The sequence below is a fragment of the Notechis scutatus genome, chromosome 3 (genome assembly GCF_049901735.1).
Source record: "Notechis scutatus isolate UNSWTSFEM ecotype Mainland chromosome 3, rNotScu1.2, whole genome shotgun sequence".
Taxonomy (NCBI): Eukaryota; Metazoa; Chordata; class Lepidosauria; order Squamata; family Elapidae; genus Notechis; species Notechis scutatus.
This window is the reverse complement of record NC_142011.1, coordinates 166,292,792-166,418,161: the sequence shown is the minus strand read 5'-3', so window position 1 is coordinate 166,418,161 and position 125,370 is coordinate 166,292,792. Positions and strand designations below refer to the sequence as shown.

At 36.7% G+C, this 125,370-nt stretch overlaps 4 protein-coding genes across 8 annotated transcripts; 2 read left to right on the top strand and 2 right to left on the bottom strand.

Annotated features, from left to right (window-relative positions):
* Window positions 1-7,491: 7,491 nt before the first annotated feature.
* TRAPPC8 (trafficking protein particle complex subunit 8) lies at window positions 7,492-81,540 on the top strand. Of its 5 annotated transcripts, none has more exons than XM_087961665.1 (32): window positions 7,501-7,906; window positions 10,769-10,963; window positions 20,330-20,413; window positions 32,272-32,361; window positions 35,117-35,291; window positions 36,323-36,476; window positions 39,716-39,806; window positions 42,088-42,341; window positions 43,230-43,345; window positions 48,017-48,167; window positions 49,680-49,780; window positions 50,245-50,350; window positions 51,125-51,142; window positions 52,087-52,218; window positions 53,684-53,908; window positions 54,371-54,479; window positions 55,500-55,694; window positions 55,844-55,974; window positions 56,614-56,688; window positions 61,081-61,207; window positions 62,088-62,245; window positions 62,633-63,072; window positions 64,063-64,210; window positions 65,741-65,837; window positions 70,281-70,349; window positions 70,445-70,485; window positions 71,989-72,156; window positions 73,486-73,587; window positions 76,898-76,945; window positions 78,316-78,461; window positions 79,605-79,694; window positions 80,558-81,540. In XM_087961665.1, the coding sequence occupies exons 1-32, from the start codon at window positions 7,750-7,752 to the stop codon at window positions 80,790-80,792; spliced, it is 4,428 nt and encodes a 1,475-aa protein (XP_087817791.1). In that variant the 5' UTR covers window positions 7,501-7,749; the 3' UTR covers window positions 80,793-81,540. The 5 variants fall into 5 exon arrangements, with proteins under 5 accessions (XP_087817795.1, XP_087817791.1, XP_087817790.1 ...); XM_087961664.1 differs by having other exon boundaries at window positions 51,122-51,142; XM_087961668.1 differs by lacking the exon at window positions 20,330-20,413 and having other exon boundaries at window positions 51,122-51,142.
* An 814-nt stretch (window positions 81,541-82,354) lies between these two features.
* Window positions 82,355-84,697, bottom strand: CATSPERD (catsper channel auxiliary subunit delta). The gene has a single exon (XM_026670381.2). It carries the CDS (start codon window positions 84,695-84,697, stop codon window positions 82,385-82,387), a length of 2,313 nt encoding a protein of 770 aa, XP_026526166.1. The 3' UTR covers window positions 82,355-82,384.
* A 5,993-nt stretch (window positions 84,698-90,690) lies between these two features.
* B4GALT6 (beta-1,4-galactosyltransferase 6) lies at window positions 90,691-113,795 on the top strand. Its single transcript, XM_026670286.2, has 9 exons — window positions 90,691-91,631; window positions 94,960-95,076; window positions 95,294-95,407; window positions 99,923-100,047; window positions 101,281-101,397; window positions 101,712-101,899; window positions 103,839-103,961; window positions 109,805-109,906; window positions 110,696-113,795. Exons 1-9 carry the CDS (start codon window positions 91,517-91,519, stop codon window positions 110,841-110,843), a joined length of 1,149 nt encoding a protein of 382 aa, XP_026526071.1. The 5' UTR covers window positions 90,691-91,516; the 3' UTR covers window positions 110,844-113,795.
* Window positions 113,796-114,973: 1,178 nt separating this feature from the next.
* Window positions 114,974-117,472, bottom strand: TTR (transthyretin). Its single transcript, XM_026670285.2, has 4 exons — window positions 117,278-117,472; window positions 116,349-116,488; window positions 115,714-115,849; window positions 114,974-115,238 (listed from the first exon to the last, which is right to left on the bottom strand). The coding sequence occupies exons 1-4, from the start codon at window positions 117,344-117,346 to the stop codon at window positions 115,131-115,133; spliced, it is 453 nt and encodes a 150-aa protein (XP_026526070.1). The 5' UTR covers window positions 117,347-117,472; the 3' UTR covers window positions 114,974-115,130.
* Between the last annotated feature and the right edge of the window lie 7,898 nt (window positions 117,473-125,370).

The following is a 125,370-nucleotide window of genomic DNA, read 5'->3' as shown; positions in this document are numbered from 1 at the left end:
ATTGTAATGCTTTAATGCTGTAAACCAATTGGCTTATAGCAAATAAATAGTTTTATGTCTTAAAAACAGTTTAAGAACTGTGGCTTGGTGCAACTTGCAAATGAGACTAGAGACTATTACCGCTGCATGTTTCTCTTTGGAGGCCAGATCTAATCATTGTGATTTAGATGCTAGACCACAAATGAATATAAAACATTAACAGTGTTCCTATTCAGAATCCAGGAGATCAACTATACCTTCCTCATTTTTCCATATACTGGCTTTGCCTTTACACTCAAAATCAGTTGGCACTTGGCTTAATGCCTAAGCTAACTGTGTTCACCAAATGGTTTTCTTTTCCTGTTTTATTATTAGGGTTGGTTGCATGGTAAGTCAGAAGTTTATACTGGATTTGGCATTTTTATCAACCTATCCAGGCTTTCCTAACAACTTGAGACAGAAGATATTGTTTAATGGCATTAGATATCAGCTTTTACAAGTAAAGCTGCATTTTGTAATTGACTGATAGTAATCTTGTCAATGCTGATAGCTGTTCAAGTGGTACTCCAGTTGTTTTGGGATTGGGCACAAAGTGCCTATTAATATTCATGCTACTTTGATTTATCACAGTCATTCCATTTCTTTTTGCATGTCCTTATGTTTTTTGATTTCCCCCCCAGTTCTTCCTCTTCTGCTGTTATTTTATCCTAGTTTTATTATTTTTTATAAATAACTCAGTTAATATGATTATATATTTCCCTACTTTTTTCACAATACTTTAGATATTAGTTTCTGTCACAAGTTTTTCTTGTGTATCATGCTGTTTTGACAAATGTTAGTTTCTAGCTTACCATCCTTTATTAAATACATGTGAGTATTTAACACAGTTCCTAGTGTCATGGGAAATGGTTTGGCATTGTCTTCTCTCAGGATTTTCTTATATTTCAACCTAGTTTACACTCCTAGTATTTCATGAAAGCTTCAACTATTAACTAAGTCCTTTGTTTTGCCTATCCAGGATGGTTAGGTGATCCAACTTAAATTATTCCACTACTTACATGAGTGAAACTTAACAGCACTTCATTTCTATGTTCTGAAGAATCAGATATATGAGTATATAGGTTCCATATTCAAGTAAGTGTGCACAGTAATATGGCTGGTCTTTCATAAATTTCCATACATTTATTTATCAATCAATTATATTTTAACAACCACCCAACTCCCTCATTAATGACCAAAGTGCAGGGGAACAAATCGACCCTAAGAAGCAGTGTAGTAATATAATAGGACCAGGCAGCTGAATCAAGATGGGCAACTATATAAATTCAATAAATACATACATTTTGAACTATAGGAACATGTTTGAAAAGTAGTACTATTTTTATTTGTTTGTATCCCATTTTTAAATAATATAAGCCTTCTGGAAAATTACAATTGTATTTCTTCCTTTTTGTATTTCATGTATTACAGCCAAAGTGCACATTTATACATCTTTTATTTTTTTTCCCCTTTTTGGTCTTTCCTCCATTTCTTCACCTCTTTCCTTCACCTATTGTTCATTTTGCCTAAGATAAGTGACTAAAATAGTTGGCCTTTCATATTCCTAAACTATGAAAATCAGACATTGTTTCTTGTCTTGGTAAACTCTTAAAGCTTTAACACCTACTTAGAATTAATTTAATCAATAGTTCTTATCTTTAGACTGAATTTAAACTGCATGCTTCATGATCCCAAGTCTTAATTATTGGACTTTAAAAATTTTTTTTTATATTTTTATGCTATTTAATGATAAAAATTCAGAAGAATATGTAATTTTTGTCTTTTCTTAAAAAAAATGAACTGTATTGTCTAATTCTGCATGTGGGTCTTTCCTTTGTTTTGGTATATCTTCTTACTATCTCCAATCAGTTTTTTTTTTTTTTAAAGCATTGTCTGGCTAGAGGCTTCCCCAACTGGGGCATTGAAAAGGGCGAGGCCCTTTCTTCCAGTTTTTACCCTAAAGCAGAGTAAGGCATATTCTTACTCATATTCAATTACTTCTGTCTTTTGTTTCATTGAAAGTTTACATATTGCAGTAAGCATCATGTGCTGTGGTTTTTTTGTTGCTGGCTTTGCATGTAGTATATGAATTGAATCACCGAGTATTGTATACAACAATCTACAATCTCTGCCTTGCAGGATTCCTCCCCCCCCCTTTTTTTTTTTGGTAAATTCCTTTCCAGACATGCTGCAGATTTGGCTATGAGATTTTGGATAGTTTACAAACTGAAATAAAGTATCCAAGGGAATTGCTGTATTAAGCTTCTACCATACAGGTAGGCAGTCCAGTGTGTTTAGTGACTTTGAAGTTGCAATGGCACTGAAAGATGATTTATGACCATTTTCTACAGAACCTTTGCAGCATCCACATGGTCACATGATCAAAATCCAGCTGCTTGGCAACTGACTCATATTTATGATAGTTACAATGTCCTGGGATCATGTGATCACCTTTTGTGACCTTCTGACAAGTAAAGTCAATGAGGAAAGCCTGATTTATTTAACAGCCATGCCTCTAACTTAACAACTGCAGTGATTCACTTAACTATGGCAAGAAAGGTTGTAAAATGGGGCAAAATTTATTTAACAACTGTCTCACTTAGGAATAAAAAATTTGGGCAGAATTGCAGTCATAAGTCAAGGACTACCTATGTAATCTCTTTTCCCTTTATAGTTCATCTCTTGAGAAAAAAACACAAATCCAAAAGTTTTGTCAAATGTTCATCAGTAAAAGCCCAGCAGACAAAACCATACTATATTCCTCTTTTAGTCCTCATCAAGTAAACTAACTTTATAAATTTTCTTTGAATTTTAAGGATCCCACTTTTTAATCCTTTCAGAAAAAGCCCAGAGTTAGTTTTGTGTTAATTTATTTTTGTAGTGTAGGAAGTTAGCACCCACCTCTCTCCCATAAAAATGAAATATCCTAGAAAATATTAAAAAGATAGAATATTTTCCCTAAAATGGAAGTAGAAACTCAGAGAAGCAGAAGCTCACACACCCCACCTTTGTTAATGGGTGGGCCATTAAGGCCTAGGGCAGAGTATTCTACATAACAAAGGCGTCTACCCATCTCACCACCTCTCCTGGGAAGATTGCATCAGCCAGCACTCAGGTAAAGCCATGTGGTCCAGACAAAGCCTACAAAGTTAGCTAAGACCCCCACCCCTATGAGTCTACAGCCAATGGGATACATTTCTTATACAGGAACAGGAGACATTAAGGTGGGGCCCAACAGAGGGTATATAACTAAGCTTCTCTCAGCATCTTACCCTCTCTTCTTTTTCTTCACCCAACATCTTGAAGCATGTGATTGTCTTTTCACTTTGGAGCTTCAAGTCATGTGGTCCTGTCCACCATTAACCCATCTTTCCGAACAGCCTCCATGTTTCCACTTTTTCCCCACTTGGAACTGAACCCAGAAGGATATTTCTTCCAACAGTAGCCATAAGGCTCTCAAAACTTTTAACAATTTTTTTTTTGTATATCCAGTAAATAACATTCTGTCCTTTTGTTTGTCCCTTCTAGAGAAATCATTCAAGACTTTAAGAAAATTATTTTGTATATTCAATAAGAAAAATATCCAAATCCAAAGGGATTTCTTCATTCAATTGTTGTGCATCTTAGGGAATAAATCATCAATTCCATTTGTATTTTCATATCTTTCTCCATATTACTTATCATGGTTAAATTCCCCTTCAAAGTAATTTCAAAATTATGTGTTCCAGTTAGTTTACACTGTTAATCTCACTGCACTGTCCATTTAAGAGGTTTATCTACTTTTTCAAAAAGATTAGCAAAAAAAATGTACAATAACTTCTTTTATAGAATTATGTTCTATTATTTTCTTTATCTTTTATTTCCCTCTTGTGTGCAGACTTCCAGGTTCCCTTACCATAAAATATTTTTTAAATGCTATTTTCTTGTGAGAAAATTACTTGTAATTAAATCAATTGGAACCATTGTCATTGTTAACTTTCTGAAATCCATATACTGAGCGCCTTTTTGTTGTATAATCAAAAAATATACTTCAAAGGTTTTTAAACATCAAATTTGCATCATCCTGTGATATTGTTAATCTTAGAGAAAGAGGTTATTGTATGTTATATTTAGCTCTGTACAGAAGAAAGTTGAAGTTACTTTTCTATTTTTTCTTTCTTTTTGTTTCCTGAACTCCTGACCTTGTTCCCTTAACCCTTTCTGTGTCTTTTTTGTTTGTATATTTTAACTCTTTGTTAAAACTTAATAAAGTTTTATTAAAAACATTGCATCATCTTCTTCAAAGGGGTTTTAATCTCTCCAATATATTAATCATTTTTTGGAGTTTTCTATTATTAAGAAATGAAGCTTGGTCGAGCTTAATGTTCACAGAAGTCTGCAATGGGGAGGTAAGCTTGATGGAACACTGTCTCCCAGCCAGTGTCAGATGCAAATAACAAGATCCACAATTAACTGATTTCAATTAACTGATTTCTTGCCCAAGCTTATTGCAAGAATCTTCTCAGACTAATGGTTTGCACCTAAATGAGACTAGATAATGTTCAATGGCATTCAAAGGAAGTTCAGCGTTTCACCCATGCAGGCATTGTAGATTAAGTCCCAGTTTGACTCCTCCCCTTAAGTTCCAGTCTCTCTCCTACAGTCAGTCAATTCATAAGTTCTTTGCAGAATGGAAGTTTCCACACTCTACTCAAAAGAACCAGTTGTCTGGAATCATGTGAATGATCTTGATTATCTTTCTTTCCTCCAGAAATATATTGCTGTCCCAGGTATGATTCCCAAATCATATTCAGGTATGATTCTGAACTTTCAATGGCTCCTCCGCCACAATCACAGGACCACAATTTGGGTGCTTAAGCAACCAGCCTGCATTTACAGCCATTTGTAATTTCTCACTCGTGACTATGATTTATACTGTTTTTACCAAAAACCAGCATTTACAGTGGGTTTGCTTAAGGATCTGTTCACTTAATGACCAATTTAAAAAGATTAAAATGAGGTCAGTTATGGTGATTGTTTTATGACTATCACAATATGATGTAAGTTGAGTAATTATATAATAACGATTGAGAAGCTTCTACAATCATTTATTTGCAGCCAGTTTTGGGTTCTTGGGGAAGAAAGAGTAAAAATTAATAGTATCAATAAAAGTAATTTTAAAAGTAGAAATATAATTTTAAATATTTAAATTTTAAATTGTATTAATTTAATTTTAAAATTAATTTTTACTTTAATTTAATTTTAAAATTAAAATTTAATTTACAATACACCAATAAATGTAGTTTAAAAACTGCCTAGAGCTGCTTGGTAAAGAGATTAATAAATTAGTAATTTTTAATTTAAATTATTAATAAGTAACAACAGCTCTTTGATATCAGAGCACAGAATCTTAGAGGGAAGGATGTTTGGGCTAATGATATACATTTGTATGCATTACAATGTATGATGATATATATTTACACAAGTGATTTCTCCATGGATAATTCTTACCTATGACTATTGATTTGACTACTTCAATCATTTTTGGTTTTGTTAGTCAATTTTTTCCTTATTTTCTATAAGAATTGCTTCAGCTGCCCTCTTGTGGTTAATTGTGTAACTTCTTTATGTGTCAGAGATTGGGCACAAATATCCCAACTTTTTAAATTTTAACAGAATTCTGTAGTTGCTACTATTGCTTGTCAAGATGTTTATAATTGTCTATCAAACTCTGGTTCTTTTCAACATAACCAAGGTCAATGAATGTAATCAATGGAGAAATGAAAGCAGTAAATGAGAATACCATTTGTATTTGAATTCAGAGGTCTGGTACTGTAGCAGCTTTTTCTATTAACACATTTTCCCATTTTTATTAAAGAACAAAGTGTAATGATGAAAAACATATGCCTTTTAATTAAACATGTTAATGTACCATCATATTCCCTCCTGATTTTTTTTTCAGTTCAGTTATCAATATCTTTTCAAGTACAATTCAAACTATTAGTTTGCCTATAAATCTATATTTGTTTAAGCACAGATTACAGGGCTTTCTTTTACATATATGTGGCCTGCTTGACTCATCCAGTACACACATGCTAACTTCGTTTAAATTTCTCCACCCATCCAAGGATGTGAACTAAAGAGGGCAGGGCTCCAGAAAAATTTCAGTTGCAAACTCCCAAGTTTTGGAATAGCTTCCCTCTGGCAAATAGGGCTAGCAATCTTACTCACCTTCTACAAATTTATTAAAGACAAGGCTATTTCAGAGGGCTCTGGAGAATGAGCAGTTGCTACTGCAGATATTTTGTTCTACATTTGTTTTATATTGATTTTGGTTCTTAAAATGTTTTATATTTTTATGACAAACTGCTTGGAATGGGGGGGGGGGGGGTGCTGGTGGTGTAAACTTTAGTCTGTAGGTGAAAGACATGGATACAATAATTCTTTTTCAGAGAAATACATGTAAGATTGAATCCTGTGTTCAAAAATTGGAAAATTACAGACCATTAAATTGTCTATGAAATCACCTAATGAAGTGATAGAGAAATGGACTGAAGGGCTAGCAATATGCAAGTGATACAGAATTCTTTATTACCTTCAGAATAATCTGGAATTGCTAGTACAGAAGCAACAATCATCAGTGGGACAAGAGCTTTTATATAATATTTTTGCAATTGTATCCATACTTAACCATGTTTCTCAGTAATGGTGCAGGAAAATCACTGCTTGTAGAGATTTAAAGAGGTATGATTAGAAACACTTTTAATCCACTTCAGAGCTAGATCAACCATTAAATTAAAACTCGCATACACCACAGATACCCTGTATCTCCTATCTATATCCTTCCCATGGCTATCAGTTGTTCAGTGGACCAAATTTTCTCAGTTCAAAAAAAGTTACTGACTCACAAATTGATCTTTCTAAATAATTTCACACAAAACGTCTAAGACATAGGTGGCTAATTTGTGTTCAACTGATCAGACAAATGCAAAAAAAGGGGGGCAGGGGGACGACAGATTTGGAAGCCTATACCGTTTTTGTATGGATAAATATTGGATGCGGACTATATAACCCACGTTCAGCTGAAATAACTCTGGGCCAATCACTGTCAATGAAATTACCGTGAGGAAAAGAAAAGTGCTAGGCGATCCGTCCTATCTATCTGTCTGTCTATCATCTATCTATCTATCTATCGTCGAAGAAAGCTGTGGTTAGCCTAGGTAAGTATGCTATCCGAGATTAGACACCGTCAACGGCAAACATTAAAGTTGTTGACCTCTAACAAAACTTCGCTTCTGTAAAACTAAAAATGGAAGAACTGCTCCCAAAACCCCAACGCTTCTCAATGTTCTCCCCGGGTCTTTCAGCCGCAGTCAGGATCGCGGCTCATAAGATACACGTCATCGGGTCGGCCCGCCCCTTCTTTCCCTCGCTCGATTTTTCACCTCTTCCTGTCCACTCCCATCACGTGACAGCCGCAAAGTCTGCCGGCCTAGTTTACCCAGTTGTCTGACTTCTTCAGATCCAATATGGCGGCTCCGGGCGGTCGTTGAGGGGCCGGTAAGGTGGCAGTTGAGGCCACGGCTCTCAAGCCCTGGACGGGGTGGGCGGGGGGAGGACCGTGTGGATCGGCGCGAATTCAGCTCCGGCACGGAGGGGAACGACGAGAGAAGAGTGGGCCAAGGCGGATAGGCCCTCCGGCAGGTCGTCCGCTGGAGCTCGGTGTGTTGGGCCATTCCGTCGATCGGAGAGATGGCCCAGCGGGTGCAGTCGATTCAGGAGTTCCTCCAGGATTCCTTTGTGCCTTTAGTGGCCGCGTTGTGTAGCGAGGAGGCAGAGAGAATCACCCGCAAGAACAACCTGGGCTTCTGTGAGCTGGTAAAGCCCTTCTGTCGCCTCACTTCGGAAGGTCGGTATCGCTCGGCGGGAGAGGAACTGGGTTGTTTACATGGCAAGGAGGGGGGAGTTCAGCTGTTGACACCTTCGCCAGTTGGGGGGCTGCCTGGCCTTTTAAGGCCTCTCCTTTGAGTCAGGACATGAGCGAGGAGTCTTTCTGCTGTTCACCTTTCTCTAAAGTTTGACAGCCCCGTAAGGCGGTTGCTGGCCATCGTAGTTTTCTGCCAGCTTCTACCGATGAACTCTGCTGATGATTCTGCTGATATATGGATAATATCTAGCAACGAGACTTAAACTACCTTATCCAAAATATTTTCTTAGTAAGCATGTGCCAGATATTTAAATGATAAAGCTAGATTAACCCCTGAATTGGGGTTGTATCGGGAAGATCTTACGATGGTAATTCTCTTCACCTCATGTGTAGGCATCTGCAACAAACTTTAGATGGGGCTGTCCTTGAAGATAACTCCAAAAGTGCTATTGGTAGAACTCCAGTAATTTATGGTAAATCCTAACAAGGATTTAGTATTATTATTGTATACCACCTTGGTTGCTGCATTGGCTACTTGTACGTTTGTGGGTATAATTCAATTGAAGGTTTTGACTTGAATGTCCATATGTGTGTCTTGGCATATGTGTAGTTGCCAGACTGCCTTTTCTGCTCAAATACAGCTTGAACACATCTTGAGAAATGGCCAAGAGTCTCACCCCATGTGCAGGGAAAAAGGTTGGGCCCCAAAAGCATACCTTCTCAGATTAGCCACCCCATGTCATGAAACACATTGCTCCCCTTATTTTGATGCAGGAAATACTGTAACAAAAGCAAATATAATATGCATCTGGAAATGTAAGATATTTGATGGGAAAAATTTACAACCAAGGCAAGTTTCTATTTGGTGGGAATTTAGAAAATGGACCTAATATTCATTGTGAATGGATGGACAACATGGTCAATATGGTAATGTAAGATACATTTTCTGAGTTGCAAGAACCCTTTATTTGTATTGTACTAAGTTGGGCTTATTTGTTCAAGTACTAGTATATCTTGCATAATGCAACTAACAACCCTTCTGTATTAGGTAGTGTACACTATGTGTATCCAAAGCTGTGACATATATATTTCAAAATAGTATAGGTAATTTTCTATTCACAACCATTCATTTAATGACCATACAAAGTTACAATGGCACTGGAAAAAGTGATTTATGACCTTTTTTTATATTTACGACTATTGCAGCATCCCAGTGGTCATGTCATGCCCCTGTTGGAGTTTGATTCTGAGGGGGAGATTGAGGAGCTGATAGGGAGTGGGAGTGTGGCTCCGTGGTTGTGGAAGAAATGGGGGAAGGGCACAGTCCAGCTGGGCATTCAGAGGAAGACCCAGGGCCACCCCCTCTTCATCCTAGGGCACGCAGGGAGGAATGGAGAAGGGAGCAACATGGCTTACGGGAGAGAAAAAGGCCCTGACCCCTTTCATTAGTTGCAGCTGGGAGAACAGGATATAAGAAGGGCGTTTGCACACAGCACCTTGCTGGAAGCAAAGCGTGCATTATCTTTGTTGAGGCTTATCTGGGTTTTGGCGTCCTCCCAACTGTATGTGCTTTGTTATCTTTTGGAAGTCTGCAATTTATTACCCTGGCCTGTTCTGTTAATTACTTCAGCGGGGTTTGTGTTGGTTTTTTATTTCTAATTTATCTGTACTTTGGGTTTGGACTTCATTTCTTCCCTTTGTAGACTGTTTTTGGAAGAGTTTGATCTCCAGCCGAGGATAACTGGACATTGGGGGCCAAGTTGGAGGTATTAAAGGGACTTCACCTATTTTTGTGACTTTGTTGCTTTTGTGCCATGCCCCGGGTCATCACAGGTTATGTGATCAAAATTCAGCAACTGGCATATATTTATGATGGTTCCCGGGATTATGTAATCTCCTTTCTGACCTTCTGACACTAAGTCAGTGGGGAAGCCAGATGAACTTAACAACCCACATTACTAACTTAACTGCAGTGATTCGTTTAACAACTGTGGTAAAATGGTCATAAAATGGGGCAAAATTCACTTAACTATCTGGCTTAGCAGTTGAAATTTTGGACTCAATTGTGGTTTTAAGTCAAAGACTACCTATAAAATAATATGTGCCTTGTTCATAGAAGTCAGAATATTATACCAGCAAACTTGATTTTTTCCAGGAAAAGTTGTGAATTGGCTACATTTTTTGGTTTTCATTGTGAAGAATATTTTTTTTATTTTTATATTTTATTTTATATTATATTTTATTTAAAATTTTAATAATTTTCATTAGTTTTCATTGTATTTTTGTGATTGTATTATTTGTTTAATCCCGGTTTTTTCTACAGTTTGATTATAATTATGAACATTAATGAGACACAATTTATATTTGAGTCAAATAAATTCCTATTACTTGACAATGTCACTATTTTACTCTGAACATTTTTATTTATTTTTAAGCAGCTGAAATGTTCTGCTTAAAACAGATAAAATTATGTATTTTTGTTTGACCATCAATCTACTCTTTAAAAGGATAAGTTTAAAATTTCCACATATGCATTTGTAATCTGTAATAAAAACAAAAAGAGTTAAATCTCAGAAAGTCCTCTTGTAGTCTAAGATAATTTTATTTGTATTTTGAACATTTGGAGCTATATCCAATTATGTTTTTTCATACACAATGCTAAAGTCAGCTGGCAATTAATGTTTTCCTAATGTGCTCTTCTGTGCTTCCTATATACAGTATAAGTTTCAGAGGACAAAGCAGTTTGGGGCACATGAACATGTTCAATGAGGGAAAAACAAATTAAGGATTAGATGCATAGTATCAGAACAGGTTATTTTTAAAACATTTATTTTCTTATTTCAGTGCATATGAGAGATCCTAATAATCAACTTCACATAATCAAAAACTTGAAAATAGCTGTCAACAACATTATTACTCAGCCACCTCAGCCGGGAGCTATTCGAAAAATTCTGAATGATGTGGTGACTGTTAGCCAGCCTGCTGAAGGATTACTAGCTAATGTGATTACTGCAGGAGATTATGATCTCAACATTAGTGGTAAGTAACAAAAAGATTCCCATATGTATTAGATTAAATCATTTAAAACAAGTAGTTTAGTTTACTTTATTGTCATTGCACCTCATACAATGAAAACAAATACCATCTTCAGTGCACATCATTACCATGAAAATAAACACAAACACTTATCCTTCACACTCCACACATTGAATTGAAAACCCGGACACCACACCACCACTGCACTATACAGTAGAATTCAAAAGAGCTACTGTCCTGGGATTGAAGCTTTTTTTTCAGCCTGTTTGTCCTTGTTTTTATTATTCTGTACCGTCTACCAGATGGGTAATAGTTCAAAAAAAGGGTGCCCAGAATGAGACGGATCTTTAAGAATATTTTGAACTTTCTTAAAGCAGCGGGAGCTATAAAGCTCTTCCAAAGAGGTGAGAGGGCAATCAGTGACCTTCTGGGCAATGACGTTAACCCTCTGGAGTGCTGTCCTATCTGCCACTGTGCAATTGGCAAACTGTACAGAGATACAGTAAGTTAAGATACTCTCTATGGTGCAGCGGTAGAAGGTCACCAGCAGTTTTTCATTCAGTTGTGCTCTCCGATAAGTCTCAGGTAGTATAATCTCTGCTGGGCCCTTTTGACCAGGGCTGCAATGTGAGCACCTCTTTTATGATAACGCCCAGAAACTTAAAACTGGCCACTTGCTCCACTCGGTCTCCATTAATAAGCAAGGGCTGGATGTCTGATATGTTTCTTCTATACAGAAAAGTTCTCAGAGATAGCACTGATCATTGGCAATATTTTCCTGCTGTTTCTCTTCCTTTATTCATCTTCCTTTAGTAAGAAGATGTTCCTTGGTCTTATTGGTGTTGAGGACCAAGTTATTGTCTCCACACCACGAAAGCAATCGGTTCACCTCATCTCGGCAGGCAGACTCGTTCCCCCCAGAGATGAGTCCTACCACTGTTGTATCATCTGCAAATTTAGTAACAGTATTACTAGCGTGAGTGGGAATGCAGTCATGCCCATAAAAGAGTATAGAGTAAGGGACTCAACACGCAATCCTGTGGTGTACCAGTGTTAAGAATAAGGGCTGAAGAGGTATGATATCCTAATATATACATGTGCACACACACAAGCGCATGCGTACACACATGCTACATGTATACACATGCACATTTTCTTTATGGGGAAAGTACAGTTCCTTCTACAAAAGTCTGACTATCATAAATAAAGTTTGAATGCTTCAGTTTTGTTTCTTAATCAAAAACCTTTACTTTTTCGATTATCAAAAACAAGGAAACATTTAGTTACATATACCGTATTTATCGGCGCGTATAACACGCACAGGCGTATAACACGCATCTTCATTTTAAGAGGGAAATTTCACCCCACTCCCACCCGCGTGCGCGCTTTCAATCCACAGTGTCCCATTCTGCCTGCCTGCCTGCCTGCCTTAGTTTCTGGTTGTTTGGGAGCAGCTTCGCTGAGAATAATAACTATTCGCTCTTTTACTCAGCCAAGCTGTTCCGATTCAACCATTAACGAAGGCAGGCAGGCAGGCAGAACGGAGCACTGCGGGCGGGCGGGCGGACGGGGTGGGGGAGAAAGGGCGCGGCGACAGGAAAAGCCCCCGCTTCTTTGAAGCAGTTTCTTCCTGTGCTGGTGGAGGAGCGAGAGAGCGACTGAGAGAGCTGACCCAGAGAGAAGGACAGGCTTCGGTTGCTTCCTCCCTCCCCTTCTTTCATTTGTGTCCTTGATCCCCGATCCCAGCAGCATTCACCGAAGGCTTCTTAACATTATATCGGCGTATAACACGCATACATCATTTGCCCCCTATTTTCAGGGGAAAAAGTGCGTGTTATACGCGATAAATACTCTGTATTTGGAATGATGTTTTCCTAATATATCACTTACTGTTAAAAGTGTTTGTACTGTACTTGTTATTATTGCTGTAAATTGTAGTACCTGTTAACTCTTTTATCCACTCAATATTTTTTTTTACAGAATCATAGAATTGGAAGCAATCTCTGAGGTGTAATTCAGACCAAATCCTACTTTGTACAGAAAAGTTCTCAGAGATAGCACTGATCATTGGCAATATTTTCCTGCTGTTTCTCCTCCTTTATTCATCTTCCTTTAGTAAGATGTGGTGGAGTAGGACTCAGCCATAAGTATTGCCTGAATAGAATATACACTAGTAATATGGAAGAGGTTTATTAGCCCTGAATTCTGATTGTACTATGAAATAATTTTATATCTCTATTTTTAAGCCTTCAAACTCATATTGACTGATCTTGAGAAGTCAAGCACGATCAGATCTGATTAGCATTGAATGTTAACCAGAAATTCCAGGATTATAGTTGTAATAAGAAGAAAGCTACCGTGTTTCTCATATAATAAGGCCGGGTCTTATTTTTTTTTGAGCCCCGAAAAAATGGCTAGGCTGTCTTTTCGGGGGTGACTTAATTTCCCCCCCCCTTGCATCTTCGGGCAGGCGGGCGGCGACGGCTTGGATGTTGATCTCGGCGTTGGTGGGGCACTTTGTATCAGGGTCAACGCAGGCAGCACCATATCCGGGTATGCAACAAAAGTACTTCCTAACAGCAAGCCCCCCCGCCATTTCCCCCCCATTTCGCATGTTTTAATATAGGCCTTAATTTGGGGGGGAGGGGCTTAATTTTATTTCATGCCTATAAAACATGCTGGGACTTCCTATTGGGGGAGGCCGTATTGTTGGAGAAACAGGGTATTACAAACAACTTTCAAAAAAACTGTTTCCACAAAAGCTACATTGATGTTTGTGAAGTCCTTACGAATTGAGCTCAGTTTGCAAATGACTTTTTTTAAAAAATCTCGATAATTTTGTTTAGTTAGATGTACTAACTTATAGTTCAGATCACTGAGAGAGACAAGGAAGTGATAGGGGGAAAAACTTTTAACAGAAAGGGAGAAGTGAAAAACTTCAGAAAGCACATTTCTGACTTAAAATATCCTAAAAGGACATAAGGTGTTATTGTTTTTTTTTTTTTTACTGTTTTTCAGTTTGAATCTTCTTTTTGTCTTAAAACTTCGTTAATTTTTTTTGGCATTTGTTCTAACATTTTGAACATAAATATTTTTAGCATATACATTCCAATAGTTTATTTTTGTAGTGAAAGGTATATAAAATTATATTACATTTCAGTGCAGGTTGGTCACTATTGCATCTGAATAATGCACTGTTGTGAAGTCTAATTTACATAATTAAGTAGTGTTTGTCAATTTGTTTTGCACAAAATATATGTATTTGGTTCCAATTCAATATTGCTTTTGAGTTTTTACTTGTTAGATGATTTAATTCCTAAACATCTTAATTCGGCAAAAAAAAAAAAAAAAAGTCATAGCTAACTAAAGCTGTTTTTTTGGCAAATAAATAGCTTTGATGTATTATTAAAGTAGTTAAAACTTAATGGTTGATCCTGAATATTTTTCTTTGAAAAAAAATGCTGTTGAACTCAATAGTATATAAATGGATGACATATTCCAGACCTTTGGTTTTGAACAACAAGACTATGCATTTGTATTCCTCTTAACCAGTTAGTACTTGAAATAAGTGAAGACTGCACTATAACTAAAAGTACTATTATATTATTTATATATATATGGTGGGACTTTGATTATATGCACCTTCAGAGTACAAGAAGACAGTTGTCTTCGTCAAAATGTTTGCAGTCTAGCATTCAATGTAATAAAAAATGATAGTTTCAATTGTTTATGCTTAGAAATCTGTCTGTTTTTTAATAGATGAATTTCATTGTAAAACTGATAAAGGGTTTAAAATGATTCACAGAGATATAAATATATATTGAAGAATTTGAAGAAACTGAGATGAGGCATCATATAGGAGTGGAAGGAATAAAGTTTATGTTCAGGTTATATTAAAATGGCATAATTGAACATTATTGTGAACTTTGAAGACAGTATCTGGGAAGACAGTATAGGGATTTAGAGACAATAATGCCATCATGTGATAAGAGCATTAAGCAAGTTGGATTATTTTGACTTGCATATTCCTGGATAAACATCAGGAGACTAAGATGAGAAAGATTGCAATAGGCTTTTGTTCCTCTCAAAGGGAGAGAGAATCCCATTCCTTAATTTTGGGAAGGGAAAGGGAAAAGGAAAGGAAAGTAAGTAAAAAATAAACTCAAATAAGTGCAGATTTAAAAGGGAGATGCTAATATTGTTAATAAGGAAAGAGGTTTGGGAAGTAACAATACACAGTATCTACTGAGTGAGTAAACCCAGTCAAGCAGAAATACTGGAGAAGCAGTTTAAGATGAAAACTTGAAGTGAAGGAAGAACATGAGTTGAATGTTATCTCCATAAAGATGATACAGTATAAGACTAGGCAACACTTCAGACTCAAAGAGATTGCATACCAAGGATGTTTGGTGTGTACTCTGAAATACCTTTATATACTTTAATGTCCTAGTACTGAAAAGCATGGGTTTAAGGCCATTCAAGAGCAGTCTGTTGAAAGGAAAGGGATGAAGGCCAGGACTGAATCATTCAGAATTCCTCGTAGCCACAGTTTTAAAAAAATGCAAAAGGAGAAAAAAGGAAGAACTTACATAAATACTCATTATACAAACATATGTGTACATTTATGTATTGATTTGTTTACATTTAAATAAGTTTGGTTGAGAAAAAGGAAAAGCAGATATTAAGAATGTAGATGATGTAAGTTCACTATATTTTATATAGTCCTCTGACAGACTCCTGGTGAAGAATGGTTGTTCAATGGAGAGAGATAAATGCTTCAGATCATTGTGTAACTGATAGCAAATTGGTATATTTCTAATCTTTTAATATTAGCCTTCTTTGCAGTCGTAACAGTGTAATAATCTATTTCTTGTGCCTGTTTTTAGTTTCCATATCATTAGTGTGTACTTAGAAAGAATGTATGGTAAATACCAGAGAAAACCAAAGAATCTTCCTGAGTAAAACTGATTCTGGAAGTATATTCCAGCCAATGTAACACAAAAATAATGTTGCTTTTCTTGATTTGAAAAATAGCATAATGTTGCTTTTCTTGATTTGAAAAATAGCTACTAACTAGTAAAAAATTATTGAGGAGAGGACTTTGGTTTGATTTTATTATAGTTTTAAAATTCTTTAAGCTAATTATTAAATGGAATGCAGCTAAGATAAAGGTATAGTTTTTTATTGTGTTTAAGATAATGAATCTCGTAAAAAGATTTGTAGGATCTTTCCTACAAATAATTCCTAAGTCAGGGCTAAGCATTATTTATATTATTTAGTGTATGTTATATCATACATGGACTAGCAATATATATCAACATTTCATCTAGATTAATAAAACACAATAAAATATAAATGTAAAAAAGATCTGTGTTCAAAAACCAAAGTGTGTATGCCTTCTAACTATTGAAGAGGAGCATTTTTTAAAAATGTCAAGTTTTTTATTTTATATTACTTATTATTATACATATTAATGCATGAACAGTGTGATACCTGGGTATCATACATTTAGTACAGATGAACATAATGTTGTAACTCATAATTATTACATTTCATTTTCACTGTTTCATGTTATTTAAACATATCTAACTACCGCCATTCAATTTCTAGACCTCCCTCTTGTTATTGCTTAGATCTTGTTATATTAAAATATATATATTGCTGTTCCCAACTCACTTCTATTTCTATTCTTTGGAGCATTGTTGATATAAAAAAATCAGATACTGTACCAGGATATGTCCTCAGCTTATAGCCAGTCACAATATGATCTACAGTTTGACATGGGACCTTGCAGTCATACTGAGGGGAGGATACGATGCTTCATTTATACAGAGAGTCACAGCAAATGTCATGTGAAGTAGAAATCTTATTCAGAATTGCCCATCGCTGATGATGTAGTTCAAAGCATAGCAACTTTTTTGTGGGTCATTTATCTATCTACCTATGTCTGAGTGTTCAGCGACCATTTTGCTTTCTATTGAGAATTGATGTTAAAGTGGCTGGGCAGATGTTGTGCAAGTGCCAGTGGGGGATTTCTGGATTTGAGTCTTCCAGCTGATAATTTGATTATCAGTGCTAACTTGGTGCCATCCTGATGTTTCTAGATTAATTCCTATTTGGGTTTGATGGGTAAAAAGTATCCAGAAGCACCTTTGCATTAAACAAATAATTTCTGATTACTTAAGCAATAGGTGTCAAACTCACCATGTCATGTGATGTATCGGGACATTTTTCCCTTCATGGAACTGAAGTGGGCATGGCTTGTGTGACACATCCGGCCAATGGCTGCCAGTTTGACATCCCTGATTTAAGCTAATCCCATTAACGGAAGGAGGAAAATTAATAGCAAATTCCAGTGGATAGCTTGGTTTAGAGTAAATCCATAGTGTACAAAATTCTGATGTTTTTTATACAAATGTAGCAATTTTTCCTGGACTGTTGATTTGCATATTTCAATTAATTTTTGCATAATATCACTTTTGATATTAATGTGCTTAAATTGGAATAAATCAGTAGCATGTTATTAAAATAAACTAAAATGTTAAATTTATTTTAGCCAAATCAATCTGGAGAAAATTTCAGTGTGTTGCATGTATACAGTTGAATTCCAATATAAAGAATATTTTTTTTATTTATATACTAAGGAATCTACAATTGTAGTTCTTGACTATAATCTGTGACATTATATCTTACTCTTGCCAACAGATCTATGCTATTAAAAGTAGATTTGAAATTTGCATTTCAAAGAAATTGAAAATTTCCTTTTTATTTGTTACTATTTACTATTTGTCATTTCTATTTATTATTTTTGATTATATCAGTTTTATGGGTTTTTTTGTTGTGATTGGTTTAATATGTGGATGTTTTAATTTGTTTTATGTAGTATGAAGCTAGCCAGAGATATTTGATTATGACAGGATGAATTAAATAAACAAATTAATTGATAAATAAAGCTACTCCCCCCTCATTTTGAAAATTATTATGGATTATTAAAAATATTCTGACTATGGCAATATTTGTTATGAATCTTATATCAACATTTACAGAAAGCTTTATTCTTGGTCGCCAAAGATGGAACCTATAGGAAAAGTTTAACTATACCGTTTCCAATCAGAAGAGCTTAGGCTTTTGCATCTTTTGATGGTAGCCTCTCCAACCTAGTGTTATCTGTGACTTCTATTAAAGAACTTCTTTTTCAGCTTCTTCTGACCAGCAAGCAGTGTTCTATAACCATTTGACAAAGAACTGAGATTTAATAACACAAAAACAATTTAACAGTGACAAGAGTTTGCTCTCACTATAGATCTTAATGGCCTCAATTCACTATCAGTTGTTCGTGCAGGAAAAAGAAATTGACTCAAATGGAAACAAAAGTTCCCTATCTCCTAGCTTTTCTTCAGGCAATTTTGGATAGTGAACTGAGATGTACATGCTATGGGGACTGTGTATTTTTACTGTTGTTAGTCATCAGAATTATATGCTGGGATTTGTCTAGTGTTGAGAGTTCTAACAGTGTTTTCCTTGATTGTAACTTGTTGCTTGTATCATTATTATTTATATTGACTGTTTCCTAGTATGATTTGATTGCCTATTTGTATCCTATAACTATAGTGTTGTACCTTATGATTCTTGATGAATGTATCTTTTCTTTTTATGTACACTGAGAGCATATGCACCAAGACAAATTCCATGTGTGTCTAATCACACTTGGCCAAAAAACAATTCATTCATTCATTCATTCATTCAAGCCACTAGAGCCGCCCCCCCCCCCCCCCAATTCAAGACTGAATGGGAGAACTTTCTGGTGGCAGTAATTTCAGTAAGAAAACTACGGACAGTAGCTTTATCAGTTAAGGGAGAGCATTGTGTTTTTCATTCAGATAGATTAATAATTTCTCCTTAAGATGAATTCAAAGTTTCATAAGATTAGGAAATAGTTTTACCTAAATTTTGCCCAAGTCCAATTATCCTAGGGAGATAGTTTTCTTGCATAGTTATTTGAAAGGTAGGAAGTCTTCTCATCTTATAGAAGATAGAAGGTCTGGGAAGCAATATCTGTGTTGGTAGGAAGAATGTATTAGGCATATTTTGGTAATTGCTTACTGGTTTTATGACTTACTGTGCTAGAGGCCCAACAAGTTTTATGGCATTGCAACAGCCGTTTTTGTTTAGAAGAAATATGCAAAGCAGCAACTTGATGTGAAGTATCACCCTTCAAGCATTAGAGAACTGATAAATTTACCTCTATGAAAAGTTCTTTTGGACACACAGTGGTGCAAAGTGTGTTATAAAATGTTGCACTACTTAGGATATAGTCTTAAGTTATTCCTACGTGTCAGCAATATCATTTGTGAAGGAGAATATAAATTAGATTTACTATAATGTGCCTCTCTGGTTACCAGAAGACCCAGCCAGATTTCTAGAGGGTACAAATTTATCTTATGTATGGGATATTAATGTGTGTCATTTCTTAATTAACTTTCTTTGCTATGTTAAATGTTATTGACTCATGTACTGTATATAAAAAGTGTTAAAGTGCTTATTACCAAAGTCAGTAAGAAATTAGGTTAGGAAGGGCTACTTCCACAGAAAGCAGAATTCTTACCCTTGTTTTCTAATGGGAAGTAATGAAATATTTTTTTTCCTTTTGGGTATATCTTCTGGAGACTAAAATCAGGGGTGGGATGCTACCTGTTCTGCCCGGCTCTATAGAACTGGTAGCTCTGAAGAGCAGCAAACACAGAACTGTGTCTGCTGCTTTTTGGCCCACCCGCCCGCCCAGGCTCTTACCTGATCTTTATTTCCTGCTTTTTCAGCCTCAGCTGCTTTGCGCGGCACAGCTGAGGTTGAAAAAGCAGTAAAGTGGTTTTTCAAATGTTGCGCACCCGTGCGCAGTGCTTATCAGCTGTCTGGGCGGCACAGCTTTAGGTGTATTACACGTATGCGCAGTGTGTAAAAAACATAATCACCGAACCAGTTGTAACACCGGTTGAATCCCACCCCAGACTAAAATGGCACCTCATAGTAAGTTCAACTGATTTAAACTTCCTTAATTTTTGGAAAGATATCAATTGCCCATAAAAATTCATTATTCTTTAACTTATGTACATTTGCCTTATTATAAATTTGAAAATTAGCTACATTTCATATATTTTTGTACCAACAGGATACCAGCTTCAACGTGTTATAGATATGTTACTGTATTTTTCAAGATGTGTTTAGAAACTGTGAACTATTCCAAAAAGATCAGTTTGAACTAAATACATATTGGCTATGTGTGAATTAAAATTGAGGAAATATAACACTTGTGAGCAAGATATTTCAAATTCTTATTTGCTTAGTGTAATAATTCCATGTTTTCTCTGTCAGATCACTCAGTTAAAGCTAATGTTCCTTGGTACTGTAGTTGGAAAGACACACTGATGGGACTGAACACATCCACATTTTATTCAGGTATTTTGTGTGATAGGTGTGGGTTCTATTCCATTTCTGTTCCTCTGTTTTATAATGCTTCCATATTTCTTTATAATTCAGTTGTAGTGTAGTGCTTTCTCAAAATTGTCTTGTTTTTCCTGGAAGAATATTGGTGGTGGCTATGTTTCTCTAGTCAATTCATATACTATTGCTGACTGTGATAATGGAATTTTAAAAAGCAGAAACAATCATTTTCAATTTCTGATTATTTTGATTGTGCATGCTGACTTTTATAATATCTACTGCATCCAAAATTCTTTCCTTTCTCTTACCTTAAATAATGTCTGTGCATATATGGCATCAGAAGTGTTATATGTTAATTTCTGTTCATTTTCTAGTTAAAATAACTTATGAATGATCCTTTATTTATCACATAATAAATTTATTCTTATGTGCTTCACTAAATTTGGTTGTATTTCATCAAGAAAGTATTTTTTTTAAATTGATTATTATGGCATTTTTAGAGGAAAAAACAATTATATTTCTCTTTAAAATAACATGAAACTTACATGAATAAAATTGTGTGTTACCATTAGAATCTATGGAATAATACTTGAGATGCATTTCTGAAAATTATTTTCTTCTAACATGCTGCTTTCCTTCTAAAAGAAAAGTTCCACTTGACAAGAGAAAATAGGGGAATTTCAGCTGCCTGTATCCTAAATAGTGTTGATACCCTTTCTTCATTTATACAAGTAGCCAGAATAAATCTTCCTTAAATTTTTTGCTGATTTTGTAAATCATTTGCCTTTCTCTCCTGTACCTAGATTCCTTTTTAACACAGTATATAAACTAGATAAGTTGTATCCTGATTTTGTGTCAGTTTACTGCATTTATCTCTTAATCGATGGGATACAATATATTGGTTTGAAAGATAATTTGTACTTTCCAAGATACTGTGAGCATATGTTTGTGATATACTGGCTAAAATTGATCAGTATTGTCATTGCTATTTTCCTACGCCACAGGTATAGATGGTATAATATATATCTCGTCTAGATTAAAAAGTATTATGTGAAGCACTAATTGACCTAAATAATGATGTGCCAGTGAATCTCAATGTCCCTATTCTGATCTGGTGATAAATGTAGCATAAGGAAAATTATAACTTGGAATATAAAAGGAATTAATGATAGAAAATTAATTTATGAATAAAAAGAAAATAGGGTATACAGTATGTCTGAAACTAAATCAAACTAGAAAGATATAATAGATTTGAAAATAGCCTCATCTTATGAAGTAGAGTTGTTAAATACATGACTAATTATAAATGAAAGGTCTTAAAATGTAAAATCAGGAAAATATGAATGGTGTCACTAAAATGTTAGTGTATATGAAAGGAGAAAGAAGCCATATTTTGGTGATAGTTGCAAGTTGTGCTTAGTGAATAATGAAAATGGAAAACAAGAATAGGAGCTTGGGGGAAAATCTTGTAAAATTCTGAAATAATGCTATCCAATGGGGGAAAGATATTTAACGATGTGATAGGAATGAACAAATGGGAACAAAGGAATGGAACTTTTAAAAAATGGTTGGACCATTTGGAGAGCCAAGAACAAGAAATGGTGACTTGTGAGAATGTGCTTAGGAAACTCACTGTATGTTTAGAGTTAATAAGATGCTGAAAAAGAGAGAGGAGGGTCATTTGTAGAAAAAAAAAGTAAGTATCATGTGAGTGTATTAATAGGATGGAAACAAGCATTTTTTGCAGGGATAGTTAGATAGATCACATGGTGTTATTGTAAACTAAGTTTCACAATGTTCCTTTATGTTATCTCCTTCCTTTAATTTATTTGGTTTATTTTTTTTCTTTTCTGTTTTCTGCATAACATTGCTCATCCTAAAAGAAAATAGGAAATAGGAATAGGAAATAGTGCTTTATGTGTGTATGTAGATGGAAATACGGTAGTACTGTTGCTTTTAGTTGTGACTTGCAGGAATCTATTCCAAAGGCTTGTTGAATAGTGGATATAAATGTATGGATATTTCAGTACAAATTGTTACTCCTAATTTTCATATATTTCTGGTTCTTCTATAAAGGATAGATTTAACTGACTATATTTGACTATCAGGTGTCCTCAAACACTGAGCAAAACTCTTTAAGTTTGCGTTGGGGTGCTGAATATGTTAAGGGCCCAATTTTCTGGATGTATTGCTAGCTGGTCAAATATCTTGTTTTTGTATATATTTAATCTGGATGTTTTTGGTGTTTTTGCTATTTTAAAAGGCTTTTAGTATTTTTAATTGTAATACACTTTTTGAGCTATAAGCCACCCAGAATGATTGACTGACATGGGCAGCTGTAGAAATTGAATGAATGAATGTTTTGCTTTAAGGAGAGCACTGAAATATTATCCTCTCCTTCAGAGTAAATGAAGAGAGGGCACTGAATCTTTTATTGCAAAACATGTTGCCATCTGAAAATTGTTATTACTCAATAGCTAAGCTATTGAAAGCAGAAGTGTCTTCTTGCCATCTTTTAAATATATCAGAAAAATTTACACTTCAGTTGCAGAAAGAAGCAATCACATGACTCCATCTATTTATGCATTTGTGCTTTTTCCAGTCCAAGATTTAATAAAGTATTGGCAATACTGGTCTTGAAAATACTTGAGATAAAGGGATTTATCTTTAATCCTTTACCATATCACATACACTGATACATTTAAAATACTTTATGCACCTATATGCCCTTTTTAAACGTTTAACTGCACATCACAAAATAGTCAGCTCAGTATAATAATATAACAGCTAATGACTTGATAATGATTTTTGTTCTAATGGCTAATTTTATTCTGAAATAGAATAAATTTCTACCAGTGTGAAATGTATGCATAATGCTCTTCTGGATCCTTAATGAGAACATTGCACAGTCTGTAAAAATGTAGAGCTCTCTCATTCTTTCATTTTGTGGAACTCTTTAGCATTGTGATTTTGTATGCATGTTTTTCAAATTGATACATGCCTCTATTATATTATTTCACGTCAGCACATTCCTAAAATGCCATGACATATTTTAACTTAATTATTTTGCTATTAAAATCATTTTTATTTATTAATGCATGCTTAAAGTAATGTAAACAAATTGGGCGTTGGTTCTTACCTGATACGCCCCTTCTCGGCGAGCCGCGAGGAGCATCCAGAGACTGGGATGTGCTTCTGAGTCCTCTTCTTGCAGGCTGAGCTTTAGATGAGGAAACGCTCCGCCCCTCACGTGGTATCGCGCAGCGTCTCCCCAGTTTTTGCGATAACGAGAAGAGAGGTTATTAATTCTTTCTAATCTACTATTGGCTCCTTGGCTGAAGCAAGAGTCCCCACCAGACGGAGAAATTAGGGTGGGGCTGGATGCCTCGCGGCTCGCCGAGAAGGGGCGTATCAGGTAAGAACCAACGCCCATTCTCCTCGAGCGCTCGGAGCATCCAGAGACTGGGACATACCAAAGCTGGGCTGTCCTACGGGTGGGACTCCGTCTGGCCCAAGGCCCCTCCGGATCACTGATGACCCTCTGTAAGACCCGTCGGCCAAAGAGGCCTCCGCTGAGGCGTACGTATCTATTTTATAATGTCTGATAAACGGGGACGGAGAGGACCAGGTGGCTGCCCGACAAATGTCAGCGATGGGGGCTTGTGTGGCCCAGGCCGCCGAGGTGGCTGCACTTCTGGTGGAATGGGCGGTTATTCCACCCGGAGCGGGCAGAGAATGGGAAAGGTAACACCTTGCAATAGTAGCCCTGATCCAGCGACTGATGGTGGAAGGAGAAACCTTAAGCCCCAGTGACCTGGGTTGAAAGGATAGGAAGAGGGATTCCGACCTTCGCATGGATTGAGTGCGCTTAATATATATACGCAAGGCCCTTCTAACATCTAGGGTGTGCCAGAGGACCTCCCTGCCCCTGGAGGGCCTAGGGCAAAAATTTGGTAGAACCAGTTCCTGTGACCTATGGAAGGGAGAGTTAACTTTGGGTAGGAATGTGGGGTCAGGACGAAGGACCACCCGATCAGCGTGAAACACACATAGATCGCTCCTAACTGACAAAGCTGCTATTTCCGAAACTCGACGAGCAGAAGTAATAGCTACTAGAAAAACTACCTTAAAGGTGAGAAACTGAAGGGATGAATCCCTCAAAGGTTCGAACGGGAACGTGTGAGAGAAACGAGGACCTTGTTGAGGTCCCATGTGGGGAACCTGTGAACAGTGGGAGGGCACAGGTTGGTGGCACCCCCTAAGGAAAGATCTAATTCGGGGGTGATGAGAAAGGGAACCGTAGTTATCACAGGAGACCACGGTTGAGAGGGCAGAAACTTGTCGTCTCAGGGTGTTAGGTGCGAGCCCCTTACGAAGGCCTTCCTGAAGAAAATCTAGGATCTGAGCCACAGAGGGAGAGAGGGGATCAACCTGAGACCCGCTACACCACTTGCAGAACCCCTTCCAAGTGGCATCATAAATTCGTGTAGTGGAAGGTCGCCTGGCGGCCAAAATAGTGTCGATGACTTGACTCGAGAGATTCTCACTAGTCAGACGGATCCGCTCAACCTCCAGACGGCTAACTGGAGCCATTGAGGCTCCGGATGCAGAAGGGGCCCCTGAGAGAGGGAGACCCTGTCCGGGGATCCTCCATGGGGCGCTACCGATAAATTGCGGAGATCCGCAAACCACGGTCGCCTGGGCCAATAGGGAGCCACCAGGAGAAGGTCTGCCCTCTCCTGAAGAAGTTTCTGTATTACTCTGGGAACTAACGGGAGCGGAGGGAAGGCATATAGGAGCCCTGGGGGCCATGGGCAGCGCAGAGCGTTGTGATTCTCCGACCGGTGAGATAGATACCGGGAGAAGAACCGTAGAAGCTGAGTGTTGGACGGGAGGCGAAGAGATCCACCACCGGAAGGCCGAATATTCTGGACGCTTCCTCGAATAGGGATGGATGGAGACGCCATTCTGCCTGGTCCACCGTGGCCCTGCTCAGCCAGTCCGCCTGAGTATTGTCTACTCCGGAGATGTGTTCGGCTTTTAGTGATAGGAGGTTGGATTCTGCCCAGCGGCAAAGGCGCTCGGCTTCCCTCATTAGGTGGATGGACTGGGTGCCGCCTTGCCTGTTGATATGGGCCTTGGCCGTGACGTTGTCCGTGAGAACGAGGACGTGATGTTTGCGGATCTGAGGAAAACTGCGCAGGGCCAGATGGACAGCGTGAAGCTCTAGCCAATTGATGCTGCACCTCTGCTCGGACGGCGACCATCTGCCCTGTGCCGAGAGCGAGTCGAGATGAGCGCCCCAACCGGACAGGCTTGCGTCCGTAGTGACGGTGAGTCGTTGAGGTTCCGCGAAGAGGTGGCCTCTGTTGATGGCGGATTGGTCCACCATAGAAGAGACGTGAGGACCCTTGGAGGGACCCTGACTCTGGCCTTCGAGTTGCTTCTTCCGGATCGTTGGAACGGGAGCAGGAACCACTGGAGGGATCTGCTGTGTAGACGGGCCCAGGGAATAATAAAGATGCATGACACCATTTTGCCCAACAATTTAGAGAGGTCCAGTAAGGCCACCCTCCTTGAACGCCTGATCTGTTTGACCAGGGCTTGAATGCTAAGGAACCTCTCCTGGGAGAGGAAAACTCTTTGAGAAACCGAATCAATTATGGCACCCAAGTGGTTGATTCGGGTGGAAGGGGTAAGTTGGCTCTTTTGCCAATTGACTAGAAACCCGTGTGCCTGTAAGGTGGAGAGGGTGACCCTGGTATCCCTGACTGCCTGGGATTTGGACGGGGATAGAATAAGGATATCGTCCAAGTAGCAGTGGAGGCGGACGGGAACGCTCCTGAGATGAGCCGCCAGGGCCGCCAGGACCTTGGTGAAGGTCCGGGGGCGAGGCCAGTCCAAAGGAAGGGCCACGTATTGATAATGAAGGCTATTATGACAGAACCTGAGGAATTTGTAATGGGAAGGCCTGATTGGAATATGGAGGTATGCCTCCGAAAGATCTATGGAAGATAACCAGTCTCCCGCCTGGTGCCTAAAAGAATTGATTGCAAAGTGTGCATTTTGAATCTACGCTGGATAAGGTGACGGTTGAGCCGTTTCAAGTCCAGGATGGCTCTCCAACCCCCAGAGTGTTTGGGCACCACAAAGAGATGGGAGTAAAACCCCTTTCCTCTCTGATCCGGAGGGACAGGTTGAATGGCCTGGATGTCAAGAAGATGATGGATGGCAGCATCCCTTAGTGCACGTTTGGAGGGATCCTTGAGGAGGGGATGGGAAGAAACAATCAGGGGAGCGGACCTGAACTCCAGGGCGAGGCCAAACCTGATTGTGTCCCTAACCCATGCATCGGATGTGGATATGTCCCATTGGGCGGCGAAGTGGCTGAGGCGGCCGCCAATGGGGGGAGGAAGAGGCTCTACCTTCTGCGGTAGGGCCTTCCTCCCGATCCCCGAAAGGGTCTCTTGTAGCCGCCACCGCGTCTGGATCTGCCGCCCGGGTCCGTGCGGTCCTGGGATCGGAAGGAAGGGGGTCTGGGGTATCTGGGCGGAAGGGGGTTGGTAGAAGGGGCGTGAAAGCTCCTCCGAAAGGGCTGAGAGCCCCTGGCCTCCGATCTTCGAAAAAGGGAGGGCAGATACTTTCTCTTACTGCGGCCCTCGACCAGCAGTGGTTCCAAAGCTGGGCCAAACAGTTTATCTCCGTAATGGGAGCAGTGGCCAGCTTGACCTTATTCTTTACGTCCGCCTGCCAGTGTTTGAGCCATAGCATGCGTCTAGCCGTGACGTGCGACGTGATGGCCCTGGAAGAAAATTTTACCGACTGGTAAGTGGCGTCAGCCGAGAACTCGGCTGCAGCCACTAACCGCTATATCCTGGTGAGCTCTGAGATTGGAAGCAGGGATGTGGTCCTTGAGCTGGACGTAGCCAGCGGATAGAGGACCTCGTGAAAAAAGAGGCGCCGTAGCTGATTTAATGGCCCAGGCGTCAGATAGGTGAGCCCTGCGTAGCGCCTGCTCCGCCCGCCTGTCCTCAGGTTTCAAGGCCTCTAGGGCCTCACTAGGGGTAGAGGAGGAGGCTAGACCCACAATGGGGTCATCAACCTCCGGGATATTCAGAAGGTTAGACAGAGCCGAATCGAGATTAAAGAATCTCTTGTCTTGGCTAGAGGGAGTGGGAGGGGTCCCTGAGGAGGTAAGTTGCTTCGCTACCAGATCTACGAAGATGGGAGGGATGGGATGACCTCAGCTTCCACCACTGGTTGGGTGAAAATGGAGTCTTCCGGGCCCTCTGGGACAGGGGGGTTTCTGCAGTGGACTGGGGAAGAAGGCCAGAGACATTCTTGGCCTTAAGGAGGAGGGACTTGAACATATGCGGTTTGAACAGCCCCCAAAGGAGGGTTGGTCGGGGGAAGGGTCCTCGTCCTCCGACATCTCCCCTCCATGATGTCAGCCTCTAAGAGGGGTTCACTGTAGCGGGAGGATCCCATCCGGGAATCCTCTTCCTCTTCCCTGAAGTCCCCAAAGTCCCCTTCCTCCTCCACCTGGGCCCCAATCGGAGGAGGGCTTTCCCTCTGAGAGAGTACCTGATCAACTGGGGGACCGGTTGTGGAAGGGATCTGATTGATATCGAGTCGTGCTCGGAGGCTCGGAGAGAAGCCTGATCTGGTCATGTGTTGAAGTCCCTCTGCTATGCCCTGGCGGATGGTTGATTCCATCCAAGCCCTGATGTGAGGTGGAACCTCGGAGGTAGAGGGTTCATCGTGGCGCAGACCAGCGGCTGTGGGTGTAAAGGTGGCTTCGGGGTCCGTCTGGTCGGAGGTCCGGGGTCGGAAGACCCTGAAGCGAACTGCGCCTAGGTAGGGAAGAGGGGTCTGAGGGAGAGATTGAGCAGAGGTAGAAGGGTTTGGAGGAGGAGGTATTGACGGCCCGAGCGGGACTCCCTTGAACGCCGGTCAAACTCTTTTTCCAACGCTTTGTGGCGCCTTAAGGCGTCACGTTGGGCCTTGGAAGGTTCCTTGTCCTGTCTAGAGCCCTTAGGTTCCTTGTCCTGCCTGCGCAAGTAGTGGGACTTTGCCTTAGCCTTCAAAGAAGGACGTTTAGAGGATTGTCGTCTGCCATGTTAGATACAAACACTAGCAAAGGCGGTTGGCTCGCCCAGATCAGGCCTGGATGAGGCCGGGTGAAGGTGAAGCTGGCCCTCTCCCCCTTTTGGAATTTGTTGTGTACAGAGATAACAGTAAGGTATCTAAGAAATATAGTATGTACAGAAAAATAGATACTCTAATTTGTAATTCTTCCTTTTCCTTTTGATTGATTTTTTATCTTTATTATGCTTTTGTACCAAATGTATATACAGGTTATCCGTATATATTTATATATCTACGAAAAAATATTATTGTACAAAACAAAAATTATTATTATTATTTTTTTTTTATTTTTTATTTTTTTAATATATTCCTTTTGTATTTGTATTAAGTATATATATATATATATAGATTTCTTTCTTTTTTTTTTTTTTTTAAACAGTAACCGTAACAGTGAGAACTTCGTATATCTCAGTACAGACCAATCAGTCAAATAAACACCTGAGGCCTATGGTAGAAGAAAGAGCCTCTGGCAGCAGGCCTCCAGACAAGAAAAATAAAACCGGAGGGGGCCTGCAACTTCGCCCCGAAAACGGACTGCGGGAGGCCAACAAGTAATAAAAGAGCGAGCCAGGTGGAAGAATGGGCAGCTAAGCTTTGACCCAAGGCCTGGGGCTCCAATTCACCGCAGCTAAGAATTTCAAAATGGCGCCCGACCACGATGCGGAGCCAAAATGGCGGCCGCAAGCTGAACCGTCGGGACGCCTTCGGGACGGAAAGGAGGGCTTTGCTGGTCAGCTCAGCGCCTAGGGCCCTAGGGCGATGACCCTCCCGATCGGCGTTTAAGGTGGGGGGAATCCAGCTGTAAAGAAAACGCGTGCCACAAGGCAACGCGGAGGCAGCAGCGATCTGATAAGGGTGGGGGTCGCGCTATCGCGCTGCGAGCCCGCAGCTTTGCCCCAAGGACGGGGAAAATTTTCCCTTAAGTCCAGACCCTTTGCGCAGGAGGAGGAAGGAAAGGCAAACCTTATCAAGACGAGAGGGTTGTAATAGGAAAGAAATGTGCGATCAGCCAAGGAGCTCTCTGAAACACAGCCTGACTCTTCGAGGCTGAGCAAAAGACTGGGGAGACGCTGCGCGATACCACGTGAGGGGCGGAGCGTTTCCTCATCTAAAGCTCAGCCTGCAAGAAGAGGACTCAGAAGCACATCCCAGTCTCTGGATGCTCCGAGCGGCTCGAGGGAGAACATTAATTCTAATTCTGAAATATTCACCTTCAGGAAAATATCTGTGGAGCTATTGCCTATACAAGCAAGAAATATTTGAGAATGGCAAATACTAATAAGTGGAATCCAAAAGTGCATTTAAATTGTGTGTGTAGGTGTGTTTAGAATAATATCTAAAAGTTGGAGTGATTCATTGAATAATGACAAATAATTACATTTGAATACTACCAAATCTGTAGTAGATACTGAAATCATATGCTAATCCTTCCAATCATCTCTCACCAAGAATATAAAATTTTTCTTGGTTCATTTTTAAAATTATCATTAGCTATTTTCCCCCCAAATTGTATATCTGTCTCATAGAACAAATTAGCTGGAATAAGTATTACATAGTGGCAGAGTTCAATAACAGAAGTACTACATCTGCCTGATGTTTCATTTATCACTTCTTTGAAATACTAATAAGATAGGAACTGTATAAACGCAAGTCATTTGGCTGAATGAAGAATCTTATGCTGTGTATCTGAGGCATTGTCTCAAAAGGGTACAGATCACATTGAGGCAATATTTTTGCTAGGAGAATGAAATATTAAACCCTATTTACTGTCTGCACTAGTACCTAGTGCTTTGTTTATTTCATAAGTGCATCAATTTGAAGGATTCACTATGATGATGAAATTATCTTAATTACTATGTGTAGAGTAATAGTACTGCCTTTGAAAAGAAAGCTACAAGAAAGAAATATTGTATTATCGTATCATATTGGCTCCAACCTTCCTATCTTTTCGTAAGGGCCTAAAGACGTAGCTGTGCCAGTTGGCTTGGGGCTCCAATGGGGGATCTGCACAATATAGGTGATAGATTGAATAATAAGAGAACCCACCTCTCTCCCCCACCAACTCTGCTTCTGCCCTCCCCTTGTGTCTTTGGTTGTTAGGTTTGATATTGACATTTTATGTTTTAATTAAGATGTAACTGTAGGCCATCCAGAGTTATGGGTTATCTTATGGTAAGATGGGCGGCCAGTAACATCATTCATTCATTCTTTCATTCATTCATTGATTTAATAAAATTTTAAATTTATGCTTTATAGACCTGTGATTTTAATTTAGCAACCACAGCTGGAATCAGCAATTTGGTCATTAAGCAGAGCAGTCACATAGTAAAACCATGATAGTGCTTATGAACTTACTTCAGCTTTCCTTTGATTTTGCAGACTTGCAAAGGTTTTAAATGTGAGGATTGGTTGTAAAGTTACTTTTTCATCGATGTCATAACTATGAGTTATTGCTAAACAAAGATTACTATACATTGTTAAAAATACTGTTGCAATTACAGTTTTAGCTTCTTAAAAGATATTACTTTGTAAATGTTGCTTTGGATAGCAAGATGGGCTACATATAAATTTTATAATAAAAATACTTATTACTGCTTCCTATATTCCTAATATAAATAAAAATAACCTTATGATCACTTTATGTTAAGAATGTTTATGGTTCATAATGCAAAATAAAGATATTACTAGTTGTAAAGATGTTACAAAATATAAAAGACATTTATATTTACAAAATATCCTGTGTATATGTCAGGCCCAAACCCAGAGACAACACAGCAAAGTCTAATTGAGTTTAATTCTTTGTTTGCTTACATCGAATTTGCCAAACTAAAGTGATCACCTTCTAATCTATTAAATACTGTATTTCCTCAGAGAGTCAAGCATGTGACTATCCCAAATATCTTTCCCCTTCCCCCATCCAATTTGAAAAATTGAATCCCTCTGGAAAAGCTCTTATGTTGCCAAAATTCCCCCACTGCTTCTCTAGGTGCACATGCCATCATAGCATACTGCAATACAGGTAGTCCTCATTTAATGACCACAATTGGGACTGGCAACTCCATTACTAAGCAGTGCGGTCATTAAGCAAGACATCACATCACTGCCTTACACCTATGACTTTGCTTCTGCTGAGGTTATTAGTAAGCAAGACATCATGTGACCATCACTTGTGATTTTAGCACCAGGTTCTCCACTGACACTGGTTGTTGGAAGCTGGCTGTGAAGGTCACAATGCAATCATGTATTGCAGGATGCTGCTATCGTTGTAAGTATGAGGATGATTATAAAGTTACTTTTTTAGTGTTGTAATTTTGAATGGTCACTAAACAGGGCAGTTGTTAAGTGAGGACTACCTGCAAGTAAATTCTTGTTCAGCTTAAAGCCTTGTATTTTTAATAGGCACGCACAGAGTCAGACTCTCAGCATACTACTCATAGTTTCTCAGGTTATCTTTAACTTTTTATTTGAATTGCTTCCATGGAGATAAATGAAAATGTATCTAATTATATATAAAAACATAGATATAATTTTTAAAGCTTTCTGTTGTTCTAATACATGGTTATGGGATTTATTGAAAACTCCTAATGTACAAAAAAAATAATTTATAATGCTGTTAACTTGGTATTTTTTCTCAGCCTTCTTTTATAACTTAAGTAGCATGAATGGCTTTACAACAAAAAAAAAAAGCTTGTATAACCATCTTTTTAATTTCTCATTTATTTCAGCCACAACCCCATGGTTTGAAGCTTATCGAGAGAGCTTTCTTCAGTCTATGCCAGCCTCAGACCATGAGTTCCTAAACCACTATATAGCCTGTATCCTTAGAAATGGATGGACATGATATAGTTTGGTTCAGACAGACCATGTCTCTCTAGTTTGAATAACTTGAGGAAGTAATCCAAGAGGAGGCAATATAACTTGAAGACATGATGTAGTGATTAGATATATTTATCCCAGGTACACAGTAAAATATTGGAACCAATCATCTACATAGAACCAAGTATTGTTCCTTTGCAACAGATTTTTGAATAGCCAGATTCTGAAATTTTAGAAGATTATAAACAGAGGACAAATTAAGATGTCTAAAATATTGAGCCAAGGTAAAAACTAATCAAGAAAGCTGGGTGAATACTTTTAGGGTGTACTACAAGTAACAATGTATGAGATAATGATGAAATTTGGCAGTTATCTTGAATGAAACTAGACTGAATTTATGAATAACCTTGGCAGGGATACAACTGTAATCCAGTGGAAAAAACCAGTACAATTCCCTGCCCTTCATGAGAATAGCAGAATGGCAGAAACATCCAAGTCTGAAAGAAGGCAGCGAAAGCAATGGACTCTTCAGTAGAAAACTATTTTCTGGCGGTTCCATTCCAACAGACTCCTTAACCGTGTCCATCAAGATTAATATGAAGATTAATTTTATTTAGTATGTGACTAAAAATGAAGTCTGGTCAACTCATATTCTTCCTTACTCGTTGACACACATTATCTATAGTTTGATTGTTGTTAGGTAATGAATCTTACTTTTGTCATTTGTTGTATTTCTATATGTGTGTGTGTGTGTGTGTATGCTAATATATTGCAGTTGATATATTTTTAAAGCTATTTGTTTGGTTTTTAATTAATTTAAATATGAAACCAATAGTTCCAAGGGTTGTAGGTAATATATAAATAATCACATGACTTGAAATGACATTCTATGAAAGAATTTGTGTATTCTAGACCTTTTCTGAGATGAGAGACTTTCCTCGTTTTTCGATATCTTTGGGAAGGATTCTCAGTGCCTCTATAACACTGCTTGTTGTCTTTTCTGACAGTTCTCTGAAACGCTTTGTTAAATTCCTTTCTGAGATTTTTGTCTTTCCTGGCTTTGGTTTCTCTTTGCAATTTTCATGATTTGTTCTAACAACTGGTTTGTTTTCTTCTCTTTCCTCATTTTTGACAATCTCTTTTTTCACATCCTTAACAAATTAAATTTATGACAACATTCTTCTGGTTCGCTATCAATGAGATTCAGGACTTCAAAGTGATTCTTGATATTCTCCTTGAAAATGGTGGGTCATATTCAAGATCATATTATGGAAACTAACTGGCTCTCTTCTTTAGCTCGCCTTGGAACTTGCACGTGAACAGTTCATGATTCATTCCACAGTCATCATTTAGCCATGTCTTTGATGCTATAATTGAGCTCTTCCATCTCCTTTTAGCAGTAATATAATCAATTTGATTTTTGTGTACATCTGGGAGTATACATGTGGAGAGGCATTGTTTTGGTTGTTTGAAGGCAGTGTTCTGCCTCTTCTGCATTTTAGTTGTAGCATAAGTTTGAATGGTTTTTATATTAAAAGGTAGGTAGTGTTCTTGCTATGCCCTTTTTAACTATAATAGCAGCACCGTTTCTTTGTTTTTAATATCCTGAATAATAAGCAGTATGATTTTATGACTAAAAATGTCTGATCCATCTCAATTTACTGAGGCCGAAGATGTCAACATTTAGTCATTTCATTTCATCTTTCAATGTTTTTCTCATGTTCATGAGTCTTATATTCCATGTTCCTTCCATAATTCTCTCTTTGCGGCTTCATCTCTCTCTCCCTCCCTCCCCCCGTACAGATAGGCCACACATAATGAGCCTAAGTAGGATCAGACCTAAATTCCATCTCTAAATGATGTGGCCATTAGGCTAAACATCACTTGAAGCCACTGCTCAGAAATACCAGTTCTAATAGTCCCTGCTATGGTTGTTAGGTCAGGTTTGTGCCATCATTAGGCAAGGACTCATGTTTTTTTCTGCCATGCCACCCTTGCCTCCACTTCAGTTTCCCCTACCACCCTATTTCTCTCATCTCTGCCCTTATGGCTGCCCTGCACTTTGCCACTGTCTATCTCTGCTTCCCACACCCACATCTGACCATCATCTTCCCCCTATGTGGCCTCATGAAGAGCCAATAGCTACCTTAGCTAGGCATACGGGAACAAGAAAGTAGCGAAAGTCAGTTATGGGGTTTGTGTAGCAGGGATAGACAGTGGAGTACAGGTTGGCCAGAAGGACAGAGAGGAGTGATAAATGGATGGGAGGAAGTACGTGCTATGGTTGTAAATATGAATGAATGGGCTGTATTTGATCACATGGTCATGGGGGAATGCTCAATGGCCATAACTTGGAGGATTGATTGCAGCTTCCAACAAATAGTTAAGGGAGTACTACTTGTGTGGCAACATCAGCAACTAGACATCATGAATGCTTTGATTTAGCTATGTCATAAACACCAGTAGTACTTTGAGATATCCTCAGCTCTTCCTCAATATCACGTTGAATATTATTCAACCCAAGGGAACCATTCTTTAGCACTATATTATCAATCATTTTATACTTTTATCTATGTGGGTTTGGGGTAAAAAATACAAGTTTACCATTGTCTTCTCTTATACATTATGAATTGATGCCTTTGCCATTGTCAATAAAGTGAGCAATTATCACCAGCATCTACCGTACTTCTTTAGAGTTTGTATCAGTTGTTAGCTAATTTTTACAGTTGTGATTCTACCTTAACATTAAGTAAGGTATGCTCGTGGTATCATCTAGTGAATCTGAACCTGTGGAACAGTTTCTAAAACTATCACAAGAGCAACATCGGATTCAACATAGTAATGAATATTCCTATCCAAAGTGGTTTATTCCAAACACATTGAAATATTACGTGTTGTTGCATGATGTGAGTATAGGAGAGGAACAAAGGTGAGTAGACATCACTAATACTTGATTAGGCTTCTGAAATATTAATTTCAAGCTTGTCCATTTATTTGATTTAAAATAAATGAAAAGGTAAAGACACCTAACTTGTTTGAAGTCATTAAGGTAAATCAGTAATGTGAATTTAAATGATTCCCACCGGTGGGAAATCAGTTGCTCCTTGTCCAAAGCAGTTCTCCATCACCTTATATAAAACAGTTTGGAAGACAAAAATGATCGTTCATTATTTAATATTTTTAACTTCTACTGTACATAATGGAATTTTCTAAAAATCAAATAATATTAAACATGAAGAAATTTTAGTCTAGGAGACTTCTACAAGATAGAGTCATTTTTTAATTTCTTTTTTACATTCCTTTTATAATTATACATTGGGTTATAAAAAATGAATAGAAGGTAAGGATTCCCCCCCACCCCACCTTACCTCCCTGGCCCCATGCCTGGGATGCCCTTACCTCCATCCCAGGCAATACATTTTAAACAAACTTGTATTCTGGCTAATTAGAGGTATAACAAACTAGGACTCCAGCTTGATTATCTTATTTTGTCTTGACTTCATTTATACTGCACTTATTCTAGTTTTTCTGATGAAGGAATGTTAATTATTGACTATGCACCCAATCATGGATTTCTCATAAAGTAATTTATTGTCCAATAAATATTCATTTAATAACATAATTGTAATTCATTGATGCCTCTGAGAGAAATTGAAGCTAAAATTGTTCAAGTGGTAATTATAATTTGGTATATTTCATCTGCTAGCTGAAGGAGGAATAATTATTCAAGAATGAAATATTTTCTCTACTTAATCACCTCTATGTCATATTTTTCCTTTTGTGTTTTGAAAGGCAAAGCTCAAATTTTGCCTGTTACTTCAACCAGAAACCATTCTTGTGCTACTCATAATTGTATTTCTTATATTTGATAAATGTATTCTCCTTAAAGTTTCTCTTATTCTCTCATACTAGTTTTTCAAAATGTCATAGTTTTCTCGAGTATATTTAACATCTTTGCAGAGCTGATTCAATATATGAAGAAATGAAGCAGAGATATGGTACTCAGGGTTGCTACTTGCTTAAGATAAATTCTCGTGTGTCTAATCGAGGAACAGATGAACAGATTCCTGATCCCTGGAGCCAGTACCTTCAGAAAAACATTATACAAACTCAGGTATCCATCCATCCATCCATCATCCGTCCATCCATCATTTGTTTATTAGAATCAAACCACTCCCCATCCATTTTTTACTTCTGACATAACTAATTAACTGCCAACAACCGAGCATTTAATGAAAGAATAGAATAGAATAGAATAACAGTTGGAAGGGAACTTGGAGGTCTTCTAGTCCAACCCCCTGCCTAGGCAGAAAACCCCACACCACTTCAGACAAATGGTTATCCAACATCTTTTTAAAAACTTCCAGTGTTGGAGCATTCACAACTTCTGGAGGAAAGTTGTTCCACTGATTAATTGTTCTAACTGTCAGGAAATTTCTCCTTAGTTCTAAGTTGCTTCTCTCCTTGATTAGTTTCCATCCATTGCTTCTTGTCCTGTCCTCAGGTGCTTTGGAGAATGAGAAGAGTAATATTTTTATTGATTAGATGAGAATTAGTCTTATCTTAAGAAACAGACCTAATATTTTTTAACACCTTTAAGCATCTATGACAGATATGGGACAGTCTTTGTTCCAGAGTTCTTAGAAATAACCTCTGATATACTATCTATTTATTTGAAGACCAAAACACAGTAGACTTAGAATCACACAAACACATCAAATATGAATAGTAATTTAAATACATTAGCATATGTATATCTCTGTGTAGGTATGTTCATCTTGATGTTAATGTTAATTTTACATAATTTGCCTTTTTCCATAAACCCAATAAATGTTTAACTATGTATATTGATTTTCAAGGTAAATTTGATATATCTATTTATCTCAAAAATGAAAACCTGTGGATTTTTGGATTTACCCCTTCCAGTTCTGCAACAATTGAAAATCCAGTTATTACAAATTTTCATAGAAGAACCTATAGAATCATATAAAACTTCTTCCAATTAATTGAATATCCTGACAAATTACCAAACTATTGCACAATTTCAATACATTTAGTAAAAAGTCTGTTAATTTGTAAATGAGACATATTATTGGCATATAATTGTTATTTAACCCAAACACTCTTATACCTGAAATGTGTCCTCTCATAAAACAGAATAGTGGTTCAAATTGAAAATTAAAAATAAGGGACATTAAGGACATAATCGATAATTTCCATGAGATACTTTCATAGATCAAAATTTTATTAATAATAACTATAGCAAGCTGTTGCCGGCAGTTTCACTTTTGAAGAATAGAGGGATTTGGCAAAGCAAGAGAACCTCCAGTTGGGTAATAAATGACCCCTCAGCTCAACTTTTCCTTTATTGGGTAATAAATTGGATAATAAAGGAAGATGGTAGAGAGACAGATTCCCTGACTGTCCTCTTAGGCTTCCAGACTGAAGCTGGGTTGCCAGAAAGAGGAAGACATCTGAAATTGCCTGTGTCTTGCTAGCTCCAGCCAAAGAGGCCTTCAACAGTGAAAGCTGAGGAAATGAATGAGAAAATACTTTGAGTTAATCTAATGGAAATTTTTAGTATGAAACAGGTCACTCTTTCAAAAATAGATCTTAGAACTAACTATCTTGTGTAGGGGTCTGCAACCTTAAACACTCAAAGAGCCATTGGACCCATTTCCCACAGAAAAGAAAACACCAGGAGCCACAAAACCTGGGTGGGCGTGGCTAACTTGACACCACTCCCACCCAGTCACATGATACCCCCCCAGCCATGCCTGCCCAGGTTTTGTGGATCCCACAAAACTCTGGGAAATAGCTCTCTCTCCCTCCCTCCCTCCCTCCCCTCTCTTTCTCTCTTTCCCCTCTCCCCCTTTCCTCTCTCTTTCTCTGTCATCTCCCCACTCTCTCGTGTGTGCATGTTCCCTCTTGAACCGTTTCCAAACAACAGGCGAGTGTTGGGGTTGTTGTTTTTTTGCTGACGTTCTTTGGGTGCTTTTTACCGTATGATTTAAATCAAGAGTCATTTCAAGTTCCCAGATAAATGAAGCTGTTTTGTCCCCCTGCTGTGGCTCCCTGTCGGCTGAACCCACCACTGGCTGGCCCCACCTCTTGCCTTCCCCTCACAGTCACTCCTCACCTGAGAAGATAAGATGACAGCGGCGGATGGAGACTCACTCCATGTTCCAGAGTGGGAGCAAAGTGTCCCCCTACTTGCCTCTTCTTCTGATTCTTGTTGGTGTTGTGCGCACCTTCGTTGCTTAGGGAGATGCGTGACTTTTTCTCTAGTCCAAGACACTGGCCAGGCTGGGGTCCAGGAGGAGGAGGGGATGCCGCTTTCCCTATTGTGAAGCATGCTAAATTTAAGTGTGCTGCTCAAGGTGCTGCAAGATCGAGCAGGCCATGGAGGTGGCAAAAGCAGTGGCGTGAGCCGCAGCTGGGCTAGCCAGTGTCTCGGGGCAGAGAGAAAGTCATGCGTCTCCCTGAGCAACCAAGGTGCACGCAGCACCAACAAGGGCCGGAAGAAGGGGCAAGTACAGGGACACTTCGCTCCCGCTCTGGAATATAGAGCAAGTCTCCATCCGCTGCTGTTGCCCTTACCTTCTTAGGCGAGGAGTGACAGGGAGGGAGGGGCAGGGCCAGCCAGTGGTGCGTTCAACTGATGGAGCCACAGCAGAGGGTCCAAAGGGTCGCAGATTGCTGACACCCGATTGATAATGCTTTATATTTTCCGTTCTTCATATATTAAAATACGTGTAATGTACATACAGTCCTTGACTTATAACAGTTAACTTAGTGATTGTTCAAAGTTATAACAACACCGAAGAAAGCATCTTATGACTGTTTTTCACATTTTCGACTGTTGCAGCATCCCCATGGTCACATGATCAAAATTGAGATGTTTGGCAATTGGTTCATATTTATGACAGTTGCTGTTTTTCCAAGGTCACATGATTATCTTTTGCGACCTTTTGACAAGCAGTCAACGGGAAGCCAGATTCACTTAACAACCGTATTACTAACTTAACAACTACAGTGATTTACTTAAGTAAATTTTCTTGTGGCAAGAAAATTTGTAAAATGGAGCAGAATTAAGTGTGCTACTTAGCAACATAAATTTTGGGCTCCATTGTGGTCATAGGTTGAGAATTACCTGTATTGCCCCCCTCCCAAGAGTCTATACAAATGTTTAAATATTGATCTGTAATTTAGTGAGAATATTGTATGTCTATCTTTCAAAGCTGTCTTTAAGGTCAAACTGTTTAAAAATAATTGAACATTTTTCATTAGAATATTTTGATGCATAATATTTTTGTAAAATTGAAAGTGTTTTTGTATATTTTATTCTGACAGGAACTTTATGAAGATGGCACATGTACAGTTATTTCAAATAAGAATTCTGATCACTTCATACCACTGGATGGGTTAGATAATGATTCCAAAGGTACATTTCTTTGAAATAAATAGACCAACTATCATTCTAAGTATTTTATATCACATTTTGATTGCACTACAATTTGCCATATTTTTATCAGTTTATAAAGAATCATTTGTCACCAAGAACATATTATTTATTGCAGTTGAGTACCTTTCCTTTTCACTATACAAGCAGCCTTTGATTTACAATGATTTGTTTAATGACAGTTCAAATTTGGGATAGCCTTGGAAGAAGTTACTTATGACCCACCTTTGAAGTTATGGCTGTCATATCTGTCATATCACCTCCACAGTCATATCATTGCAGTTCATGCACATGACATCCAGTTTGCATTTACAATGGTTGCAGTATCTTGTAGTCACATGATTGCAATTTGTGACCTTCCGAGTCAACAAGCAAAGTTGGTTGAGGAAGTCATAACACACTGTGATTCACTAAATGTGGTAAAATGTGGAAAAAAATGTAAAATTGAATCTAGTCATTTGACCGCTCACTTTACCAACACACTGATACACGATGAAAATTCTAGTCTCCGTTGTGGTGATCCCAAGTCAGTGACTGCTTGTATATGTTGGATGAACAGGAAAAAAATGTATGTCTATTTATAGTTTTCTGTGTGAAGTAGTGACAGAAAATCCTTGTCTTATGCAATGGAGAATCATTTAATTTTGTTAGTGGGATTACTTATAGAGAAACATTATTTACTTTATTCTTTTCTTCTGGGGAGATGTATATGCATATTGTGGCAAAGGCACACTTATAGGATGAATATTTTTGACCGGACTTAGCAACTCTAGTTGCCACAAGGTGGGGAAGCAGGTATTCGACAGGTATTTTTGCTTGCTTATAATCTTGAAGTTTACAATACTTTCTCTTTTGCGAAAATGGTCCAATTCAGAGGCATCTTCCTTTCACATAAATATGGTATATTCTATTTTTCAAATAGTTATTCTACCAAGACACTTTACTTAACAGTATAATTATAACAGTATGATTATAAATAAAAATTCATGCTTTAAAAAGCAAAAATAAGAGCTTATCACAGGGTATTTGAAAGCGATAAGCCAATGGGAGGAGAGAGTCCAGAGGAACAGACTTCTTCTTCAATAGAAGAAGTCAGAAGTCTGACTTCTTCAGACTTCTTTGCCTACCTACCTTTTTTTTAGTATTTTGGAGGAGACATAAAACAAAGATAAAATAAGTATGTTAAGCTTCCAATAAGGCAGAACAATAATTATCTTTTAAAACCTACCCTGAAACAGAAAATTTCAGTCATGACCCCTCAAGATTGTCACCATTAGAGTATCATATTCCCTGCAGCCATTGGAGGCTGGAAAAAAAATAAGACACTTTGGTTAACAAGATGCTGAAACTTTTAAAATGGCATCAAATATTGTGATGTGTGTATGTGCGCGCACACACATTGTGGGTTTGATGTGGATATGAAGTTATAGAAATACTATGAAAGTATGAAATCTTGTAAGACAGCTAAATTTTATTATGAATACAAGTAGTCCTCGATTTATGACCATTCATTCAATGACCGTTCAAAGTTGCAACGGTGGTGAACAAATGGTGGTTATAACTGCTCTTTGAGTTTTAGCCATCCCAGCATGTAATCACACTAGGTAGCTCAATTTACTACCTGTTGCACAACCTGTAATCACATGATTGTCATTTGCAACCTTCACTTCTGGCTTCCCCAGAAAATCAGTGAGGAAGCCAACAGGGAATATTAAAAGTTACTGAGATAAATCTCTGCCACCCATGCACCCATCTCCAGCCCTTCTGTGGTTGCATTAGGCTGGCCACATGTGCAGGTACTTCCTGAGTCTTGATGTGTCTTCCTTGCATGCTCGTGTACCTCTTCACACCTTCATGTATCCTCCCTGACCCTCTCTGCATTTCACACTCTTAATGCATACCATACCCTCTTGCAGACATATCCCCCATCTTTGCATGCCCCCTTGTCCCCCTCCCGCCAAGCAGCAATCAGCTATCTGGTTCCTGGCTTGTTTATAAGGTTCCTGTGACTTGCAACTTCCTGCTGGCTTCCCTGTTGACTTCTTGTGGGAAGTTAACACACCTAACAGTTGTGGGATTCGGTTAAACAACACCAGCTGGAATTGCAGTGATTGCCATTACTTAGTGATATGGTTGTGCTTTATAATCTCATTGTTTAGTGATGGAAAGTCTGATTCCAATTGCCATAAAGTTAAGGATACTGTAGGCAGTTTTGAAATCATAATTTAATGAATAGTTGTTACATAAAATTTCTTTTTCTTAGATGGTTTATCAAATAACTTTAAGACTCACCCACTTCAGTTGGATCATGCTAGCAACAGTAGTTGCTTCGATGGCACAGATTACATAAAACCAAATCTATCTATGCACGAATCAAAGAAATCAAATATTTGGACACCTCATGGCACTTGTTTGACACTCACAGATCATGATCGAATTCGGCAATTTATACAAGAATTCACTTTTAGAGGACTTTTACCACATATAGAGAAAACTATTAGGCAACTGAATGATCAGGTAAGTAATTTTATTTTTACAAAAATGTCTTTGGGGAGGTTTTTTGCTTAGCTGAAATTCAAACTAGATTCACAAAGTCTGTTATGTAAAATCTTGAATGCATTCAGAACAAATCCTGTATATTATTTATTTCAATGAAAATCCTTAATACAGCTTATGTCAAAGTACATGTGCATAGTATAATTGTTATTTAACATACAAATTTAATACAAACATCATTACCATTCATTTATAAAGATGACGTGTAGTTCTAGAAAGCCAATACAATGTATTTTAAATGATATGAAGTAACAAATGAAACCTAGATCCAACAAAGGCAAGAGTCCTTTTATGCAAAACCTTTAGATTACTTTGATAAAATATATAATGACAAATAATGAATAATTACTCCTGCCTTTGAATTAATATCTGCTAATGAAGAGAATTATATAACAATTCTCAATAGATGTGTGAACCTGTAAATTCATACATTTACCAAAATAAAGCATATTATGCTTTCTGAAGATAAGAGATATCAGCATTTAACAGAAGGTATAGCTGAAAAGGAAATTGTCTGACTTTTTTAAAGTCTCTCTCTCTGTGTAGGTTCGGACATGTACATGTGTGTAAAAAAAACAATTTTTTAAAAAAGGCAGCAATATATGTATATGCTTTAATTTTAATTTTTTTTTTAATTTTGTGGATTTTTGTAATATTTTGTTTAAAAAAACTGTTTTCATTTTACCTTCCTTATGCTGGTCTATAACTGCAATAAATATTTGATTGGAATCTAATATTCTATATGGAATACATAGGTTTTTTTAAATAGCTGTAAATCTCTGAAAATTAAGTGTTTTCTGTGAATAATAAACTATTGCATTTCAGTGAGAAAATATTTCCATCTTTCAGTTAATATCCAGGAAAGGCTTGAGTAGATCTTTATTTTCTGCAACCAAAAAATGGTTTACTGGAGGTAAAGTTCCAGAGAAAGGTGTGAATGAATTGAAAAGCACATCTGGTTTGTTGTAAGTAGACCCATTTATAAAAATGCAGAATACTTGAATTTTATTAGATTTTGCCTTCCTTTTCTGATTTCTATGTCCATTGGAGTTGGGTGGCTAATAAATTAAAATTAAAATTAAATAAATAAAGTGCATTTCCTTCTTGTTTTAATGATATCAACACCGTTAACAATAACTACTTTTGGCCAATTACACCCCCATTTAGGTAGGTCTTTTGCTTACAGATGCAACCCTGTAATCTTCTTTATGAGCTCATCATGATTAAATTAGTAAACTTTCCCTTAACCATAGTTTTCTTTATATCCAAATTGGAGGCTATTGACAATTTCATAACAAGCCAGGGTATTTATTCCCATTTTAATTGTGGCTTAAGATCCTGATTTGTTCTACCCATAGTAATTTGTCATTTGTACAGTGAGTGATGCTTCTACTTCAATAGTTTTGCTCTCAGTATTCCAAGCACGGAATTTATATATATACGGCGTGTGTGTGTGTGTGTGTGTGTGTGTGTGTTTTGTGTTTGTGTGTGTGTGTTTGTGTGTGTATAGCAACTGCATGCTGGGATAACATTCATCAAACAGTCTGCTGTGATTCTACAATCCCATTACTGGGCAGACACTGCCAGCTTAGATTCCATTAATGAATTAGTGGTTTACATTATCTGCCAGTGTACAAATCACCCATTTATTCCTACTCTCTATTTTCTGTTTTTAACCAGTTGTCAATCCATGAGAGCACCTATCCTATTACCCCATGACAGCTGAGTTTGCTCAAGCTTTTGGTGAGGGATTTTGTCAAAGGCTTTTATGAAAGTCCAGGTATATATGGTCTATTATGTCATCCTTGTCTACATGCTTGTTGACACTCTCAAAATGTCTAGAAGGTTAGTGAGACCAAGACTTAATCTTTATGGAATCCAGATAGCCAAGGACAAGGGAGGCTCATACTTACCTGTTTGGGTTTTTTTTTCCTTCCCTGGGACAGATGTGAAGCTAACTGACCTATAATTTCCTTTAGCTTTAATTCTATTTTTAAAAATGGCTCATATTGGCATTTTCCATTTCCTAGGAACAGATGGTATTGTTAAAGAGCAATTGCATAATTTTGTGAAAAGATCAGCAAATTCACATTTTACAGTCTTTAAGAACTCTTAGGTGGATACCATCTACTGTATAACGAGGGATAGATTCCTTTTTTGCTCATCTCTTTACCTTTGCTTGGCTCATCTTGTCTGATCTTGTTCCTGAAAAATATGTTCCTACATCTTTATCAATGAGGATAAACGCAAATATTTAATTCACTTACTTGCTATTTCTTTCTCCCATTCTGACATCTCTTTAATACCCTCATCATCTTCTGAGTCAGTTTCCTATTCCAAACCAAATATATGTAAAGAATTTGTTACTCTTTTAGTGTTTCAATGTGGGTTTTTTTTTTGGCAGTGGGGGAAGTGTCACTTTTTTTTACCACCTGTATTTCTCTGATCACATTTTATGTTCCTCACTGTACAGTACTTCCCAGCTGGTCAAGATTTCCATTTTTTTAAAAAAAAGGAGTCTTATCTTTGATAGCAACTATGAAACTGTTTATTAACTATTAGGGTGGGATGGGTTTTTTTGCCTATATGGTACCTCTCCTGATTTGGATGTATATTCTAGCTGATATACTATCATGTTTATGAATAACCTTCAAGCATTATGAAGAAAATGGCCCTTACTACTGTCCCTTCATTTTTCTTTTCAATGTTGCTGTCGTTGTTTTTGGAAGTTTTTTCTTCTGAGATCATGTTGGTGCCAAGCATCCATTCACATTCCAATTGATGATTATAAAATTATGATCAGTTCTTCAAAACTTTTAGATCTTGGACAAAATTCTGAGCACAGTTTAAGATTAAGTCCAGTGTTCTGTTGGGTTTTTTTTTTTTTATGACTAGCTGTTCCAGGACATAAGAAATTTGGTTTTTGCCATATCCAAGCATGCATTTTTTAGACTTTATGAAGGTGATTGCAGTCACTAATGACTAATTCCCATCTATACACCTGCTTTAAGTTCTTTGCCAAGGAGATAATAGCATTTCTCTAGTAATAACACTCTTTCATGGGTTGATATGGATACCCACAATGAATCAGAAGAATCTATGCTCTCTTTGACATATAAGATAACTGTGCTTCCATTATACCCCTTTCTGTCTTTCTAAAAGTGTTTTTCAAGAGGTATGTAATGAGAAATATTCATTCCCCCAGGGCTGTGTAAAGTTTGTAATACTTGTTTTTCTTTCAACATGAACCATTTTTACTTTCCCAATTTGACCTGGAGGCTCCTGGCATTTAAATAAAAGCTTCTAGGTTGAATATTCTATGTGGCAAGTTCTTTTAACTTTGTGGCTTTCCTGATGGGCTGTATTCCTTTAACTCTGGGGTGATTTCCCCCCCTTAAAGATAGTTTAATAGATTTAAGGGCTGCCTGATTCCAGAATAACATTGGATAACTTGTGTTTTAAATTTTTGTTTTTTTAAAAAAACATCATCATTGGAAACCATGTATATCCAACAAAATTAAGATAGAAGGTATGCTGTTCTTCGTGTTAGAAAAAAATAAGTAAACTTTATTATCAAAGTTGATTAATACACTTCCAATTTTATCCCTTGTAATTATGAAGAACAAATATATTTCATCCACTTGCCTTTTCTCTCCTTTCTTCCATGGGATCACTTTAAGACTTGCTCTAGTACCTTTCTAATATTACCCAATAGCATTCTCATACCCTTCTGATTCAACGCAGTTTATCCTTTCGTACAAATGTGGCTTCTCCTGAAAAGTATCACAATATCTGACAAATCTAAATCCCTCCCCTACTTTCAGCACCAGTGTCACATTCACAGATTGAGATTGCTCAGTTCTGCTTGTCTGCTTTGCACTGTGTGAATATAGATAGCATTTCTGAGAAAGGCACTTCAAATTATCCAGCTATTTTCCCTGATACCATTAATGCCAATATGTACCGCAACCACTGGCTCCTATCCAACAGTATTTACCACACTGGTTAAAAATCATGTGTTTCCCACAGGAATCTCTATTGAATAACTGTGGTTAATTGAAAGTTTTCTAATTCATTTAGGGAGCACTGAAAGAGGAGGTAGGAAGCGGTTGCATGTGTGGTCAAAAGATATGGGCATATTGAACAGATATATATATAATAAAAATGAGCTTGCTACTATTAATACACTTATTTTAAAATATAGTTGAATATATGACCTTCAAATTATTTGCTTCTGCTTTGGATATACTCTAAATGTATATGCTACTACTGTAACTTACATTTTGATTACTATTATACAGGTAGTCCTCGACTAACAACCATTTGTTTAGTGACCATTCAAAGTTACAGTGGCACTGAAAAAAGTGACTTATGACCATTTTTCATACTTAACAACGATTGCAGCATCCCCACAATCACGTGATCAAAATTCAGATTCTTGGCAACTGTTCATGTATTTATTACACTTCTATTTTCTCGGGGTCATGTGATCCCCTTTTGCGACCTTCCGACAAGCAAAGTCAATGAGAAGCCAGATTCCCTAGACAGTCCTGTTACTAGTTTAACAACTGCAGTGATTCACTTAACTGTGACAAGAAAGGTCATAAAATGGGGCAAAACTCACTTTAACAAATGTCTCACTTAGCAACAGAAATTTTGAGCTCAATTGTGGTTGTAGGTTGAGGAGTATCTGTACGCGGCATTCAAATACATGACTTGGAATACATTTGACAAATTGTACAACTGGATAAGAAACAATATTCTTATTTATGTTTCCAATGTTAGTATATAGTTGAGAGTGCCTACAGATAGTCTTCGACCACAATTGAGCCTCAAATTTTTGTTGCTAAGCAAGGCAGTTGTTAAGTGAATCATGTGGTTGTTAAGTGAATCTGGCTCCCTCATGAACTGTGCTTGTCAGAAGCCAGCTGGGAAGATTACAAGGGTGATCACATGATCCCGGGAGAGCGCTACCATCACATACATGACAGTTGCCAAGTGGACAGATTTTGATCGTGTGACCACGGTGATGCTGCAATAGTCGTAAGTGTGAAAAATGGTCATAAGTGACTTTTTTTAGTGATGTTGTAATTTTGAATGGTCACTAAATGAATGGTTTTAAGTCAAGGACTACCTGTTTATTTTTGACTTTAGAGAAGAAAAGAAAAACACAGTTCAATAATAGTTTTGTTGAAATTAGAATTGGTAATCCTTTCTTAATAAAATATTTAATATGAATTAATTTCTTCTCAGTGAGTTGGGTCCAAAGCTTATGTTACAGTCACATGCATGGAATGACATGTTCCATGAATATAATTGTTCTTTTGTAGATGGAAAACTTTGTATCCAGACACACCTGTTTTTTTAACAGATTTGAAACTAAATTGGGGAGAAATCAAGCAATTGGTGTTAACTATGCTATATAACTTCAGGGGACCAATATATCTTACATTTAAAAATTTTAAAGATAGGCTAGAAATAGCTGTTATCATTATGCCTTTCCTTTGAACATATAGATATATTAAATAGGTAATTTGGACTAGCTGCGATTTGGTTTGAAGCTTGTATCTTTATGAATATGGAATGGCTTATTTTTTATATATAAATTGTGCATTTTTATTTGTTTCTATGTTTAGGTACTCTCCAGAAGCACCAGAACTTCAAATCAGGAAAATGGCAGATTTGTGTTTTTTGGTGCAACACTATGAACTGGCATATAGTTGCTATCATACAGCAAAGAAAGACTTTTTGAATGATCAAGCAATGCTGTATGCAGCAGGAGCACTGGTTGGTGCATTAGCATATTTGCAAAAAATTATGTTTGTGTTTTTCTACATGTTGCCTTGCACAAAAAAATATTAAGTGAATATTGTCTTTGTGCCACCTTATATGTTTCAGATGTTTCTCTTATGTAGCTTACAACAATGTAAGCTCTTCTGAATTCTTAGGATTGACCTACTTGAAATCTTGAAGCATCAGAACTTGTTACTGATGCATATAATTTAAATAAGGAAGGAGACGATTTTTAGAAAATACATCTGTAGCTATTAGACTTGGTAAGGCAGTTTGAAACATTGTGCCCATTCTACAGAATCAATACTAGAATCATGCTGTCTATAATTAAAGCAAATAGGCTGACAAATAGAAAGGTTAATGCCCATTCAGTAATTGCCTCCATTTATTCAATTAGCACTTACTAGTTACTAAAGACTTTGGCCATTAGTTTTAGGGTCATTAGGCACTGTCATATGATTTGTCACTGGAAAATTAAATGTGGGATTATAAAAGGAATGAATGTTTTTGAGATACTGCTACTATAGCAGCCTCAACAAGTTGTAACAGTTATTGGAAACTTAGTATAGCAATAGCAATAGCATTTAAGACTTCATACAGCCTTCTTGCTGACAGAGTTAGCATATTGCCCCCAACAATCTGGGTCCTCATTTTACTGACCTCAGAAGGATGGAAGGCTGAGTCAACCATTAATAAATAAAGCTACGTAAAGTTACAGAATCTATAACTTTATCAGATTTCAAGTTAACTTTTAAAATGTAAAAATATTTTGAAATAGATTAAAGTTTAAACTTTTTAGCTACATAGTATAACAAAATGTGTCTGTGTGTGTGTTTGTGTTTGTGTTTGTGTGTGTGTGTGTGTGTGTGTGTGTGAGAGAGAGAGAGAGAGAGAGAGAGAGAGAGATCAAATGTTCCAAAAAGAACAAAAGCAGAGAATGTTGTTTTACATTTCAAACAAAATACTTCAAACAAAAACAAATCAATGCATCCTCTGTTACTGATATGAACAACATTGGCTTTAGCCCAGGTATATTGTCCTGTAGTATCACCTGTTGCATATCATCTATCATTTTTATACATATAATCTTTGGCATTAGATATGTACTATTTACATTTTTAAGTATGTAAACAATACTTGCATAATGCCAAAGATTATGTATATACATACTTCATAATGTATATAAATCTAGGTTTCGTGCAAATAAAGAAGACAGCAAGAGCATAGGAGTAGGATACCTCTGTTGCTCTTTTTTCCCCTTCTTTTCCTAATTTTAACATGATTTTTTCCAGCTCAGGTTAAAACAAATGTGTGTTAACTGTTTTTAGTCAGAACTCTCAAAATAACTTTAAAAGTAAAATGGATGTCCTAACATTGTGTGGGTGTTGTTTTGATTTTGTCATTCACACCATTGTGAATTATTGCTGAATCTGTATGTTTGGAAACCCACATTTATTGTACTATAAAATGTATCAAAATTATTTAATGACCACTTTTGCTTTATAGGAAATGGCAGCGGTGTCTGCTTTTCTTCAGCCAGGAGCACCAAGGCCATACCCTGCTCATTACATGGAGACTGCAATTCAGACCTATAGAGATATCTGCAAGTATGTGGCTGTTTTTGGTTCTTTTCAGTTGAAGATAAAGCAATCTTATTAAACATTTTTCATTATTCCATAATGATGCATACATAATTAGAGAAATATCAACAATAAAAATAATGGCAGTTGTAGTTTAACTATAAAATTATTTTCTTTAAATAGAAGCAAACTTACTATTGCCTTCCTGAAAGCAAAGGCAAATTCTTATTTTAAATAACTATACAGTGTTCTATAAGTGTTCATAAGTTTTTATCATTATTTTACCTGGTTAAATCCTCGGTAAGTATTACATATGGCAAGACTATTATTATAGTGTTCAGAATATTTCACTATTTCATAATCAAAATTGGAGAAAATAAAAAACTTTTTATTGATTATGTTTAATTAAAATATTCAGTGCATATTTTCTATGAGAGTGCAATACATGGGATATTAAATTATACCCAAAGAATTTATTTTGTGTTTCATAGGAATATGTTGCTGGCAGAGAGATGTGTGCTCCTTAGTGCTGAAATACTAAAAAGCCAAACCAAATATTCAGAGGCAGCTGCTCTCCTTATTCGTTTAACCAGTGAGGTAGATAAGATTTTAATTGTTTTGTTTTTGTATGTTGAAAAAAAAAATAGAAATATGCATATCTTAAGTAGATGCAGTAGTATCTAGGAGAAAGATTTGTAATATTAAAATAATACTTTTCCTATGTGTAATTGCATGTACGCTGTTACGTTTATTTATTTATAGAAAAATTATTCAACTCTGCAATGGCTACAAATTAATCCCTTATACTTACTCACATTCATACTGGCAACATCCTAATAGAGTTCACTGAAAGAGTTATAATAATTTATAATACATTTGTGCACTTTTTATCTGGAAAAAGAAAACATGTTCAAGTAAACAGACTTGAAGTCATATAGATGCTGAAAATTTGCAACTTCACATTTATGCCTTATAAAGTTATGCATATTCAAATAGCAGAGTATAAAAAATCTGTCTAGAAATCATAAGCTAATTAAAAGGAAAAATAAGGAAAAAAAAGGAAAAGTGTTTCAATGCAAGGCCTTTAATTTATTTAAGCATATTTTTATTGGTAATAGAATCATAAGGAATCTTATTCTAAAAATTATTTAGGAACAATTAATATTTTGAAACCATATAAATGATACCAGTTGTATATTATCAACTATAGTTTTTAATCAGATTTTAATGAGCATTTTAAAATTACAGCCAGAGTTAGGTTTATAATATTCAGTTGTTGTTCCCAATCTTCATTTTCTTCTTGTTTAATTGAAATATTTTAAAGCTTACATTCTTGTTTTTTAATTTTTCTGTGGAAAAAAATGGCAGCAGAGCGCTTGGATGGGCACGGTGAGTGTTAGAAATGTGAGCTGGAGTAGCTGGAAGATTAGATAGTGTATTAAATATGTTGAAACAGATTGTGCTAATTTGATTACTGGGTAACAATGAAGTAATTCATTGTTATTGATGCACATGCGGGATTCAGGACATGGAATATGTGCATTAAAGCATTATAGAATGCAGAATTTTTGAGATATAGATTAATAAGAATAAAACATGATAATCCAAATCAAACCAAGAGGAGGATATCCTTGTGGAAATCATTTTATTATAATGTTTACTTTTGAAATAGTTTTTTCCCTGTAAGCATTCTTTGTCTATGCTTAGCAGACAATGAGGTAATATGCTTTTTAAACTGATATTTCACTGGTTTATAAATCAATTAATAACATGGCATCAGCTAGAAATATAAGCCTTTTAACAAGCTCAGTCTTTTCATTCAGTGGCAATTATGAGAAACAACACTATGTTTAAAATAGGTGTATAAATTATGTTAAGAGAAATAAACTGTGAGGATAGAAAATTAGTTAAACTTTGACTGATAAGATACAATCTGAAAAAATATTTACTAAAATGTTTTAGAGATAATTTACAATACTAAGAAGCTTCTTTGTTCCGGAAACTAAAATTATATATTATTTTTAAAATTTCAGTAACAGAAGTAACAATAACTATATTATTTAAAATAACCCTGTCTGAGATATATTTTCTCTTCTGAGGGATATTTCTGTCCAACATAAGAAATGAGATTTGCTCACAAAGTAGATTTAACTATGCATATGATCCATTTTCAGTAGAATTTTATAGATAATTTATTCAGTGTTAGTTGTTACATGTAAAACAGACACTGTTTTACTGCAGTGGTAATATAATGGGTGTTTGCATAGCTTTGGTTATCAGAGCTTGTTGTTAAGGAAGTTGCCAGTTGTCTCATTATTCACTCTTTCTAATAGGATTCAGATCTTCGAAGTGCCCTGCTGCTGGAACAAGCTGCACATTGTTTTATAAACATGAAAAATCCTATGGTTAGAAAATTTGCCTTTCATATGATATTGGCTGGACATAGATATAGTAAAGCAGGACAGGTAAGTTTGGCAGATCAGAAAAGAAATTATCACAATTTGATTGATTTATTTCAATGGATTTTAAAATTTAATGTTATACATTATACTGTGTCTCTGTGTTTGTGGGGGTGGGACAAAGGCAAGTCACAGATTGCAAAGAAAAGTACGTCCCAGCCCCTATTCTGGCATGTCCTTAGTATAGCTTATATAATATTCAAATCAATCAGAAATATTAGCTATATATAGATAATCCTAGCAAAATTTATAGCATATCAACTTCTAAAGTCCTTAAAAGTTCTAGAAGAATATGTAGAATTTTGTCAAACCAGAGAAAAAGAACAAAGTTGTTAAATCTCTGAAGAGAGAATTACATAAGTGACTCATCATAGCAGAGAATTAATTCTGTATCGTTGTAACATGCTGTATCTCTGATAATGGAAGGACCTAAATAAATATACTGGCAAATTATTTTGAAATTCATCTTTATATAACTTGTATTAGCTTGGAATGTCATTTTCTGTCATAAAGTGGAGTATAATTCTTTTTTCTGGATGTTATTTAAATTGCTATTAGGTTAAAATGTCTGATAACTAATACTAGAATTTTTGGAGATGAAGAAAGAGGTACTCTTACAGTCATTCTATGGCTTCATACTAAACAAATGTAGATAATTTTTTTAAATTATTAATTTTTTTTATATTTGTATAAATAATCTTCAAAGTTATATTTATCAATTTCCAAAATTATTTACATAAAAAGCTAAAGAAGGTAATATTTTTATAATACATATTTTTATTTAAAGTTAAAGATTTGTTTTTTCACTTGTAGTGTTAATACTAAACAACTCGTGACCTGTTGGGTCATCATTTCAGAAAAACTTCCTGAGCAGATTCCATGATGCCTTAACAATAATAGAGCTTCTACCACACTGAAAAGTTCTTAAAAATTCAGAGGGATATTCAGAAATATAGCTGTCTTGAAAATAACCATTGCGGAATTGTATAGCACAGACAAACCTCTGCAGGAAACATTTTATAACATTTTTTATTATAAAAAATCAAAATAAATATATCCGGTATTTTCCTTTCCAAGTGTTATGATGCAGTCCACTAGTTAAAAATGTATATAAACTACAAATATAAAAGATACTCCACACAAATGCTATGCCTCAGCAAAAAGAGCACAAAAATATTTTGCATGCCTATACATCACTCATAAAAGCATACATATTTGAGAAAATTGATATACAAATATGTATATTTCAAGAAATGTATAAATAGATGTATACATATTTCCACATAGACAGTAAGGAAAAGAATAATGATCTGAAGACTAAGCAAAACAGATTTCAAATAATGAGAAATCGAGTGAAACGGAAATTTGCAGATTTCTGCATTCTTCACTAAAATATCTTTTTGTATTTTTTAATAATATGCTTTCAATATGTGGCATGCATAATTGTTTGAACATTTTAAATTGTTTACAGAAAAAACATGCTCTACGATGCTACTGTCAAGCAATGCAAGTTTATAAAGGGAAAGGGTGGTCCCTTGCTGAAGATCATATCAACTTCACAATTGGCCGCCAGTCTTTTACCCTTCGGCAACTTGATAATGCTATATCAGCCTTCAGGCATATTTTGATCAATGATAGCAAGCAAACTGCTGCTCAGCAAGGAGTCTTTCTCCGAGAGTATCTTTATGTTTATAAGGTAAGCCGCCAATTTTACTCTCAGTAGAATCTTAATTTGAGAGCTTGCCATTAAAATATTTTGCAGTAAAATTTGAGTGGTTTGCCTTTTTAGTTGAAATAGTAAGTTCCTTTTTGAACATATTTCTGTTGCTTTGAGGACTTACTGAGAATATTGCATTTTGTTCTAGTTCAAGGTATTCAGTGCCTACGAAAAAAATGAAATGGCAGTTCGCTCTCTCTAATTATGACAAAATACAATCCAATATACTCCCTCAGTCAAATTTCTGTACAGCAACTAAAATGTAATATATAAAGTAGACAAGTACAATTAATATTATCCCCGATTATATTGAAGTCTGACAACTTTTCATTCAAGAGGTGGGTTAGATACCCAATAGTATTTTTTTTTTTAATTCAAAAGATACACAGCTTTTACTTGCTAAGCATGGATGAAGTTTCTTTTGTTTGGTTGTTTTTACAGAATATAAGTCAGTTGTCACCTGATGGTCCTTTTCCACAACTTCCTTTACCCTATATTAACAATTCTGAAACACGTGTATTCTTTGGACATGACAGACGACCAGCAGAAGGTTATTGCTCTTTTTTTCAATTGAACGAGTCTGTTAAGATATTATGTAAAAGACTGTAAAATTAATATTTTAGGCAGAATGAAGTGGTAAAATATACTACATGTCGTACATTCTGTAATTCGGGATCATTATTTTTTAATATCCGCCATATAAAATTCCCGGCAAATAGAGAATTACAAAACTATGAGCCTGGAAATGGCTCTTACCCGCCACTTTTCTCTGATGCATATTTTTTCTATTTTCATTTTCTATATATAACTTGAAGGTCATTAATATTTAATGTCCTCTTTACTGTGGGCTGAAAGAGTGCAGTTCACGTTACTTTTTCAGAACCATGGCTTCTAATTTTGTAGGATACATAGCTCAAGTTATATTTTGTATCATAGAATATTTATTTTGGGGTGTATTTATTTATCTCTATGCTCCAGCCAACTCAAACAAATTTAAGTTTAAAGAGGAGGCAGGCAACCTTTTTACGACTTGCTGTGTCTTTTAACTGGCATATAAATGACAAGGAATAAGATGGTGATAACATTCATGTCAAAGGAAGGAGCAGGTGCAGAATTTTTCTTCTTTTTCACTCCCCTGTTTTGAGGAAATTGAGAGTTCTGTTTTGTAGTTGCTATTTTTGGGGGGAGGGGCAAATTTGTATAATAACATTGGAGATGTAATATGCTCATTTTAATTCTTGTTTTATGAAAAAAGCAGAAAGTAATGCTGCTGTTGTTCATGAGCTTTCTTTAGCATTACAGTCTTGGGGAGCTCCAGTGTCTATTAAAATAAAATTTTCATTATCTCCTTAGTTTCCCTATCCACTTAGTTGTTTTGTTTCCTATCCCAGTCAGTGACTTGAATTACGGACTTCTGCTTCTTTCCTGATAATAATACATAAAAAGTTACAAAATAGGTACCAGAGAAATCTTATGAATTTTTTTGAAACATATCATATGAAAGAACAACAGATGAATTATAATACTGTATAATAAAATAAAATCTTTTTTATTTTTATTTTAATACTAGGTGAAAAACAGGCAGCAACACATATCAGCCTTGATCAGGAATATGTTTCAGAATCTTCACAACAATGGAAGGAACTTGAAGAGCAAGTTGTGTTTACAGTTAACAGAGGCACAACGCTTCCTAATTTCCAGCCAACACAGTATTGTTTGAACAGATATTCGGATAACTCTAGGTTTCCACTTGCTGTTGTAGAAGGTAAACTTGTGTAAATGTATAGATAAGGAATATATGATACAACATTATTTTAATAATGGCAATTTTAATCTAAAATTTACAATTGGTTTACTAAAATCATATTTAGAAACAGTCTTTCTAAAAATATGTATACTTTTTCTTTTTAATAGAACCAATAACAGTAGAAGTAGCTTTTAGAAATCCACTGAAAGTTCCACTTTTATTAAGTGATCTGTCACTACTTTGGAAATTCCAACCAAAGGATTTCAGTTCAAAGAATAATGGAGAAACAAAGGAATTTGTAAGTAATTAGAAATGGTCTGTAGCAAGGATTTGCGATATGCTAGTAATGTCAAAATGTAATTCCACATTTTATTAGGTTGATTTCCTTTACATTTTTCAATGATGGCATATAATATTAAACTAAAATTTAACATTTCAATCATAGTTTTGCTCAGTACTCACACGTTTTCTTTCCTTCTTAGTATAGCAGCAAGATGATTCAGAGTTTTTGTGTAAAGAAACAAAAATGCAACATTTCATACTGACCCTAAACTAGGGTTAGGCCATGGACACTTGTGTAGAAATTTTTTTTTATTGTTGCCTGTGTGAATTTCTGTCCCCACCTGTTTTAAAAAATATTGAAAACTAGGAATAATGCAAAACAAACCACATTATTATATTTCACTCTTAGGAAATTAAAACAACAAAAAACTGAGGGATTAGAGTGCATGCCAGGGAGCAATTCACTGGTTTGCAATCTTGTGGTGCTAAACTGGGGTCTCCTATTAACCTGTTGATATAATTGTATATCTAGGGCATTTAGGTGTACATTTCTTTCATCAGAAAATGTTGACCATGAAAACAAATGGCAGTTTTTTTGGAAAGTAGTAATGGCAAAAATTCATTGTCAGAAATAAGTGCCTCTTTTTTTTTCTAGGAAACATATGGAAAAGATATGACTGGGGCTGAAGTGATATCAGAATTTTTGATTAACAGTGAAGAAACTAAAATGGTAGGTAGGTTTGTTTCACACCTTTAAAAATAGGAATCTAGGGATGGTTGTTCACAAAAGGATCTGGGGATTACATATGCATTAATAACTCAAAAATGTATTTTATTTATTCAATATCTATGACCACCCATGTTAAACATATGACTTCGTAGCTGAGAGGAAATAAAAACAAGATAAAAACATCATAACTAAACAGTAAATAACAAATACACTGCTCAAAAAAAAATAAAGGGAACACAAAAATAAGACATCCTAGATCTGAATGAATGAAATATTCTTATTAAATACTTTGTTCATTACATAGTTGAATGTGCTGACAACAAAATTACACAAAAATTATCAATGGAAAGCAAATTTAGCAACCCATGGAGGTCTGGATTTGGAGTTACACTCAAAATTAAAGTGGAAAAAAACACTACAGGCTGATCCAACTTTGATGTAATGTCCTTAAAACAAGTCAAAATGAGGCTCAGTAGTGTGCGTGGCCTCCATGTGCCTGTATTACCTCCCTACAATGCCTGGGCATGCTCCTGATGAGGTGGCGGATGGTCTCCTGAGGGATCTCCTCCCTCACCTGGACTAAAGCATCCCCCAACTCCTGGACAGTCTGTGGTGCAACGTGGCATTGGTGGATGGAGTGAGACATAATGTCCCAGATGTGCTCAATTGGATTCAGGTCTGGGGAACGGGCAGGCCAATCCATAGCATCAATGCCTTCATCTTGCAGGAACTGCTGACACACTCCAGCCACATGAGGTCTAGCATTGTCGTGCATTAGGAGGAACCCAGGGCCAACCTAACCAGCATATGGTCTCACAAGGGGTCTAAGGATCTCATCTCGGTACCTAATGGCAGTCAGGCTACCTCTGGTGAGCACATGGAAGGCTGTGCGACCCCCTAAAGAAATGCCACCCCACATCATTACTGGCCCACTGCCAAACTGGTCATACTGGAGGATGTTGCAGGCAGCAGAACGTTCTCCACAGTGTCTCCAGATCCTATCACATCTGTCACATGTGCTCAGTGTGAATTTGCTTGCATCTGTGAAGAGCACAGGGCGCCAGTGGCGAATTTGCCAATCTTGGTGTTCTCTGGCAAATGCCAAACGTCCTGCATGGTGTTGGGCTGTAAGCACAACCCCCACCTGTCGATTTCATGCCCTCATACCATCCTCATGGAGTCTGTTTCTGACCATTTGAGCAGCCACATGCAGATATGTGGCCCGCTGGAGGTCATTTTGCAGGGCTCTGGCAGTGCTTCTCCTGTCCCTCCTTGCACAAAGGTGGAGGTAGCGGTCCTGATGCTGAGTTGTTGCCCTCCTACGGCCTCCTCGTCTCCTGATGTACTGGCCTGTCTCCTGGTAGTGCCTCCACGCTCTGGACACTACGCTGACAGACACAGCAAACCTTGCCACAGCTCGCATTGATGTGCCATCCTGGATAAGCTGCAATGCCTGAGCCACTTGTGTGGGTTGTAGACTCCGTCTCATGCTACCACTAGAGTGAAAGCACCGCCAGCATTCAAAAGTGACCAAACCATCAGCCAGTAAGCATAGGAACTGAGAAGTGGTCTGTGGTCACCACCTGCAGAACCACTCCTTTATTGGGGATGTCTTGCTAACTGCCTCTGCTTTCCACCTGTTGTCTATTCCATTTGCACAACAGCATGTGGAATTGATTGTCAGTGTTGCTACCTAAGTGGACAGTTTGATTTCACAGAAGTGTGATTGACTTGGAGTTACATTGTGTTGTTTAAGTGTTCCCTTTATTTTTTTGAGCAGTGTATAATATACAAAATAAAATAACACAATCAACATAACCACAATATGGGTTAAACCTCATCACAAGTCCCAGGTTTAATAACAGAAGTAGGCCTTTAAAGTCTTATGGAAAAACAATAGAATTGTGGCAAGGTTAATTTCTGGGGGGATGATGCTCCAGGAAGGAATACTATGAGAGAAAAGATTCTTCTCTTGGAACCTGCCAGGTGACATTTCCTAATTAATGGGACCGTGAGCATGCTTATCTGTCCTATCCCAGTCCATGCACACACAGCACGGGCAGGGTTAAGCGTGTTTATTTCATACAATCAAACTCAGTTATTCCCCAAGTCCCAACTTTGTGTGTGCCGTCCTTAGAGTAAGTTTCAAGCAACCTTTCCAACTGAAAGCATAATAAAAGCAATGGGAACACAACAAGCCTCAGTCTGTTCCACGATTCCAGCAAGATGAACTAAAGTCCGGGCAAGATGACAGTAAGGGGACAGTAAGGGGAGTCAAGGGATTTCAGTCAGGACAACAGCAAGATGAATTAATGAACTTTGAGCAGGATGACAGCAGTGGCTGGTTGCAAGGCCCAATAAAAGCAACCACGATCCTTGTATTGTATGTAAAGAGAAAATATATAAATATTTTTTTTTAAAAAAAAGCAACCACGACCCTCAAAGCTTCAAGGCACTCTTAAAGTAACTTGCCTTCAATAGGTGCAAGGCACAAACAATGGCAATTTGACTTCAATCCATGCCAGGCACAGTAACAGCAACACAGTCTCAATGAATACAAGGCAACAAGTCACAAGCATTTACAAGTGGACAGATAACAAATGGTTGTCTCTGTCAACTATCAGGTTCCAAGTGCCAAGGTAAATAGGTGCAGTAGGAAGGGCAAGGATGTCTCCTTGTGAATAGCCTCACTGACCTCCCTCTGCTTGACTCTGCATGACCTGGGATCAGAAGGGGGCAGCAGCTCCCCTTCTGTGATGTCTGCCACAGCTAAGTCTCTTCTCCAGCCTGTGCTGACCAGCTATAGCTGTCTCTTCTCCAGCCTGCACATCCTGCTTTGTGTCTGGCTGCTGTCTTTTGGATTCCCTCAATGTTGCCAGCATGGTGTCACTTCGACCATCCAATCCTCCCACAGAACCTTCCATGTCCCCCTGGTGCTCCCCATCATCCCTCTCAGATTTCTCCAGAGCTAGCTATTCCTTGTGATCTGAGCTGGTGCCCAAGGTAGCCATCACAATCACCTTCCAGATCCCACAAAACATGAGATTGTCCCATAAGCAAACATGGGTCATGTTTCATGAAATTTATAGGTCATTACTAGCACCGTGAATTGAAACCAAAAGCATGCTAGCAACCAGTGTAGCTTGCAGAGTACAGATATAATGTGCTGAACGAATGGTCTATGCCAATACATTTTGCACTGGGTGAAGCTTTGAGGTGTTCTTCAAGGATAGCCCTGTGTACAGCATTTTGCAGTAGTTCAACCAGGAAATAACTAGGGCATAAGTGACCAGAGGCAGGGCCTCTTAATCCAGAAATTGGCACATGCAAAAGCCCTCCTAGCAATGTGGCAAGCCCAGGAGAACTCCTATTCTATTTGAGGTAGTGTCCAGAATAAGTGATGGAAAATCCATAGACCCCAGAGGTTCTAAAACCCAAAGCCATTCAGTCTTGTTATGAACAGGCAACCCACTATTTTCCATCCAGACCTCCAGTCTCCAGATATCAAGATAGGACTTCCATGGCATTATTCAGGCAGCCTGGGATGGAGACATAAACCTCTTGTCAGCATTGATGATACATCATCCCAAAACATTGGAGGACTTCACTATGCAGATTCATTTGCAAGTTAAACAGGAGAGGAGAGTGTACTGAGCCCTGTGGTACCCCATATAAAATAGACTGTGAGCTGAAGCTCCCTTCCCCACAACATAGACTGCAACTGATCGTGGAGGAAGGAGTACAGTACCACCTTGGAGCAAGTCCTGAAGGCCGCTGAGAAGAAGATCATGGACAGATGCACCACCCCAATCCCACTCCTACCAGAAATCATCTAAAAGCGCTGTCAGTGCCATCTCAGTGCCTCCAATTAATCTGTTCTCTGGAGCTACTGCACAACCATCTTCTACATAATCTTTCCTCAAAAGGGAAGGATGGAAAATCGTCAAAAATGTTTCAGAATTGTTGGATCCAGGGAATATATAGAAAATGTAACAAGGTTTTGGCGTGTTCGGTTCTTTTCCCATGTAAGATTGAGAGTATCTTGGCGACGTTTCGACGAGGTCCCACTCGCCATCTTCAGGCTGATGCTTTCGGCTTTGTGCTTGTGCAAAAGCACCAGCCTGAAGATGGCGAGTGGGACCTCGTGGAAACGTCGCCAACACACTCAATCTTACACGGGAAAAGAACCGAACACGCCAAAACCTGCATACCTGCACCTGTGAAAATCTATGAAAACAAAATGTAATAAGTTTATATATAGCTTCTTATAATGAGTAATATAGATTCAATGTCTTAAATGTGTGACATAGGTAGTTGCTTTTATATAGTAAGTGGTTTATAAATATAAAATAACTACAGTAGCAACAACAAAAATTTAACATATCTCCACAGGCAAGACTAAAGCTCTTTCCCCATCAAACAGGGGAGCTACACATTCTGGGAGTCGTTTACAATCTGGGCACTATGCAGGGTACTACGGTGCTAGATGGATTAGATTCTTCTATTGGATTACTGAGAGGTAAGCCTGTGCGGCATTTTCCATTTACTGAAGTTTCATGTAAGATTCCTACCATAATGTTAGATTCTTATATAAATTCAAGCTGTTGTAGTTGAAATAATTGCTTATATAACAATAAGAAAGAAAAGCTCATGACTCCCAGATATAGGAGCATATCATTTAATACAAAAACCTGATTTCTGCAACTCAGGATGTTTTCCCAATGATTATACATCACCATATTTCAGTACGTCATATATTGGTTACTTTACATTTGCATAAATTTGAATTTAACCAAATACAATGATAATATTTCAAAAAGTTGATATTTGATTAATTAGCAGGTCGCTGAATGAGTAGTGAAATTTCATACTGTAAAATCTCAGTTTATTCATTTGAAATATGGTACCTATTCTTGAGCCATCAAAACTCACTAAATGACCCTCAAATTAATAAAAGCCTCAAGCTTTCAATCTAGAGTAAGGATTGGAACAAGAAGAAGGAAAACAACAATGTGCTTAAATTCTCAACAATTTCTTAATATACAGAATCTGACCTGATCAAATATAAAACTAACACATCTGAACTGTTTTTAAAAACATTTTATCACAGGTAGTTGCAATAGAAGAGGCCGAGTCAAAATTACTTATGTGTAACACCTATTTGAGTAAGATCTTCTTAGCTGCTGCAGCTTCATGCAAAATATTGGATGGTAATTGTGGGAGAAGATGCTAGCTTTTCAATAGAGTTGATTTTTCCTTCTGCTTCTTTTCTGCAGTTTCTAGTTTCTTTTCTAGTTTTTTTTCCTAGTATCTGAGATATACCGTAACAGTTTTTATACCTGCTTTAAATGTTATATTTGCCATTATATTACCGACTCATTTGATATACTTTGTTTTAGAGAAATATAATTCTACTGAAATGTCTGTACGAGGGCGGCAAGATTTGGAAATCCAGGGCCCTCGCTTAAACAGCACCAAAGAAGAAAAGACATCTATTAAATATGGTCCAGATCGACGTTTAGATCCCATTATTACAGAAGAGATGCCTTTGCTTGAGGTACAGTTAAGAGCTGCAACATCTGAGTTACTATTAGATATTTTAACAGTTTTCTGAATATATGAACCATCTTCCCACTTTTGATTTTTGTTTTCCAGTCTACTTTAGTTTCAAATTTTTATATTATATTTAAAATCAGGGTAATTCTGAAACCTGTTATAATAAAATAAAATGTAAGTACAAAATAACACTGTAAAACTTCCCGATTACATTTTGTGGAGGTTGGAATGACAACAGACCTTTTTAAAATGAAGAATATACTGTGTTTTTTTCTTCTTCTTTTACTCATTTTATGAAGCTGTCAAAGTTGAAGCAGTCAGGTAGAGCTGGCATTTTAAATTTTGCAACTTTATCAAAATATATTGATTTCTTTTTTTTTAAATGCAGGTATTTTTTATAAATTTCCCGACACTGCTGCTTTGTGGAGAAATACGAAAGACATATGTGGAATTCATGAATGTAAGCAAGTGTCCCCTAACTGGAGTGAAAGTTGTCTCTAAACAGCCTGAGTTCTTTACTTTTGGTAGTAAAGATGCTGTTTTATCTCCACTAAGCCCAACAGCCTCTGAACATTGCAGTGCTTACAAGACTGTTGTTACACATTCTACCTCAGTATGTTCACTGATATCCTCAGCTGTTGCATCAGAATTTGGTGTTGGAACAGGAAGTCAACCTGAAATAATAGATGTCCCACTTCCTGACTCAGTTCTCCTCCCTGGAGTATCAGTACAGCTACCCATGTGGCTCCGTGGGCCAGATGAAGAAGGAGTTCATGAAATAAATTTCTTGTTTTACTATGAAAGTATTAAAAAGCACTCAAAAATGTGGTAAGTCTTTTAAAGCTATATTGTTTTATCTAAAAGCTAAAGTTTTCCAAGATGATAATTAAACAAAAGAAAAATGAGTTTAAAAAGATATTAACCTCTGTTGTGTAGCTATGGCTGAACATTTCTCCACAAATAATGCTATATGGAAAACTGTTGTAGTAATGAACATTGTCAGTACTTTTTGATAAATGTTAAATAACTTAAGTCTTCACAAATGTATTCCTCAAATTCTGAATGTACCTGCTTGTATATACTGGACACAATTTGTTTTAAAAACACACATTGCTCTGGTTCTGTAGGCAATACAAATGTAATTTTCTCACATGCATTAATTCAAAATATGTAAAATTGGATTTAATGTAAAATATTAGTGTTGTACAAATTTTGGATGCAATCCAGAAAAATCTGTTTTCAATTTTACTAATAATTAAATGTTATTTATCTATTGAATTACTATAGTCACTCATCTGAAACAAGTGACTGGGTGTCATAAATTTACTAGGTTTAACATTATGAAATCTATAACTATTCTTATTATTGACTTTCAACTCTATAAAACAGATCTACTAAAATATTCTCATAGAAAATTATGATTAGATACAGTGAAACACGGTCCCATTCTAGTTAACTGTTTGTGGACTTCCATGGAGAGCCAGTTTGATATAATTGTTAAGTGTTTGCCTAGAAACCAGGCACTAAGTTCTTGGTCTCCCTTAGGCATGAAAAGCAGGCTGGATAACTTTGGGTCAATCACTCTCTGTCTGCTTTTACACATGCAACTTTGTATTTTGGGAAATGTAAGAATTGTTGTGCACATGCTCTATTCAGATTTTGCAGCACGCTTTTGGAGATTCTTATAATAAAAGGAAGCTTAATTTAAAAAATCTTAATGTTTGTACTCTAATTGATAGCATCAATTTATGTGATAGTTGGTGAATTTCATTTGAAGAAAATTTGACACATGGCCTGTGAGATGTTTCCTTTTTCTAGTCACAGAGTATTGAGACACACTGCAGTTATTTGCACCAGCCGATCTTTGACTGTGCGATCTACTGTGTATCGGAGCAATGCTCTTGAGGATGAAAAAGGTGAAGGTGACAATATGCTAGTGTTTGTGGATGTGGAAAATATCAATACTGTAAGTCTTCTCGGAACTGGGGAATAGTTGATTGCATTATAAACAACCTAAGACATTGATTGCATTTTAAACAACCTTTCTGTTCTCTTATGAAATATTTGTTTAATTCTTTAAAGTATGTAGAAAAAGTCAATACTTGGAAATCATTTTCCTTCTTCAGGACTGCATAGAAATTTGGCAGTAGAGATCTGCTATATAGAGAAATCTAGAACATTTTTTGCCAATGTAATTTTCCAAATAACCTCTTCCATATAGGAATAGTTGCTCATGTTGCTATTATGTGTTTTGTTTTTAATTGCTTAGTGTGTGCTTTGGGATTCAGATAATTGACTTTTGAAAGGTATCTAGAGTAAATATAGTTTTAAAATGTCTCTGTAGTATTCAGCTTTTATTCATATGGAAATTTTTATTTAACAGCTTTTAAACTTCTTTTTTCCTCTGGGATGAAGTGCAACTAAGTTTTATACATTGCTCTTTTTCATCTCTATATAATTTGATTTGCTGCTGAAGGAAGTGAGCAACCAAACGTAAAGTTCATGTGTCTTTGATTCTCTAAGAATAAAATTTCTATAAAGCGAGTATATTTCTGCAGTGTTAAATTCAATGTTCAATATTCTGGTTCAGATCTCTATTTTTCATTATCATGAGAGCTAAGGAAAGAGTGTATACAGTGAGTTGGATAGATATAAATCATATAGGAAAAGGGGCTAACAAAAGGGCATAACAGGATTGTGCTGATGTGAAGGGCATAGGGAATGAACATGAAGTACAAAAGGCCTATTCCAAGAAGCTAATCTGAGTAAACTTCTTAGACTGCTTCCTAATTCACACAAAGATGCAGAAAGAGATGGGAAAGCACATTCAGACTTGCAAGATTCTGTTGCTATAGCCGTTCTAATAAAATTTGATTTTATTAGAATTAGTATTGGTTTCTTAGTCTAGTCTACTTTATAGGGCTGACATCTGTTTTTGACAAAACGATGAAAGCAGTGTGGATTGCAAGGTTTACCCCTTTTGTATATACATATGATATCACAATAAACAACCCAAATACTTGTGGCTTGCATCACAATGGTATAAAACCAGGTTTTTTTTTTGTAATTCTGTAATTTTGATTCTGTTGTCCACCCAACAGAATCACTATCAAGTGATTTTTCTATTTCCTTTTTGTCTTGTTAACATTTCAAAACCCCAGTAAATTATGAAATCTGAAGGAATTTTAGATTTCAAGAAAAAGATTCATCTCCTCCCTTTTTATATGAACATGTAATAAGAAATTGGCTAATGCCAGTAAGTGCTGAGCAAGTGCAATGTATGTTCATTGAATGAGGAACATTTGCCATTTAAATTGTTGTATGTGGATGATTTGTAAATTGTTCTGCTCTAATCTTTTCCCATCCCACCCAAAAGGATTGTGTATAAAATAAACAGCAGAATAGTTCTTTATGTATAATTTTTAGTTTTAGATAATATTTTATCTTTGAGACAGATGTATGATTTGCATATCTTATTTTGATATCTCCCTTTTAGAGTGAAGCTGGTGTAAAAGAATTTCATATAGTCCAAGTGTCTAGTAACAGCAAAAACTGGAAGTTACAGAAATCCATAAATTTCTCTGAAGATAAAGGTTTGTTAAATTTATAAGATAAAACTTCAAATTCTTTTTAATTAAGTGGCCATGGGATCAGGGATGGTACAAATCCAAGCAAGTCAAAATGGCTAACACCCCATCCATAAGGAAGTAATTTATTTGCCGGCGTATAAGACGACTTTTTTGCCCTGAAAAACATGCCTCCAAGTGGGGGGTCATCTTATACGCCGGGAGGACTCCGACTCCCACTTCGAGCTTGAGTTGCAGCCGGGAGGGAGGCTGGGGGGAGCGGTGTGTGTGTGTGTGTGTGTGGCGGGTGTCACTCGCCACGCGCTGCGCAACCTTTCCCCCTCTTCCTTCCTTAGCGGTGGGGAGGAGAGGATTCGAAGATCCTCACGTGCGGCGTACTTTTCTTTTCTTTTTTCTTTTTGCACGCAGGTTTTGCATGCGGGCGGCTGTAGGTTAAGGATGGGGAGCCCCGGGTGGGTTATCAGGTTTTACGGTGCTTCCAACATGTGCGAACGGTGGGAGAGCGGAGAAGAGAGCGGCGAGCGCCCGCTGTGTGAAATCCTGCCGTCAAAGCAACAGGGGGAGGCAGGGTATAAATTTACCAGGTTAATGTAGCAATGGTGATTAATGCCCAGAACATTGTTTGCGGGTATTGGGGTGTGTGTGCGTGTGTGGTGGTGGTGAGGAGAGGTTGTCCTTTGAATGCGGAAAAGTAGGTGTGACCTTGTGTAGGAAAATAAAGAGATCCTTTTAGCGTGTTTGGCTTCTTTGCCTCCCTCGTTCGTTTTGATGTGGAGATAATGGCCTTGGGCGGAGGGAAGAAAACTGTAGCTGGATCATTTCAAATTTCACTTACTCTCCTGCCTCACTTCAATATGTCTGAGCGACTCCAGATACTGGAAGACTTTTTGAATGAAAGTGTTACCTCCATATATTTTTTAAAGAGGGCCACTTGGGGAAAAAAAAAGATTCTAAGGAATTCCTTGTTTCTTGATTAAAGAGAAGGCATTGAATATACTGTTCCTTGGCAGCCTTTTCAGTGTCCGGGTTTTTGGTGTGTGTGTGTGTGTGTGTGTGTGTGTGTGTGTGTGAGAGAGAGAGAGAGAGAGAGAGAGAGAGAGAGAGAGAGAGAGAGAGAGATCAGCTGTATTGAGAAGAGAACGTTTCCTGTGTTCTCATTTTATTTACAACATATTTTACGCTTAATGGTAAGCAATGAAAAATATTTTTAAAACTCATTTCTAAACTCCATAGCTATTGGCATATTCTTGGTTCAAAATTGGATTAGCTCATTTCAAAATTGTCCAAAGCAGAAAAGTGCGTCAAAAAAAAAAAAAGTGCAAAAGTGGAAGGTGTGTGGAAGAGGGGGTAGTCTTATACGGTGAGTATATAACAAACTCTATATTTTGAGTGGAAATGTTGGGGGTCGTCTTATACGCCCAGTCGTCTTATACGCCGGCAAATACGGTAATTTATTACAAAAGTGATTTATACAAAAATAAACCTATTCCTTGGAGCAGTGGTGGGATTTGTTTTTTTAGATTTTTGTCTCTGTACTAACATTTTTGGGATTTTGTTTTTATCTAGATCTTCCCAGTGCTGTTTCTGTGTTTTATTTTTCTTACCAATTCATCTTCTATATTCATATGCTGACCTATAATTATTCTATTCTGACTTCATCTTTCTAAAGTCTCATTCCTTAATTTGTTTCTCTTAGCCTGTAGTTTTATATTTTGTTTTACATTTTTATCTCAATATGATCCCATGTTCTAGCATTCAGTCCTTTTTACCTTCTATTTTTTTATAACCATATCTATCTTAATTCTTGCCCAAAAGTACTCTATTCTACACTGATGCCTAACACGGGCATCCCCAATCGCTGTCCCCTGTGGGTTGCTGATCTTCAGTGTGTTCTGTTATCCTAATCTACTGGTGTGGTTTACTTGAGAAATGGGTATACCATTTGGGGACTTAGTAACCTTTTTTGTAAATCTTTATTTTATTTCTTAAATTTATATGCTGCCCATCTCACTATCAAGCAACTCTGGGTGGCTTTGTTAATGACTGTGGACTACTCATGTTTGCTCCATGGCTGGATATTGTGCCAAAGGTTATTGTTCTTCTATTACTTTTTCTTTCTTCTTATTTCGTCCTCTGTTCTGGAAGCATGCCACAGCCAACAAACCCTCGCTGCCATATTTTTCCCTTCCCTCTTCTGATTCAGCAGTTACCTTCCTTTGGAAGATCCAAAAGTCTTTTAAAAATAGCCAGTCTTTTTTTTTAGCCTTTAGAAAGGCAAATGCGTGGGAGATGTTTAAAAATATAAGCACATGAGAGGTGAATGTTGTGTGAATTGTGTGAATGTTCTTGCTGCTGCAATTGTTCTCTCTAAAATAGGGTTATTAGATAGTTCTATTTTTTATCTTTTTTTGGCTGCTGCTCTTTAATTATTTGGAAAGGCATTCTTGGGAATTTGGGAATTCTGTGCAACACATATAATTTTATAATTTTATTAAAGTGTGGAATGCTGTAGATCTGTTTGAAAATTGGTAGAGAAGTTTTATTACAAAGTATAGTGATCATCCAGAGTGATTTATATACATAGAATTGTCTAGTGTAACAGTAAAAAGGAAAAAAAACTTAGTCCACTGATAGTTTAATTAGATAGCATATTAATCACTATAACATTACTTACACTGTGTTTATTGCTCTTGTAATGCTCTTTTTTCTCAGAAGATGGATATAAGCTCTGCATGTTTACTCACTATGGTTGTAAAATGGAATTAAGACAGGAAATAAATTTTAAATATTTACTACCTTATAAAAGCACAATAATAAGCTCGTTCTTATCACTATTAAAATTTAAATATTGCATACACTAAAATCTTTAATGATCAAGTCAAAAATCCAAAGATTATTCCTTTCTATAATATTGAAAATAGTGGTTATTGAAAACAATGAGTATGCAAAAATGTAAAATGAATTTTTGAATTTGGGCTACTGTACAGGTAGTCCTCAAATTATAATTGCACAAGAACTCAGAATTACACTTGTAAATCATTGTGGTCATAAGTCAAGGCATCACATGACCAGACTTGATTTTTTGACATTATTTTGCATCAATTGTTAAGCAGATACCATGATTGTTAAGTCTTTCCCCCCCAATTGGGTGGGATTCTACCGGTTTGGACCGGTTTGGGCGAACCCCTTGCTCCGAAGATCAGCTGGCAGAGAACTGGTTCGCTGCGGCAAGCATGTGGGCCCAGTTATTCCCATTTGTGAGAGTATAGCTGATCCGCACGGCAGAGCTGTTTGCCGTGCCTCAGCTGTTTTAGTCACAGGCACTGCGACTAAAGTATAAAACATTTTTGAAAGATGGAGCGCGCACGCGTGCAGAGCGCGATCACCGAACCGGTTGTTATACCGGTGGAATCCCACCCCTGCCCCCAATAGCTGGGGTTTTCTTTTTGTTGAAAACTAGAAATAAATATTGGAAACAGGCAAAAAGTTGCTAACTGTGGGATATGCCAAAAAGGTGAGCTGGTTGCCAAAGACCTGAAATGCTATCAAGTGACTGGAGGTCACTTTGAAAATTGGTCAAAGTACTTCTGGGGAGATTTGTCATAACTTTAAACAGTGACCAGTCGTAAAGTAAGAACTACCTGTATGCCTTTTTGTGGTATTTTTAACTTCGGTTTATCTGGAACTGTTCACATGCAACTAGTATAACTGCAGTCCTATATTCCTTAGTAGAAGTATGGCTCGCTGAAAATAGCATTGGCTATTTTTTAATAGACGTATGCAAAATGTCAACTAATGAAAATTATTCTGTTGGAACTCTTACTGATGAAACCTGCATATGACATGCAAGTATACTGATTCTGATGTAAAGCTCCTTTTTTGCCATTTGACAATGTGGCAAAATCTGTTACATGGAACAAATAGATATAGACACAACATTGCAATCATAATCCAAAAATCAAATAGATTTTTTTGGAGACCATAACTTTTAAAAATAACTGCTGAAATTTTGCTAATCCTATTGTGTTTGTAATTATGGTCACAAAAACACATATATTGCATTTTTTTTTCTTCCAACTACAATACTTTCTATTATTACTAAATAATATTATTATTTAGATGGACAATATCCTGAAAAATTCACTTTTATTAGAGTTGTATATACTGTATATTTTCTGGTACTCTACTGTACTTAATATTTATATCATAATTTATATGTTATTGTACATAAATGATACAAAGTATGCATCTTTCTGTAGCATTTATGTAATGTAATTTCTATGTACAACATTTTGGTGAATATTTGAATTTCGTTTTCAAATAAATGGTGAAACCGGTAGGAATGAGGTTGGTTTTTTTTTTGAAACCTGTATTTTGGGGGAACAGATGTTTCACATTAAATTATTTTGTCATGATAAGCTATTCATATTTTATCATTCTTTCTACCAGATATTAAACTGGCTAATAGAGAAAAAGGAAAATTGTGCTTAAAAGCAGTCAGATGCAAACATCCAGTAGGTAAATAAACACATTTTATTTTTCATTATTTCATTTCAATTAATTGCTTTCTTATTTGGAAGACTGACTTTTTTCCTTCCTCCTTTATTCCATAGAAAATTATACTTTTGCAGATGTTGTTTTTGGAAATGAACAGGTATGCTTATCATATTTTGGTTTAAAAATGTTTAATTTAATAAAGATTGTGACCTTACATGACAGAAATATTCTTATGAAATACATTTAGGAGAAAAATATAGCAATGCCAAATTGCTAGTATCTGTGCAATATATAAAATAAAAGCACAAAACAAGCACAACGAAAAGATCTATCAGATTTAGAAATAACAGAAAACAATGAGTCCGCACTTTTTAAAAAATTAGTACAGGTAGTCCTTGAATTATGAATGTAATGGAGCCTGCATGTTCCATTTGTAACCCAAGGATTTGTGGGAGTGAATCTCGTACCTAGAATGGGACCACTCCCTCCTTTCGCCCACACATTCACTAATTGAATGCGAGGCTCATTAAGTGCACATAAGGTATTTCAGGGTGGAGAAGGCCATGGGGAGGGGGCTATTGATGGAACAGGCCACCTGCCTAAGACCACCCAAGGCCTCCCTGACCCACTGAAATACCTCATGCTCCCCACAGTTGCTTCCCTCCCAACCTGTTGTGCCAGGTCACTTACCTTCTGAAGATCTAGGAAGCAGTCCCCTCTCCAGTCTCTCAACCACATGCACCCCTCTGCAGTTCCATTCAGGCCTCTGCAGGCCTTGCCCGGCAGGTTGCTGGCCAAAATGAAGCTTCTGAGGGGTGAATCCAGGGGCCGGATCTGGTCTTCCAATGCTGTGTTTGGCCCTCCACGGGCCTCCCCTGGACTGTTGCAAGCCAAATGGGAGCATCTGTGGTTCGGATCCACTCCTCTGACACCATTTGGCCCTCTGTAGGCCTTCCCTAGCTCTTTGCAGGCCAAAAATGGAGCTTTTGGAGGCTCCATTTCAGTTGGCAATGTGCCAGGCAAGGCCTTTGGATGCCTGAACAGGGCTTCTGAGCTCCATTTCAGCCAATAATATGTAAGACAAATGTTGCAGAGCCTCTAAGGGCGAAAAACTGCTGTGGTGCTGCAAGATTCGTAGTTCGGGCCTTGTTCGCAGACGCTAGGGGGTGCTTATTGCATAACTTTGAACTTTAGTTAAGGGAACACTCGTAACCCAGAGATTACCTGTAATGCAGTAGTATTTTTTAGCCATACAAAATATAAAAAGACATACACAGATGTGTATATGTATAGAATATGTATATTCTATGTAGATATTCTGTTGTTTAATATATATTTTGTATAGAATATAATCAAAATTAATGTATAAATCTAGATTTTTCTCAGAAATAGTTTCCTGCTTTCTCCTAGAATAACTGCTTTTTATATTTAAAACAAAAACATCCAGTCCCAGCATGTTTAAAACTGGCTATTTGGGTTGTAGACAAATAAAGTCTGGAAGAGAGGAATTAATTTTGCACTAATGTTCAAATTATACTTTTTTTAAGTTGATGAAAATGTTTGAGGTAATGGTGAATCATCATATAAATACATATCACAATATGTATTTAGAATTACAGTTTTGTGGAAGTTTTCAAAATTATGTTGTTCTTTTTAATAGATAATCAGTTCAACCAGTCCGTGTGCTGACTTCTTTTTCCGAAGTTTATATTCCAACTTAAAAAGAATACAGACCCAACAAAGTAGTTTGCAAGGCTCTTGTGACAATGCTGTCAGACAGATACAGAAATGTAGTGAAGTGGATCTGAATATTATTGTACTCTGGAAGGTATGTATAACAAAACTACAATAGGCAACTAATCTACTACAACTTTAAAAAATTAAGTATCTAGTGCAATAGTGATAGATTGTTCAGCATTATTATCATGGACCAGAGAGTACAGGATAGTTTCGAGTGATTCCTATGGAAAGTACCTAGTGATGCCTAAAGATTATTATTTTGCATCTGAGATATCATTACAAGAACGCTATGTTTTCATATCCATTGTATTTTTGAAGTAAAAGGATCTGTCTTAGATCATATCTGAGCAGCTGGTTCACCTTTAGAGAGAAAACAATCTATGTTATTGATTAGTCCCCAGATAAAATAACTTTCCATTTAAATATTCTGACTCAAGTGCATAAAACTGAATTTTAGAGCATGTAGATACATGTGTATGCAGCTTTTTTAGAATGGATTGAATAATATCTATATTGGTTTGCTAATTGTGCCTCTTTTTAGTCTAAATCCGTTTGCATTTATGACTTCATATCCAGTTTGTTGCTCTCTGTTTAGGACAGCTAGTGTTATACTGAAATCTAGTTCTCATGATCATATTTTAGCTTTACAAGCCAAGGGATTTAGTTTTTCAATATGTACCCCACCTTCTCATTCAAACTTTGAAATACACACATCCACAGTCTAAAAAATTGATGCAAACATGAAAAATACTACTAACATTGATTAACAATGAAAAATCTTGTGAAAGAGATGCACCTTTACAAATTTTCCAAATGTTGAGAAAATGGTGGCTTAAACTCAAATTCCAGTGAATTGTAATTTTCATTACCTGAGAACAGGACTGCAGGAAACCTTCTCCAATGTGATAGATATGTCAGCAGGACCATTTTTAGAAGTGCCTCCTTTTCCTCCTGTCTGGAACTTAATATCCAGGTAGGATTCATGAAAGGAGTGGCAGATTCTTGGATAATCAGATCCTAACTTGCTTATGACTTTAAAGGGTATTTTAATAAAAAAGTGAAGTATGGAAAGCTAATCTGTGTAGACACAAAGTCTTGGGAGATTTTTTGATCTGAAGATCTTTCTTTGTAAAATAATATTGAAAACATTTTACAAACACTTGTCATTGTTTATATAAGATGCCTCCAGAAGCAGATGTTCTTAATTTGCATAAAGGTAAGGTTATATAATAGTGAAGATAATAGTAAAACTCAATAAAATACTGCAGCCAGTAGTATGTTTTGTAGTTGGATTGTATTTGTCTATTATTTTTATAAATACTTATTGTACATAATATCTGTTAGAAAAATACATTTATACCCAATGTATTGCAGCATCTAACATATTATGATCTATTTCAACTTTATCTTCTAACAGGCATATGTTGTAGAAGATAACAAGCAACTCATTTTGGAAGGCCAGCATCATGTCTGTCTTAATGCAGTTGGAAAAGATGCATTTTCTTTACCTCAAAAGCAGGTATCATGGAAAATTTCACTGATTTTGTCTAAATCGACACATTAAGTAAAATATTTCAAATATTGTAAAACAATACCTGAGTGTAAAAGAAAAAAAGAATTCCAAATACTTGTTATTTTATTATTCTTTTTTGTTTTGCAAATAACCGGTATATTAGATTTTTAATCTGTTGCTAAAATCAGATTTTTTTCAGGTACTGCACATTGTATGATTTCAGACTATATTAAGGATTACAAAAATATAAATAATGTTTTAGAACTGAATGCAATGTTTAAAATAGTAACATCTCTAACAAGACCATTGCAGAACAGGCATAAATGAAAATTGAAGCATGGCATGCAAATGAATTTCACCTCTGAAAAAAGTCAGTTTGTTATAAAGTATAGATCAGCTTTACCAGGACACTATCTCCTTATGTGTTGGAAATGTAACCCCCCAGGATTCTTGTCCTTTCAGTCTCAATACCTTGAGGAGAAGTCTGCAGGATCTACCATTTACATCAACATGACAAAAGCATTGTCATATGCCACTGTGATGCTAGCTTCTCCCCGTGACTTATTGAATCAAACTTTCAGAGATATTTCCTTACCAGATATCTCAATGCCTTCAATACTGACTGAACTTCTAATGTATTGTTTTTACTGAAAAAGTTGGAATATATTCAAAAATGTTTCTCCCTTGAAAATAGCCCATATTGAACTGTATAGCACAGTCAAACTTCATTTTAGGAAACGTTTGTAACATTTTGAATTATGTCATAAACTGACCTTCCCAACATGGCCGACTTCCTGTCTGCCTCTGCGCTCTTGCCCACTTCCTTTTGCAGCAACTGTTCCAGCATGGCCAACTTTCTGTCTGCCCTCTATCCCATGCAGCTTTTCCCCACTTCCTTTTGTAGCATGTCAATGTTATGACGTAGGTGATTCAAGGCAAGGCAGGCCTCTAGAGCAGTGGTCGCCAACCGGTAGGCCGAGGACCACTGGTGGTCCACAAGAAAATGTTGGTGGTCTGCAAAGAAATGTCCCCCCAAAGCACACCCCTCAAAGCAATTAATCCAGGCTGTGTGGGAACACAAGGCTGCGCCGTCCACATGGCCTGCCCACCCGCTGCCCCCCACCCTTCGGCCGAGCACAAACCTTACCTTAAGTAGAGCCACACAAGCTGGAACTGGAAGATAAGACCAACAGCGGGGGAGGAAAATCTGCCCCGTGGTGGCTTGCTGACGTTGGTGCCATATTCCAAAGTGCAGTAGTCACAAGACTGGCTGGCCTTTTGATCATCCCAGAGCAGCTCTTCCAGTCATGGCAGGCTGGTGTACTAGAGTGGAGTAGCAGCTGCTCCAGGATGACCAAAGGGCCAGTCCTGTGACTACTGCAGCTCTGGAATATGGAACCGACTTTCCCACCAATGTCAGCAAGCCACTGTCAGTCAAAATTCATATTAGTGGTTCACAGGATTTAAAATTATGAGTTTGGTGGTCCCTGAGGTCCAAAAGGTTGGCGACCCCTGCTCTAGAGTGTCTTTTCCCTCAGCAAATGTTCCAGCAAATGGCCCTCCAATGACTGGTAAGGTTCCAACCCCACGCTATGCTGAAGGCAGCCTCCCATAGCCTCCCCCAAACAACAGCCCTTATAGTACAAATAAAGCCCCAGGAGCAGGAGCATGCTCACAGGGCAAGATCCAGGATTCCAAGTCCAGTTCACAAGGCAGAGTCCAGGCACAAGACAATGGCAGTCTTCAGGGCAAAGAAAAGGTCCAAGGCAAGAAGCAGTTCCAAAGGCACAGTGAAGCAAAAGCCAAAAGCAGTGCACAAGAGAAGGGCTAGGTCCAAGACAAAAGGCGAAGAGCAATCTTCCAAGTGAGGCAAGGCAAACAGCAATAAGCATGAGTCAAAGCCGGCAGAGTGTAAGCCAAAGCAAACAATTGTTCCTGGCAAAGACAAACTCTCCACAGCTTCTCAAGTTACTCCACTCCAGGTGTTCCTTGTTAGGAGGGGTGGGGTGACCTACTCCTGAGTTGCCTTGCAGCTCTTTTCTGGACTTTCCTACGCTCCACTCTCCTTGCCCTTGGATCAAGCTGTTCCTCATCAGAGATCTGTTGCTTAACAGCACCACTGCTGTCAGCATCCGATCCTTTCCTGTGTCTGTACAGGCAGGCAGCTCTCCATCTGGTCAACCACTTCCCCCAATGCCTGTCGGATGGTCCCAATTCCAACTCTTCCTTCTCCAAACCAGGCTGCAATGGGGCCATGATAGTCAAATACTAAACAAGTTTTGAAGCAGTGAAGTGCCAAAGTACCATTATATGGCCTTACATAATAAAACTGATAGAGCTTTCTCAGACAACTTAGCAAAATTATGCCTAGGTTAATAATTTACAGCCAGTGTATTTATATAGAAATTAAATAGAAGTGAGGCTTCTTACAATTATCTGTGTTGGATAGGCATGGATGATGATTTAAATTTCTTGCAAGGACTTTCCTTGTTAGATTCTGATACTGTTTACAGAAGTTATATAGAGAGTTGCATATATATATATATATATATGTTTGTTTGCCTGTTTGTTGGAATTGACATCAGTGGTGGTATTCAGCAGGTTCTGACCAGTTCCAGAGAACCGGTAACGGAAATTTTGAGTAGTTCGGAGAACTGGCAAATCCCACCTCTGACTGGAGATTTTGCAGTAACTTTCCCCGGCCATGCCCACCAAGCCACGCCCACAGAACTGGTAGTAAAAGAATTTGAATCCTACCACTGATTGACACGGCTGCTCATCTCAATATCATGTCTCTGGGAAACTAATAATAATTTAAAATGGCAGTATCATAACAAAATCCAATATCACAATAAATACAAATTGGCAGCCGGTAGAGAAAAGCCACCACAACCATCAGCACAACCATACTACAGCTTTGTCATATGATAATGTAGTATAAAGTTTATTTATGACAGCCAATCAATTGATATAATTGGACTGTGACTTTTGTTCCTCCTTTTGTGAAAGAGGCTAATGATTCTAAGTCCTAATCTTTATGCTCTCTGATCTTTTATGAGTAAAGAGGGTTGCAAGTACAGGGGCCCATTGTTGTGAATTGGTTTCAACAATTCTGGAGGGGCACAGAAAGAAGGAATATGCTTAGGAAATATTGAGGCTTATCTCTTTGGTTTGGAAATCCGTATCTTGCTTTCTTCACTTACAGATGCCAAATTCTTAGTCATGTTTTTGTTTTGCAAACGTTCTACGATCTTCATTGCTTTATATAGTCTACGCATTGATGCTTCTTGCTGTAATCTATTTTTATGTTTCATAGGGCTTTAAAAAAATACTTGGGAATTCTGATTGGGAAGACTTGGAGCAGGTACTGAAATTCTAGGGAAAATACATTTGTATAGTACTATACATGTTTTATTTTTCTATCTCATTGCTTGCAACATAAAAAAAATGAGCCTTTTTATAATCATGAGGCATGAGCAAAGTTTAATATTTTTCATCACAAGATGAAGGTTTGTTCAGTATTTATGAATTCCTTGCATTTGAATAATTACATTGTTAAAAAACTTGGCTTCTCAATCCATTATCCTCTACTTCAAAACGCATTAATATTATTTTTAAATTGTTTAGTCTCCATATGGAAGTATTTTCATGTGAAATGGACAAAAAGTGGATGTTTGAACTATTTGCACTTGGCAGTATAATACTAACCTTGAGCAGAGGCTAATTCTCAACTTAATGATCATTTATTTAGATAGAATGCCAGAAAACAAACTTCATTCTTTTCATGACTGTGCAGTATCCCTATGGGCTACCTGATCAAAACTCACTGACTCATATTTATGATGGTTGCAATGTTCCAGGATCCTGCGATCACCTTTTGTGACCTGATAATCAAAGTCAATGGGGAAGCCAGATTCACTTAACAACAGTGTAACTAATTTAACAATTGCAGTGATTCACTTAACAATTGTGGCAAGAAATGTCGTAAAGTGGATCAAAACTCCATTAACAACTGTCTCGCTTAGCAACAGAAATTTTGGACTCAATTGTCATAACTCAGGGACTGTCTGTATATGAAAGATTATCCCAAATTATGCCTTGGTATAATCATAAATATAGAAGAGTTAGGAAAAAAATGAAAAATGTTTCAAATTATTGGTTTCTGATAAGACCTAAGCTGACACAAGATCTCATGTACAGAATTAAAGCAATGTCTTTCTCAGCTTTGAATGCAAACTTCGTTATTTGTTGTTATTTGGAGACATAAAATAAGAAAAATATAAATATGGCTAGTGTAGAACTTTCGATATTCTTTCAGGCAATATTTTGCAAGCACTTGCTTCAAGAGAAATAATAACACTTCTTAATATTTTTGTGCTCAGTTTATGTTTTTTCACATTAGAAACAGTATTTTGATCATTCTGAAAGTATTTCAAGCTTAAAAGAGTGTTTGAAACAACTCTTTCATACTTGAAATATTTTCAGAATAATTTGAATTTCGAGTGTTTTGTACCTCATAAAGACAATCATTTAATTATGTAAATTCTCTAGAATTATGTCATCAGTTATCTTAGACATTTTTTGTATTTTTATATGCTGCACTTGATTCATATCATAAGTATAACCCACTGACTGACTTTTTCCTTCATTTATATGGTATAATCTATTTGTCATATATAGAATGCTCAGTGTTTCTTGAACCTAAATATTTTCTAAATGCTTTTTATGTTACAGGAATCCACAGAAATAGGCCTTTCAAATCTTTTTCGCCCAGAAAACACAACGGTATCATCCAGACCATCTGTGGAACAGTTTTCCAATCTTATTAAAACTAGTCTTCATTATCCTGAAACATTTAATCACTCCTTTAATCAGAAAAGGTTTGAATATTTCTTCATTTTACTCTAGACTGTAACGGCATTAACCTTCCAGCCATTTTCCTTCCTTTTTTAGAAATATGAATATGGCACTTATTACAACATTCCACTGCAAAGCATAAAGTATGATTTATACAAGTCTAAAAGTGAGGCCTATTTTCTCCACTGAACATAAGACAAATAAATTGGCTTAGGGAATGATTTGCTTGGGGTCTATTGCTAAAGAAGTACATATGTTCTGATGAGATGAAAAGAATGAAGTTTGTTTTCTGCAGGGTTCAACTTCTATTTCACATACTGCCTCTAGTTTGATTCCTTTCTGAAGCAACACAACACCAACAAGAAAATCCACATTGAATTATTTTCTTGGGCTCTTGTGTTGAAATAAAATAACTTTTAGGTAACATTCATGATATTTTATGAAGTTACCTTGAAATCCTAATTTTTAAGAATTCGTAGTCCTAGCTATTCTGTTCCTTATCTTTACCTTAAGAAATACTTCTCGTGTATGGTTTTTAACAGCAACTGACACAAATCATTGTATATATGTAAGACAGAAGTCCTCTTAGGAGGCCTATAGTTAGTGGGTTGGATCCAATGTTGCATCCAATAGAATTTTTTTCTCAATAGAAATATCTGCTTGAGATTTTTCTTTGCTACTGTATTCCTGTGCCTTCTGAGAAGCTGCTCAAGAGAGGCTTTCTGGGACAGAATGGTAAATTATACTAGGTATTTAAGGAGAGTAAGCAAAAAAAAAAATGCTTTTCCATCCTTTTTTCCAATAGAAAATACTTAATAAATCTCAGTTCCTTCTATGAATGTAAGAAGCCCTTCCTTCACAGATAACGATACCTAAATCTAACATATATGTATCTTGTTTAAAAGAGATACGCAAGTTGATGTTTGATTTATATTTCAAATTAGAATTCTAATAGAAACATGTCAAATAAAATATATTTCCATTTACCCTGCAAGAAGAACATTCTATTCTACTTTTTTTCCAGAATGGTCCGTTTTTGTTTGGCAGTTGACTGCAGCTATATACTCTGTTTAAAACTAGCATATTTCACTGTTGTTTTTAAAGCAAGGGTGATTGTGCTCTGCTGATTGATTCAGCTGATCAATTGATGCAAATTTTCTTTGCAGCCTTTGTATAGTTCCAGTTACTCTTCTACTTTCAAATTGTTCTGAAGCTGATGTTGATGTGATAATTGATCTGCGACATAAAACCACAAGGTAATTTTTACAGCCTATAAGTCATTTATACTTGGGAATATCCTTTGAATTAGATTCCTAGAGAACATTCTTTAGAATATTATTTCATGTCTAAGAAATTCAAATATCACAGCTTATCGAAGCATATTTCTAATTTGTTTTTGGTGTAATGATTTTACAAGTTTCAGATTGGTGAAGTAACAGAATGGGCATGTTTAGTTAGAACTAAGAATTACTGACTGATAATTGGGTGGGCTTTAAATTTTTTAGCAAAGTGTTCTCTGCCCGGTTGCTGGGTAGGTGTGCCCATGGTGGGCGTGGCCTAGTCAGCCTCCCGCACCACGGCATTTTTGCTCTCCCCAAGTTCTAGAGGCTTTCTTTGAGCCTCCGGGAGGGCAAAAATGGCCTCCCCAGGCTCTGGAGGCTCTCTGGAATCCAGAAACGGGCCCATTTCCGGCCTTCCTGAACTTCCGGGAAACCTGTTTTTCACCCTCCCCAAGCCTCCGTGCGCACCCTGAACTTACTTTTATTCAAAACGAGCCAAGTGGGGACTTCTGGGAGGGGCGGGGCGGGTGGGGCCAGCCAGGAGTGGGATTTGTGGGTTCTCCACAAATCTTAGCTAGGGGCTCTCCTGAACCCCTGCGAACCCCCAGCAGCCCACTCCTGCTGATAACCTAAATAAGCCTTTTTCATACAATGGTTAGGGTAGTATTATAAATTTAAGTAATAATGTTTTCTAATTTATAATTTTATACTCAGTTCAAATATTTTATATAAAATTCTCATTAACATCCAGAAATGTTGTGTTGAGGACAAATAATACATTGTTTACAACAAGGGTATAAACAGAAAGAAATTGTGACCCTGTGCTTTCTCTTTTCCAGCCCAGAAGCTCTTGAAATCCATGGTTCATTTACCTGGCTTGGGCAAACACAATACAAGCTTCAGCTAAAAGCCTATGAAGTATCTAGCCTTCAGTTAAAGGCTTGCTTTGTTCATACTGGGGTGTATAATCTTGGAACCCCGCGAATATTTGCCAAGCTTTCCCATCAAGTTACTTTATTTGAAACAAGTCAACAGAATTCAGTGCCAGCCCTGATTATTATTAACAGTATTTGACGTTTTAAAAATAAAACAAAGTACTGTTATTTCTTTGACTTGCAATCTTGGCATATAACCTGTTAAAAAGTTGTAGATAAATCTTCCACATAATATGACTACATGCCTATTTTTGTTTCATAATACCAGGCATCTTGGATTCCAGTTTCTTTCTTTTTAAAAATGTTTCATAAGTTAAATGGAAATAACCACATAACTTTTAAGATTCCTAATAGCAAAATTGGGAAATCCTCAGATACCTTTACTGCTGGAAAAAAAAATGTACAGCATGTGTTAATATTTGTGGCTGTATTAGATGGCAATTTAGGAAAAAAAGTTTATTGTTGGCTTTTTTTGAGCAAGCCATAGATTGATAATTATATCATGTTGTTTCTGTGAAGTTAACTAGGATCCAATTTATTCCAGTCCAATTCTTCTGTTTTTCATTTTCAATTTTTAAAAAGTTGAATTTGAGACTTGCCTCATATACTGTTAAGCAATTCTCATTGCAATTGCGTTTGCATATAGAACTCCACAATATTCTACAATTTTTGACAGCAGTTTGAATATTTTCTCATTCATCTCAGTATAAAATGCACTGTTTCAAACAAAGAAATGTTTTGTCAGTTAAATTCATTCACTTTATTATGTAACTAGAGCAATTCAGTTGATCTGTTTTTTTAAAGAAAGTTAAGCTTTTCAAGAAATGTATTATATTTATAACAAATTTGCTGTAAATAAAATAAATAAAATAAAATTATGCATCATATTCACTACATTCCCCACTGTGGGTTTTTTCTTACTTCTGTGAAATTAAGGTATCAGGATGGCCAAATGTTTTGTGCACAGATAACTAATTTCAATTATCAGTGTCCAGCCTGAAAACATGTTCCAAGATTAAGATTTTGAAGTGAGGAAAATGGAAACAAACAAGGCCATTGTCAGCCACTAAAAATGAAGAGGAAATAAAATTGACATAACACATTGTCAATTTTTAGCAATGGTCCTAAAAAGAGATGATTATTCATATGCCCATTAATGTAACAACTAGACACAAGAACAGTTGTATCCAAAAAGCCATCACTCTGGTAAACAAATAATTCCCTGAACACTGTTCAGCTATTACAAAGTCTGTACTACTATTAATCTTCTCACTCTTAGCACCCGTCCCCTCCCACTTGTGATTGTAGGACTGTAACTTTGTCACTTGTATCCTTACGATTTATATTGACTGTTTCCTAGTATGATTTGATTGCTGATTGTACCCTATGGTATGATACCCTATGGCTATCATTAAGTGTTGTACGTTATGATTCTTGACTCTTGACGAATGTATCTTTTCTTTTATGTATACTGAGAGTATTTACACCAAGACAAATTCCTTGTGTGTCCAATCACACTTGGCCAATAAAGTATTCTAGGAAGTCTAGGAAGTAATAAATATTCTTGAAAATAATTCGATGAAATGAGAGAAACAGAAGAACACATACATAAATGCACATATGCAAACATAACATTTATTGTAGTATATTCTTATTTCAAACTAGGGAACAAAAGAATAAAGGCCCACATTTAAAACCCCTACAGTAAATTGTGAAATGAGATGGTTAAATTTATTTCATCCTTGAGTACTCCTTTAGTAATTTAAGAAAAAAATACACCATCAGCATTGTGCCAAATATGAGAACAAGAAAACTAATTAGCGCTTTCCCAACACTGACCTCAGATTTTGGGAGGGCTCCATGAATATACACACTGAAAACTGTGCTAAGGTCACAGTAGCTATATAACCTATCTACCACAGTAATTCTAAAGATGTAAAAACCATTGAACTGTGGAAAAACTATTCTATTTCTTTCGTTCTGGTTTAAAACCTGGTACTTTGAATTAACTGATGGTAAAGACTTGTTTCCTCTGGGTTTCTTGCAACTCACATAATTATATCTAGTCCATGCAATGTCTGGAGAGCCTGGAAAATTTGCTAATTGTTTGGTCCAGTTCTGGGCCTCTGACAAGCAATTGGCCTCTACTTCAGTCAAGAGATAATCATAATTGTGCATTCCATTTATTTCATACAGTACAAAATCCCCAGAAACGTATTCCACAAATTCATCATCATCCCATAATTCAAGTTTTGGAAGCCATTGCTTATTATAATAGAAGAGAAGAGGACATCCCCAGATGTCATATTTATAGGTCACATTAAGATCGTCCTGTTCTAAATTTTTTCTACCAAGGAACAGAGGATCATATAGTTTCTTATCAATTGAATAAACAAAATTCTGTAGTAGTCTTGGTTCAAAGAGACCTTTATTGCAACCTGTTGTTCTCCTTAAAATTCTGATGTGTTTCTTAGGTGGGCAATCCACTGCAATAAGAGCTGTCAATGGATGCATGTCAATGCAGAATATTCCTTTGTTATAGATGTCTACAGTAACAGATGACAGCTTCTTGAACAGTGATGTGTTCTGTATTTCTACCTCTATATTTGTCAATTGTTGTTCTTCTAATGTAATTTCCAAACGATATTTAGTGTTTCCATTAAAAGTGTAGCCATCTTCCACAATGTGTGCCTCGAATGCCAGCACAAGTGGATTGCTCAACATTACATATGGATAAGCACCAGTCCCTGGCTTTGGTACAAATGTGGCATTAAAATGAAGCTGCTGCTTGATATCAATATAATACATCCTATTATGAAAATCTCCCGTGAGGATCTCCATTGGACAGGATTGCAGTGGTGGCTGCACAGACATGAGCTTATCCTGGATGTTGAAGATGCAGTTTTGAAAATGATAGTATTTAGATACATTGCTGGGAACTGGATGGATGATGCTAAGTGTTCCAATATTTTCAAATAACATAGCTTCATCAGAAGCATGGGCTAAGGAAGCATTTCTGTCTCCCAAATGTACCATTTTTCTAGTGACCATGTCCAGGTTTCCATAGAAAAGCTGAGTCTCAGTGAGGACTGCAAATTCATTATTAGTGGCAGCTACAAAGCAAATACGTTCTGGAAGAGTTTTATTAGGATAGCTGTCTGTGGGAAGTACTTCAATATTATCTGTGGTCAATCCATCGTTCAAGGAGGTCATAAGTGTTTCGTTAGTCCATAGTATGATAAAACCTCTCATACCAGGGGGGAGTGTGCTTTCAACTTTATAACCTTTTGAGAATTTTGAGCTAAAGGATGTTCCTGTTTCATTTTTAAAGATTTGAATATCTCCATATGCGAAGTGTGCAGTGTCTGGATGACTGGCATCCTTGAGGAGCAATCCAAAAATTGCTGAGGAAGCAAAAACATAGATACCAACTAGAATGCCATCCCTCAATGGCTTACTTTTTAAAGTTTCAAATATGTAGCCCCCATCTTTCGAATAAAAGATCTCACTCTTGCTAACCAAATTGCCTGGGTCATATGCCAGAATAAGTTCATTGATTTTGTCACAGGCAGGATCATTTAGAGCAAAGCAGCATTTGTAGTTGGTGAGTTCAGTAACCGGATGAGTAATCCCCTTTGAATGCAGCCATCTCTTCCATGTGGCATAGAGATAGAGAAAGACGACACCATTCACCACTGCCACGATCGTATTCTCCCCAAAGACAGCAGCACTAACAGTGGCTGGTGCTCTTGTAAAACCGTTGGGGATGGTTAGTGGAAGAAGGCTGCTGCGAAACGTATCAAAGCTGATAAATAACCTTTCTCCAAGATAAAGAGCTGGGGAAATACCACTGAAAAAAATATTTCCACATGGGTGATGCAATATATAAGGGTGATCGCGACTGAACTGAAGCGGCATACCTGATGGTGATGTGACCAAATGGTGAGACTCAACTGAATAAATCATTTCCTCAGAGCTGCATGGCCAGGAGTCAACTGCCATAATGGGGGACAGCCAAAACGTTACTAACAGGGACAATAACATGATGTGACTCCTTTAGTATAACTGATATAATGCACAAATATCCTTTCTGTTGTTTCTGTTGAGGTTCTATTTGCAATGGTTGTTGAGGGAGATGGTTCTAGACAGCAGTTGGCAGCTTAAGGCTGTAAGGTACCTACTGTGTCATAAAGCACACCCAGGAACTATTGGTTACAGACCATATGTATTACTAAAGAAAAACTGATGGATAACATCAGTTGAGATCTTCCTGTTCTAAATATTTTCTGTCAAGGAACATTGGCTAATAGATTCTTGTCTGCTGAATAAATCAAATTATTTTTTACCTTCACATCTATACAATTCTGATAAATATATTAGATAGTCAGTGGATGCATGTCTGTCAGTCAGTCAGTCTGCCTGTCCCCCCCCCCCTCCGTCTCTCTCTGTCTCTCTGTCTCTGTCTATCTACCTATCATCATCTACCTGAATTTAGAAACCACCTATCTCCCTCACAGAGTGACTCAATCAGAATATGCTTTCACTGTAGATATCCACAGTAATAGCAAAGAACATGCCTTTATAAATATCCAGGAATTCAGGATAAATAAGAGATTTGCAGCTTAGTTTTCAAAGATTATTTACTATTTCCATTAAAAGTATAGCCATCGTCTAGTCTATAACCTATTCCAGAAAAGCCAATACGTGTAGTTTTGTTATAGCTCTATAGAAACAGATACTGTCCAGCTTAGGCGTATACAGTATATAATTCATATGAGGATGTTACTGTATAATATATTTAATATATATTATATATATTATATATTTTTCTGTGAATAACACCAATAAGGATCTTTCCTAAATTCAGACAACAGAGGTTGAAGTGTTCATAAATATTCCAGGAGTATTGCTGGTGCATTTCAAAAGTAACACTGCAGAAATATTGCTGGGAGCAGGGTAGAAGATACGTATGTGAAGAAAGACAGTTTGTACATCTCTTAATATAACTTCCCAATATAAAATCTAAGACATTTGGAAGATATTAAATAAGATACTTTGTAATATAATTGATTAATCAATTATTTATTTATTAATTACAACCGGGAATAGTTGTTCTCCCAATCTAAGTTTAGTATTGTGATTTATAATCTCAGTCACACATTATCTTTTTATAACTCCCCCCATTTATACGGCACCAAAAAAAGGTGTTAAAAATGGCTAAAGATAAGAAAGTAGTTTTTAAATAAAAACTGAATTGTAAAAACACACTGGAAAAATACTTAAACCAAAAAAGTATTAAGTACAGATATGAATTGGCCAATACTGTATAGAGATAGTCCTTGACTTATGACCACACTTCCCCATAGACTTTGCTTGCCAGAATGTCTCAAAAAGTGATCACATGACTCAGGACACTGCAACTGTCATAAGTACATGCCAGTTGCCAAGCATCCGAATTTTGATCCCATGACCATGGGGATGCTACTATAGTGGTGTGAAAAATGGCCATAAATCAATATTTTCTGTACTGTTGTTATTTTGAACATCACTAAATGGATGGTTGTGAGGATTATCTTTATCTCACTCTTTTTTTGTTTTGTACACCATTCCAATTCTCTACTCTCCATTATTATAGTAGCTGCTTCTTCTCTGTAACAGTTTCCTCCAAAGAATAATTCGGCATATGCATTTTGGCATTATTTAAAGCAAATGCTTTGCAGCAGGAAAGTAAACTTCCTTCCCTTCTCTTTTTCTTGCTGTCCCATTGCTAATTTTACATTAACTTCATGATCTCACATTCCTTTTCTGAGGAATTGTTGCACTACTTACACATTCTCTTACATCCTCCTCCTCCAATGTATACCTTCTCTGAGGGAATAAACTGTTCTTTCCAAGGCTGTCATTAAATGAATGGTTGTAAGTCAAGGACTACCTGTAGATCTGAAAGATCTAAGAAAATCTAAAGAAAGTCAAAGGATGGAAGGACTGAATGATAAATAGAGGTCAGCTGATATAAGATCAGTTAGTCAGAGGTGGTATTCAGCAGGTTCTGACCAGTTCTGGAGAACTGGTAGCGGAAATTTTGAGTAGTTCGGAGAACCAGCAAATACCCCCTCCGACTGGAGATTTTACAATATCCTCCCCCTGCCACGCCCACCAAGCCAAGCCCACAGAACCGGTAATAAAACAAAATTGAATCCCACCACTGCAGTTAATGTCTTGAGCAGATAGATTTGTTATGACTCAAAGTAATTGTGTGGTCATCAGGAAAAGCCTAGCAGACTAAGCAATGAGGTTTACAATAGCACTTCAGCACTTTATTTATAGTGTCTCTCAATCTCAGCAATCTTAAGAGGCATGGACTTCAACTCCCAGAATTCCTCAGCTACTTTATTATGAACCCTTAGCTTCCTACTCTCTTGTATCACTATCTCCATTTTTCCTATATAAAAGGCACCCTGTTTTGATATAAAATGAATATTCGCAAACAATTTACAAAAGTACTTGGGCACACTTTAGATATATAGATGATAAAATATGATTTAATATTGGGAAAAAGAGCAACTTGGAAATCATACGGCATAATTGTTTTACAGATGTAAACATAAGTTGGGATTAATCACTGCCCCAGTTCCAAAACATTTGTTCAGTAAAAACAATTAGATATAGAGGCAATATGCTACTTTTTGTAGGCAAAATCAAACCTGTTATGTCTGGTTGCTATAAGGACTCCTATACTTGACCTGGCTTATTTCAGGTTTTTTTTTGGGGGGGCGGGGGGTACACTCTCTTCAGATGTTGCATTTCTCCCTACTGGAAGCATTTAGGAATTGTCAGTCTGGAAGCTTGCCTCAGGTGGCAGGTTAGGTGGTGACATGGTATAGATAGGGCTTGAGTTGATAAAGCTACATAGGATATGATTCAATCCTTGAGTTAACCTGATTGTCTATGTTTAACCCTCAAAAAGAATAGAATAGAATAGAGTGGAATGGAGTGGAGTGGAGTGGAGTGGAATGGAATGGAATGGAATAGAAGCTTGAAGGGACTTTGGAGGTCTTCTAGTCCAGGGGTCGCCAACCTTTTGGACCTCAGGGACCACCAAACTCATAATTTTAAATCCCACGAACCAGAGACCCTGGGAAAATGCCAAAAAAAGGTTGCAGGAAAATTCCCCACCCCGTTTTCTTACCGATTGATCATTCTTTGTTTGGGATCGCAGGATACCATCTCCAGCTCCGTTCTCAGGGGGAGAGAAAGAGAGAGAGAAAGAGACAGAGAGACTTTTGGCTTCATGCAAGGAAAGCAGCAGAAGCAGCAGAAGTCTTTTTTTTCTCTCCCCCAAATTCCGCCAGAAATGAGTCTTTGTGAGACTTGTCGTGCTGGTGCAGTCTCTTGGAGCAGGAGGCCTTGCAGGGTCCCGAAGATTCATTTCTGGTGGAGTTTGTGGGAGAGAAAGAAAGACTTTTGCTGCTTTCCTTGCATGCAGACAAAAGCAGAAGAAAGAAGCAGAAAGAAGCAGCCCGGTGACCAGGCCAGGCGCGTGGGGCAAGCTCTGCCCCTCCACCCTTTCCCCCCTCCCCTCACTACCTCGTGTTGTTGTCAATGCAAGTGATGCCTGCCTTGTGTTCCCACACAGCCTGGTTAATTGCTTTGGGGGGTTCTTTTGGGGTGACATTTCTCTGTGGACCACCGAAATTTTCTCACGGACCACCAGTGGTCCCCGGCCCACTGGTTGGCGACCACTGTTCTAGTCCAATGCCCCACTCAAGCAGGAGAACCTATACAATTTCAGATAAATAGCTGTCTAGTTTCTTCTTAAAAACCTCCAGTGATGGAGTGCCCACGATTTCTGAAGACAAAGTATTTCACTGGTTAATTGTCCTCACTTTTAGGAAGTTTCTCCTTAATTCCAGGCTGCTTCTCTCTTTGTTTAATTTCCAATCATTATTTGTTGTCCTGCCCTCTGGTCTTTGCAGAATAATTTGACCCCCTCTTCTTTGTAACAGCCCCTCAAATACTGGAATACTGTTATGTTGTTCCTAATTCTTCTTTTCTTTAGACTAGCCAAACCCAAACCCATTGTTCAAGTTTTTCAAGATCTTTTGGGATCCTGCAAATTTGATGAGTTCCCCTTCTATTCCCTCATCTAAGTCATTTATGAAGATATTGAAGAGTACTGGGCCTAAGGCCTTGTTGTACCCCACTACTTCTCTCCATGTGGTTGTAGTACTATTAAGGAGTACGCCTTGAGTATGGTTTGTCAGCAGCTACAAATCCATCTGGTGATGATGTTGTTTATTCCACATTTTTCTAGCTTATAAAGAAGTAGGTTGTGGCCTACTTTGTTGAATGCTTTACTGAAATCTAAGTATACTATAGCATTTCGCTGGTCTACTAATTTAGTCAAATATAAGATTGGTTTGGAATGATCTGTTTTTAACAAACCCATGCTGGCTACTAGTCATAACTTTATTTGCTTCTAGTTGTTTGCAGATCTGTTTCTTGATTCTCTTTTCCAGGATCTTTCCAGGTATTGATGTTAGACTGATTGGTCTGTATCTGCTTTTTTGCCCCCTTTCTTGAAGATGGGAACCACATCAGCCCTTTTCCAATCCTCAGGTACTTCCCAAGTGCGCCAGGATTTTTGAAAGACATGGAGGGTACAATGGTTCTGAGCTAACATCTGCCAGCTCCATCATAACTCTGGGATGTAATCTGTCAGGTCCCATTGATTTATATTAGTCAAGGTCAGATAGGAACATTTGGGATACTTTGGGATAGTCAGACAGGAACATTTCCATGACTCTCAGAAATCTGAAACCTGCCCATTTGGAGGCCATCTCTTCTACTGCTTCTATGGTCTTGAGTTGCATTAGGAAGATTTGATTCAAGATCTAATCAAGTAGCAGGGCACAAACTGTTCAAATTGCACCAATTCTACTATTTCCTCAACTGTTGGCTTCTGTATATTTGCTACTTTTTTATTTACTTACATATTTACTTCTTTTCACATAGTGGGGGAAAATCTGATAGGAATACAAATTCCAACAAAAAACCTGAAATTGTAAAGTACTTTTTGGTGTCAGTCTTAAATTGGATCTCATCAAGGCAATAAGAAGGCAAGGAAAAGGGAGAAGTTAGAGTTGTCATTCCCTTCCCCTTCACACTTCTCTCCTTCCCCCTAGGTGAATTAAAATATTAGTGGGCTAGTATTCACCCGGGAATCAACTTCACTCCTCTTCTTTGTACCAAATAAGATTTCTCACCGAGCCTATCCAGTCCTGTGGAGTCCTTAAACAAATATATATGGTTTTGAAGAATGGCTTGCCTTTCTTCAGAACGAAAGTGGTGAATCTTTTCTTTTCACAAAAGCACAAAATGAAGACATCTTCTGGTTAGCGGTGGCCTCACAAATTGAAGCCCCCAGGGTTAGGGTTAGGATTGGGGTTAACCTGCTTGCGTCTCTTGTCTTCTCTCATCCCTGTCTCTCCACATTTGTCCAATTATGTTTTCTCTTAGCATGCTCTTTTCTTCCTCATCATGCCTGCTCTTTATGCCTCTCCAAACTATTTTTTGTGCGGGGCTCATTATGTTCCTACCCACCCTTCTACATGTCACTCATTACTGCATCCCTGTCAGGATTCCAGATCACCCGAATCTCCATCAGTTGGGGAATTAACACTTACATTATACATGCATCCAAGAGATGGGGCGGGGGTGGGGGGGTGGGGGGGTGAGAGGCAGCTGGCTCTTGCCTTCTACCCATCGCTTGGGGAAGAAATAAATTACAGCCTTCCCCAGCATCCAGTTCAATATCCATTTCCCCTCTGCTGACCACAGCAGATTGTTGGAAGGTTGTGTAGAACCAGACTGAAGCTTTTTTCCTACCAGGTTTCCTAAGTACAGGCAATCTTTGGCAGTAACGGTTATTTAAGGTATCGGAATATCCCAACTTCCCCCTTCCTTTTGCTGGCGGATGCCACTAAGAGTTGCTTCCTCCGATGGACTCTAACCCCGGCGGGCTTGGCCGGGGCTTGGGCAGGTGGGCAGCCTGGGCGTCAGGAAGCGGTGCGCGCTCCGGCTCGTTCCCCGCAGTTCTGCAGTCCCTCGCCGCGCAGGGGAATCCGGGGCGCGCACGCCCACGATCGTCGCAGTCCAGGCGCCTGCCCGGCCGCTCGTTCCTAAACGAAGCGGGGGTGGGGGCTAGGTGCGGGGGTGGGGGTTTCGGCGGGGAGAGAGAGAGAGAGAGAGAGAGAGCAGGAGGCCGCCGCCGATCGCCGATCGCCTCTCAGCCGACAGGAGAAACCGGGCTCGGCCGGGTCTGCGATGCGTCCCGGGGAAGCGACGAGATTGCCGTGGGTCGAGCGGACGCGGGAACCGAGGAGGAGGAGGACGAGGAACCGCCACACCTGAACCGGCAACGCCGGGCGACGCGCTCCACTTTGGCCGGGGGTTGGGGCGCCAGCCGATTCCCCCGTTGATCGAACGGGGCCCCTTTTTCGCTGCCGGGGCTTCCCGGGACCCACCGACCACCCGGCTGGGGTACGGTCAGCTCGTTCCTGTCCCCTGCGTCATCAAGCGTCTCCCGCCCCCCCCGTCTCCTTTCGCCGAGAGCCCCCACCCCACCCCTATCCGAGAGGCTCCGCTCCATTTTACACGCCCCCAGCCCAGGAGAGCCTCCCCACCCTGGGATGCAATGAGTCATCCCTCCTGCTGCTGCTGCTGCTGCTTCCCCGCTGCCGTCGGCGGTCTGACCCTATCCCCGGAGCAGCGCTTTGCCCGGGTAGCATAGTGGGGGCCTCGGGGAGTGGTCCTTCCTGCCTTGGAAGGAGGAGGAGGAAGAAGAAGAAGAGGAGGAAGAGGATGCCTCTCTTCAGGACGGCGCTGCGAGTCTCCAACCGCTCCCTACTGGTCTTCATCTTCTTCTTCTCCTTTTCTTCCTCTTGCCTTTATTTCATCTATGTGGCTCCCGGCATGGGTAAGACCCGTCTCTCTCTCTCTCTCTCTCTCTCTCTCTTGCCTTCCTCCAAGGTCGGTGGGTGGGATTATAAAGGAGGCGCCGCCCTAGAGCTGCCGGACCACCTTCCCCCTCCTCATCCCCCCACGGGAAATTCTCCCAGGTGGGCTGGGAGATCCGATCGTGGGACCACCTGCTCCGCTCCGGAAATGGTGGAGGCTACGATTGCCCGATCTCAGTAGTGTTGATAAACGTTGCCTTGGAGGGGATGATGGGAGGCGACATGAGCTTGGGGTAGCTATTTTCCCACCTGTCTATCTATTCTAAAGGACCCCTGGTGCAGTTTGGGTCAGATGAATTTGTGTGTGTCCATGTAGAAGATCCCACATGCCATAACTTAATGGGAGACTCCCAAAATAGGAAATCTATTTTCTCTTTGCTGCTTCTAGAGACGTATCCTCTAGACAGAATATGGGAGGCTTCTAGAGTTTGCTGTTTTTTTGTTGTTTTTTTGAAAGACCTGAATGTTCTTATGCCCTACTGGTGGGGGGAAATGCACATTTTCCTAGAAATGATTGTGTGTTGCTTCAGGGGGATGAAACGCTGGCTTAAGTCAACATGCCAGATGCAAATGGCTATTCCTGACAAAATCACACACCTCCTTGGTGGTGATGCTTGGATGTGTGAGATGACTGGAAGTTATTGGACTTTAAGTTTGTTGGACATTGTAACTTAATGGCTCACCTTCAGAATCAAATAGGTCACATAAATTTTCTAAAATAATTCTTTGAACAGCTTCTATCAAAACAGTATGTCTACCTCTTATTTTATTTTTATTTTTTTTTGAAGGGGAAGGTTAAAATATGCTTATTATTCTTTGGTAGGACTCATTTTTGTCTCTTGTGGGCTCTTGTTGATTGCTTGTTGAAAAACAGAAAAATATCTTCTTTTTAGTTTTCTTTTCTTTTTTCAATGCCATGCTGAATACAAAGCTTGCTTAGTGCTTACAATATACAGGTTCATCTTCATTGCTTTTGAAGCTATTTATTTCAAGAAAAAAACTAGTCAACATCATTTACATAGTGAGTGCCTTTCAGTGTTTGCTGCCTTTACAAGAAATTCATATATTTTATAGCACATAAAATAGTACTTTGCTCATGAATTTGATAACATTAATTTGGAAAATGTCTGGCCCTCCTCTTTCTTTCTTTCTTTCTTTCTTTCTTTCTTTCTTTCTTTCTTTCTTTCTTTCTTTCTTTCTTTCTTTCTTTCTTTCTTCCTTCCTTCCTTCCTTCCTTCCTTCCTTCCTTCCTTCCTTCCTTCCTTCCTTCCTTCCTTCCTTCCTTCCTTCCTTCCTTCCTTTCTTTCTTTCTTTCTTTCTTTCTTTCTTTCTTTCTTTCTTTCTTTCTTTCTTTCTTTCATGATATTTCTAGGGAAAAGAAACCTTTCCCTAAAGGAGGTCCAAATACATGAGGCCACTACTATGAAGATCTTGTGCTTGATGAAATAGTTTTTACATGTTTAAAAAGCAAGGTCAGAAATGCTGTTCCCAGGTTTGAAGCAAATTAACTGATGATAAGTGGTCCTCAGATCAGAGTATCTGATTTTACAAGCCAAAACCAGCATGCTGAATGAAGATGAAGCAAGTGCATCTAGTCATTATCTCTTCAAAGAGTTTTATCTCTCTGGAATTCAACTCTCAGCATCTTTCTTTCGTGAGCTGTTAAAAGGCTTTGAATATTTACTCAGCGTCCCTTTAACCACAATTGGAGTTCCTTACCTGACAGAAGAGCAACATTTTTTTCATTCCTCCCAGTGGCTATATCTTCCATTTACTCTCAACAAGACACTTGATCTACCTCCCACCATAGATGCAGTATTTAGTTCCATTGCAAACTAAGCCTGTATTCAACCATGACCCTGGCAGGTGGATATCTCCTGGAAACACAAGGGGACAAATAATGACACCTACATCACATCATCATATAAATATAAGTATGCACTATCAATATCGATGAATGTGTATGGTCTTCATTTTGGTGTCATTGGACTAACTACGGACAGCCACTGCTCTCAAATTGACAAAAAAGATTTCCCTATGATATTGCCATCTGCAGTATAATGGAGCTTCTGAGAAACAGATTGGGAATGAAACTTCATAGAAGTCCAGAAATAAAAAAAAATCCTTTCTGAATTCCTTACATCTGCTAGTGATATCAGCTTTGGCTGAATTTGAAATATATCCAGCTACATCACAGGTGTCAAACTCACATTACCATCGTGATATTTTGCGATGTTTTCCCCATTTACGGAGCTGGGGTGGGTGTGGCCTACAGGTGACACATCGGGCCCACAGGTTGCCAGTTTGACACCCCTGAGCTACATCATATAATGACATTCTCTGATAGAAAGATTTCATATAATGGCATTCTCTGATATAGGGATGTGGAATTTTTAACATCTTTTAGCATTTCATTATGCTTTGCATATTTTATATAGTTAAATAATGTTGACTTGTTTCTGTTAAGATAAAAGGTAAAGGAGTAAAGATTTGTCAATATTTCATGTGGCCAGCCTGATGTCACGGAGCACTGTTACCTTCCCACCTATCTGGTAAACTAGGATATAAATAAAAATTTATGTAGTATACATTAATTTTAAATCATTCCAACTAGTTGAAAACATAATTGAAACATTAGTTAATTTAAGTTTCTTCACATGCATTCTACATAGAAAGTTGATATGACTATCAAGTGTGATTCTGACTTCCACGTTTTAGATCCAATATAACTTTAAAAGTTGACCTGTGACATGAAACTGGCATTTTTCCAATTACAACTATAGTTCGATTATTTTCTAGAAAGAATTTAATGTTGGCTGGAATCATTTTAATATGTCGTTGCATCCTGTGGGCTTTATATTTTCCCATGTTACAAAAGATAACATGGAATGGGATTTTGTAAAAGCGTATTTAGTAATGTGATATTTTGTTGCATTTGAAGATTGATTATGTGATGGACGATCAGTGCTATTAGCATTAATCACTTATGAAATTGGAGACAAGAATAGAAGTTAGACCGATTACTAATTAATTATTCCTTTTCTTCAAGTAGATATGCTCTGCATCTAATACAGCTTTCAAGGGGAAGGGTAGAAAGCTACTCAAGAAATTGTATTTCATATTCCGATTCCACATGTTTATTTTTGCCAATTTGAATGATCTATAATTCATTTATTTGAGCTGTCTATAATAATTATCCTACAATTATTCATTCTGCCTGATTCAGGATATTATCTGTCCAACTTTAAATTTTATGTTGAAGTTAATTTTGATTTTTTTTCTTTACAGCAAATACATATTTATTTATGGTACAAGCACGAGGTATAATGCTGAAAGAAAATGTAAAAACAATAGGACATATGATCAGACTGTACACTAATAAAAATGGTACAATAAATGGCACAGGTAGGAATATTATAGAATGCTTTGAAGATTTATGTAATTATGAAAATTATTTTCAGTATCATTCTGGGCTAATTCTGAGTCAAAGCTTAACATTAGCAGCATGTATATGTTAAATTGAACATGTATAAAATGATAAAACTGTATAAAAAGAGTTGGGAAGACAACCTTATAAACATTACAGAAATAATTAATGGCAAATATTTTTATTTCTGTTAAGATTATCCTGAAGGCAACAGTACAAGTGATAGTATTTCTCAGACAGCAACGTATCTTCCAGAAAACTTCACTTATTCTCCTTCTCAATCTTGTCCAGAAAAATTGCCCTCCATGAGTAAGTTTATTTTCACCTTAACAGAAAATTGTTAACTTAAACATGTCACAAATTGTTTTGAAACACTATTTTCTATAAAGATTTTAACAGCATTACAATTTTTCAAACATTCTTATTTATGTACAGTATAACTATAATTTCCCAGGGAAAATAAAAATATTTTTTAAAAATAATTTTTAAAAATATTTATTTATTCATTTAGAAAAATAAGTTTAGAATTTCAGAATTGAATTCGGCACACTTTTATTTCCAGTTTAATGAAGCAATTCATTCAGTTGAGGTTCCGTTTAGGACAGGTTATATTTACATTAAGATTTTCTGGAAACCAGGACAATTACCTTGCAGAAGATAAAAAAAAAGGAATATCTGTTAATATAACGCTAACATGTAACATTATGTACAGATTGAACTATATCGGTCAGTTCAATATTTGTAATAGTTTAGAAATATTGCTCTCCTTTGTTCCTATCTCTCCTTTGATAGGATTACCAGATCTAGACTGCAAAAATTCAGAAGATCACTAGAAGAAATCAAAGAGATAGAGAAAATGTAAATTTTCCTCTTTATTTGGTGGTTGTTTGGATTTGTTTTTCATCTGAGATCTGCTAGTCCTACCTTCTCATCCTCCTATAAGAAAATTAACTTTTTTGCTTTAAGCTTTAATTAGCCATGGATCGCTGTACTTTCAGTTTACTATGACTTAGCTAGGGTAAATTAAAACAGCCCAGCTTCAAAAAGTAATGTTTTAACTAATCAGTGTTATTGGATTTATTGGATCACAGATTCTTTTTAATCTGCTCTGCTCAGATTCTAATAATACAGAATATTATGGGTAGCATGCATAGATTTTAAAAAAAACCTCAAGATTTCAGATTGCGGTTAAAGATCTTCAACTTAACCATTATAATGATCATCTTGGCTTACCATAACATGAATGTGCTGGATGGGATTACCACAAAATAGAAGCAAAAGTTCTAAAAAAGTATTTGTGTTGTTTCATCCCAGTAGAGAAGAAGGTGGGGGACTATGTCTGTAGAGATTCTCAGTTATCCAAGTCATGGTTGTCCAAAAATGCTAGTTCAAGGTGTTATGGCTCATTTGCCTGTAATAAACATGACATGTTATTGTGCATGAATGAGGTCAATGATTATTCCAAGGTTTTCCATGAACTTCATATCTTCATACCTAAATATTAAAAACCAGTGTGATATACAGTGCCTGAAATAACATTTTTTGATTTAACTTTCTGGTTATGAAATTGCCCCAAGGCCCCTTATTTGAAAGGGTAGGAGCTGATGAATTGTCTTGTCCTCAGCCTTCCTCTAGGCTGCTGGAAGGATGATTGCTTCCCTAATATTCTTGCTCTACATCAAAAGCTGAAGTGTTCTACTTCTGCTGGAGCAAGGAGAGCCGTCTGATCCATCTGCTGAAATTCATTACACATGAAGCAAATTCTCCTTCTCCAGTTGCCCATTGTATGCTCTCTGTGGTCCAGTTTTTGCTCTCTGCCTTTGATCTCCATTTTATACTGGTCTGCTGGCATGCCTGCCAGAAAGACTGGTCTTTGAGTTTCTGGTTTTGGGAGTTCAGTAGTGAAATAGTGAAATGCTGACTCTTTTCTATTTGTTTACAATAGGTTCAGGAGAGGAATTGTGAAATGCTAGCTATAATTAGTCTTTGGGTTACAACAATTCATGCAGTGACTGTTCAAAACTATGAATTGCTAAATGATGGGGACTTATGACTGGTCCTTGAAGTTGCAGTGCCCCTATGATAACACAATTGTAATTTGGGCCCTCAGCAACCAGCTGCCTTTTCTCCTGTATCAAGCCCAGGGGTGGGATTCTACCAGTTTGCACCTGTTCACTAGAACCAGTTGTTAACATTCTAAGCAGTTTGGTTGTTAGAAGAAACTACTGGCCTAATCCTGTAAGGAAGGCAGGAAGGAAACATTCTAGTGTTGCTTACAGAAACTGCCTCTCCATTAACTTTTATTACATTCTTGGCAGGACTAGATTTCCTGTCTCAGGAACTTCTCTGGAGTTTTTTTTTCTCATTTGCTGGTACTTTGCTTGTGTGGAGGGACCATTCAAAGTTACAATGGCACTGAAAAAAGTGACTTATGACTGTTTTTCACACTTACGACTGTTGCAGCATCCTCACAGTCATGAGAGGCCAGACGAGGAGATGGTGCCTTGATGTGAGTGATATTGAGTTGGCCATGCCCAGCCAATAACATGACCACCAACCCACGTCCACCCGGTCACATGACCACCAAGCCATGCCCACCAACTAAGCCACGCCCACAGAACCATTGTTAAAAAAATTGAATCCCACCCCTGATCAAGCCCCCCCAGGTGGCAGGGGAATCTTCTATTCTGTAGTGCTCATTCGCATTTGTGTCCACCTGTAGCGCTCACCTGTGAACCTACCTACACTCCTATCTGCCTTAGCACCCACCTGCCTGCCCAATCATAGCTCTTGCCTGCTGGCGTGTTTGTGAGCTACTTAGAAGGAAAGGTTTGTTGTGACTTCAACTTGCGCATTTCCCACATTGACTTTGCTTGTTGGAAGTTGACAGGAAGTAGAAAATTATGGTCAAATAATGTCTCTGTTTAATATTCCACAGTCCTTGTTTCATGACAATAATGGAAACTGCTGGGATTGCCATTGCTAAGTGGCACGATGTAATGGAATGTGTGAATGACCTTGGAAGCTGAAGGAAGAGATGCTGCCTAGGGAACAATCAGATAAAATGGAGAGGAGCCCACAAATTGTAATGGGTATAGAAAGAAACCGAGGAAGGATTTGCCTTAACTAATCAAGTGGTTAAAAAAAGCTGGCAGGAGATTTGTACTTCAGCTTTGCAAGATTTTGTTAATATAGCCTTATAATAAAATACTCATCATGCTCTTGTTTCCTAATGATAGTAATTTGCATTGTAGCCTGAGAACTACCTGTATTTATTTTTTAAAAATCAGTGAAATTGGCAAGCAGACGAACAATTGCAGCCTGCAGAGTGCAGAAATGATTGAAACCCACCAAGCCCCTTAAGCATTCTTAGAAAATAAAAATGATGGATGGCTACAACTTAGTGCTTTATTTGGAAGTGTGTCCACCTCAAAAAAAAAAAAAAAAAAGGCAGCAATAAACCTGGATAGCAGATATGGCTCTGTAGGCTATATTGGAAGAGTCAAGAAACATTGTCTTATATTAAATTGCCTTTAAGAGTTATCGGTGCCATGTTCCCCAGTTACAATCATTTTGTGAGAATTTCTATAATATACCTCTCAAAATTTAAAATGTGACACTGACCCCAAAAGATTGCCCATACCCTTGAGTACTTGATAGAGGAGAAGGAATTAAATGAGTTTCAGACCTGTGAACTGCATTTCTCCCTTTCCTTGCCCTTAGAAGGAGAGAAAATACAACTTCCATTTACAACAAATCAGCTTTGTGTTGTTTCTGAACTGGGACAAAATAATGTGTTTGTCTCAGAGTGTTTTATTTGAAAAAGGCAGTTCCAAGTCACCAATTTTGATACTTGTTTATTTGAATAAACTTTGATTTAACTAATCTTACAGCCCCAATACAGCCCCAGTGTCTCAGTATACAGCCCCAAAGTACAGTTCGATGAAAACTGAAACCAATGCTACCAATATCTTTAGTATTATGCTGGAAATGAAGAAGCACAATGGAAACTAAAGGGTCATTAGGCTAAACAAGGCCAATGATTGCAATGATGATAAAAATATATTTTCCTATCTGGTGGAGCCGGCTTTGGTCCTTGGTACATGTTTTAAAAAGATGTGCTACTTTTAACTGTAAACAATAGTAAGATTGGAGTGTCTTTGCCTAAATAGGATCCAAGCCTGAAAGATAAATATCTCTTTATTTATGCATAAACAAGGTCCAAGGTGGTACCAGGTGTGAGGTCTCTTAGAAAGGTTGGGAATCACTTTATATATAGTTCAAACATGCTGTGTTTGGAATGTGGTCTTTCATTGACAAGCATCATTTGACTCATTTGTGATCTAGCAAGCATGCTCAGTAGCTTGGTATATACTATGTAATATTTTATAACATCCCATAATATTCTTAGCATGATCTTGTTCATGCCCTATTGCATGTTCTGTAGGTCTGTTTCTTAAATCATAATTAGTTTTCAAGTAACTAAAGTTCAAATCTTTGGGCGAGTCTTGTCTCTGGCCAGCTTGAACCAGTCCTTATCAGAATTTCACATCCCTGCTTCTTTACTTCAAAGAACTAGAAGCATTAATCAAAGGCACTCCTACTTAAAACATTATTCAAAGGGCTCCCTCTCCTGCTCCCATTCACCTCAGTTTCAAGCAGAAATTCTCCTTTTCTTAACTATATTATGTGGTAGCAGTCGAAAATCTGTTTCAGATATCAGTGTATTACTGCCTTTTATATGTAATATTATGTCATTTACACATCTTAGCTTTAAATGGGGGAGGAAATCCTTTTCAAAATGTACTTCTTGTCATCGCTTAGGAGGCTTTATTGAAGCAAATATGAGTGAAATTAGTTTGGAAGAAATTCAACAGATGTTTTCTAAAGATTTAGACATTGAACCAGGTGGTCACTGGAAGCCAAAAGACTGTAAACCACGTTGGAAGGTAAAGTACAAATACATTTTGAGTAATCTACAGTCTATGATTTTCTTAAAGTTTGAATCTGGTTGTTTTTGCAATATCAGAACATAGCTGCATATACAATACCTGACATGCTAAAATGTAATTTATCTTTATTTTTAATCCAAACAAGAAGCCCATAATAAATTGAAGTTTGAAAAGCATGCTAGAATAAAGACAGAATAACACCTTGTTATCTTTTTACTCACCTGCCTATCTCTATAAAAATCTAGGCATTCAATTTAGGTATAGTCCAAATCCATATAGCCATGGATAGGCTTCAGACCATAACAAAATGTGATAAGGACAACCAGATTTAGATATTTGCACATCTGTCATGTAAGACTGGATGGAGGGGAGGAGTGATTTTTTTTTTCTACATGAAAATCACTATTAAGAGATAAATTCTTTCTCCTTGGAGGTGTGCTAGAAATAAAGGAATGAGAGTTCAATGTCAATTTATCCTTTTTGATGCAAACTTGAAATCTTTACACTTATATTTCATAAATGAACGGGACCATTCTAACAATAATAAATGTATTTGTTCATGTTCAGTCTAGTTTGACTTTTTGAAAAACACCAATAAATAACTGTTCCTCCATGTATTTACTAAAATGAACATAGATGACAGACAGTCTTTGGAAGACAAATGTCTGAACTGGTACGATTGAAAAGACAGTTCCCTATATTCTCAGTGATTTAATTTGGCAAATGATGGAATAGGGCAGTGATTCTCAACCTGTGGTCTGAAGACCCTTGGGAGGGGGGCCCCTCTGGTGTCATCACAGCAGGTCCATGAAGGTTGGAAGAAATGTTATGATTTAAATCTTGAGTTAAGTATTGGGGATTCATGGCTACAAAAGGTATTTAAAGGGGGTCCGTGTGAAGAAGAGGTTGAGAACAGGACATAACTTTATCTCAGATATATCAGAACCACGTATTACAATCAAATATTACCTAAGGTATGGTGATTGCAAACTGTTTATTTTATTTTTATTTAATTATCAGATTTAGGTACCACCCATCTCACTCTGAGTTAATAAAATATTAACCTAAAGCATTATCCAGAAGGCAGCTGGATATGTCAATATGAAGACAAAAAATGTTCAATAACCATAATTGTGCACACTAGCAAATAGCTTTCCTAAGATTTATGTTTAACTTCTGCAATTCAATCTGCTAGCATAATAGCTTTCAGATGGTTTACTATTTTTATAGGTTGCAATACTCATCCCTTTTCGCAATCGTCATGAACACCTTCCTATATTTTTTCGACATTTAATACCAGTGCTGCAGAAGCAGAGGCTAGAATTTGCTTTCTATGTTGTTGAACAGGTGAGTTTGTTTGTTTATTTATTTATATCAGAATAAATGTAGATATTATTTTATTGCACATATTTGGGTGAGTATTTTAAAAATATTACTTCTATTCTCCTATTAGTAGGAATTAGTGGGAATGTAATTGAGGATTGGATGTAATATGCTTAAGTTAAAATGGGCTCATTAAAATTAATGGCAAAGCTATCATAGCCCAAATTCATAGATTTCAGTGGAAATATATCATTATGCAATTGTATTCCAGTTGTTAATGTGCATATTCTAATTACCTTTCTTTAACAGTTTATTCTTCTATTTTTCCCTCTGTTAAGGTAGGAACACAGCCTTTTAACCGAGCAATGCTGTTTAATATTGGCTTCAAAGAAGCTATGAAGGACAATGATTGGGACTGTGTAATCTTCCATGATGTGGATCATTTACTCGAAAATGATAGAAATTATTATGGATGTGGTGAAATGCCACGTCACTTTGCTGCAAAATTGGATAAATATATGTACATGTACGTAATATGTAGAACAGTATTTCTGACCTATATTTGTGCAATTAGTCAAAATAAGCAGTACAGGTAGACCTCAATTTACAACCACAATTGAACCCAAAATTTATGTTGCTAAGACAGTAATTAAGTGAGTTTTGCCTTATTTTATGACCTTTCTTGTCACAATTGTTAAGTGAATTACTGCAGCTTTTAAGTTAGTAATATGGTTGGTAGGTGAATCTGGCTTCCCCATTGATTTTGCTTGTCAGAAGGTTGCAAAAGGTGATCATATGATCTTGGGACAGTGCAACCATCATAAATACGAACTGAATTTTGATCATGTGACCACGTAAGGTCACATGATCAATGCAACTATTGTGAGGGTGATAAAAGGTCATAAGTCACTTTTTTCACTGTTGTAACTTTAAATGGTCACTAAACGAACTGTTGTAAGTCGTGGAAAATATTTTAAATTGATCCTCACATTCCCTGAATACATTTAGTGCTGTTACCAAATATTCCATGGACAAGTTCATGAAGATGAAATGCCAGTTTTAAAAATGCACTTGATATATAAACTTATTATATTACCATGAACTTTAAGAATGTTAAATAAAAATGTATCAGTGTACATGATATATTTGGAAACCACAATTTACATCTCTTCTATATATCTCTTCTCCCCTTTGATTAAAGTTCAGTTTTAACTGTGAATTCAAACAGTGAAAGCCAGGAGCAGAATGAGGAAGAAGTTAAGTTAAGTTCTCCTAGTACCCAAGATTTTCAAAATGTGCTCAGCTTTTAAAAGTTTCCTCTAGAACAAATTGGAGAGTATGCAAAGAGCTGCAGGAAGTCTCATTTATAACCCTGGATTTTTCACAAGAGTTTTAACATGCATAGTGTGTATTATTGTGTATTTCTACTGAAAACGTTCATTATTTGTAATATTTTACTTATTTCTATTCCCAATGGCTCTTCAAGCAGTTTCATATCGGTATGAAATAGGCTGCAACTGAGAAACATAGATCTTTTAAAAAAAACACAGATTTTTATCTTGTCTTTTGTTCAAGAATTCAAAATAGCACATAGAGACCTCCACTCCTTTTATCCCTTTAACAGTAGCAAACTTGGGGTAAGAAAATGACTACCCAAAATTACTCCAGGAGCTTTCATCCCTGAAGGGGGACTAGATCCTGGGTTTCCCCACTCTCATTCCAATGTCCCATTGCTAAATGCTGTTCCTACAAATATCCTGTGTTTTGCTTGGTTCCACTTTTCCCCCACCTCAGAACTTGTCCCATGTGCTGTGTTTTGAAGTGATTTGCCATGGTTTTGTTTTGTTTTTGCTTCTTATTTTACTCCTAGCCATTCCGATTCAAATAAGTGGACATTCAGTCTGTGGCTGTTTTTCTCACTTTTTATCCATGTCTGGTATTCTGTCCCTTTATATTATTCTTTTTTTTAAATTTCTCCATTTTTTCCCTAGAATTTACAAAAAAGTTCTGTATTTTAAGAAAAGGATAGTCTTAAACTATTACAAAGTACGTTAAAGATACTCTTTCATTCCCCACTAATGTCATTTTATTTTTACTTCTACCTTTTGAAAAGTAGAGTATTAATAGACTATTCAGTTGTTTTGTAGTTACAGCTATACCTTATTTTCCAGAAATAATATTACTTTATCTATTATATAATCAATTTACAAAATTTTAAATCCATTTAAATATATTTAATTATTGATTTAAATTACTTATATATAAGATGTAAAAACTCTTGCTATGGAAAATAGTTATAAAAATGAGATAAAGCCAAGCTTGGTGGTAAATTGTTGCCTCTCTCCTGTCTCCCAAAACCCAACATAAATGTTTCTATGAGGGCAGCAGAAACTGAACTTGAGTCAAAGAACGCTTCCCTTTCATCTTTGCAAGTCCTAAACATAAATACTTCCTCTCATTTTCAGACTTCCATACAATGAATTTTTTGGTGGTGTAAGTGGACTAACAGTAGAACAATTCAAAAAAATCAATGGATTTCCAAATGCTTTTTGGGGATGGGGAGGAGAAGATGATGACCTTTGGAACAGGTATTTGTATTATATTAACTTTATTAAGGCATTGGCCAGAATCCATAGCAAATGGAACACATGAGGTTTCAAAGTAGATGTAGGATAAATGGAAGAGAAATATCCAAGCTCTTTTTTGCTGGCATGAAATAAGAAATTTATGAAATAGAGATTTATTGGATCCAGTCATAAAAGTAATTGGCTAATCAGATTGGAACAGCTTTAAGCAACAGCATATAAGTAAAGGAATTCCTTGCTAGCATCTGCCTCTAGATGTATCTAAAGCAGGGGGGTGTTCAGCCTTGGCAATTTTATGACTTGTGGACTTCAACTTCCAGAATTCCCCAGCTATATTGTCTCAAAGTTGCCAAAGTTGGATACCCCGGTCTAATGGAACCTAAAGCTAGCTGTATATATGTATTTTTCTTAGTTTTCATGGTGATTGGCTAACAGCTGCTTCATTTTAACTACTGAGTTTTTGCTTAGAGGTGTTGCTTTCAATAAGTCAAAAGCAGTCACATTCATGCAAGATTGATATGCCATAGTATATTGATATGCCACATGAGCAAGTGTAACAAACATTTTCTCTCCCTCAACTACTGGCATATAAAATACACATAATAACACCTGTAGGTTAAAAACCAAAAACAACAACTTTACAGAGCTCTGTATAGCAGTGTGTGCTGGATCTTGTCACTTGCTGGATCTTGTCACTTCCTCCATTTTATCATTCTGACACCATGCACATGCCTATTGGACATGAATGTGATGTTGTAGCACATGCAGAGAAAGGATGGGGCTTGCAATACAACACTATTTTTGTCAGTCTGACCTTCCTTATCCTTCCTTCAGAAATCATTTGTTGTTGTCCATATTTTAGGAAATTGCACATCTTGTTTTTTCTGTGTAGTTCAAGAGATGAACCATACTCCCTTTAAACCAAAACCAATTCAGTTGCATTTTAAACATCAAGAGGTCCAGGCCATATTTGACACATATTGTGATGAAAGTATAATTTTGGCACTTATTCACATAATAAATTTATTCTCTAGGATGATACCAGTTTGAAAATTGCTGGTAAATCTCTATTTTGGAATGCATAGGGTAATAGGGATATTTAGCTTACTTTACTGAAAATTGGGTTTTAAAGGTATTTGAAGCATTAGATTTTATAAATCTGTGGTTCCATAGAATGCATATTCCTTTCTAAGTTGCTATTTTTTATTTCATGTTTACAAGAGTTATTTAAAAATTGAAACGCCATATACGACAAATCAGTGGTTGGGCCTTAAAATATTAAATATGTTTTTATGATCTTCATATTAGTCTAGTTCAACTCCTCCCACAAATCATATGTATCATTTCACTATCAACTTCATTATCCTAGAAGTAGAAATATTCGGGAGGGCACATTGTATGATATAGGCTTGCTCTTCCATTGTCTCATTTTGGTTTAATTTTCATACTTTTTAAATGTGGTTTTTGCATAAGCACTATGGCTTAGATATGAATATAATACTAAATTATATACCAAACATGTGGAATTATTCATTATATGAAGAAATATGGATTGACTGAGCATGAGCCATAACAACAAAAGGTAACAAAAAGAGAAGGAGTGTATACAGAGTATGATTTAGGATTTCTTTACAACCAATTAATAATAGATTTACTCTGATTAATATGCCTGTGAAGGAGAGAGTGAGTTATAATGGAGCAATCAGCATCATTCTGAGGTGCTGGTTAACTGTTTCTATTTAGAAATGCTTTGGAATATTTTATTCTGAATTTTTTTTCTCTGCAGTCCCTCAGTGGTTCTGGCCCATTTTTAGATTCAAACTTCCTTTTGTTTCTCCTGAAAAGAAAATCTGATTCAGTTCTATTTTGGGTTAATTGTTTTGGTATCATTTGTTTGGTATAATTTCCTCTTCTTTTAATAACTAAAAAACCTTTCTGCTCCTCTATGAAATCAACTATAGCAACCTCTCTGTCCCACCAAACCTGCATAAAGTTGTCTCTGATGTCTTATATATATATATATATTCTTAAGTTTTCGCGGGTACTTACATGTATGGTATTCAGCTTTGTTCGGGTATTTTCCCACGTCATTGTAGTTTTGCTTTTAAAGTTGTAGCAACGTTTCGGCAGAATCTCATCTGCCATCATCAGGCTTCTGTATTGTGTTCGTCCAGACATATATATATGATATTAGAAACACCAATCAAGCAAAACACACCAACTCCAAGACCAATAAACACAGACCAAGACTCCCAACCAATCAGGACGAAGAAAAAACCATTCTGGCACAGCAGTAGGCTAGCCCCAAATTTAAAACTGAAACGGCTGTGAAAGTCTTACAGACGAACACAATACAAAAGCCTGATGATGGCAGATGAGATTCTGCCAAAACTTTGCTACAACTTTAAAAGCACAACTATAATGACGTGGGAAAATACCCGAACAAAGCCGAATGCCATATATATATATATATATATATATATATATATATATATATATATATATATATATATATATATATATATATATATATATATATATATATTTGCACACACATACATATATACATATATATTCTTTCTATCTATCTATCTATCTATCTATCTATCTATCTATCTATCTATCTATCTATCTATCTATCATCTATCTATCTATATCTATCTATCATCTATCTATCTCTTATGAGGATTATTTCAATTACAGAGTCCATTCTGTAGGATTTAATGTGACAAGACCAGAAGGAGAACTTGGGAAATATAAGTCAATTCCTCATCACCACAGAGGAGAAGTTCAGTTTTAGGACGGTGAGAATAAAAATGTTGAAATAAGTTTTTATTTTTGCTATAATATTGTGCTTCAGGTAGTTAAACATAGTCATTTATTTGTATGCAACACTTTAGCATTCAAAATATTTCTTAAAAATTCCATTATTCCTAGTTTATAAATGATGAATTCTCTCTGTCTTGAATACTGTATTTAGTGTGATAGAATACCCTTATGATTCAGGAACATTTGTAATAAATAGTTGTAAAAGAAATTAGGTCGTACAAGCAATATGTAGTTTCTGCAGAATGGTAAAGGAAAGGTAAATTATAAAATATGTGACATCATGTTCTGACACAAATTCTTGCTACTTATCTATTTATGTCATTATATTACATGCAAGTATATACGGGATAGCCATTTAATATCATCTCAATAAATTTTCAGCTTGCTGCACATAACAACAATAACAACAATTATTAAACTTGTACACAGCATTTTCTAACATGATACCTTTCAACTCTGCTTGCTTAAAGCAATGTTTTTGCTGAATACTTTGCAAGAAATCCAGTGTTTTTTGTAGAATGTTTGTTGTGTTCAGTTTGAGTTCAAAACTATTTATTTATTTTTAAATTTTATTGGCTGTCATCTTAGTAACTCTGGGTGACTTACAATATTAAAAAGATAAAATTATATAAAACCTATAGATGATTTAAATAAGATGCTATAAAGAACTGCTTTCATTCTGAAGCTGAAAATATTTTGTTCTGTATAATGACAATGACTTTCTACATTTTAACCAATGCTCTGAATATTTTTTCCCACAGATACAAACTATTAAGATATTCCGAGAGCGTCAGTTTATTGATGGTTTAAATAATCTAGTATATATGCCATCTATATTTGCCAATAAACTGTACACTAATATCACTGTAAACCTGGTGCCAGAACTAGCTCCTGTTCAAGATTATTGATGGCATAGTAGAATACACTACTGGTTCTACATTTTGTAATACTGGAAAAATACTAAATCAGGTATTTCAAATGACTGCACAATCATGTGTCAATTAGTGAATGCTTCACATTAAGAAACCAATAAGTACTCAAGCATTGTTAGCTTTTCTGTAGATAATAAATACAGCATGCTTAGAAATCAGGGAAATTCTTTTCTCTAAAAAAGCGTGCATTCAATGAATTAGAATTATTTTTTAATGTTTTCCATATCATGTAAATATCTGTTAAAAATATTAGGCTTTTGACTATGGCAACATTCTGCATGTTTTGGAAGTATTTGTGTTTAGTATTTCTAGAATTTAGGCATGAAATGTAAGCAATTAAATCTAGACAAAAATTTTGAATGATTTATAGGCTGATTTATAAATACTGGCTACTGTTATAATAAACTTTTATGCTTATTTTGAGCTACAACACTTCTGTGTAACATCTATACCTGTGATTTTGCCACCAAACCTATGATAAATAAACTTTCAATCTTATTCTAATACGAGGGCAGTTCCATGAATATGCTTGAAGGAATATTATTTATGCATATTCCATGCATAGAAAACTCATCTATGATATTGCATTTCATTGTAGTTCTTAATGTACCAGTAGTGTTAATGTCAGATTTATAGTTAGTCTATTTTCATATTGCTCTTTGTGAATTTTTGTAATAATCAACATCATTCCATCCAAAATCAAAAGACCAATGAATTAGAAGATAAATGAATGTTAATGGGAGGAAGTGATGGAGTAAAATCTTCATATGAGTAACAAGGGGAATGTTCAGAGTAATTGTCATTGGTTAATTTTTTTCTTATTGAAAGTCATTGGCACTGGAGTCAACCTGAGTAGAAATGTGTTGAAACTTATTTTAAACCAATTGTCTTCAGTGTTAAAAGTTTTCCATTCCTTTGTAAACAGTGCACTTTCTGCAACAAGCTAAGATTCTTATTTCTATGACTTCAACATGGGGTGAACCTGCCGACTATTTTACAAAGTTATTTTGTTCTTGTTGTTCCCAGTACAAAACTTAGCTATGTCTCATTCTAGTTTTATTGGACCTGAACCATACATGAAGCGAACTGACCTCACCATGAAGATGTGGCACCACTCACGAACTCAAGCCAAACAAACACAGACCCAGACCCCAAATTCAAAGCCATATTAAAACCCAAAATGCTACATCACAGCCACCCGCTCAGGACATCACATCAGAAAACTCAAGAAATTACACCTCAAGAACTCAAGAAGTCACAACACAGCAAATGACCCAGGATATCACAGCACAAGACCAAGGATACCACAGCAATAAATCTCACAAGGTCATCACACAACCCATTACCCAAGCTGTTACTACACAGGAGGCTAACCGAAAAGAGATCAAAACACAAACGACCCAGGAGATTACAACGCAAGACCCAGGATACCACAACAAAAGAACTCACAAGCCCATCACACAACCCATTACCCAAGCCGTTAAAACACAAGAGGCTAACGACCCAGGAGATGACAGCACAAGATCCAGGATATCTCTACAACAAAAGGCCATTACACAGCCCATTATACCAACATCAACTCCATCAACCAATCAAGAGGCTGCAGCACAGCCAACCAGCCCAGCACACCATCCCCCCACCACTTGTATATATAGAGAGATGGCAGCTCGGTCACACACTGCTTGCACTGGCACTAAGCCGAAAGCACCAGCCTGAAGATGGCGAGTGGGACCTCGCCAAACGTTGCCTAGATACTTTGAATCTTACGCAGGAGAAAACCCGAATAACTAAAGATCCATATATATATATATATATATATATATATATATATATATATATATATATATATATATATATATATATATATATATATATATATATATATATATATTTACACACACATACATATATACATATATATTCTTTCTTTCTTCTTTCTTTATCTATCTATCTATCATCTATCTATCTATCGATCTATCTATCTATCTATCTATCTATCTATCTATCTATCTATCTATCTATATCTATCTATCATCTATCTATCTATCATCTATCTATCTCTCATGAGGATTATTTCAATTACAGAGTCCATTCTGTAGGATTTAATGTGACAAGACCAGAAGGAGAACTTGGGAAATATAAGTCAATTCCTCATCACCACAGAGGAGAAGTTCAGTTTTTAGGACGGTGAGAATAAAAATGTTGAAATAAGTTTTTATTTTTGCTATAATATTGTGCTTCAGGTAGTTAAACATAGTCATTTATTTGTATGCAACACTTTAGCATTCAAAATATTTCTTAAAAATTCCATTATTCCTAGTTTATAAATGATGAATTCTCTCTGTCTTGAATACTGTATTTAGTGTGATAGAATACCCTTATGATTCAGGAACATTTGTAATAAATAGTTGTAAAAGAAATTAGGTCATACAAGCAATATGTAGTTTCTGCAGAATGGTAAAGGAAAGGTAAATTATAAAATATGTGACATCATGTTCTGACACAAATTCTTGCTACTTATCTATTTATGTCATTATATTACATGCAAGTATATACGGGATAGCCCATTTAATATCATCTCAATAAATTTTCAGCTTGCTGCACATAACAACAATAACAACAATTATTAAACTTGTACACAGCATTTTCTAACATGATACCTTTCAACTCTGCTTGCTTAAAGCAATGTTTTTGCTGAATACTTTGCAAGAAATCCAGTGTTTTTTGTAGAATGTTTGTTGTGTTCAGTTTGAGTTCAAAACTATTTATTTATTTTTAAATTTTATTGGCTGTCATCTTAGTAACTCTGGGTGACTTACAATATTAAAAAAGATAAAATTATATAAAACCTATAGATGATTTAAATAAGATGCTATAAAGAACTGCTTTCATTCTGAAGCTGAAAATATTTTGTTCTGTATAATGACAATGACTTTCTACATTTTAACCAATGCTCTGAATATTTTTTCCCCACAGATACAAACTATTAAGATATTCCCGAGAGCGTCAGTTTATTGATGGTTTAAATAATCTAGTATATATGCCATCTATATTTGCCAATAAACTGTACACTAATATCACTGTAAACCTGGTGCCAGAACTAGCTCCTGTTCAAGATTATTGATGGCATAGTAGAATACACTACTGGTTCTACATTTTGTAATACTGGAAAAATACTAAATCAGGTATTTCAAATGACTGCACAATCATGTGTCAATTAGTGAATGCTTCACATTAAGAAACCAATAAGTACTCAAGCATTGTTAGCTTTTCTGTAGATAATAAATACAGCATGCTTAGAAATCAGGGAAATTCTTTTCTCTAAAAAAGCGTGCATTCAATGAATTAGAATTATTTTTTTAATGTTTTCCATATCATGTAAATATCTGTTAAAAATATTAGGCTTTTGACTATGGCAACATTCTGCATGTTTTGGAAGTATTTGTGTTTAGTATTTCTAGAATTTAGGCATGAAATGTAAGCAATTAAATCTAGACAAAAATTTTGAATGATTTATAGGCTGATTTATAAATACTGGCTATCTGTTATAATAAACTTTTATGCTTATTTTGAGCTACAACACTTCTGTGTAACATCTATACCTGTGATTTTGCCACCAAACCTATGATAAATAAACTTTCAATCTTATTCTAATACGAGGGCAGTTCCATGAATATGCTTGAAGGAATATTATTTATGCATATTCCATGCATAGAAACTCATCTATGATATTGCATTTCATTGTAGTTCTTAATGTACCAGTAGTGTTAATGTCAGATTTATAGTTAGTCTATTTTCATATTGCTCTTTTGTGAATTTTTGTAATAATCAACATCATTCCATCCAAAATCAAAAGACCAATGAATTAGAAGATAAATGAATGTTAATGGGAGGAAGTGATGGAGTAAAATCTTCATATGAGTAACAAGGGGAATGTTCAGAGTAATTGTCATTGGTTAATTTTTTTTCTTATTGAAAGTCATTGGCACTGGAGTCAACCTGAGTAGAAATGTGTTGAAACTTATTTTAAACCAATTGTCTTCAGTGTTAAAAGTTTTCCATTCCTTTGTAAACAGTGCACTTTCTGCAACAAGCTAAGATTCTTATTTCTATGACTTCAACATGGGGTGAACCTGCCGACTATTTTACAAAGTTATTTTGTTCTTGTTGTTCCCAGTACAAAACTTAGCTATGTCTCATTCTAGTTTTTATTGGACTGGATGATGATTGACATATAGCATCCTTTTTTGAGTACTCTTCTTTGAATACTTTACAGAGTGAATCACTCTGTTCTAATACAGGCATTTCAATGTTGAATGTAATTATGAACCAAGATTAAACATTTGAGAACCAAAGAATTACTTCTTTTTCCTTTCAGAATGGAAAAATTCATTGCTCAACATCTAAAAAAGAGTAAAATGGATTCAGATGTAATTTACATTTTGGATTAGTTCTGTCAGTGTCTTGCAGTTGTTTGGGATAAAAATTACTTTGTTTCCTCTTTATACAGCATCAGCATAAGAACTGATTGTTGGCTTCTCATTCAATATAAAAAGTGATGTCTATCATTCCAAATAATTTCTAATTTTAAGATATTAAAATGGAACAAAGTAGCTCATAAATACATAATTTTGACAAAATTACATGAATCAAGCATGCCAAAAAAAATTCTTAACCTTTAAATCTAGATACTATATTCTATACACTTTTTCTCAATTCCCAGTTAGTAGATTTTTGCAAAGCTAAACATGGTATTTATAATACCCTGTCCTAATTTGGTTCTGTATGATGACATGGTTTGAATCGAATGCCAACTTGATACATAATCTTCATAAAAACTGTGTACGGGGTATGTATGTTTGCATACACTTTAAAATTATATTTTTAACCTTCCAGGAAAGAAAAACGATAACTTTTCTGCTCAATTATACCATTCTATAATAGATCTTTATATGCCCTGATAGTTTAAATTAGTTTGTACTTGGAGCTGGGAGTCATTTACTTTCTTTGTGACCTCTAATGCAGAACCATTGACAGCCTGGTTTTGTTCTCTGGTTTTAGCAGAAATGCCCTCTACTGTAGAATAGATTTGTCATGAGTAAGACATGTCAGTTGAAACACTAAAAATCATGTAAATAATGAAGGCCTAGTAAGTGGTTGCGTCCTACTGATCTAGTCTAAGCACAGTCCTCAGTTTAGAGCAAGTCCTGATTAATACTTAGGTGGGAAAGCTCTAATCCGAAAAGAAGGCAATAGCAAATCACATTTTTACAGATAGTCCTCACTTACAGATTGCAATTGGGACAGGTAACACCATTGCTAAACTGTATTATCATGAAGTGAAAAATCACACTGACTGAGCTTGACATACAACAGCATCTTGTCAATTCCAGCTATGGTTATTATGTAAATCACATACAATCATTAAGCACGATGTCACATGACATGACTGTGACTTCTTGCTGGCTTCTCCATTGTTTGTCAGAAGCTAACAAGGCAGGTTGCAAACGGGTGTCCCATGACAATGGACACTGTGACCATCGTACATGCAGGCCAGTTGCCAAACAGAAATTACAATCAGGTGACTTTGGGGAGTTGTAACAGTTGCAACTTTGAGGATTGGTCTTAAGTTTCATTATTTAACACCGTTGTAACTTTGAAAGGTCACTGAACAATTGGTGCTTCTATGAAAAGTACGTGAGTTTGTTGATGAAATCACTAGTTGCTAAAATTCAGCTTGGAGAACTTGCTTGCATGAAAATCTTAATTTTTGGATTTTTCTTTCGTTCCCCTGACACAATATTTTAGGTTGAAATGAGCATTTGTCATATCTGTAGTATTATTTTTTTGTCTTCAGTTTTAGGTCCGGTTCTTCAATTGAGCGAAATGTTGTTTGATATTTATATGTAAATGAGAAAAATGCTACTCATACATATAAGGCAAAGTGTACTTAATCTGATCTTATTTTTTCAGGTGAAAGAAGCATATTAAATGTATTAACAAGATCTGAGTACTGTACAGAATTATGCTATCACTTACAATGTTGCTCATTAAAATATTTATACTTTTTAAATCCCTTTGTTTGTTTGTTTAAATATAGTGTGCTACAGACTATGGTTTTGTTTACCTCTAATCTTTGGGGTTCTTGGGATAGGACTCTTGAGAAAATATGATGGGTGCTATGGCAGAACGGCTGCCATAGAGATGAAAGTTAACAAAAGGAATCCTATGCATATAACTGTGGGTTCAGAGAAAGGGAACTGGCACAAGAATGCAAAGTAGAGATTAGGTTTGAATCTCAGAACATGAAATCCTTCTTCAGAAGTCACTGTTTCAATAAAACCCATTTCATGGGGAAATCAATTGATGAAGTTAAATGCCAAGAAATGTATCCCAGAATTTGGCTTGAAGGTGGAAAGGGTAGCCTAAGTCTTTAATCACAGACCCACAGGTCTTCCATTCAGGACCACTAGTTCAAATACAAATGACTTTTGGATGCACTTTTTTTGCCATTTTCTGTTTTCATTCCATAGTCTTTCAATCTCCCATACTTTGTACCATCCTTTGCATAATATTATATTAGCATCTTTCTATTTCTGGATTTTCCATCTGGTCCCCCTCTCTTGTTATGTTGTGTCTCACTCATCTTGCTTTTATCAAGCGAACAATAATTTCTCTCCTGAAAGTACACGACTAATCTCAAATCACTTATTGCCTTATTTTTAATCAATCTTGAAGCCAGCACAGCACAAGGTGCTCATTTAAGTAGTAATGAATGCCTTGGCTGTGCTGGCTTCAAGGTTGATTTAAAAAGTCAGACACACTGGAAGGTCACCAAGTTGGAAAATGTTGTGCTATACCTAAAGATATTTCTTCTCTTCTTTCCAGATAAATGTTAGTTACACTGTGCCATTGGCTCTGCTTCCTCCAGATAAACTTACTACTTGGCTGAGAACAGGACAAATTCTAAACAGATATAAAGCAATCACAATTGTTCACAAATTGGTGCTTGATTGAATGTCTTAGAAAAGGGGTGTAAGCTCTCATTGTCATGGTGTTGTCATGTGACATATCAGGACTTTCCCCCCCTTCGCTAAATTGGGTGGGATGGGGCCACCACGTGATGCATCTGGCCCGCCGGCCGCGAGTTTGACACCCCTGTCTTAGAGCCTACTGTTGAATACAACATAGAAAAAAAAGTATTTCATGTTTCTTTAAACAGAACTGTATTGTATTTGTTGCACATTACGCAAGTATTTAGAGAACATTTATTGATGCATTAAAAAAATAGCTAAGCAGTAGCAGTTACATGCCATTGCAGGAAACAAGCCATTGATAGTGCAAATTAACTACCTCCTTTAAAACATTGCTACAATAGTGTAATAGAATTTTGAATGAATTATGCATGGTCTTATTCCTTTGGGTCACTGACAACAGCTGTAGTTGAATAAGAAAAAGGACTAAGAAGAGCTGCAATAGTGTAATGACGATGACCAGAATCATTAGCAGTAAAAACCACCTGTTTAAAAAAAAGAAAAGAAAACCAGTTTGGGAGTGTTTTTAGTTAACACAGTGATCTGATAGAGAGCAATGCTAAAGTGAAAAGATTGGCATTTAAGAAAATTGATAATTTTCTTTCATTCTGAAATTTTAACTTTACTTTTTTTTTTTTTTTACTAAAAATAATTAAAACTTACCACACTTTTAAATCCAGCTGGACATGGAGATTGGGTCAATGCAGACACATATGCATGTATGAAAGCATACACATTTAATGAATATTATGAATCTTTGATACTTTTGAATAAATATAGATGGTCTTAAAGTTATCAAACACTTCAATTTATATTTGTTCCCTCCCCAAATAAATATACCAGTAATAGCAGGAATTATTGGATCAAACTGCGCCATAATTTTTGGGAATTAAATGTTAGGGCAAAAACATTTTTTTTGCCAGTGGTTTATCTGAGATTTTAATGTTTTCAAATACTCACATCAGCATACTCATGAAATGGGGAAATGCCAAGTTCCTTCCAGTACACGCTAGTGTCAAATTCCACTTTGTACAAGCCTTCTATAAACAATTCATCAGTTGTAAGTTCATGGATTTCTCCAAATTCATTTGTTTTCCTTAAATTAATATTTAAGAGTGACACAGTCAATAGCTTTATTCAGAACAAATAGCATATTGTTTTATTCTGAACATGGGATGGATTCAGAGTTAGTCATATTTAAAACATACACATTGAAAAGAATGGGACTCCCATCAAAATTGCCAATGATCCAAAGTTGCTAGCTTCTGGACAATTAACTTGTTTTTAATTAATGGGGAAACCAAATATACAGGGACTAATTCTATATGTGGATGTTCATAATGTTTTGGAGCTGAGGCTAAGGAAAATTTTAAAAATCTTGTCAGTTAATCAGACGTGCTCATATTACAATAATATACGGTTTGTTCTATGCCCAACCACCTGGTAGCAAAGCATATTGATTCCAATGAGATTTATTTCCAAATAGGTATATCAGGCTTTGATATTAGTTCACACTGTGCTTTCTGCATCCATTCAAATCAAGGAAATATAGCATGCTCAATGGATTCTACCCAACACTTTTCATGTGGTCTTACCCACTGGAAAACTCCTTCCAAGTCCCATCTTCACCCTTTTTGAATACTTTTACTGGGAGGCTGGTAGCTGGAGTTCCTCGAACTGCATCAAGGACTTTCACCATCAGAGGACACTTTGAATCAGAAGAACTATGGGATTCCTTGATACAGCAAAATATATTTCTATTAGAATTTTGGTAGGGTAGAGTCTGTTTTGTGAACAATAGACTTTGCTTTACTCGTGCACTTTCAAATGATTTATTTTGGTACTGGTAGTGCTATTGGGTAAGCCCTAGTTTGAGCTAAGAATACGTGACACTTATATTAGCATAGAAATAGAATGCAACTTTTGAGATATTGAGATATTGTTTATAAAGTGATACTTAGAACGTATGCAGGCACAGATATACAAAACCCTGATGAAAGTTTTTTTCATATCTCCTCTGAACTGAAATACTGCCCCCCCATGCTAATTCTGCCACAGAACTATTAACATTCATTCTATCCAATGTTCTAGATGTTACAAAAACCACACAGTGAACAAGGTACACTTATTGATAGTCAAGATTTCCCAGTTTCTTGTACCTACAAGTCAATCTAATTTTATTGTACTGAGATAGAAATGAAATGTAATCATTTCACAAATTTATCTGTGGAATTTGATTCAATATGCAAGACATTCATCTCTGTGCCAACATCTTAAATCCTTTTAATTAAACTAAAAAAGTTCTAAAAATGTATAAAAGAAAAAACACATTTCATACATTAAGTTGGTTTTTTTTTTTTTAAGCCTCTGACTATTTTAGTAATTTGAAAGAAATTTATGCCTAAAATACTTTGGATAAAAATGCAATGATCAAAAGATAGAATTGATGCCATGGATTTTCCTACAGCAATTGTTTCATAATACTTACAAACAAAGGCAAAGGTGCCACTTAAAGAATACTTACCACTGGTGCAGCTTCAATAAGATATCCCATGGTAGCCAAGCAAAAGAAAAGCAGAGAAGCAGGAGCCATTGTGTACACAAACCAAGAGACTCTACCAGCAGCTACAGGTTAGTGGGATTTAGATTTTTATACTGAACCCTCGAACAAAACAGGCTACTTATCAGGTGCCTGTATGACTTGAAACCTGCTGATTCTGCTTATTTACTTAGCAAGCATCCCGCTGTGCAAAGCTTCCATCCAGTGGCCTCTTGCTGAAAGCTGTAGAATCACACTAGATAGGTGGAAGGAAGGACTACACAGGTGTTGGGAATGAGAGAATCAGTAACCTACACAAACATGAACCTTGCCTATTGGGCTTACTTTGTTAGCATAAGCATAAAAGAAATATGTTAAGCAACTGATGTCTGCCTAGATTTTACTGACTCCAGCAAGCACAATGTGAGCCTGTGGGCATCTCTGTGACATTCACTCAACTAAAAAAATTCTATGATTTGTTTGGGTTGCATCCACTTTAGACTTTGGAGTTAAATTGCTCCTGGGTTGCTTTCCGACACACTGCTCATATTTGATATAGGCAAGTAGCTTGTATTGCAAGAGATGATACTTTTCAAAGCAACTGATACTTTTCTGCATATACCATTGGCTGTGAAAACCCTGTAGAATTTTCATTCCACTCCCCAGTGATCAACTGATATCTCTTCTAAATTAAAAATTTGTTTCTTTGCCCCATTAGCTTTTAACAATAGATTGATGTACAGATGCTAATAAATATAGTAAGGAGCTGATTATGTTGATAAATCATGTTCAATTTGATATCATCCAAATACATTGGGATTAAAGCTCCCAATCTTCTTCTTCTTCTTCTTCTTCTTCTTCTTCTTCTTCTTCTTCTTCTTCTTCTTCTTCTTCTTCTTCTTCTTCTTCTTCTTCTTCTTCTTCTTCTTCTTCTTCTTCTTCTTCTTCTTCTTCTTCTTCTTCTTCTTCTTCTTCTTCTTCTTCTTCTTCTTCTTCTCCCCCCCCTCTCATCCTTCTCATCTACACATATATATTACATTTCTTCTACCTTCTGAATATTCTGCATGTTCTCCCCCAGTAGGAAAGACGTAAGCAAAAGTTTAGTTACATAGCTGAATTTTCCATGGGGATTTTTCAGCCTGTTTCTAAGGGCTTATATTTCAATTACCTTGTGTTTTCTTCCTCAAAGTGGTGGGAATGTCTCCTGCCAGTTTTCAGTGGAAGTGGTCCCCTCTGAGAGGCCCTTGCTATAAAGACACAAAGAAGGGCCCTGGCCTGGTTGTGCCCTGCTGAGAGAGCACTTTCGAGACTGGCATCTTGGGAAGCCAAATGAGGGCAAAGCATTAATGAGAAAAGCCTGGCATTTTCCCTGGGGAAAGGCACTGGTACTCATGGAAACAGATTAAACTGCAAATATTCAAACATCAAATGGATTATCTGGATTCCAAAGCACTTAAAAATCACACGCTGTTAGTTAAAATATAATTTTCTAATAAAGGAACCTCTCTGGAAGTCAGTATTGCTCCCGAAATTAATGATTCATCCTTAAAACCCAAGTTTATGTAAATGCTATTTCCCAATTACTAACCATTTGTTTCACACCCTCAAACCAGTTACTTTGTTCTCCCATTGACAGTTACTTTCATGTAATTTGTTGCTTAAATTAATATTTTGCATCTAGATGCACAAATTCAAACCAATGTAAACTGAAAGAGGCCATGCATAAAATTACACTGTAAGAAACTTTCGATACGTATCTCTAGCCCAACAAAAAAGAGGGGGATAGCAATATATATTAGGAAACATTTACAAGCAAAATAGGTATATGCAGACAAGGAGGGTAGGATTTTGATGTTACAAGTTTATATAAATTATAAGAAAATGTTATTGACAGTGATATATGCACCGAACGAGAAACAAGAAAAAATTTATACCAAACTATACAGAAAATTAGTAGAACAGGAATATGAGAACATATGCCTGCTAGGTGATTTCAATGCAATAGCAAATTTAGGAAAAGATTACAATAATGAAAATCCAGGGAAAAAAAGGAAAAGGAAAACATTACCAAAAGTATTCTATCAAATGGCAGAAGAATTAGGATTAAAAGATATATGGAGAGAAAGAAATCCAGACAAAAAACAATATACTTACTATTCAGCACCACACACATCATGGTCAAGATTGGATAAGTTATGGACAAATGGGGAAATGGAACATAATATAAAAGAAATAGAAATTGAACCTAACACATAGGTGGACCATAATCCCATTGAAATAATTTGGAAAGGATTGGGAAAAAAAATAAAAGATGGATACTAAACAAGGAGATCCTAAAAGAAAAAGAATATGTTAAGATGATGGGAAAAGAATTGGAGTTCTTTCTGAAGGAAAACAAAAAACAACAAACATCAATTCCAAACCTATGGAACACAACTAAAGCATATATCAGGGGCCTAGCAATTTCATATAATACACGTAGATACAAGGGGGAAAAAAGGAGAACAATCTAAACTACTAGATACTCTTAAGGAGTTAGAAAAAAACACTAGAAAAAACACCACATAATAAGACAGCAAATATGGAGAGTATAATGATTAGACATAAATTGAATATGTTAGCACAAGATGACTGGTTACAGGACATGAAAAAGATAAAACAGAATTATTTTGAACACGCGAATAATCCGGGAAGGTGGCTAGCCCATAGACTGAAGAAAGAAAAAGAAAAAAGAGTAATTCAACAATTGAAAGACGCTGATGGTACGCTACAACATCAAACTGAAAAGAAAAAACATATTGTTAAAAGTATTTTTGAGGAATTATATAGTAAGGAAGACGTACCAGAGGGAAATATCCAACATCACTTAGAAGGAAAAGGGCTACCTGTGATCCCAGAAGAGGATAAAGAAGAGATAAACAGGGAAATAACATTATGAGAACTGCAAGAGGCAATCCTGAAACAGAAAAACAATAAGACACCAGGACCAGATAGTCTCCCAGGGGAACTGTATAAAACGCTCCAAGAAAAATTAGAAATGCAATTATTAGAACTCTATAATGAGGTACTGATGACAGCAAAATTACCTAAGTCATGCTGGGAGACATACATAACATTGATCCCAAAAGAAGATTCAGACCATCAATAAATTCAAATTATAGGCCCATATCCCTTTTAAATGTTGATTATAAAATATTTATGTCCATAATGGCAGAAAGATTGAAAAAAACCCTTAATCAGATCATTCATAGCAACCAAAACGGATTCTTACTGAATAGACAAATTAAAAATAATACCAGAATGGTAGTGAATATAATAGAATATTATGAAGCAAACCCAGGAAAACAATTGGCAATGGTCTTCCTCGATGCGCAAAAGGCATTTGACAATGTTAATTGGCAGTTCATAATACAACAATTAAAAAGCATGCAATTTGGCAATAAATTTATTAAATTGATTTTGACAATTTATGCGACACAGACGGCCAGTGTAATAATGAACAGTGACAGAACAGAAACATTCAAGATCAACAAGGGAGTAAGGCAGGGATGCCCACTGCCACCCCTTCTCTTTATTTTTACCGTAGAAAACTTATTGGAAAAAGTTAGGAAAAATGTAGAAATCAAAGGGGCTTTGATTAAAAAGGAGCATTATAAGGTACAAGCATTTGCTGATGATATAGGGTTTTTTTTTGGAAGATCCAGAGGATACGGGAGTAAAATTAATAAAAGAAATAGAGGAATTTGGCAAGGTCACAGACCTTAAAATTAATAAAAACAAAACAAAATTATTGACTAAAAATTTAAAAGATAAGCAAAAAAAGAATTAGAAGAAAAATCGGGAATTCAAAGTGTGAAAAAGGTAAAATATTTAGGCATTTGGTTAACAGCAAGATGTTCTTCAACCAAAAAAGATAACTATGACAAATTAATAATACAAATCAAAAAAGAATTGGAAATGTTGGGGAAATTACAGCTATCACTACTGGGGAAAATTGCGGCAATTAAAATGTCTACCCTACCAAAAATGCTATATCTTTTTCAAACTGTACCAATAAGATTGGATAAAACCTTTCTTAGAGAATTAGATCGAATAATAAGTAAATTTGTTTGGGATGGGAAAAAAGCTAGGATAAAATGAAATGGTTACAGGACAAAAGAGAAAGGGGTGGCTTTGGACTCCCTGACTGGGAAATGTATTATCAGGCTGTGGCTATGGTATGGATTAAAGATTGGATCAACCTGGAAAATGGAAGAGTATTGTCGATAGAGGGTCATGACTTGCAGAGAGGGTGGCATAGTTTCCTATGGGATGGGAAATGTAAACAGCATGCATATTTTCAGAGACACATGATTAGAGATTCATTAATTCGGACATGGAACAAGATTAAAAAGAATCATTATATTAAAATACCGAACTGGTTGTCAACTATGGAAGCACAAATCTACCCAAATGCAATGGATCTGGGGAAAAAGAGGAATTACAAAGACATATTAGACACACAAGGAAGATTAAAAACAAGACAAGAATTACAGCAACAAATATAAAGATAGATTGGTGGCCATTCATGCAAATTCTGGCGAGATATCAGAAGGACAAAGAACAATTTGGTTTCTGCACAGAAAAGCATCAATTAGATAAAATTCTACAAGAAATAGAAAAGAAAATGATTTCAAGAATATATAACTTTGTACTAGATTTTAAAATGGAAGAGGAGGTGGTCAAAGACACAATGGTGGTATGGGCAAAAAATGTTGGCCACAATATAGACCTGGAAAATTGGGAGAGAATGTGGGGATCAAATTACAAACTAATTACATCCACAGCATACAAGGAAAATCAATACAAAATGTCTACAGATAGCACCTTCCTCCCGCTAGATTGGCAAAAATGTTTAACTCAGACCCAAATTGTTGGAAATGTGGAAAAGAAAAAGGCACTTATTTTCATACCTGGTGGACATGCCAGAAAGTGAAAAAATATTGGAATACAATTAGCCAATGGATAGAAGTCATGAATCAGAAAATTGAATTTAATCCGGAAACTTTTTTATTAGGTATAATAACACAAAAATTCAATAAAACAGATAGATATATTATGTTACATATATTAACAGCTGCAAGGATTTCATACACACAACTCTGGAAGGAAAAAAGGGTTCGACCGGAAGGCATGGTTATAAAAAAAATAAATAGATTGTATAGAGATGGACAGGCTAACAATGAAAATAAAAGACAGATAAGATTCAATTTATTATAGGGCCTGGGATGCCCGGTATGAGTGGTTTAGAAATAAAAAGAGAATAAAATGGCAATTAGGAAAAGAATGAGGGAATATGTAAATATGTAAATATACCAAGGAGAAGATTGAGATATAAGGATAAAAGATATTGATTTATAGTAAGAGTAAGATGTAATGGTAAAGGAATAAGTAAATACATATACTGAAAAATGTGAGGAGATGCAAAAGATGTCTTGATGTTGATAACAATGTATAAAGTTTTATTTTATGTTTTTAAAATTTGGAAACTTAATAAAATTTATTTTTTAAAAAAGAAACTTTCTTTGGAACGGAGGTGCTCTTTTTGGATCCCACATACCATTCTAGTTGTAGATAAGTATGTTCTTATTACTTTATTTCATAAAGAAGATTGAAAATCTGAATCCACTATCTAGAAGTAATCCCCACTGAACTCATCATGAGGAAATTCTTAACAGATATATGTAATGCTGATGTTAATAGTTTATATTTAAATGCATGATAACAGCAAATTCAGCAAATTTACTCTGAAGTCATTCTCATGTGTCCAGTGGGACTTTTTATTTATTTATTTATTTATTTGATTTGCCAATTGTTTACAAGATAATAAGTATAAGTGTATACATAGTTGTGAATACATGAAATGGGTACATATAAGAAAAATAAAAGAATAAGAGAAACAATAGGACAGGGACGGTAGGCACATTGGTGCGCTTATGCACGCCCCCTACAGACCTCTTAGGAAAGGGGTGAGGTCAATAGTAGACAGTCTAAGGTTAAAGTTTTTGGGGTTTGGGGAAGAGACTACAGAGTCGGGTAGAGTATTCCAGACATTGACCACTCTATTGCTGAAGTCGTATTTCCTGCAATCAAGTTTGGTGCGGTTTACTTTGAGTTTGTATCTATTGTGTGCTCTTGTGTTGTTATGGTTGAAGCTGAAGTATTCATTGACAGGTAGGACATTGCAATGTATGATTTTATATACCATGCTTAAGTCAGACCGAAGACGGCGTAATTCAAGGTTTTCTAGTTCTAGAATTTCAAGTCTGGTGGCATAAGGTACTTACTCTATCAGAGCAACTATTATCTTGTAGCTGTGTTTGAATAGACAGAACAGGCATTTAAGTACCAATAAAGGAGAATATTTGTAGCTCAGGGTTGAAATGAGAGGTCCTTGGTGTTCTTTGAGCTTGGTTATTTTCTTACAGATGTTTCATTAACCAAACTAGGTAACGTTATCAGTGCACTTATTTTGTTGCCTAGTTTGGATAGTGAAATGTCCACAAAAAACCAACCAAGCTCAGAGAGCACCAAGACAAAGACACACACACCCCAGGCATTTAAGTAACAAAATATGTTACTGTCATGTTTACCGATCCGATCATGAAATCCGTAGAGGAGGTGGTGTTGCTATCTTCTATAAAAAGTCCTTACATCTAAAAAACATCCAAGTTACCCAAGAGCTTGCTCTTCCTGAGACCATTATCTGTGACCTGACCTTAAATATCACATTTCGGTTCTTACTATGTTACAGAGCCCCTGATTATGACATCAAACATGAAAACAAGCTAAATACACTACTAACACGGGCAGCATCCTGCCCACACGCTTTTATCTTTCTTGGTGACTTCAATCTACCTCATATTAACTGGACCCTAAACGAATGTAAAACTGAACCCATACATGCAACCTTCTACAATGCTGTAACAAATCTGGGACTGGAACAACTAGTAACCAACAATACTAGACTTAACAACTGCCTTGATCTCATCTTCTGCAATAGTTTGAATTCAATTTACGGAATACAGATTAAAGAACTCTTTTCCAACAGTGACCACAACATGATTGACTTTTGTCTCAACATACGTCCACACAAAAATCATCACAATGACAAAATCCCCAATTATAACTTCAAAAAAGGCAACTATGAACTTATAATCAATGATCCCTCTTCCCTTGATTGGCAATTTCTATTCACTGAATGCAATACCGTTGAAGACCATTACAACATATTCTTACAAGAAATCAAAAGAGTCATCAAACTATATGTACCAATAACAACTCCCAAAACCAGGAAAAACAGATTACCCATAGCAATAAGGAAGCTTCAATCCAAAAAGAGATCACTTTGGCGAAAAAACAAATCTGGTCACGTTGCCAACTTCAAAAGCTGATACAAAAATCTATGCCACCAGATAAAAACTGAATGCACTAATTATCACATTAAACAAGAGGAAAACCTTCTACGTACAAATTCCACCCGTGCTTTCTACAATTTTGTAAACAACAAACTAAAAGACTCAAGGTCCATCCCACTCCTGAAAGGACCCAATGGCAAAGACGACACCATCAAAGCAAACCTCTTTAACACATTCTTTGGCTCAGTATTTGTAAACAGCAATGGATTATGCCCAGTACTTCCTAGTCGAAGAGCAGACAACTACAATGATCTAATACATATCGATTTTACAGAAGACATGGATGAAAAAGCACTGTGCAATATAAAACCATCCCTATCTATTGGACCGGACAGAATATGTGCCTACTTCTTAAAAAAGCTATCCACTGCCATAGCCGAACCTCTAAGCATAATCTTTGAAAAATCTTTCAGGACCAGCTCCTTGCCAAAACTATGGTCACTAGCCACGGTCATCCCCATCTTCAAAAAGGGAGACCCCAGCCTAGTTGAAAATTACAGACCAATCTCCTTATGCTGCATCACCTGTAAAGTCATGGAATCAATTATTAACCAATCCATTATCCTCCACTTAGAGACAAACAATCTATTCTCTAATAAACAATTTGGTTTCAGAAAAAAA

Excerpts from the sequence above, each read along its gene's own strand:
- B4GALT6 (XM_026670286.2), top strand. The coding sequence starts at position 91,517 with ATGCCTCTCTTCAGGACGGCGCTGCGAGTCTCCAACCGCTCCCTACTG. Across the intron at positions 101,900-103,838 it reads TTGGATAAATATATGTACAT|ACTTCCATACAATGAATTTT; the intron begins GTACGTAATATG and ends TCTCATTTTCAG. Across the intron at positions 109,907-110,695 it reads GAAGTTCAGTTTTTAGGACG|ATACAAACTATTAAGATATT; the intron begins GTGAGAATAAAA and ends TTTTCCCCACAG.
- TTR (XM_026670285.2), bottom strand. The coding sequence starts at position 117,346 with ATGGCTCCTGCTTCTCTGCTTTTCTTTTGCTTGGCTACCATGGGATAT. Across the intron at positions 115,850-116,348 it reads TGGAAGGAGTTTTCCAGTGG|GAAAACAAATGAATTTGGAG; the intron begins GTAAGACCACAT and ends TATTAATTTAAG. Across the intron at positions 115,239-115,713 it reads CATTTCATGAGTATGCTGAT|GTGGTTTTTACTGCTAATGA; the intron begins GTGAGTATTTGA and ends TTTTTTAAACAG.
- TRAPPC8 (XM_087961664.1), top strand. The coding sequence starts at position 7,750 with ATGGCCCAGCGGGTGCAGTCGATTCAGGAGTTCCTCCAGGATTCCTTT. Across the intron at positions 20,414-32,271 it reads CACATCCACATTTTATTCAG|CCACAACCCCATGGTTTGAA; the intron begins GTATTTTGTGTG and ends CATTTATTTCAG. Across the intron at positions 64,211-65,740 it reads ATGTGGAAAATATCAATACT|AGTGAAGCTGGTGTAAAAGA; the intron begins GTAAGTCTTCTC and ends TCTCCCTTTTAG.
- CATSPERD (XM_026670381.2), bottom strand. The coding sequence starts at position 84,697 with ATGTTATTGTCCCTGTTAGTAACGTTTTGGCTGTCCCCCATTATGGCA.